General features: G+C 43.3%; 1 protein-coding gene across 1 annotated transcript; it reads right to left on the reverse strand.

Annotated features, from left to right (window-relative positions):
- Positions 1 to 1,152: 1,152 nt before the first annotated feature.
- LOC130205614 (matrix metalloproteinase-17-like) lies at positions 1,153 to 72,549 on the reverse strand. The gene is made up of 10 exons (XM_056433093.1): positions 72,089 to 72,549; positions 34,270 to 34,402; positions 33,112 to 33,247; positions 17,053 to 17,339; positions 12,169 to 12,345; positions 11,613 to 11,715; positions 9,782 to 9,864; positions 9,065 to 9,217; positions 8,612 to 8,869; positions 1,153 to 3,064 (listed from the first exon to the last, which is right to left on the reverse strand). The coding sequence occupies exons 1-10, from the start codon at positions 72,221 to 72,223 to the stop codon at positions 2,739 to 2,741; spliced, it is 1,791 nt and encodes a 596-aa protein (XP_056289068.1). The 5' UTR covers positions 72,224 to 72,549; the 3' UTR covers positions 1,153 to 2,738.
- Between the last annotated feature and the right edge of the window lie 41,793 nt (positions 72,550 to 114,342).

Genomic DNA, 114,342 nt, shown 5'->3' on the forward strand with positions numbered 1-114,342 from the left:
TGTTCAGTGTTAAAGATGACAGGACCAATGGGGTCTCAATATATTTTTTTTTTTTACTAATCTGATGTTTCACTGAAGAAACAATTTATCATCCACGATATTAAATACCTCGCTGGCACTGTATATGTAGGAGCCTCTTTGAAAACACAGCTCTGTGTGAAGTTTTGTCTTTAAAAAGAATGAACTTTTAACTTTTAATTGCGATTAATCGCGATTAATCGCGATTAATTAATCGCAATTTCAAAAGGTGCGATTAATTAGTTAATTTTTTTTAATCGATTGACAGCCCTAATATATATATATGTATATATATATATTATATATAAATATGTATATATGCTGTATATATACATATTTTAAACTTAATTCTACCTCTAAATGGATTAATAGCCAATATATATATATATGTATTATAAATATATATAAATATGTATAAATAGTATATCTATTTATTATATATAAATATGTATAAATACTGTATGTATACATATATATACATATATCAGCTATCATCATAGCTATATATATATAATATATATACATATTTATATATAATATTTATATATTATATATATGTATATATATATATTATATATACATATATATATATATATCGGCTATGAATATATATATATATATATGCCACCAAATGTGTGTATAAAGCCACTCAGAGTATGAATGTGCGGTGTGTTTGACAGGTAGTTTTCCGACTATATCTGGATTAAAACACAGATTAGCACTTCAGTGGCACTTAAATAGCACTTACTTATGGTACTTTTGTAGTTCGACTATGTTGAGGAAATGTTACTTCCTGTATTCTTGTTGTTCTTAGTTTGTACTCTAGGTTGATGCACTTATTGTAAGTCGCTTTGGATAAAAGCGTCTGCTAAATGACATGTAATGTAATGTAATGTAGTGTTTTGCCTCCCTGATGAGCAGCAGTGGTCCTTCCGAGAGGAAACATTAGAGAGATGGAGAGCAGCTCCCGGTGTTTTTTTGCAAGCTGCCGTGTTTCCTTCCTCCGTCTTCAAGGCCGGCCTCCTTCTCAGAGACGCAACAACCTGCAACTACACACTCACGTCCACGTGGCCGCAGCGATAAAAAATAATCGCTCTGCACACAAAAACTCATGTGACCAGTCGGGTCACTAAATTCATTCATATACTTTTATTTTTCTACAAAAATACTTTACATTAGAAAACACACCTTGAAATATACACATTCCACTTGATTTTTGAAGTAACCGTGGGACGTCTCGACTCAAATATATCTGTGTCTTTATTTAAATTGTAGGTAAATATATCAGCAAGAAGAATAAATTCGGTTGCTATCACGTGAGGTCTTATAACAACGTCACCAGAAGGAGCTCGGATTGATAAGAGGGTGTCGTCCAGCGGTGAGGGGGAGAAAAAAAAGCCTTGATGAAGTGTAATCTGATCAAAGCAATATGGAATCACAATCTGTCCATATTTATACCAAAAGTACTACAAATCCGCAGCTTAAAAGGAACCTTTGGAGATACGTGAGCAGCGGTTCCTCACAGAGCGTGGGCATACAGGTACGAGATAGAAGTCGTGATAATGGCGTTAAGTGACACTGAGAAACATTTAGACTTCATACTGTTGTCCCACTTCCCACGGCACAGGGGGCTTTTCCTCTCATGCCATTCATCTACCTGTCGGCATCCCAGCGTCCCATTTATTTGTCTCCCTGTCAACATCCCATGGAGCCATTCATCTGTTCACCTAACTATTAATCTCCACTACTTTTCAGGGGTTCAGTCACCCGTCTACAGTATCTACTGCATCTATCCTGGCTGTCCTGTTCTGTTGGAGCAGGCGCTTCAGGTCCTTCTCCAGGGATCGGTAACTGTAACCGATTTACACTTAAACACAACCATTTGATTGGTGGAGCATAATGGAAGGCCCTAAACTGCCTGGCAAGATCCACTTTCCAGGCACTGTATAGAGCAATAGTTTGACATATTGGGAAATGCATTATTGTGCTTTCATGCCGAGGTTTATATGATAAGATCAATATCATTCCCATATCTGTAAAGTAAATAAAAGGTTGTAATCTGGACCAGTTTAGCATAAACCTGGAAACTGCTAGTCTGTTTTTGACAAAAGCCTGGTTTGCCGTTTCCCCCTTTTCCCATCTGAATGCTAAGCTGAGTTAGCTTATTTGTCAGCAAGAAAGAGAATAAATATAATACATTTCTCCAAATGTCAAACTATTCCGTTCAGGTAAAACATGCCTTTACATAACCCCCCCGTCATCAACTTCTCAGGTTACCATTCTACGGTTGTCTACATCCCAGGATGTAGGTATAGTTGTGAACTTGTTCAACATGAATAAGTCATTGTTGTAGCTGCTGTTGGGACACGGCTGTATTTCATGTGAACACATTTCACAACAGGCACACTCGAGTACTCTTCCTGATTCAGTTCAGCCATTCAAGAAGAAACGGAGAGATAGGACTTATGATTCTGCGTAACTCAATTTGTGAAGCGCGGCAGTAGCATTGTGGACGCCCCGCAGACACACACACACATCCTAGTACGACCCATAACGCAGGGCGCTTTAAATGACCGTGAAATAAATAACAGCAAAATAATAGCAAAGAAAATCATACCGTTTGAAATGTATATGAACAAAATGTATCCAGTCCGAGTGTCCACCAATGAGTCTCTGGCCCGTCACCTGTCAGCTCAGGAGCGTTGTCCCATGCTTTGGCATCATAGCGGTTCTGAGCGGAGGGCCAGCGAGAGCGTCCAGAGAGGCGGCAGCAGCCACACGGGAGACGGGGAGGGCCGCGCTCCCGAAGGAGAGGCGCCGCCAGAGGTGCAGGAGCACACCTCGTAGCCGTTCTCCGCGTGGTCCGGCTGAGGCGGCACGTTGACTCTCGTCTCCGTGCTTTTGGGCTCCGAGTCCGGAGAGTCCGACTGCATCTCGGTGCACAGCAGCCAGTCTTTAGCGATGGGGCGCGGGGACCCGGCCTCCGCCTCCATGGCGCTGGTCGGCACTCGCCAGTACTCCTTCCCCTTGAAGAAATAGGATGAGCCTGGAGAGGGAGAGAGAGAGAGAGGGAGAGAGAGAGAGAGAGAGAGAGGGAGGGAGGGAGAGAGAGAGAGAGAGGGGGAGAGAGGGACAGGGAGAGAGGGAGAGAGGGAGAGAGAGGAGAGAGAGAGAGAGGGAGAGAGAGAGAGAGGGAGGGAGAGAGAGAGAGAGATAGAGGGAGAGAGGGACAGGGAGAGAGAGATAGAAAGAGTGGGAGAGAGAGAGGAAGGGAGAGGGTGAGAGAGGGAGAGAGAGAGAGAGATAGAAAGAGAGGGTGAGAGAGGGAGAGGGAGGGAGAGAGGGAGGGAGGGAGAGAGGGAAAGAGAGGGCGAGAGAGATAGAGAGAGAGAGAGAGGGACAGGGAGAGAGAGATAGAAAGAGTGGGAGAGAGAGGAAGGGAGAGGGTGAGAGAGAGAGAGAGAGGGAGAGAGGGAGAGAGAGATAGAAAGAGTGGGAGAGAGAGGAAGGGAGAGGGTGAGAGAGGGAGGGAGAGAGAGAGAGAGAGAGAGATAGAAAGAGTGGGAGAGAGAGGAAGGGAGAGGGTGAGAGAGGGAGGGAGAGAGAGAGAGGGAGAGAGAGAGAGAGAGAGATAGAAAGAGTGGGAGAGAGAGGAAGGGAGAGGGTGAGAGAGGGAGGGAGAGAGAGAGAGGGTTGGTTTTATGTATGTTTACAGCACATAGGTCAGAACAAGTTTGCAAATTAAATATTTAGAGACAGAAAACCAATATATCAGAAGCATTATTGAGAAAGACATATATAAATGAACAATGTGCATTTTTTTGCTTCCAATAATTTACATTTGCACCCCCATCAACATGATTCACATCTTTTCTGTGTATTCCTCATCCGTCTCTTTAACCTGTGATTTGTTTTTCTGATGGCTTTTGTCTTTCCCCGACACTTCTCTCACTCATTGATCACCAGGAGTTGTCAGCACGTCTTCTTCATTTCCCTCTCCTCCTCCCTCTCTGTTGTCTCTTCATCCTCGGCTAGTGGAAGCAGCCTAAAGGCAGATACACGCTGGAGCCACGTTCACAAAAGGTGTGCATGTATGCAAATGTAATTGTACCCACACCTACAGTATAGACACAAATACATACATTTGTATGCGTCTTTCCATATAATGGGGTTTTGTGTTGGACGGTCCCCTCTTTTGTACGGGCCCGTTCCCACACACATCCGGAAGCTGGCAAAAGCCCAGACACATCACCGACCTGGAAACACCCGACAGGATAAAGAGCTTCCACTCAGCCACGGAGCTGCTGCCGGGCAGAGTGGAGACGCTGCTCCCTTCCATTGAGAGAAGCCTGAAATAAGGAATGGGTACCTGCGGCTAATTAGTGGTTTGTGTTCCGCTTTTGAACATCGACAGGTGCTTTATCAAAGCGTAATCTGCACAGCCCACCGGTGGAGGCCTTCCTTATTGGGGATTTGCCTGGTAAAGTCTGCCAAAACATTGCCGGTTAAGGTAAACATGGCTAATCCCCAAGGGGAGGCAAGATGTCCTCAGCATCTGACCACTCGTAATTGCTTAGGAACAGCAGGCGACCTTTCTCCAGCACCGGGGGACCGACTCCAGACCCACGGCCCTTGTCAAAGGAAATGCCAGGACGGCGCTGATGAAATCATTTTAAAGTGTCACTTTATTAAACACTTCTATTGCCATAACCTCGGTAACTATTGAACCATAGACAACTCTTTAATACCTTATTAGGCAGAATGCTTGGGTTGCCGTTATGACGGGCAATTACAACCAAGCATGGGAGCTCATTTTGCTCTTAAGGACTAAATATAATATGTTGATTGAAGCCATCACCGATTGGTTCGTGTGCCAGAGTCACTGTGGACCATCTCAGAGAAATGAGAGGGTTGAACTGGCTTCATACAAAATATATGCAATTTAAAATGATATATGATCAAATGTATTCATTCTCAAAGCAATGAGAAAGTCTTTGATGTGGATTTGGCCTCAAGGTGCCATTACCGTTAATACAATTTCCTTGATAGTATAAAGCTTCTTTTTCTTATACTGAGCTGACGCGGAATGGTGAAGAAACGTTTGGATATTTTATATTTCTCCTTGCGACAGACATTTTCAAAAGCTCAAAGTTCAACATTTTCTCCATCCATCCATCGTGTTAAGTGTAGACAGACCTAAATCCTGCAACATGGACCCCCCCCACACCCCCCATGAAGGGCTGTCCCCCAAGCTCCTTTTTTATGGAACCAGCTTCCACCTTCAGTCCGGGAGGCAGACACAGTCACCTCATGTCAGAGTAGACTGAAGACTTTCCTCTTTGATAGTCTTATCACCTGGTCCAGCCCCTTGATATGCTGCTATAGGCTTATAGGCTGCTGGGGGACGTTTTAGGATACACTGAGCACCTCTCCTCTTCTCTCTCTACTTATGGATGAATTTTCATCTCTCCATTGCATATAATTAACTCTGCTTCCTCCCCGGAGTCCTTGTGACTTCACGTCTCATAGGGTCCATTGGACCTGGCTGGGTCTGATGCCTCCTGCCTGGTGGGCTGGCCTCCTGTCATGGCCCTGCTGATGCGCTGTGGGGACATGCTCGGGCCCTCGAGGACGAGCATGAATCACATTAAACAGATGCTATTGATTAACTTCATGTATTGTGACCCATAAGGCCTCACGCTATTATCCTCCACTTCCTCCTATGCAGTGATTAAACCAAGTAACGAACCAGGCTCTCAGGTTGTCTATAGGCAAAATCTCAGTTAAACTAATTACCGTTAACTATGAGAGAAAACATTCAAACAAATAGACTGCAGATAAAACTGTGACGACTATGTACACTATCAAAAACCGTCGGTTCATACAAAATAGTCCTCAGTTGTAAATTTTGCTCAATATCTTATTTTTTAAAGCTACTAATGCAATTTATTTTCCAGCGCACACTAATAAATCACTCATTAAAATGGGTTGTGTCATTCTCATGCCACACATAATTACACATGGCCGGCTGCGAGCACACGTACACACAGTATGCTTCGGTTTTATAGAAGCCACTGTAGACCTTTCATAGTGGGTGAAATACCAGAGTATTTTACAGGCACAGATGCACATAGTCTATAAAGATGACTGACATGGCAGATTCAGGCATGACATGCGCCAATAATGATCACATTACCCCACCTCCTACTTTAAAGCTGCCCAGAAAACAGAGAGGAGTAAAAACAGGTGGGGAGGGGGGGGGGTTAAAAGGCAAGGTGAGGTAGATAGATAGGAAGGGAGAATAAACACACGCACAAACTAATTGAATCGTGTAAATGAAATATGCATTTGAGCTGATGCATTTATTGGCATACCAGTTGTGAATTAAAATTATGAATATCACTTAGCTTTTTTTTCATTTATAGGTCCAATTTATATTGACGAGTTGGGCATCGTGACCTTATTTGTACATGCATTAAATGTAATGTGACCTTTTGTTCAGGACTGTCAGAACGGTGCTTTGGATGTTTCTGTTATCATTATATTAGCATTCAGGAATATTCTGTACATGTTTCTTGTACTCGATTAAACTAACTCCTTCCAACTTCCTCAGCTTGTGAAGGAGAAACCCTCAATGAAGGCAGGTGTAACCTGTGTCGCTCCGAGACCTGATATGAATACTCCTCTGTGTGTGAGACACAGACATCCATCTGAATCAGTGACAGCACCTCAAATGATACGAGGATTCTTCACGCTGCCGCTGAGTGCCTTGGAACACTTAAAGTGAACGAGGAAGTGGAGTTTATACGCTGATTGATCAGAGATAATAATTGGCTGATGAAAGGTCGCGGGCGTTCCTTGCCGAGTCAGCAGTTGACCATATGTCGTAAAAGCCACGAGCCAATTTGCGGCCGTTAACAGAGGAATAATACTTGTGTCGTCCATCTGCCGCTGACACTTCTCCCCCGGCGCGTTTCAGAAATTTCACAATGATATTCTGTAACCGGTTTAATTATCTACGGACAGAAGGCGGCGCCCGGGCTGCCACAGTGAAACATTTCCCGGCGACAACAAATGAGTCGGATACTCTCCGAGAGACGGCGGGCCTTTGTTGCGGCCCCTGAGAACCAGTCAGCTCCGATACTGCCGGCTGAGGGAGGACGGCAGTCACACATTTGAGTCAAACAGACAGACGCATTGGGACAACTTTGGGAGCCGGATTCAACGCCTGTTATTCCCCGCGTAGCTACAAACGGAGTGTCGGGAAAAGCCAACGCTGAGGGCGGCGTGTCGAGGAGAAAAGCGCCGATTTGAAATGATGTCATCGGGTAATGCTTATACTTCATGTTTGTGTGCACTTAAACAAAGGATTACATGATTGTTTGCTTTGCATGATCAAAGTGGTGCCCGCGGATGCACATTTATAGTTTTATATGGAGCTGTTATTGATTGTAGGAGTGTTTTATGACTCACAAAATGTATTTACACATCCAGCAGCTCCCCCCCCCCCCCCCCCCGAGAGAAAACCGGCTTGATGCGAGTGTGAAACAGTAAATTTGTATGAACCAAAACAATCTGCCGGAAGATGTTGAAATTATAAACATTTCTGCGTGTGTAAAATGATAATTCATGCGACACTGAGTGAAATAATACATCTGCTCAGTCATGTGATGGTTACACAACTCAAGAATGACATTTAGTAGCGTGTGGGTAGTGTGTGGGTTTCGAATCAAAATAGCGGTAAACACATTTTGTAGACTCGACCTGCAAAGACAGACAAGTACAACTAAACTAATCGGGAACACAACGGCTGCAGGGGGGTGACTGATGCTGAGGGCTGCTTTAACCAAGCTGGTCCCCAGAGGGCAGTCGGTCCAATGCACGGCTGCCCACACGGCATACGAGGCCGAGTATGGAGGCAAGTATGTGTTTGTGTGGGCAGTGTGTATCGCACACTCGCACACCCACCCACACACACACGGTATTGGTTGAAGTGAAGGCGATACACAAACTGCACACTCAAACGCCAAAGGCCGAAATAATGTCCGCTTTTGCCAGATTCCATACATCTGGCAATAACTCTTTTATTGAGCATATTTTTCACATAAAATGTGTCGATTCCAAATCAAGTGACCAAATGTTTCCCAAACTTTTCACACTTCTTTTTAGCGCCACATGTGACTTCATAAACCTGCGTTTTCATTTTCACAGGTTTACCACTGATGTTGGTTTATTATAAAACTATAAGAGCGATTTAGGCGGAGAGCATGAAGCCAGAATCCCAGCACAATAACCTTTTACGGAGAAATACAACTTTACGGTCCTTCGACCTTCATCGGGGAAATACCTCAATAAAATGAATTGCAGGTACAAGGACAGTGTGTAGGGATTCTTTCTTCTCTTGCTCATGGACATTTTCTCCTGTGCACTACAGTTAATTAAAGATGTGCATGGTCCTTCACAGCCAAGCGAATATAAAGAAGAGAATGAAAGCTCTCCGTGACATTCATTTACTGAGCCAAGTCCGGCAGATAACCACCCAAGTTATCAAGCTGGAGTGAAATGACAAGTAAAGAAAAAGCGAGTCACTCACCGTCAGACCACCTCATGGCGTCATCCAGTTGTGTCGGCAGCCCCTTCCAGAGCGAGCTGTCTTTGGGGTAGCCCAGGTCCATACGCCTCAGGTGGTCATCGTAGCGCCAGTAGTGGCTGTCCTTGAAGAAGTAGGTTTTGTCGTTGTGTAACCACACAAAGGCTGCATCCACTCCTTCCAAGGGCAGGCCAAAGTCACTGATTGGACGAGGGTAGCCCTCCTCAGCAATGTTGTCTTGAAATACCCAGTACTGTAGACCTGAAGAGGAGGGGGACACAGAGGGCACATTTGAAGGGAACAATATCACCTTTATAGTTTGGAATACATCCACCCATTTACTAAAGTAACATTGAAAAATAAATGTAGTGCCAAGAATGCAAAGTTATCTCGTCAGTTCAACAAAACTCACACAGACGGATACCATAAATCATTACAATCAATCTATATATTTACCTTTGAAAAAGACTATCTTGTGGTCCCCAGGCCGCTCATAAACAGCATCCACACGGTCCAGATTGGTTGGGAGGCCCCTCCAGAAGCGCTGGATCTGAGCCGGATGCAGAGACACCAGGTCCTTCTCTCTCGTCAGTCGCCAAAAGTACTTCCCTGTGGGGAACAGGGACCGGTTAGAGCTTCAAACCTCTTCACGATATCCTGTCTGAGTTTATTACAAGAAAAGCCATGTGTAGTTAGGACACTGTGCTGAGTCTGCAATAATCACATTACAGATTCCTGTTGTGTTTAGGAGGATAGAAGCAGAACCTCAGCCAATACACATCACATAGTGTTATGTTTTAAGAAGTAATTTAAAACGCGACTATGTTTAACATGTTATGGCTTTTGAAAGTGTGTTTCCCACACTGGCCAATAAGCCAGAAAGATCCACTTCTAGCTCGGCAGATAAGTGTAAAGCTAACCAGTCTGTGCTCTAAAGGAGCTTTTCCTTTAGCCTGCAGAAGATGTGGTGATCGTGAGCCTGAGATACGGGCTCATGACTCGGCTTTCTGTCGATCGCTGGAGCCGCCATTCTGCCACGCCCAAGTCCCTAACTCTTTCACTTCATCTCTTCTCCATCCCGTCGCACTCTTCTCTCTCACTGTCGCTCTCTGTTCATCTATCTCTCCAGCCGCCAGTCTCTCTTGTTCACTCTCTCCTTTTAGGCTCCAATACCTTTGAAAAAGAAGGCCTCCCCTCGTATTTGGGCCACGGCATCGAAAGTACTGGTGCATCTGTCCGGGGCATCTCGAGCCAGCCTGAGACAAAAGTTGGAGGAAAGAAAAGGAAACAAGGACAAATAATGGCATTTAAATTCTGAACATTGAGTGTTTGAGGCGACATACACGCATACATCTTTACACACATACATACTTTTTCCTGTTTCGATGTGAGGTCCTGGGACAGGGATGTCGTATGTGTACAGATTGTAAAGCCCTTTGAGGCAAATTTGTGATATTGGGCTAAACAAAATAAACTGAATTGAATAACGCAATCTCAGTTATTGACAAGCATGCAGTTCCCAAAAGCAGTTAAATAAATTTGCATACAATTAAAACAACTATGTGATAATAGCAACCTACTGCTGAGAGTCTGAATGGGCCTTCCGGTAATTAAATAGGTTAAACAAGGTGAACACAATGGGTGAAATGCTATAACGCCGACATGCTGCGGTCCCCCATTGCATTTATCCTCTGGGTTAATAAGTGATTTAAAAAACTGACGTGGCCGGCCTGGCAATGATGAAGCCACTAGCGCCACAGGACTGCCTCTGTGAGTGGGAGGCCGCCAGCCCCCGCATTATCAACAAAGATCTCCATTCAGAGCTCTATTAACGCAGTACCGCTGCCTAGTGGTCATCATTTGTGACCCGGGTCAAGCATAATACAACTTTTCCACGCATCAGGCCAAATGAAGGTTGTGAAGAATGAATAACAAGGGCAGTGCAAGGCCGGTAGCAGTGAGGGAAAGAGGGTTGTATCAGATAGTTTAGCTTGGAACCGCTGCACCAGTGTGAGTGTCAGCAGCATTGGGTTTGAAGCAGTTTGATCAAGCAAGCCGCCCTCTCTTGATCCTAATTATTCAAGAGACCATCAGAGTGCAGTTCACTCACTTGCAACTTCCAAAGCTTCACAGAAATCAACATATCAAGCTCTATAAGGTCAGCGGGATGTGGACACAAATACAAAGCTGTTGTTTTTCAGCTCATTTATATATAAGGATGTATACGTCTTTCTGTTTTTTGCCATACTTCTTTCTGTATATTATGCCCCAGCAATATAGAGATAGCAGTAAGAAGACAATTCCTGATGTGGAGGAGAGATACCGTAGCATGACGGCCTGGCGGCTGATGGAAAGCGTCATGCGAGATAGCAGACAAGAGACTCTTAAACTGAATCCAGGTCATCACTCAAAATTCACTTAGGGTTCATGTGCTGTGCAGTGTGGCAGACACGCTGCACCGCTGTGCGTTTAGGGTGGGTCCGTTAGCCAGCACTACCCTTTCGATCCGAGTGAGATATCTTTAAAACCACTGAACACGTTGGAATGAAATTGTGTCCTTTGCTTTATGATTCTTTTTATGCTTTTGATGATCACCTTTCCAATAGCGCCACCGTCACGCCGGGTTTTCAACTGGAATGTAACAAAATGGTCCACAGAGGATGGTGGTAGTCTGGCTTGTTTATATTTTGTTAAACCAATCACAATGGCCTTGGGCAGCGTGGGATGCAGGGACGCAAAATTAATAGCATAGTGTCACGTTAAGTAGGCGGCAAATGGCAGGCTTATACCCACTATATGTAGATGGTGAGTGAGACTACACCTGTGGGGATGTTTCTATTTTATAGTAAACCTGTACATAGCCACTAATCATATGGTTGCTCCATCAAGTAATTACTACTTAATTACTATGTCATTATTACCTCTCTCTTCAATGAATGGATTGATGGATGATTGACTATCGGAATAGGTTGTCAAACAGAGTTTTTTGTGTCGCAATACTTACAGGAGGGTGGATCTGTTTTCAGGGAGGTCCAGGAGGACAGGAGGTTCCGCCGTCTGAGACGGGTTGCTTGGTCTGTTTGTGTGGGACACCGAGTCTCTGACACCTACGTGAAAAGAAACGGATCCAATGAACATTCGAAATGCGAAGCACTTCATTGACAGTGGGCTCTTGGAGTAATTCATCTGTTAATCCAGATACCAAACCAACAAACATAAATTTTAATTTGTTGACCCTGTTCCGCCTCTTTCACATTACAATGAATTTACTGAAGTGCAACACAGCATAACATGCAATATACAATATGAGTTGCTTATTCCTAGTTTTATCTTAGTTGTCTTCAGTAATATGTCCTGCATGTAATTTAGTCCCTTTCCCACACACTGCCACTCTCTCTGCCAGTCAACGGTGTGATAAGGTCACATCCCATAAAGAGGTCCAATTAACTGAATCCGTGTTTTCATTAATCAATAATCTTGCTCCTCAGAGCAATTGCTGTTTTCTCTGTCACACACACACACACACACACACACAGCAGTGGATGGACGATCCCACGTACCGTAGAGCTGCCAGACGCGGACTTTGTCCTCATAGGGTAGGTCGTATTTCAGAGGGTCTCCTACAGGACCCTGGTAGTACGGCCTCATGATGGACTCGATGGCTGAGGTGTGGACCAGGCCGATGGCGTGGCCAAACTCATGGACCGCCACCGCAAACAGATCCATCCCATGAGAGTCTGACGGAGACAGAGAGAGAAACTGAAATCATCATCAGGCTTCTTGACATTATGTTTTTATATACATGGGACGGATTACCTGCTCAAAATAGATCACAGATAAGTCAACATTGTACATTCAAATCAAAACTGTTTTTCTTAAAGAGGTTATCGGTTGCCTTCTATCTGGGGTTATGGCATATTTAAGTTATCATTATCGACAAGTGTTATCTCAGAGTTTTCCTGTTCATCTATATGTAAATGTAAAAGCCGTGGAATTGGAATAAACCAAAAGGATGGATGTGAATGGCCCCCTGCTCTTTCAAACTGGACATATTTAGGTGCAGTCAATACAAACATAGAAGCAGCTCCAGAATGCTGCACACAGCATTTTATCTCTTCCTATAATTGCGCACTTTAAAACCCTCGACAGAGCAGCTCTTCCCCTCCTCTGAAGATTCCAAAAATGAATCGACACCCTTTTGGGTCCGCGAGAGAAAACAACAGAGAGAGAAGCAAGATATGAAAACATTAGCAAATGATATGATAACAAAAGGATATCTCAAAACATGAGACTTTTAATTCAACCGCAACAATCTCCGCGTCACCTTGACAGCGATCACCTTGATGCTCGAGGTTTGTGACTCTCGTAGAACCAACACATCCCCCGTTTGCATGTGTATCCCTCTCATGAGGCTCCATAGGTTGAGCCGTAGCAGACGGCTCTGGTGGCTGTCAGTGCTGTTCGGCATGTGGTGAAGTGAGATAACGATGGTAATACTGCCTGAGCCCCGGGGCTGCCAATCAAAAATCTGAGTGCGGAGAGACACCTAAAGCACATTTCCCTCGATGTTCAACTAAAAAAGAAAACTACTTGTCTGGCTCTGCTAAGCAAGACAAAACCTGTGGTTTAGAGAGTTAGATTTGCACAAACGGGAGCGCTAGTGTATCAAGTCAAGCTATCTTAGAGCTCCTTGGTGGCCAGGATGAAGTCTCTGCATTCAGTTCACCTCAGGTTGGCCTCGACTTGGGAACATCTCTGTGCCGCGCCCCGTCAAAGGACAAAGGGAAATTAGAGACGTGTTTTCAACACCTGGGATATTCAAAAAGCCAAATGCCAACTCTAATCTACCTTGCCTCTGTGCACATGGCACAGAGAGGCAAGGTGGATGAAAGGACGGATCGAGGGGGAAAGAAGAGGGATTCGGAACAAAGTAGGCACCATGTCGTCGTATTTACAGTCCATCTGAGGTTGACAGATAAAAAAACGTAATGCCTGCGGACAAAGTTAGAGCCGAGAGATTTGTGTGGATGAACGAGACTCATCGAGTGAGCCATCCATGGCGGAAAGAGAGAGCAAGAAGAGGTTCAGAGTACACAGGCAGACACAGAATTATTTAACCAACAGAACTGTTTTCAACATATCTTAAGATATCGTGTCAAAAACGTTTCATTATTGAAATGCGACTACAACACTTCCAGAGGTAACTCTACCTTGGTTGTAGCGTGATATATCCAGGACGCTGCAAACATAGCCTGCAGCATTTAACTAAAAGTTTAAAAAGGACGGTGTAACATACGGTAGATGGAAAGAAGTACACACAAAACTAGCCGAGGGCTATCCCCTTTATTTTATGTCCTTGTAGGACTGACACTGTGGCTACTGTGGCCACTCGATAGTTTGATTTTTCAACGTTTGATTGACCCAAGTTTAAACCACAGCTCTGTAAATATGTTGCATTTCATAATTTGCAAGATGAAACAAAGTTAGTTTCCAAATGACCTCGATCATATTTTGGCATTCCTGTATTGCATGTAATGCACTGCTACTGTATCCGCTGGGGGATGAGCAGATAATTGGTCGGAAATAACCCCCATGCCAATATATTGGTCCTTTGATATATATGTACCTTTCGCCTAGTTTTAATGTGTTTGGAGATACCTCCCCTCTCTGTGATGAGGAATGAAAGTCCTTTTCTGAATTAAGTGGGTGGCATCAGGTTGACATCTCTATAAATCGTTACTGTTTGGCAGCTATACAAAACTGTAAATGTGGGACTGTCACATCGACGGTCCCGATTTAATTAAAACATTTCAGAAATGCGTACTCAAAGCTAAAATGCGTTCAGTGTATCCTTGAGGCCAGATTTTGAATACATTTCCAATTCACACAAAAATAAATCTCTTGAACGCTACCTGCCCAGCGGCAAGCGGCACTCGGACAAAGTTAGCGATGATCATGACTTTGAAGGAATGCTAATGTTGCTCTGTGTTGGCTGGACGTGTAAATAAGCAACAGTTAACTAAGTTTTCTTCGTTGTGCACTGCCCCCAAGTGGACACAAATCAGTTAATGCAGCTTTAATAAACAGGAACAAGCTAAATAGAAGTAAAGTGTGATAGATAAGGGTGTCCTCAAATTGAGTAGAACTACAACTCATAGTCAGAATCATAGCTGCAGTACTTTCTGTGTAAAAGTGCACTTCATTCTGAACAATGTTGATACAACATTGATTGAAAATGTATTGGGGAGCTATCAGCTTTCATAGTATATTAGAAATAAATGGTATAAATAGGAAGTATCTTGGTTTTGAGGTGACTCCCTAATTCCTAAAGGTGTTTGAATAGACAGACTCAGAGCAAGACAAAGATCACAAGGGCAAACTTCCAAGTAGGGGATCGATATCTTCTTTTTATAGCATACAATAAATGGTGTCTCTATCGTAATACCGATAATTAAACTTGCATAATCCCTAATTTTGTTCTCAAAGAATGATACAAAGTCAAAGGCGTCTTTGTGTACTAAGAAAAGCCCTATAGAAGTCTGAATTAATTAATTATTATTATTATTAAAGGCAGCAGGAGACAATGGCAGCGTGTTTTTATTGGCATACATCGTCAATGACAAACCGGGAGCTGAGTGCCTTCACAGAGTGCTGGAGGAAGTGAGGAGGCGGCGGATGCCCGACTTACAAATGAAAAAAGCCTGATGTGTTTTATTTGATATAAATGTGGCCTTTGAAATGACAAAAGGTAACCTTGGAAGCAGGAACATCCAACGAGGGACGTTCTCGCTCCCAGTGAAGAGGCCGGCTGCCATCCGACAATCCCATCAGACGATTAATGATTGAGAACGTGTTCCGAGTTGTCTTTATGTTGGACATTCTGATGTGGAGGAGAGAATCCGTCGAGGTTCACGAAGACACACCTCTCTTCGCTGCCCTGCTCCCATTAACTACACCCTCTTTCCAGATTGCTCTGTAACTACAGCATCACGCCATCATGTGCTGCCACCGCCGCCGTGGCCTGCTGTGAGGTCTAATTGGAGCAGATTGAGCTGCTGTAACATATGGTTCCCAGCTTTGCAGGGCAGAAGCAAATGAATAGAAATGAACACAGCGCCTGGTTGCATCATAGACTCAACAGCTGGAGATGTCAGTGGCATCTACACACAGGCTACTTGCTTTAAGCTCCATCTCTGGAGGGGTGGGACAACACAGCGAGCCTGTCCTCTCCCCAGAGGAGCTTATTCTTTCCAGCCTGAGGTTGTAGTCATCGTCACCAGTATGTGCCGTGAAGAATCACGTCTTACCGGTCTGAAATCAAGAGATCGCATGGAACTGAGAGGTTCCTGATCTGCATGGGCTATGAATAATAGATGACTTCACCGGGGGTGGAAGAATCCGGTCCTTTATAAAGAAACAGTTTCACATTTTGGGAGGTACCTTGAAATATCTCGCAAAGAGTTATGAATAATGTTCAGATAATGTTCGACAATTATGAATCCACAGCCAGTAGCTAGCTAACTTAGCTTAGGGTGCACAACCCCGTAAATCTCGTGTGACATTGTGTCTAAATCACTTGTTTTATCGATTGTCATTAGTTCATGAGTGCCTTTCAGCTTCTTCTTGCACATAAATCAAAGGAAACAGTTTGTCCTCAGGTCATGATACAACAATCACTCATCATCACGATCATCTGCTGGGAAATTCAAATCACTCTCTTCATGTGGAAACCCAATGGCATAATGTAACAATCAAATGAGATACAAATATTAATGAACTTCAAATACTTTATTTGATGGTGTTGCCATTAAATGTTAATAAAATACTCAACAATGGCTAAAAACAAGAATTACCGGGAACCAGAGGGTCATTAGAGTAGATTGTTTACGGCAGTTGTCGGGAATGAAAAGCCACCTTTTATGCGTCCTAATAAGCTTGTGATAACAACCACCACTGCTTTAGTCACTACTCTGTGTCGGAACCATTGTATGTTATATTCATAGTTCAAACCAATTCAATATTAATCATAGCATCTGGAGCATGAACAAAGGGTAGAAGCGCAGCTTGGCTGCAAAATGCAGTCAGCGTTCTATTTCTGGAAAGAGAAGTCTTGGTGAGCGTGAAGTTTCAAACCACTCTTCAGCCTCTTTTTCAGTTTCTTCTCAGTCTCCGCCACACTGACAGTTCCAATCTCATTTGGAGGTTTCCAAGAATAAAACGGCATATACAATCTGCCCCATCTGATACCCCTTGATTCAGTCACACAATTACTATGACACATGCATACACACACACACACACACACACACACACATACCCACACACTTGTTTACTGCTGTAATAAAGCTCTGAATATCATAGTGAGAAGCTTCAAAGTGTTGAATAAGCTGTAATGGATGGACCAGTTGAAAAGATGTTTTCCACGAGATTGCAGCCTTCCTCACCTGGAGATCTGAAGGTCCAGGCCTCGTCATCATCAAAGTGTGTATCTCCAGCTGTGAACTTCTCTCCGGGGAAAAATGCGTGCGCCACGGTTCCCCCCGGCCCGTCAAACGGATACCCATCGTTGTGGTCGGCCTTCGTGAAGTCAATCTGAATGTCCGCATCACTGCCGGCCACTTCATGGAAGTTTAGCGGTGCGATGTCACTCCAGACCTTCAGGGCGTAGTACATCAGGGCTCGGACCGTGTCCCGGCCCAGTGAGGCCGAATCCTTGGGGAAGGTCCTCACTCTGAGAGAAGAGAGGGGGGGGGGGGGGAGACAGATCATGTTACATAAGAGAATAAATAAAGACATTAGGGAGTATCAGGTGCCAGAGTTTCACACTTAGGTTTTTGTGTTCATTTCCACCAGAAAGCCCCGGAGCAGTTTTCCAGACATTCCCCTCTCTGAACGGACAGCGTTTTACACCGGAGAGAAATTCACAAACATGTCACCCGTGGGCCGTAGCTACCAACCATTTAAAGAAGGACACCCAACATAACCTCCTTTTTGTTATCGTGAAAATACAAATGTAACATCCGGAATTCTTACATTCAATCATTAAACTGCCATTTTTAGCCGAGCTTAAAACAAATGGTGTTAAATTACTGCTGCTGCAGATCATCACTCCAGACTTTCATCGTTACGATGCGACGACAGCCATCAACCAGAAATGAAACCATATTAATACCCCGACATTCTGAGTAGCTTTGAGGATTTCTCTTAAGGTGGAAAGTGGAGTGTTGACACTTAACAGCTGCCAACCGGACTTCACCGCGTTAGTCTCCGTGCTCTGTGCTGGACGAGCCCGCCTTTTTCTGCTGGAAGTTCCAGGTCAGGACTCAGGAGTGAATGTTCCTTGACATTTGAGGCATCAAGAAACAACGCTTGCTGTGACTTCCTGCTGTTCCAACAAGATGAATGAATAAAAGGACACTTGGGCCTCGTCAGAAGTTTGTCCATCCATCTGAAATTATTTATCAGTGAAACTTCCAATGTTGTTCATAGAAGAAGTGTATTTTACTGATAACTCCCGAGTCTAAGCTACTTTACAAGTCAAACTTCTGAACACCAGCGAGATCCCTTTAATATTTGTATCACTTGTACAGGTAAGAGAGTTCATTATTCTTTGATTTTTGTTTGAGATTTGTTCTCATCCCCCCCCCCCCCCGCACACACACACACACACACACGCACGCTTACTTCTCTACCTCACCATTCTCCGCGATTGATTTTCTTTCAGGGGTCCAAGCAACATAAAGTGTTGAAACAATTGTGTGTGTTTTTTTATTTTGAAAGCTTCCTTTTCCTCCTTCCTTTCTGCCTGAAAACAATATCTCCGTCAGAGACAATAAGCCCTACAACAACAACATATGTACCTTCTTCAATTTCATGAAAGTCTTTGTTTGGTCTCCTGAACTTTTCATCCAAGCTCACCAAAACCGTTGCAGTTCATACGGGCTTTTGGAGCTAGAGCAGATATAATACAATGGGTACATAAAGCGGCTATAATCAATATTCCTATTTACAAGAAAACTTGTATCTTTATTATAATAAGTGTAAAGGGCAGTACAACAAACAGGGGCAGTGACAGCCAATACCTAGAAATGGAAGTACAGAGGAATACAGTGAAGACAGACTAATAAGCAAAAGGAAAAAAGATACATAAATAACAATATTATTGTTTTCCAAATATGTAAACTGGTTCTGTCGTGTAAGGGTGCGTGCATATTAGTAACCGACGGATAAGAGACAGAAGCCGAAGAAAAAACTAATCATACCAACAACATCAATAATAATAAGGGCACGTAGTGGGAACATGTGCTCCGCAGAATCAGCTCCACAAAGACAACGTTAACGACCAGCTGGTGAAGAGTTGTTGAAGAGACATATATTTCGCTCAGGAGTTAGTGGGGAAACAAAGTATGACTTGGAATTATATTTGCCAGGTGGACGCCGTTCGTCTGTGTCTCTGGATGCATAAACGGTTTGCTGAAAAGTGTTTATGGCGACTGCAGAATGAAGTTCACAGACTCCGTTTAGTCCCAGTAAGAATAAATAATAATATCAACACCGGGATCTCAATAATATAGCAGAATCGTCTACTGCTGTAAATAAAAAAGCATTGAAGAGCAGTGCTGTGAACAGTCTTTCATGATTCAGTCTGCAACTGATCAAAATGCCATGAGCATCATCAGCCCTTTATTACGAACAGGAAACCATCGACTGTCACTGCTCTCTTCACCACTCAAACCATTTCAAGGACATCGTGATCTTTAACGTGCACAGTTTCAGGCCCCATTAGCTGATATTCTCTCCCGCTCCTTGATGCACGCTGTCTGTTGTTCCGCCGCCCGTTACCGCGACGTCTTTAACACGCCCAGCGATGCGAATGAGTCCATTAGTGCAGCCAATTAATGTATAAATTAGCAAATATGTCTACGTCAACATGTTGTCACAGAACACACGGGCGGTGTGAGCAAGCGTGGCTTGGAGCAATGTGGTGGGAGTAGTTGGAAAAGTGTCTTTTACCTCATTAGGATGAAACTGCATGCAGCCGTTTGCCTCCAGTCCTCATCAGACCGACTCGTCTGTGCGGAGACTCGTCTGCAGCGGGTATGATTAATTCTTTCTCGTGTTGATTTGCTCCCAAAAAAATAAATAATAAAAATGTGATCACACAGCCCACTTACTCCTGCTGGCTGAGTGTTTGACCCTCACTTGTAAATCACAGGGAGCCAAGGTCACTGCAAATGGCTCCCCCTCCACAGACAATCCACCTGCTTATTAGCCCTAATTCAGACGGACGATGGAGGCCGCACGTATACGGCTGTGTGTTAGAGGGAATGTTGATGAGGGGGAGCGATGAAGAGGCAGAGTGTCACGACGTGAAGATGTATGTGCATCCGCTACGTGTGTACGCTATCGTGGATAGGTCCACCAGGGAACAGATTGTGTCCATAAGGAAGCCGTAGGTGCATACAAGACAATAACCCAGGAGTCATCATATATATATATATTTATGTATATATATATCAACAATAGATCTACAGGTGAACTTAGCAGATAATTTCACCTTATATTATTCTACTATTATCATTTCACTGAATATGTTGAATTGATGTGTCACGGCTATAATTTTTCTTAGAATGTAATAAAAATGCTCTTTAAAAAAATGACTTTTATCAAATCATCCTTTCAGTCATGACATATGTTACGCGGTCATAGAGTGTATGACCCAAGTCAAAATGTCTTAAGTCTCCCTGTAGCATTTTTCCAACGCACCCTGTCAATCATGGCAGTGATGACATCAATTACATTAAATTCAGTTTATTTTGTAGAGCCCATTATCACAAATTACAAACTTGCCTCAGAGGGCTTTACAATCTGTACACATACGACATCCCAGGACCTCACATCGGATCAGGAAAAACTCCCCAAAACATCACACCAGAAGTCACTGCTAAGCTAAGCTAAGCTAATTGAACTAACTCTAGCTTCAAATTCAGTTTGCAGACATGCACGCGGTATCAATCCTCTCGACTAACTCCGAATCTAAATAACCACAATTCCCAGTGAGTCAAACTGATGTTTTGAGTGGAAGTTATAATATTGTTACGAACTCAGACACTTAGGAAGTAGGACCCAATTGCACGACCCAGGAGACAGAGATAAAGTATTTGTAAGTACTTTATTTTTCGGTTCTGCAGTGAACAAAATGAAAGCGCTCACGTAGTGAGGGATCAAAAACTTTTCAAGAGCACAACATAACCCGACCTGATCATGGCAAAAGACCAGACGAACTGACAAGGAACACTGGGAGACAGGGGAATTTAAGCACATGGTAACAAGACACAGGTGGGACCAATCAGGGCGGGCTGACACTGATGAGCATAGGAGACAGGTGTGATGACAGGTGAAAACAATCAGGAAGCCTGGAATGAGAGAAAGCGAACATAAATGACATGAACCTCTCTAGCATATCTGTCGGTGCACAACAGTACTCCCTCTAGGGCCAACTCCTGATGGCCCAGGCTGATTGTAAAAGTCGTGGATAAGAGTCTTGTCTACGATAAATGAAGCAGCTATCCAGCTTCTAGCCTCAGGACCGTAACCCTTCCAGTCTACCAGGAATTGCTTGCCCCTCCCCCTATTACGGACCTCCAGTAGCTTACGGACCTTGTAAACGTCACCCCCTTCAAAGAACTGGGGCGGTGGAGGGGGCGGGAACAAGTGTGCTCTCACACACCGGCTTGATTTTACTAACGTGAAACGTTGGGTGCACTCTCAAGGTCCTGGGGAGTTGCAAGCGTGCACGCCGGGTTGATGACTCTGGACACTGGAAACGGACCCACAAATCTCGGAGCCAGTTTCTTTGAGGCGACATGGAGTGGTAAGTCTTTGGTAGAGAGCCAAACCTTTTGGCCTGGACTGTAGGAGGGAGCGACCCTGCGATGAACGTCCGCAACAGCCTTCATCCGAGCTGAACTGGAGAAGAGACTGGCGAGCACCAGCCCAAACTCTGCGACAACGTCTGATCATGGCATGTGCCGATGGAACCATCACCTCTTCCTCGTTGTTAGGGAAAAGTGGAGGCTGGAAACCATTGACACAATGGAATGGAGAGAGACCTGTGGCCGCCGTAGGAAGGGTATTGTGGGCAACCTCGACCCATGTAAGGTGGTCACTCCAGGTGGTCTGGTTCCGGGAGACGAGACAACGAGCGTAGTCTCTAGTTCTTGGTTCACACGCCCCGACTGTCCATTTGACTGAGGGTGATATCCTGATGACAGGCTGACGGTGGCACCTATGAGTCGACAAAACTCTTTCCAGAAGGCGGAAATGAATTGTGGACCCCTGTCGGAAACAATGTCATTAGGGAATCCATGGATCCTGAATACATGATTCATCATGACCTCTGCGGTGACTTTGGCAGAGGGAAGCTTGGTCAATGGGATGAAGTGAGCCATCTTTGAAAATCGATCAACCACTGTTAGAACCGTAGTCTTGCCTCTGGATGAGGGAAATCCTGTCACAAAATCCATCGAAATGTGTGACCAAGGACGATGGGGAATCGGCAGCGGCTGGAGCAAGCCCATCTTAACTTGAGATGAGGTCTTATTACACGCACACACCGGACAAGCCGCTACATACTCGGCCACATTTTTCTTCATGGATGGCCACCAGAAACGTTGTTGAATCCTGAACATTGTTCTTGCTACTCCCGGATGGCACGAAAGCACAGATGAGTGAGCCCAGTGGATGACCTTGGAGTGAAGAGCCTCAGGAACAAACAGCAGATTGTTGGGACACTCGCTAGGCGCTGGATTCATGACATTTGCCTCTTTAACGCCTGACTCCACTTGCCAGGAAAAGGCTCCGATCACCCGGTTAAGTGGAAGGATGGTCTTGGGCTCTACCGCAAGTGGTTCGGGATCGTAAAGACGAGACAAAGCATCGGGTTTTGATTCTGAGACCCGGGACGAAAAGAGAGTGTGAAGTTGAATCTACTAAAGAAAAGTGTCCACCTGGCCTGACGGGAGTTGAGACGCTTAGCCTTTCTTATATATTCTAGATTCTTGTGATCTGTCCAGACTAAGCACGGTTGCTCTGCACCCTCTAGCCAGTGTCTCCATTCCTCGAGGGCAGCTTTTACAGCTAACAATTCCTTGTTTCCCACGTCATAATTCCGCTCTGCCGTTGTCAACTTCCGCGACAGGTAAGCACATGGATGCATCTTGTTGTCTTCTGCAGAACGTTGAGACAGTACTCCTCCAATTCCTCATTGGAAGCATCCACCTCGACCATAAACTGGCGCTGGGGATCTGGAATGGTGAGTATGGGAGCTGATGTGAATCTATCTCTGAGAAGTTTGAAAGCAAGATCCGCCTGGGGGGTCCACTTGAAGGGAACCTTAGGAGAAGTCAGAACATGCAGAGGAGCAGCAACAGAACTGAAATTCCTAATAAACTTCCTATAGAAGTTAGCAAATCCTAGGAACTGCTGAACCTTTTTCCTGGAGTCTGGTGTGGGCCACTGGGATACTGCACTGACTTTCGCAGGATCCATTTGGATATGATTAGGTGAGACTATGTATCCTAAGAAAGACACCTCTTCTGTGTGGAACTCGCACTTCTCTGCCTTGACATATAGCTGATTATCCAGTAGTTTCTGCAAAACTTGGCGGACATGGTTAACATGAGATTTAGCGTCTGGGGAGAAAATCAGTATGTCATCCAGATACACAAACACTGAAATATTCAAGAATTCCATAAAACCTCATTCACAAAAGCTTGAAAACAGCCGGTGCATTGCACAGTCCAAAAGGCATTACCAAGTACTCATAGTGACCATTCTGAGTGTTGAATCCAGTCTTCCACTCATCCCTTGTTTTATTCTAACCAAGTGATATGCATTTCTTAAATCCAACTTGGTGAATATCTTGGCCGTTGAAGCAGTTCAAAAGCAGATGACATGAGTGGCAGAGGATAGCGGTTCTTCACCGTAATGTCATTTAGTGGACTGTAGTCTATGCAAGGTCTCAGAGACCCGTCTTTCTTTCCCACAAAGAATCCCGCTCCGGCTGGAGACGATGAAGGACGGATAATCCCTGATTTGAGTGAAGAGGAGATGTATTCATCCATTGCTGTTCTCTCAGGTCTCGAAATCGAGTAAAGTCTCCCTTGGGAATGGGGGCTCCGGTAAGAGATCAATGGGACAGTCAAAATCTCGGTGAGGAGGTAGCGACAAGGCTTTAGACTTGTTAAACGCTTCTTTAAATCATGGTAACAGGAAGGTACCTTGTGTAGATCAGGATAGTCAGGGTGATCTATAATGATCCTACTAGAGTCTGTTGGTGCATTAACAGGTTGCGAAAGTTTACACCTGCCCTTACAATCCTCTCCCCATTCCTTAACTTTCCTGAAGGCCAGTCTATGTGAGGATTGTGGATCTTCAGCCAAGGAAACCCCAAAATAATCGGGTGCTGAGTCGACTCAAAAATATGAAATTGCATGCTCTCGGTATGGTCCTTATTTATAGTAATCCGTATGGGCTCAGTGCAATGGGTAACTGTGAACAACAAGCGGCCGTCTAAGGCACTGGCACTAACAGGATGAGATAGCGGGACAGTTTTTATTTTTAGCTGTTTGACTAGGCCCCAGTCTATAAGGCTTTCGTCAGCCCCTGAGTCTATTAACACACCCTGGTCAATGGTCTGATTGTTAATACAAATGTCTACCTGAGTAACAGGTCGAGGAGGAAGTCTGCGGAAACTTGCTCACCAGCGCCTCCTTTGACTGGTGAGCACGATCTTTTCCCGGGCATGAAGCGAGTTGATGACCCGGCTGGCCGCAGTAGAAACAGCAACCCTCCCGTAGACGGCGCTGCCTCTCCTCCAGAGAAAGCCTGGTTCTTCCAAGCTGCATGGGTTCACCGGAGTCATTCGGAAGTGTAGTCCTCTGATGGTCCGGTAACATGAGCTGGAAATCCTCCGCTGGCGGCGCGACCCTCCGAGGCGAATTCTGGAAGCTGGGAATAACATCTCGGTTGCGTCGACGCCCTCTCTCTTTCGAAGACGGTTATCGATCCGGATGGCCACAGCGATGAGGATTCCAGATCCCGGGTGTCTCCAGTGGAGCCAGCTGGTCCTTTATCGGTTCCGAAAGTCCTGTCATGAAGGCGTCACGAAGAGCCGGAACATTCCATCCGCTGTCCGCTGCTGCTGTACGAAACTCGATGGCATAAGCAACCACCTGACGGTTGAGCTGACGTATTTGAAACAGTCTTCTGCTGGCCTCCGTAGCAGGCGATGAGTGGTCAAAAATGCGCCTCATAGTCTCTATGAAATCGGCCAATGAGTAACATAGTTCGGTGTCTCTAGACCATTCTGCAGTAGCCCAGGCTGCAGCTCTTCCCGTTAAATGAGACACAATAAACGCCACTTTACCATGCTCAGATAAAAAAGCTGCTGGGTTGTGTTGAAAATGCAGATCACACTGTACCAGAAAGGCTCTGCAATTCGAAGAGTCTCCGGAAAATCTCTCCGGAAGAGCCAGCCGTAACGGGAGGAAACAGCCTGACCTGGGTCGTCAGCTGGAGTATTGACAGGCAAATTCTCAGCTGTGGATGACGTCACCGGAGGAGCAGTCTGTTGAGTGAAAACATTATTCATTTGGGCAACCAGTTGTTGCATCTGTGTAGATAATTCTTCCTGAACCCCGGCCTGGCGTCCTCTCAGCTCTTGTATTTCCGGCTGACTTTGTCCAGTTTTTCCTCGTGATGAAAAATCGTCACGCCCTGTACCGACAGAGCGGCGTGAGCGTTCTTGGGTCGGCTGGGTCCATAATGTGGTCAGTCTGTTCTGTTACGAACTCAGACACTTAGGAAGTAGGACCCAATTGCACGACCGGAGACAGAGATAAAGTATTTGTAAGTACTTTATTTTTCGGTTCTGCAGTGAACAAAATGAAAGCGCTCACGTAGTGAGGATCAAAACTTTTCAAGAGCACAACATAACCCGACCTGATCATGGCAAAAGACCAGACGAACTGACAAGGAACACTGGGAGACAGGGGAATTTAAGCACATGGTAACAAGACACAGGTGGGACCAATCAGGGGCGGGGCTGACACTGATGAGCATAGGAGACAGGTGTGATGACAGGTGAAAACAATCAGGAAGCCTGGAATGAGAGAAAGCGAACATAAATGACATGAACCTCTCTAGCATATCTGTCGGTGCACAACAAATATTCAACCTCAGTGGGTAAAAAAGTCAAACCTGACACATGCAGTCACAGGTCCTATGATTGCACGGTTTGCCCTCAAAATGAATAAACTTGTGACTGATCAAAGCTGATGGCTGCGTGATCATGGCGTGAATGTTTATTTTCTTCAGATTTCATGGCCGTGACTGACGGGCAGTTCGAAAGCGATAAGCACACGAGCCAGCGGAGTTTGGAGACAGAAAGTGCGGATGTACGAGTCTTTGTCTGCGGCATAAAGCCGCAGCCTTCACCGGCTCAGGGGCTGAGGGCGCTTTAGCTTCGGAGTGTGCGTCATCGACTCACGAATAAATATCCGAGAACAGAGCGTACGGTCAGACGTTTCCACATCAATCAAATATAATACCTCCATAAAGATCTGCTTGCATCAAAGCACACCTTGACACCACTGAGCAGGCAGTCCTATGCCGGCTGTGAACCTGCGGCCATTGTGCTTAGCTGACGAGCAGAGGGGAGGAGGAGGAGGAGGAGGAGGCATTTTTACAGTCTCAAGGTTGTGAGAGTAAGCAAGCAAAAAGATGAACTCTGCAGATCAATGTCAAAGTATTAAAGATGATTCTATAGTTGTTGATACATCCATAAAAAAACTCATTAAATTGAAACCTGACTATTAACAATGTCCTTGGTCATCAAAACAACATAACTTCATATCTGTAGCTTTGTCAACTGGTTTATGTCAGCCAATCATGTCGACCAATGGAAAAGTCTGGTTTTGGCTCCGTCTACGGCACTTTTCATTCAAGAAGAATCTCAAGAGTGCTACGGAGCCAGTAGATAGTTAAAAACTAACAATAATGGAACTTAACACAATGTCAAAAAGGCCTTCCTGAATAAAAAGGCCAGTCTTAAGAGGCCAGTGTCTGTGTGGCCCTCACGTGGTCGGGGAGGCCGGTCACCCACGGGGCGGAGATTGGTGTTGGGGACCTGGAGGAGCCAGCTGGTTGTGGATCTGAGGATGCGGGTGGAGGTTTGGGGAGCAACTTGTTCTTGTAGGTACAGAGGTGCATTTCCATTCATGGGTGAGTAGTCTACTACCGGTCTACTTGGGAGTCAATCCAGAACGATCCAGCGAGCCAGTGGAGTGAGTGGAGAACCGGGGTTATGGGATTATATTTCCAGACTCATCAGGATGCTGGCAGCGCTGTTTTCAATGTATTGCAGTTTCTGGATGTTCTTGCCAGTGATCCCAGTGAAGAGGGAATTACAGTAGCCCAGTCTGGAGGAGATAAAGCCGTGGGCGAGCTTCTCTGTATCCAACAGGGTTAAAGTGAAAATAAGATAATCGTCAACTAATCGAGTTGTAAGAAAAGAATGGCTAATAAATCGATATTAACAAATAAACTGTTACGGATGCGTGGTGCGGAGGACCCAAACGCAACCGGAGTTTCTTGAAAAAAAGGCTTTACTTTCAAGACAGGAACACGGACGAACACCACACGGAACAAAAAGGGAGGATCCGACCACAGACAACAGAAGGACACAGATTAAATACACAGGGGAACGAGACACAGGTGGGGACACAGGTGGAAACAATTAGGGCGTGGCTGGAAACAATCAGGAAAGAAACAGACAAGCACAGGGAGGGAAGAGCAGGGAAACAGGAAACGAGACAGGGACTTCAACATAAAACAGGAAACAACTCAAATCCTAACATAAACTAATATCTTTGACATTAAATCAACAACAGTGGGGCAATGTTTTGCAATGCGTTTCACGTGTACTGCATTTTTGTCTCGCATAACTCTACCTACCTATATTTCCCCGACAAAATATATTCAATAAGTCATGCTGCTGATTCTCGTTGCAAGTTCATCGAGGGGCCTCACATGCACATATATAATAATAATAAACAATATACTATATCCTTCCTAAAGGGCTGCGTTTCTATTACACTGGAATGAGAGTGAGATGAATTCCCCATCAGGGAAGATAACAGATGAAATGACATGAATATGAGCAAGTATAATTACATTAAGTTAACCTAATAAACCTTGCAGACATCCTGTAATTAAAATAAATAAAATATGTTTCACATCTTATCTGGCAGATTAATGTCTATGAAACCATCCTTGCAAGGTTCTTGACCAAATAATGTTATCAATATCTACTGGAGGGAAATTACCTTTGCTAAATAAGCATGTTAGATAATACTTCGTAATATTGGGAAACTGCTTCCATTCGCCTGAAGAACATCTCGAATAGTTCAGCGTCTGTTACAAAGCCTGTTGACGGCTGTCATAGCGCCCTCTGGTGGCAACGTGCGTAACTGTGCTATTGAGCGCAGTCGGTAGTGAACGTGATTATCGGCGGGACAGAGGTCAAAGTGCACTTTACTGCTTCCAGGTGGTGTGAGTTGTGCGTGACTGACGACGCGCCAGTGGAACCGGTTACTTCCGACTGGAATGGACATTTATTGAGATTTTCGCGGCGTATCGTCTGATTTTATGAAAGCTAATTTTACAAACGCCAAGCGAATCATCGCGAGGCTTTCTGGAGACAACGCTAGTTTAGCCAGTTTAGACAACATTATTAAGAGATCTCAATAGAAAGACTGTTTGCATTGCACTTTAACGGTCAGGCCAGTATAATGTCCTTCCTGTTCCAAACACTAAAGCATTGGATCACTTCTCACTTTAATTTGTTGACTGTTTCTGCAATGTAAATACATTTAATTATTACCGTGTACATACTTTTATTCTGTCGGTATAAATATTGCTATTATATTTTCTTACTGTTTTTAGACCTTTAGTTTTATTTCTATTACTGCTCACTACTGTGCAGCTGCTGCTGTAATCCTGCAATTTCCCCACTGAGGGACTAATAAAGGATTATCTTATCTTATCTTATCTCATGTAACTTCATTGTTTATTTGTTGAGACTTATAAAAAAATATGTGTACTTCTGGTAATAGCCCATTTAAGTGACCTGCTTACTAGAATTCTCATGAAATGTTGGAACCTTTGTGTTTGTCCTTGAACCACACAACCTTAAACTCGCCATCTCTCTGCCCTTAACGGTGAGCATGCTTTGTGTTCTGAATGGCACCCTAAGGTGAATGAAAGTATCCCACTAACACCTCCAGTCTGACGTGAATGGCCTCTCTATCGTGTAGGCAGGTGTTTTCAGTATTCAGTACCTTGGAACATCATCTGGTGCAGATAATATAGATGATTTGCAACGTAACAACAATAGAGGGACCTTGGAGCTGAGGGTAGAAGGCAGAAAGGTGTCGGAATCTGTACAGTGAATGTTGTGTCATTTCCAAAGCACCAGAATATTACAGTTAATATCTCTCGAATGAAAAGGAAAGGGAAAACAAAGAAACACATTTTCCACATTCAACAAAGAAACCTGGGTAAAAAAAGTGTTCTCATGAGAGCAAACACCCCCGATGCTGCAGCTCTGTATAGAACATCTGCGCTTTACTTTGTTGCTTTATCGATAAACCCCCACCATAAGGCACCCGCTGAACATGTGACGGAACCTAAACTTAAACAGACAATCCACAAGTGTCTATAATAAAAAATTAAAAAAGAACTTATACATTTACCATCCATTTCATGGCAGGAGCTCCAGCCTGAAAGGAAATATGCGAAAAGAAACACGGTCTGTAATGTACATCTCAATTTCCAGTAAAGCGCGGCTTCTTTGCACACAGCCGTGAGAGCTGGAAGTAGAGAGGAGGCCTCCCTGCAGGACTGAGAAGACAAAGGTGAGTGGGGCCAAGCTCAAAGCATCTATAGGCACGGGATCGTGGGTCGTTGTACTTTTGGCAGTGAGAGAAGAGGAATGAAATATTGCGGTCGTAAAAGCAGCGCGTCTACATCGCGGTGTGCACGCCGGCTCTTCTTGAAGCACATGTCGACAGCATCGGCTGCAGCGTGACGCTGGATTGCTGCCACTCGGCTTTCCCCAGCTCGGCGGAGGCCTCCCGAGAGCCCCGGAGCAATCATACCCTGACCCCGACGAAGTGTTCGGGATCTCTCACTCAAAGCCTCCCGGTGAGTGGATGTGGGGGGATTGTTTCAACAAGGCAACGCCACAGGGACGAGGCCGCCGTGATGTTATCAAGAAGCTAGAACTATCCTGCTCCGGGTGACGGGGGACTCGGCCCTCCCAACTATCTCCAGCTGCATGTCAGTGGGCAGCAGGAGAAGCGAGGACGAGAAGGCAGACGGATGCACGTCTCTGATTGTTTGTTCCTCTCAGAAAAGGAGCTGGACTCCACGTGAAGCAACTCGTCTTCATCCTGCTGCCTCGCCGTCTTCCCTTCAGTTCGAGCTCTACTTTATTTTCCGCCCTGCTTTTGCAGCATCACTGCCGCGGCCCTCTCACTCCCTCGTGCTCAGACAGCCTTCCCACCGCTTCCTGCGTATCGACCTGCTTCTTCGACCCTCCGGTGCCTCGACGTCCTGCTTCTCCCTCCGCGTCTCGCTTCATTCCGCTGTTCATCTCAGACCCGTTGGCCTCCTCGGGTCATCAATCCTCTGCAGGTTGCTTTGACCCGTGTGCTCACTCTTCTCCACTTGGGCTGGAGAAGTGGCTGAAATAAAGGCTTTCCATGAAGACATGTTTAACTCGTTTACCGCCACCTTTGATCTGCCCTCACACCCATCCTCAGTAGGGATGGGTTTCATTTTTCTTACAATACCAGTACTTTTAAAACGATACCGAAATGTGCGTTACGTTTCGGTCCTGTCGGCACCGGTCGAAATCCGGTGCTAATATTTCGATACCCGACCTATCCTCAGCGCTGCGTGGACACTTGCAAATTAAAAGACTTTCCTGACCAACAAAACCTCAACATTACATATTCTGAAAGCATAGCCGCGGCATCGACAGCCTCCCGGTTTGTTTCAGTGTGTTCCGGCAGTCGGGTACACACTGCCCCTCCTGGCAAAGCAACACCCCACTGGGCTGAGATGCTGTGCTGACCTGTCAACAGTAAACAACCTGCTCCTCATCTGGACTAAGGCAATTTAACCACTTACACTTGTGAGAAAAGGCCTGCCACGAGCATGCAGCAAGGAGGAGAGTACAAATAGAAGCAGGATGACGGTACGGTAATACTGGGTTTTGTAAATCACAACATATTTGTTTCTTATTAGGTGTGTGTGTGTGTGTGTGTATGCCAACACGGTCTAATTTGTATAGATCAATGGTGTGATGTGTAATCATACCATTTAGAAGCTATTATTTCCATGTATAATCACAAGCTTTGCAAGGTGAAAAATGTACATCCGACACAGGCTGAGCGATCCGTATTCAAAGCTGGGAAACAAAAACAAGACGGCAGCTGTCACTGCGCGCGAAAACATTTGGTGCTCAAATGATTCCAACTGGATCCTCCGGCAGCCGTCAGCTCTGTGATGCGGTGCACTTTGCCTCGAGCTAAATGTTACCAAGAGCCGGTACGCCATGCGGACGTGCAGCAGGTGCACCGTCTTAGCTCAGAAGCCAGCATGAAAAACAATCACCAGAACTAAGAAGTCGTTTCATGACTGAATGAATAATTTACTCCCATCAGCAACCCTGTGGGCAGAATCCTGGGAGAGGATGAACGGGTGAGCAGTGGGGAGATTTGACCCAACGTTGTGGTGAGACTGTTATGACTTGTCTGATAGCTGATTGGCCCACCGGCACACCTCACCAGCAGGGAGAGGAAAAAGGAAGTCCGAGCTCAGTGTAGGTGAGTTTGATTTGCTCCGTGTGAGTGCTGTTCCAGCCCTTGTGTTTTTCTGCACGTGCATCAATCAATCATCTGAATTTGCGTAAGATACTTCATGGAGCGGTTCAAAGTGCTTCACAGATGAGTAACCGGCCAAAAATAAGAGTGTAGCGTGGAAAAAACCCCCGAAAAGACAAAAGTAGTTTAACATTTGACAATTTCAGACCAACGGGGATTAACCAACAAATGTGATAGGAGAATTAAATAAAGTGTCAAATGAAAACTCGATTGAAGAATTAGGATGAAATCAAGTAAAATGACATCATCATTTAGTAATAAAACAATTTAAAAATATATTTCTTTCTGAAAGAAAAACAATAAAGTGTCAAATGAAAACTCGATTGAAGAATTAGGATGAAATCAAGTAAAATGACATCATCATCTAATAATAAAACAATTTAAAAAGATGATATTTCTTTATGAAAGAAAAACAATCTTAACGTAAGTTAATGTATAAATATGTCAACCGCTCAGCAGCTCTCGGATCCAGAGGCAGACGGTTTCATCAGACGGCTCGACGCAGAGCAGCTGAAAGCTAACAGACGTGTGCAGGAGGACCTGAGGGGAAGCACCGGTCCATCCACTGGAAGCATGGCAGACGCATATGCCGGAGCACAACCACGTTCATCATGTGTAAATCGATACAGAAACAGGCAACCAAGAGGAGGGTTTAATAACTGGTCTAATGCGTTCTCTCCTTCTGATCCTGGTCAGCACGTTTCTTGTTGGCTTCAGTTACGTCTGAGGGAATTACATTTTGCGTGTGTAGCTTGTTTTCTGTTCATGAGTGGACACGCATCACACTGCACCAGCTTAGATCACCTCCTCAGTGAATCAGCAAAGGCCAACCGAACGCTTCACTGTGGCGTCACCTGCCGCCTCACCACTAAGCCGTGTGTGTTTCCCCGACTGACGGTGCAGCTGCATTCAACCATCTGCACCATATTATTCCATAATGGACAGTTCGGTCTGTAGAATTAATTTCATCTTTAGGAACCATACAAGTGGCCGTCGGCGTAGAACTGCATAGACCCGGAGAAGCAATTACGGTCTGTGCGCGAACAAAATCATTCCGTGCATCTCATGCTCTTCCTCTTCGCCCAAATTGATCCTGAAACCAACAGACTTCCGCCTTGAGGAAGAGTGGCTCAATCTAATCTCCCAAAGGCAGCGCAGATGGACGAGAAGAATAGTGAGAGTGTGATGTTTCTGTGAGCTGCACTGAACGGAATTGTGTGAGGCTTAAAACCTCATTTGGCACAGATTGAACGACACTGAAACACAAACACGAAAACATTGTATTATGTACAATTTATCACACTTATATCCTTAATTTAGTGTTTTGTTCCCTCCGGCCTGGTAGGATGAATTGGGCACATTTCCATTGACTCGATGATCTCATCTTCGTGAAGCACCCTGCAGCGTTTGGCATCCTTCCCGACTTCACTTTATTTTCGTTTGAGCTGTGGCCCGATCGTCTCTCGTGTCGCATCTTTAATGTATCCTTACCTCCAAGAGAGATGCCTCTTACTCCATTTGTTCTGAGGGTTCAAGCCGCGTTTCCTGCGGCCCATTGACCCCTCCGCCTCGGAAACATCTGGCAGGGAACATCTGGGTGTCTTCATGAGACCCATCGTGTCTTGGTCTAGAGGGAAGAGGACAGGTAATTGGGATACATACGAATGGGGGAACATCAATTACACTGAATATTAATACAACACCGTAAATAGGACCTCATTACATCCGTTTCACGACAGCTGGTAAAGTTGAACGCCTCATTACAGATTATGTTCACCGTGAACGCGGCGGAAGACATCAAACACCACGGCTCAACGACCGCAAATTAATATTTCAGGAGCTGTAACTCACCGCACGCGCTCATATGCACACATATGCGCATGTGCAAGAGAGCCCGTTTAGGCCATAAATCACACGGGCTCCGTGCGATCCCCTCTCACACGCATCATCACGCTCCCTCTCGAGCGCCGCGGTCGGGGCCCATAAATTATACTCGCTCACACACACAGCCGCCATCGTCATAAAACCCATTCACACAGTACGATGCGTTCTCCCCTCTACAGGTGTGTACATGAGATGGAGCAGTGGTGTGTGTGATGGAGAAATTACATTGTTTGTAGACGAGAATTGCTGTGTGTGTGTGTGTGTGTGTGGCTGACAATATACCGTTTGTGTGAGAAATGATCTATAAGAGAGGATAGAAGTTGGTATGCTAATCAATACAGTACTATACATATACAACGGCCATCAATCACATGGCATGTCGTACTGTCACTCTGCTGTGGGCCTGCGTGTGTGTGTGACATCAAGTGTGATTCATGTTCACAAAGTGTTACAAGAGGGGGGGGGGGCATCTGTGGGATCTCATGCACTCCAAGACAAAAGAGCTGGAATACATTTTACCCGTCAAACGTTGGATGGGCTGCTTTGTCAGCATGATTGAGTCCAACTGCCAGTTTCTGAAGCCATATTCGGTCCGTGTGTTGCTTGGATGCGCTTGGTGCGCTTTATATTTTCTTCCCCAGGTATACTAAGTCACTCCCTCACTCTCCCATACCGTGGGAAGTGAAAGGCACACGCAGCGCCTCCATGCATCCAGAGTGCCAACACAATCGTCCCGTTTCAGCACCAGCACACACGGCCACATACCCCAGACTCCGGTCTCCTTCAGCCCTCCGTACTTCTGCATGGCTTTGATGGCCTTGGTCAGGGCCTCCGTGGTCTGAAGCTGACCAGTCACTGGATCAGGGGGCGGGAGGTAGCCAAACTTACTCAGCCAGTCCTGGAGGGGAAACAGCAGACACAGAGGTCAAGGGTCAACCCGAGCATTTCAAGGACTCCAAGTAGCCCAACGCCGCCGAGAGGTCGTCGAGATACGATCTGCTACACATGTGCATATGTACGTTCAGGTTATGTGAGAGTGGCTGACCGCATACGTTTGTACACATATCTAACGTTACAGCGAGGAACCGCCGTCTGTGTGCACTCTGCATGTCTCGAGAACAGCTCAAAGGCCCACTTGACGGGTGTATTGCTGGAGACTCAAGGGGGGGGGCAGTGTCGAATGTTGCAATTTAAGGAAAACGTGACACAATACGTGATACACAATACTGATGGAATTTGGATAAACAAGCACACAGCGGGGGAAGAGCTGCAGGGCTCTGCTGTCCAGTCCACAGCGGGCAGCGCCTCATCGACCGCAGTTCACCTTTGCTGCATGAATCAGTTACCGAGCATTTACCTTTTTATTGAAGGAAAAAGAACGCGAAAAAGGACAAGTTTAACTAATACCGTTAACAATGGCTCTGTTCTATTTTGGTGATCCTGTGAGATCCGTCATTTCATTATTTGCATCGGTGCTTTTCTCTCTGCGACATGTCAAAACGGCCATTTTCAGTTATTCCCCTGTATTTTGATTCCTGTTGGAATTCTTTTGCAAAATGATCATTTTGTTTGGATCATGACGGTATCATGTACGAGCAAATACTAAGTTGGGTCAAGAAAGATTTGTCCAGCTTGGCTGGTTAGGCTCTTTCCTTTGGTTGCCAAATATGGTTTGGGATCTCTCTCTCTCTCTCTCTCTCTCTCTCTCTCTCTCTCTCTAACAGAAAGGGGACAGTTTACAGATGACCTCAAGTATCAATCGGGATTCTGAGAAATAAAAAATAAATGCTTGATTATATACAGAAAGCAGAGGGCTAAGAATGTGTGTCTGAATAACAACTGGCACAATAAACTTTATGATACCAGAGTCAGGTTTCAAAATGGACTTCGATTTTATATTTTATGTGTACACCATAACGACTCCCTCTGTTTATATACAAAACCCATCTTTTATTAAATGTCATGGACACAACCTCTTTTCATAAAAACATAAGCAACCGTCGATGTGACGATGTCCTCTTTTATCTGCGCTGACGTCAGCCGGTTGAAACTCGGGTCCGAGGGCAGGAAAAAGGCTACAAACATAAGGAGAAAAAACAAATTAACGATGGAACAAAATGTGGCCGTAAACCGTGAAGATCAAAATAAATGGCTGATTCTGGAGTCTGACCAGCATCAAAGGCTCGGCCCGATGCCGTCAACACGTTGTGTTAAAGGAAATGGGATTGAGGGGCAGGTTCTGCTGAGCTGGAGGATCTAGCAAAGCACTTTAAAAAGGTTCAAAATCCACCCGACACTTTTCAGTGTCAGCATACTGAACGTTTTGACAAGATGTAAAGAAAAATACATCAAGATAAGCGGCTATATTGATCCGTGTTGTCGAAATGTGCACGTCAGTCTGTTCCTGTCTTCAGGGCAGCAGCACAGGGTCAGCGACAGGAAACTGCCCCTGCAGCGGCTACACATTCAGCTTCTTGCTCAAGGACCATCTCGCGAGCGCCCAGACCCAGAAGGATGATTTCACCTCATAACCCTGCTGCTGCTTAACAAATATTATTTTGTATGATATAATTATTTTTTAAAACCGTATACGGTCCAGAAAAGAAAAATGTGGATGTAACAGCAAGGGGAGAACTGACTTGGTTTCACACAAATGCAAAATGAAAACATGATAAAAAGTATTATTCTACCACACTCGGCTTTATGCTTCGTGGGGCCCTTTGACGAAAACTAGGCAACGTCGTCACACACGTTAGGGCCGACTCTACTTAGATAGCAGCAATCAAAAGTGCCGTCCTTGACGCTTTCAAACCGGCAGCTTTCAAACACAGTTTTTTTTTATCAGAATATGGTGGCAGCTCGTTTCTTTAGAGAATGGAGAGATATTTACAGTACACAGTAGGTGGCATACCTTGCAACAATTAGCAGCATGTTAAACCACAATTACGTGTTAGATGCCCGGAATGCTCGGAACACATGTTCTGATGTAAAATGCATGACACTGATGGCCACAGTTGATTACAATAGATCTTTAAAGAAGGAGAAGAGAGAAAGTGTAGAGCAAAAAGAGGGGAAACATCTTGCTCTCATGCAGAAAGAAAAGGCTATGTATATATACAGTGTATATATATATATATATATATATATATATATTCAACTTCTTCTAATATTCATGTATCCTCAAATGAGAGGCATGTTTTTAGAAAACCTGCTCCGCCAGCTGTTTTTTGCCCTGAACGATCAAATCGCTGCTTTGTACAGTAGTAATCTGTCGTGTTTCAGCTGCTCTGCTGTGGTCGGCACAAAAGTTTCCTGAGGTGTCTTGTCCAAGTGGAACGGAACCAGAAAAGAGCCGATTCGACAATCGAGTAAACATCTGGCTCAACATCTTAAAAGGACTCGCTCGTGTCACTGAAAAGGGTTCTTTGAGAAAAGGAAGCCGCCGTAAACAGAGGAATAATCGTCTTTGACACATTATCACTGGGTACAAGAGATGTGTATAAACGACGCTTACTCACTTCGAACCGCTTCTTGTTTCGTTTTACTGCGTCCACAACAAATATTCTCTGTATAATAGATAATGTACGTCGTTGTGGGTCCAGATGCCACGGGGTTGAACTGAGGCTGCGATGTCACATGGATGTCATGTGACATGCCACAGCAGGGCCAACACGGGCATCCAAGTTCATCACGGTCACGTTTCAACAAGTGTCTCACAGACATTCTAGTGAGCCGGAGTGAACAGTACCAGGGTCCCGACTGATGTTGTTAATGACGCCTGTGCTTACCCAATGCAATGACATGGGGTCATCGGACCCTATGAGACGGCATAGATCCTATCTGCCTGATGGATCATTGAGGTCTGGGTCGTGGAATTCCTGCTCCTGACTACGCCACTGTCCTGTTGAGACTCCGCCCACTGTTGAGACTCCGCCCACTCCTCCTCCCCACCGCCATCTGCCTGATGGATCGTGGAGGTCTCCATCGTGGAATATGCCTACTATGAACTATTCATACACTCTGTCATATTCATTGAATGTATTTTAACTCTAAATCTGTCCTTCTGGTCACATGACATCTATTGCACCTGTCCATCCTGGAGAGGGATCCTCCTCTGTTGCTCTCCTGCAGGTTTCTTCCCTTTTTTTCCCCCTGAAGGGTTATTTGGGAGTTTTTCCTGGTCCGATGTGAGGTTTTGGGGCAGGGATGTCTATGTGTACAGATTGTAAAGCACTCCGAGACAAATTTGTAATTTGTGAAATTGGGCTATACAAATAAACTGAATTGAATTGAATGTCAAAATGGCGGCTCTGAAAAAGATCCATCTGCTGTTGGTGCTTTGTCAAAAGTTAGGAGCCAATTCATCCTGAGGGGAACATAAATGTACGCACACAATGGTATGGCAATCCATCAAATTGAAACTATTAAGATTTTTTTTTAAAGAACGTTATGACCATGAATGTGGAAAGGTCAGGATACCCAACTGAAACAATATGGGATTCATCCTCTGGGCACTTTGAATGTACCAGACTGCAGTATCTGCAGTGCAGCGCCTCAAGAAACTGTCTTTATGTTCAACATTTCTGCCGTGCACAAGTGAGGCCCAATGCCAGCGTCACATGCAGCACAAGTTCAACCTTTATTCAACAAAGTGTGGAAAGTACTCGTGTGGAGTTCAGGAAAAGGCTGGCACTGAATGAACAAAAGCGTGTCATTGGACCTGATCTGGAGTTTTTCAGAATCGTCAACATTCAAGGTTGTCCAAGAAATCAATTGTGTGTGTGTGTGTGTGTGTGTGTGTGTGTGTATTTGTGGACACACAGCAAGGTCTTTGTCCTACGCTGTCAGAAATCCCTGAACTCATCTGTCTAACTGTCAGGAGTGCTTGCTGCTCAGAAAGGTGACCGTACAGCGAGTGTCAGCGTGTGAGTGAGTGAGTGAGTGAGTGAGTGAGTGTGGAAGCAAAAAAAGAACGTAACCCCACAAAACAAGGTGAGGGGGGATAGAAAAAAAGGGAAGGCGATGAAAGACAGTCGGGGAGATGGAAGCAGACCTCGGAGGAGGAGGCCGTCTTGAGTCTTGAGATCGGCTCGTCCTCAAGGGAGCCGTTTGTCGTACAGCCTTGTAAACATCAAACCCGACCACTGACTCGGACTGCACACACCACGGGAGAGGGAATCAGAGTCATGCATGAGCTGTCTGAAAAACAGACCAAAACAGACAATATTAAGTTCCTGTGAGCACTTAAGTGCTGTTCTCCAGTGTAGAAACATGTTCCCTGATTTAATCCGACAGCAGCCAATGTTTTACATGAAGGCCAAAAGACACCCACTTTTCTAACAGCCAATATGTAAGCCAAAATGTGCAAGTATTTGCGAGGAGAAGACACACTCGAGGTTTAACACGACACATGTAGACTCACCACGCAGAGAAAAAAGGCCAAAGCGGAATTAATCAAGTAGAAATAATTGAGAAAAGCGCTTAAATTCAAAAGACGGGGATTTTATCGACCGTTCTGAAGAACACAAAAAGTAATATCCGTCTAGTTTTTGAGAGTTTAATGATGAAGATCCTGGCCAAAATCATTGGTATTGAGAAAACTATTAAAGCTTTGTAATCTATTGTGCAAGCATCAATTTAGACTGGCTCCTTTACAAGTAATGAAAAGAGTCCCGTGTAGCAGAGAGGGACCCGTCATCTTAAAATAAATACTTCAACCACAAAGGGACTATTTGAATATCGACTACTGTGTTACCTCAAAGTCTTCAAGAAAACCTCCTTTTTCTCGCAGGAGAATGTGGCAGCTTTTGCACCAACTGCATTTATTGGTTTATGGTTTGCATCATCAACCGATACGTTAGTGAACTGGTATCCACGTAGAAATAAAAGAAGGGAAAAAATCAAATATATTATGCAGCACCATCTAGAAAGTCGAAGCGGATTTCTATGGAGCACAACTCGGCATTGTTCTCTAATTGGAGTCGGCCGCTATAATTGGCACAAATTCATCATCATTTCACTCATCGCTGGCTTTGTGTCTCGCACACATGGGCCGGGTCATTTCTCTCTGTCAACGTCTTCACGCTGACCGCACGACAGAAAGATGCCAAGAACGTGAACCACAAAGACAACCGGTCTTTCTATTCCACCCGCAGCTGGATGAAAGGGGGTCGAGTGAAGGCAGCAGGGGAGGGACGGAAAAGATGAAGCGGATCTCGTCAGCCGGTCCTCCTGATCGCTCACACGAGTCAGCTGGACAAAAGAGAGGTCTCACACCAGAAAGAGGACGTTGGCGGTGTCGGAGGGAGACGAGGATGTGAAGACAGCCGACACGGGGCCATACAACCCACCGCTCCATTGGGATGACAGTGATGCGCCTGTACTGAAGCAGAACCAGAACCGGGCTCAGCGTTGCTTACATTTGCTCTCACTGTGCGGTTGGGATTCGTTTCTGCCTCCTAATGAGAGACTTTGATCTCCCCCAAGTTGTTATCATGTAGAAATGAGGCAGCACACGGAGGACCTTCTGCCGATGAGCGAATGTGGAATACATAAACACAGAATCAGTGTATCGCACAAACAGATTTCTTTTGTTATTCACTTAATATCCTGAAAAGAACCTAATTTATTTGTCCCGGTGTCACCGTATCTTATGATTATTAATATTACAAATCAAACCACTTCTGACTCTTATGCAGAACACAAAATGGTTATTATTTCTAAACAAGTTGAGTGGAAGAAACACAGCAAACTGATAATGAGAGTGATTATGGAACATAATTATGATCCTCGTCACTCTGCATACTTTTGAAGTTGGAGTTTAAGTGACATAATTATATATTCCCCATCACTCAGCATACTGCTTCACTGAGAATGGCACACTTTAATTGTACACTGCTTTTCACACGGCCGCACACTGTACACATACAAAAGCCAGCCTTGCAATATTAAAAGCTTTTTTTCTTGTACTAATGGCTCAGAGAACCTTGGAACCTTCTTTTTCGGTTGCAAGATTAACATAAAAAAACTGAAGGGTCACAAGAAAATGTCCAAGTTCCAGTGAGAAATAAAAAAAATAAAAAAAATGAAATCAAAAACACTTTTATTCTGACACCCTGGACATTATTCATGCACCGACGACAGGCGGCTGCGAGTAGACAAGTGTTACTTAAAAGTGGAAATCTATAAAGGAACCACTGCATTATGAGCCACTTAAGTTAACTAATGCAGCCGTCAGTACAAGTGTCACTCTTTGAAGCATCCCAGAATATGCAAAGCAAGAAGTGTCTTTCATCCAGAGTTACAAGTCTTTAATAACGCTCCAATGGAGTCCGCCACAGTAAACAACTAATCCAGATTGAATTTCATCCACACATCTTTTTAAAAAGGGAGGGGAAAATCAATCCATACATGATTCTGAGTTAAGTCCTGGTTTAATGTAATGGTTCTTACATGTACGCATGCACACGTTTCCAGCCTGTCACACACTCAGACAAATTGGCAACGGGTATTAAAGTGGGTATTAATTCATCCACGGTTCGGTTGGATCCATTTCGTGCTACATTATCTGTGAAAGTAATAAATGTGTTTGCTCTGAGACGTGTGAGCGCTGGTCACTGTCATCCCACCCGACACTGAGGACCACAGCAGGTAAACGGCTACACACACATCTCTGGTTTGGTTTCTCCATCTCTTTATTCACTTCCTTCATTCTTTTTCTGCCAGTATTCGAACGCTTCACTTACATTTCTCTTCATGGACACACGGCCTTTGTCCCTGCCTGTTTGGGCAATGCCTGATACACACCGGCCCGGTCAGATGACAAATAAGAGTGAGACAGAAATGAGAGAATAGAAGAAAAAGTAAATTAGCATGAACAATGCGACACGGAGAAGTTGCCTAAAAACAGCCCTTGAACAGATCGCTCTGTTTAGTTTTTTTGACTCGTCTCCTTTGTCCTCCTGTTTCGTATTTAAGTGTTTCCGACATGATGCAACACATCCTGTCAAGAGGGGACGAACTCTCTTCCCCCGACAGGTCAAAGTTCACCCTGCCGTCCCTTCGGCCTCTATATAAAGCTCAAATCAGTCGCATCCTCCTCCCTGGCCTGACAAAACCCTCCTCTGTTTGTCTCCCCGACGACCAGCTGCGGAGTCCCTTCGACCCCGGCCTCATTGACGGGGAATGAGTCACCGCGGGACGTTTAACCCCGGGACCTCACCGCCTCTCAGAGGCCGACGGAGTAGCAGTGGCCGCTGCTCAGTGTTTACATTGTTCCGCAATGCCTCTGGGAGGAGAGGCAGACCTTTATTGCCCCGTCTGCTGGCGGGTTCTGAAGCAGTGAAGTACTAATACAAAGCAGCAGCACTTCACAGGAGACCGACGAAGGCCTTTTGAGGATTATCCTGGAGACGTATCAAACGACTCGATCCGTCCAGCCTAATGAGAAATCTTTAGGAGCGGCACCCGAGTGATCAAATGACTTATCGTGCTTACGCTCAGACAGGAGCGAGTCAAAGAGGGGACTGACTGATTTCTGTCACGATTTGGCTTCTTTTAAAAGTCTGGACATTGTGTCAGTGATTGTTTGGGTAAAGCATTTGGGATTGTTAAGCGTTTTATAATATTTGGTTGAAATGTCTACCGTCTTTGTGAAAAGGTGGAACATTTGCAAAGCTCATTCTTTACTTCATTTAAATAATGTTGCTGCGTTTGTGCGAGCGGTACTTTCATCAACCGTCAGCCTGTTGCTGGCTGAAGAGATACACCAGCAAAGTAAATAAGGGAGGAATTTACATCCACAGTGAAAAGGTGCAGAGAAAAGCGATGCACGGAAAGCAAACTCAATCCACGACAGCTTTACTCTCGTCATTTGCATTCTCGAGACATGCCGGACGACGGTGGTGTAACATGATTAATATATACAAAGTGCATGTACTTGTTTACAAGAAAGCAGCAGCTGCAAAAGTAATCTAAAACAAAAATATAAATCAAAAATCTCAATGTGACATATTGCTTCCTATGGATATATGTCTCCACAACCGCTGCCAATGAGCAAACCGCTCTGGAGCGCTCTGTAAGTTTATCGCTTTCTTCAGTAAAAAGAGATAAAAAATACTTTTTCATTCTTGGTTATATTTTTTTACTTGATTTCAAAATGCATTATAGCAGTTTGATAAATGTAAATATTGTACGTCATTATTGACAAAATCTGTATATTAAAACAAATACACGGTCTGCATGAAAGAAAGATTGAAAGATGGTCGTGTTGAAAAAGCATCAAAGCATTCGGCTCCTGCAGAAAGTCTCCAAAGAACCTCCACCCGTTCTGTGTCACATCCGTCAACACAAAACCTTCTGCTCTCAGCCAAGGAGATCTCTCCGTGACACCCGGGGAGCGTGTGCAACATGCCGTCATTCTCCGAAGCCGTTTGAGCGGCTTTCCTTTTCATATCGCTGGCTTATTCGGAGGAATCGTAGTACTTAGAAGCCTTAAACTGGAATGACATAACAGGCGGGCAAGGACAGCCTGTGTGTCTGACTGAGTAGCTCATCAACACTGAAGCCCCTCGACAGACTTTTGAAAAGCTAACGCACTTTTTTTAAAGAAAGGAAGGATTCGCTCTCACCTGTGCGCCAGTCTTTCACCTCCCCGGGGATGATAAAGCAGGGATGGGCTGCACAGCCTTTTAGAACATGTTTAATTATCACACCACCAAAAAACAACCAGATAATCATGCCCGAGCCTCGATATCATCTGTTTTACTGTGATGCCTTTCCACCTGTTGGCTAACGGGACCAGAGAGAGCGAGAGAGCCAGACTCTCTGGTATGAACTGGACTCTGCGCCAGAGAGCCGGAGACGTCTGTGATGAAACACGTTGCAGACGGCTGCAGGTCTCTCAGTCCACGTTCCGCACGGTGATGAGTTCAAAACAAGGTTGAATGAGCAGAATGAGAGCCAGGGGACATCTCCATCGTCAACAGTTGGACAAGGATTTTCCATTTCTAGTCTTTGGTGTTTATCCAAACAACAATACAATTTGTGTTATCATCTGTGCGTGGTTATATCTCCTGCCGCCGCGCAGCAGAAGAGTGCATCTGCTTCATCCGGTTGAAATTCATGACCATTTTATTACCTTCGCATTGAAAATGCGGAAGGTTATATTTTGATCGCCGTGTATTTATTTATTTATTTGTATGCGTGTTACTCGCAGAACTCAAAAAGTATTTAACCGAATCGCATGAAATTTGGTCGGATGATTGGTTATTATCCGGGGACCATTTGATTATATTTTGGGATCAATCGGGTCAAAGGTCAAGAAAAGGTCAAAATCTTCTTTTTACCATAGCACGGTCAATTTTTATCCAATTGGCATGCAACTAATGCCAAAATGTTCATAATTCAATGCCCAATCTTGTGATATGCGAAGGTATGCGCTCTACCGAGTGCCCGTTCTAGTTTGTTTAGGTTTTTGAAGACCCTAAAAGCATATGGCATGCAAGACAGCCAATAAGAACAATAGCTAGCTGTCTGCAATGCAACTTCACAGGGAATGAATGTTTTAAACTGCTCAACACAAATAAGTGAATTTAATAATCCTCAAACACAAACTATTTGGTTTCATTCTTCCATATTGCTTGGCGCCACGCTAATTAATTCCAACTTACATTCACCCAATACGACTTATAAGTAGAGTCCAACATCTGATTGTGCTGTCAGTTTTACAAACACAATACTATAATCCTAATGCAGATGACAATAATTGGCTTAAATTTGGAACTCCCTCCTCTCCAAATCGATCTCCCGTTCCTCTCCTCAGAATGGCGCTTGTTTCACTTCATTGCTCAGTCTGGAAAAAGTAATAGGTCAACAACTCACAAGGACCCTCGTGTCCAAGTATACAGCAGCTGCACAGTCTGCATTTTTTAATGAATTAAAATACTTTACTCTATCCTACCCAGCCCGCCCGGAAGCTGTTGCTGCCTCGGAGTGTTTGACACAGAGTGAGAAACGGAAGCAGTAGTGCTGCGTGTGCACCACACCGACAGCACATGTTGACCCCCGGGTCACCCTTAAACAGAGTGGTGTGTGCGTGTGTGTGTGTGTGTTTGTGTGTATATGTGCATGTAAGAGGCATTCACACGACCAAGCATGATGTCAGAAAGGGTAATAAAGACCAGCTGAGAGGAAAATTGGAAAAAGGAGCGTCAATAACGGAGGATGGCTGGAGGGACTGTGCGGCGCGGTATTGACTGTTCACGTCTTAGAACTTCTGGACCAATATTAGTGGGATGCAGGCGTTGATTTTCTTTGAAATTATCAATATTTATTTATTAAACATGTGCTGGAGCAAATCACAGGGAGATATATTTTCTGAAGAGTTGGTGGAGCCCAAATTAGAGGAGCAATATTGAGGAAACAAAGTGAATATTTCCTGTTTTCAACACATTGTTTCTCAAGGGGCAACAATTAAAATGCTGCAACTGCTGCGAATATTCAGCATTTCCCTTTATTTAAATCACATTGCACTTCATTTGCAATCTTTGCTATTCTTTGTTCTACCGACCGCCCCGACGCTGTGGCACGTCTAAAGATTCAAACTGAGTGAACGCGCCATACGGTACCTAAAGTAACTTTTGCATCCATCACATTCACAGAAACATGACGGGCGAACGTTGAAACCTTCATAAGCCTACAGACCGATCTCTAACCTCCCCTTCCTCTCCAAGATCCTTGAGAAAGTGGTCGCAAATCAGTTGTGCGACTTTCTACATCATAATAGTTTATTTGAGAAATTTCAATCAGGATTTAGAAAACACCACAGCACCGACACGGCACTGGTGAAAATTACAAATGACCTCTTAATGGCAGCAGATAAAGGACTCCTCTCTGTCCTGGTCTTGTTAGACCTTAGTGCTGCATTCGACACCATTGACCATGACATCCACATCCTGTTACAGAGACTGGAGCAGTCGATTGGCATTTTCAGGTAAATTTAAATTTTGGTTTAAATTATCAGATCGATCTCAGTTTGTATTTAAACTATGACGCCTCGATAACCACCAACGTTAATCACGGAGTTCCACAAGGTTCTGTGCTTGGACAATTTTATTTACCTTATACATGCTTCCTTTGGGCAATATTATCAGGAAACACTCCATAAACTTTCATTGTTATGCAGATGACACTCAACTATATTTATCGATAAAACCAGAGGAGAGCAACCAACTCTGTAAAATTCAAGCATGTCTTAAAAACATGAAAACATGGATGAACTTCTTGATGTTAAACTCAGACAAAACCGAAGTAATTTAATCGGCCCTGAGCACCTCAGAGATCAATTATCTGGTGATGTGGATTCTGGCATCCAAGACCACTGTCCCTGGCATCCAACACCACTGTAATTTGATCGGGACTTGTCCTTTAACTCCCACGCAAAAAGCTCTCAAGGACTGCATTCTTTCATCTACGTAATATTTCAAAAATCAGGCACATCTTGTCTCAAAAGATGCAGAAAAATTGGCAAATTGGTTCACGTCAACTTGAGACTGGATTACTGCAACTCCTTATTATCAGGCTGCTCTAATAAATCTTTAGGTCCCTCCAGTTGATCCAGAATGCTGCAGCTCGTGTTCTCACTAAAACTAAGAAAAAGAGATCACTCACTCCTGCACTAGCTGCTCTGCACTGGCTCCCAGTAAAATCAAGAATCACTTTTAAAATTCTTCTCTTAACCTACAAAGCCTTGATTGGTGATGCTCCATCATATCTAAGGAGCTTGCCTCTCACTAAATGCGGGACTACTCACTAGAGAGCTACGCCACTAAATGCGGAGGTTCCTAGAGTCTTAAAAAGTAGAATGGGAGCCAGAGCTTTATCAAGCTCCTCTTTATGGAACCTCTTTATGGAACCAGCTTTTTTCAGTCCAGGAGGCAGACACAGTCACCTCGTTTAAGAGTAGACTTAAGACCTTCCTCTTTGACAGAGTTAGGGCTGAACCAGGTTCACCTGGTCCAGCCCCTTGATATGCTGCTATAGGCTTATAGCTGCTGCCGGGGACGTTTTAGGATGCACTGAGTACCTATCTCCTCTTTTTCTCTCTCCTTAAGGATGAATTTTCATCTCTCATCCAATCACACGCTACTAACTCTTTCTCCCGGAAGTCCTTTCGGACTCATATCATATCCATTCATGACCCTATGATCCATCCTGATGGGTTCATTCCTGGTTGTTCTCATGACTACGCCACTGTCCTGTTGAGACTCCTCCTCCCTCCTCCATCTGCCTGATGGACTCGTGGAGTCTCCATCTCCATGCCTACTATGAACTATTCATACACTCTGTCATATTCATTGAATGTATTTAAACTCTAAATCTGTCCTTCTGTACACTACTTCTGTACACATTACATCTATCCATCCTAGGAGAGGGACCTCCATCCTAGGAGAGGGTTCCTCTCCTGCAGGTTTCTTCCTTTTTCCCCCCCTTTCCTGAAGGGTTATTTGGGAGTTTTTCCTGGTCCGATGAGGATGTTTGGGGCAGGGATGTCTATACAGATTGTAAAGCACTCCAAATTTTTGTAATTTGTGAAATTGGGCTATACAAATAAACTGAATTGAATTGAATTGAATTGTATGCATCTCTAACAGCAGATTGCCGGAATTCTGCCAGAAGTGTTTTGGAATTTGAAACGCTTTTTAAAGAGTGGGACAAGTTAATTTTGTGCGCTGCACTCTTGTAATCCACGTCACCCACCAACACGCACATCTTTACCAGAATTGTTAGAATATGATATGTTAAATGGTGATGCGAGTGCTGCCTTGGGGACACAGACACCACATTAAATTAAAGGAGGCACCAGTGTTAATGCCCGTCTAGACGTGATCTGTCTGTTTGCACCTTTCCATCATTCCTCCGCGTGATGTCTCACAGGCCCGTTTTAGAAAGGTGTGTGACTGATGTAACAGATTTAAATAGAATAAGAACGTTATTTTTGAAAGCATGCGTTGGGGGCAGATGACAAGGGAGTGGTCTTCCAGTTTCATAAGCTTTCAAAAGAGTTCATTTTTTACTTTTTATTGAGAGATCAAATTAAGCTGAGGTTCAATAAGAGTCATGCTGCGGTGAATGTTCAAGGGACAATCAACACAATCTACATTTCTGTTTTGTTTTTTTATCCTCAAGACTTCAGCAAGTGTTGCAGTCTAAAATGTTTTGAATGGTATTTCACACTGAAAAAGTAGTGTCCTGTTTCCTTCAACACTTTTAGGGAGATTTAAAAATCATAAACTTATTTTATAAAAAGGTCACGTAAAGTGCAAAACAAGTTGGCAAGTCGAATACCGCTCTGAGGCATCGTAGTTGAGAGTGCATCTTGCAGTCATCTTGCGTACTTCCTTACTTATGAATTGTGTAGTTGTTGTGTACCGCTATGAATTCAATCCAGGAGGAAACTATAATAGTTCACACCTATTAATGCAATCTCTCCACCACCCCTTATCCATCTCTAGTGAGTTGACCTTCTCTTTTCCTCTCTTGGCTGACTTACATGAAATTTTAAATCAAACTAATTCTTTATTCATCAAAGTGTCCAGCTGGTGTAGCATTAACAGTGTGGGGCTATTTTGATGCTCTAATGCCACTTGCTTTCCAGATCCAATCTTCAGATCATATGATCCCTGTGGCCGATTTACAAAAAAATGTCTTCATTTTTGTAGAATGCATCCTGAAGCATGAACAGTGGTCTAGTTTCTATCTTTCTGCCAAATTGAGGGGCCAGATTTGTTGGCATCTACATGCAATGGACATCTGCTGCTACTAGCAGTACTTGAGCTTACCGTGGCGTTAACTGAGGAGAATTGCAAAACGTTTGGCACACTCTTAGACTGTAAGATGAAGTGTGGTATTTTGCGTAAATGGTCAATTGAAAGTGCACTGAATAGCGCCTTTCTAGTATTACGGACATTTAAAGTGCTTTTAACACAACACACGTCATTCCGGAGCCACAGCCGCCCCGGTTGGGCCGTGTATATATATATATTTAATATTTATTTTTATATATATATATATACAGTATATATATACATATATATATATATATTTATATATATATACATATTTATTTATATATATATCTAGAAATATATAAATAAATAAAAAAGCAATACCTTCCGTGTAGGCGGACTTCAACACTATCAACCTTTTACTTTCTGAATTAAATTACAAAGTCTATAAAAATGTGTTTGCTGTAAGAATATTTTGATTGGGTTTGTAGTGTGCTTAGCCACATGAAGCCAATATTACACTGGGGTGCATGTACAGAGCAAGCTCGTTGTGAGCAGAACACACAAACACAATCACACACACACACACACACACTCGCACACATGCACGTATATAATCCTAGTATCGCGTACACACTATATCAGATATATTGCAGTCATTATCTAATAAAATGTAGGTGTTAGAGATGATACATCTATGCTTTTATGTCCCTTTACAAGCGGACACTAGAGAGCAAACAATCACCTACACGACTGCAGGTATCTGCACCGCCTCAAGTGAGTAAAACCACATTTTTTAAATGTGTGTGTACCCTGGGCCATACTGCATATTCATCGTTGATACGGGGTTGGAGACTGGTTATCATCTATGATTTTGCTTTAAAACCAGTACGTTTTGTGTGCTCCATTCTATGAGATGTAATTAATGGAAGCTAATCTTTACAGAACAGTGTTTCAGTTGATCCGACATAATTCAAGCCAGGCGGGACTGAGTCAAGGGAACACGATGGATAAGGGGCCCTTGACGTGTTGGACATCGCTGACCGAGATAGAACAGTACCATTTTGTTGAGGGGGGCCACAGAAACAGATGGTTTCCTGGGTGGAAAGGCTCAGCCGAGCACTTTATTGCTTCTTTCTTGGCTCTGCCTTCACGCAGATTCTCGGTTGAGAGCAGTCGGCGGCCGCTGAGCCTCTTTGCCTCGTGTGTACAAACAGTACACGCCGTAATTTGACCGCGGTGCAAGTGAAGGTTGCGGCGCACGCGAGGGCTTCCACAGAAGTGGAGAGGCCACGCGCGGACGATAACAGATTGCTCTCCTCCCGTGGCGCAGAGCTGGAAACGAGCCCGCCACATCCACAGCCGTGTTGTTGATTTGCAGGGGAAGACGAGGAGGCGACTCAAGTGTCGAAGCTTCTTTCAGAACGCCACATTTCCAAGTGGGTCACCGCACAGGCTAGGGTCGTGCCAAGAGCAAAGTTTAGCAGACATGACACACGGTGCAATCTGCACTTCACAGAAGTGGTCCTGTGGACTGATGCTTCACGTAGCATCGGGGAAAAGATGCCACAAACACCACGCGGGGTCTGGATTTCCATTTCCTTCAGCAGCAAAGGAGGAACGCCATTCTTTCTTCTCCTTTTGCAACTTATATTCCCTTTCACCAAACGCTCAGTTTAATTAAACAATGCCCTTGGGACAGCAAGAGCAACTTGGCACATTCACAAGCCCGTACTGAAAGAGTAAAAAAGCACACGGCTCAGGGTTAACAAACAGAGACAGACATTTTGAATAAACTGGAGAACCAAAATATGAAGTGCCAAGGTTGGCATCAAAATCACTGTAAACCAATGTTTAGATGTTTATCTTCCTCTTTATCAAGAAAGTATATTAGGTCGGACGACCATGATGAACCTTATTTTACATACAATCTCAGATTGACCCAACAATTTAGCTTTTTGCGTGCCAATTTACATCATGTATTCTGTGCAGACTGCAATTTAAACACATACGTGTGAGTATGCTTCGCTAAAGGAAGTAGCCACCGGGCCCCGTCTGCATCCAGGATATGGTCAAGCTGTACAGTACACCGGTCACTCCGCTCGACTTGTGACTCCGTCACTTCGAGCTCATCACTCGACTAAATTCAGACTGGTTGGTGTCCTGGCTCCTCAGTGGTGGAGCAACCTCCCCGCTGACATCAGGACAGAAGAAAGTCTCCACATCATCCACCGGAAACTAAAAACACATCTTTTCTGACTATACCTTGAATAAAAACAGATTAGCGCTCCAGTGACACTTGAATACTACTTATGGTGTTTTTGTCGTTTGGCTTTCTTGAAGAAACGTTACTTTCTTGATTCTTGTTGTTCTGAGTTTGTACTCATGGTTGAATGCACTTATCATAAGTCACTTTGGATAAAAGCGTCTGCTAAATGACATGTAATGTCATGTAATGCTACTTGTGGTTCCTGGAGTCTTAAAAAGTGTCTTATCACCTGGTCCAGCCCCTTGATATGCTGCTATAGGCTTTAACCAGGAGTCCAGCGTTTGAGATCGCTGTTTGTGTCCCAGTGTTAAGTTACATTAGTGATGTTTGCGACACGTTTTCTGTGCCTACGTTGTTTACATTTGACTTACCTTACATATTTGTTTTACTCAATCATTGTATTTTTTTCCGAAACCAGACTAAGCGAGTAAACTGTGTCTGTTTCACGGTAGTGACGTGGCGTAAACTGACACACAAAGTGTCCTCAACATGTGGTGCTGTTCATGCACCTTCTCATGAGATCAGGCTGATTGTTTTCACTGCTTTGGGGATGCAACTCACAATTATTTGAAATTAGTGATCCATCAATTCTCCTAAAATTCCAGCCAGAGAACCAAAAGCCTCTGAATTATGTATGAGCAGTGATGTATAGACTGTGTTATGTTGTAATAGTTTATTTTGATATTGCACATGTGCAGAGGAAGTCTTATGCTTTAAATTAATACATATAGAAAGATATTATAATAGGAAATATTAGAGAGAATATTGATATTGTTATTAATGTGTTATGAAGCATAGGGGTAATGTTTACTCTATGGAAATGTAAATGGCAATAATTAATGTATGTTGCATGAGAGTGACTGTATGTTTAGTATTTCAGATTGTCGAAGCCGGTTGAAGCCCGTGAAGTGACTTTATTTGCAGACAATAATAGCGGGACTTTTATTGTGAAAATACCCGGGGTTCATGACATTCGACCCCTCCATTGTTCTAGCGGGACTTTGAACCAACCGGAAGGTGTTAAAGGCTGGACTCACCTTTGAGAGTGAGTGATTGGCTGATTTTGAGACTAATACTCTGTACTGGAGAAATAGCTTTCTCTTTTGTCTGGACCCGCGTGCTTCAGGCTGGACCTGAGGTTACTGGACCACCACGAAGACCACGATCGTGAGCCTTGAATGTTTGTTTTACACTTCTTGTCATTAAATATTGTTAAACATAATTCATGTGCATCCGAAGCCTGATTCCATCATCTGCGAAGTGCCCAGTTTCAGTTTACCCGTATAACTGCAAGATGCCTCTGCCTTACAGGTTGTTCATGTAAGGTACGCGTTGTTCAATCACAACATGACCGAAACTATCAATCGATTATCTGAATGATCGCAGCACTGCGCGGCATGCCGTGGACTGACAGCCAAGGAGTGACACGTAATGATTCAAAGCCACTATTCTGCAAACAGATGGCATGCACCCCCGCCTGCTGAAGCACTCAATCACCCCATTATACAAGTCCTTCCATCTAATGTGCTTATAATGGAGCACATGTTGTAAGGACACATTCTGCTGGATGTGCTTGCTTTAACACCCAGTTTCCACTCGCAAGAAGAATCGCAACGTTTAATCACACATATCTAACTCTCGGATACAATTCAAATATAATTAAATTTAGCGAACCCCACGTGAAGCAACAAAGTGTGTGCGTGTGTGCATCTGAGAGGGAGAGTGTGACAGCGAGGATTAAAAAATATCCGGCTGGTAAGTGAATCATTTAATCCCTGGCTTAGAGACAGCTGGTGGAGTTGAGACCCAACCACCGTGTACTGGCTGAGGGAGGGAAAAATGAGAGAGAGATGGATCGTTAAAGAGAAGGAAGGAGAGATTCAAATTGGTACCTCACTCCCTCAGATCTTCCACACTAAGTGACCCAGACATGCCATTCGTTCGACCCTGTTAAATATGGAGCCGTGACAGAGGCAAGGATGGAGGCCTCGATGAAGAGTTGGTAATGGGGAGGAAGGAGGCGGCGTTGGAGGTAACTGACAGAGACACCGATGTAATGCAACTCGTATAATGACTTGAGCTGTGCACATAGGGCACGGTGACCTGGCGGTTACAGAGGTACAACGGTGCATGTGCGTATGGAAGTGGACAGGTACAAGTCTTCTTTTTTTATACATTTGGCCAGTTTTAAACTCCCCTTGTGTGTCGTCACATGGGTGGCACGTCACTATACACTCAGTATCACTGGAAATGGTAATAGACTCTGCTTGCATAGTTTCACAACACCCTTTATTACCTTCGCATTGAAAATGCGGAAGGTTATGTTTTGATCGCCGTGTATTTATTTATTTGTATGCGTGCGTGCGTGTTATTCGCATAAGTCAAAAAGTATTAAACCGAATCGTATGAAATTTGGTGGGATGATTGGTTATTATCCGGGGACCATTTGATTAGATTTTGGGATCGATTGGGTCAAAGATCAAGGTCCAGGTCATGAAAAGGTCAAAATCTTCTTTTTACCATAGCACGGTCAATTCTTATCCAATTGGCATGCAACTAATGCCATAATGTTCATAATTCAATGCCCAATCTTGTGATATGCGAAGGTATGCGCTCTACCGAGTGCCTGTTCTAGTTTACCAATGCGATCACACACATAATCACATGGGGGCCGGGCCCATCATGAAAGACCGTGGGCCTACTCTTGGAGAGCAATTTGGGGCTCAGCATCTTCCTCAAGGACACTTCGACCGCCACCTGAACGACAGCCGCCCCCGTAACCTGCTGTGGGAGTTTGGATCCACCTTCCATTGATTTTTCTCATGTCATTGGAAGGGGGAAGAACATCGACAACAGTGTCAATGCAGCTCCAGTTGTTCAGGGCAAGCTTGCAAAAGGATTTACCATTCCAAGTTCAAAGATTGTTAAAAAGAAATATGGGCCAGGATCCACTGAAGCCACAAAGAAGAAGGAACAAGCTGAGCCAGGCCGCACATGGTGGATACCATAAACATCACCACTGCAGCTTATGGAACACCATTACTCCATTAAAAAAGGGTTGATTCCAGATGGAAATGCTGACCAACTGTGTACTTGAAACAACACTTTCATAAACTACGATAAAGTCCGTCCCACTGCAGGAGTCATACAATGAGGTTTCCATAAGGAAGTTATTTAAGTTTTTATTGGAAAACCTGGAGGTCTTTTTACACTTTTAATTACACAATAAAACTGTATTGTATAAAAAAAATATATATATATATATTTCCATGAATGCTATTTCTCCTTGACATCATTACATCTGTTTGTTTTTGAGACCATGTAGGAAACAGCCCTTTTTAGCAGAGGGTATACATTCCTGTGAGGTTATTTTAAAGTAAAGAGTGCCATTGACACAAGGTCTATTCACATGGGACCAGTATCACCTGGGGAACCTCTTGCCATTTTTAAAGAAGTTGTCTGTGATCTTGATCTTGTGATCTTGAACTCTGTAATTTTTCAAGTCAAAATTCCACCAAAAGTTGGTGTGACATGTGACAATTATGAATCAACATCTTGACTGCGTTTTGAGTGAAAAATCAAGAGGTTCATCGCAATATACCAATATATTTAATGTCACTCTAGGGCTAGAGTGACAATAATAATGTTGTTCACTATAAATGCAAAATGAAGCACAACATATATTCCAATGCTCCATTGGGTATTTATATATACAAAATATATATATGTATATATACCGTTCAAAAGTTTGGGGTCATCCAGACAATTTCATGTCTTCCATGAAAACTCACTTTTATTTATCAAATGAATTGAAAATTGAATAGAAAATATAGTCAAGACATTGACAAGGTTAGAAATAATGATTAATATTTGAAGTATTTATTTTGTTCTTCAAACTTCAAGCTCAAAGGAAGGCCAGTTGTATAGCTTATATCACCAGCATAACTGTTTTCAGCTGTGCTAACATAATTGCACAAGGGTTTTCTAATCAGACATTAGTCTTCTAAGGCGATTAGCAAACACAATGTACCATTAGAACACTGGAGTGATAGTTGATGGAAATGGGCCTCTATACACCTATGGAGATATTTCATTAGAAACCAGACACTTCCACCTAGAATAGTCATTTACCACATTAACAATGTATCGTGTGTATTTTTGATTAATGTTATCTTTATTGAAAAAACTGTGCTTTTCTTTAAAAAATAAAGACATTTCTAAGTGACCCCAAACTTTTGAACGGTAGTGTATTTATATATCCATTTGTTTACATGTCTGAGCTGCTGTGTGTGGATTTATGAATTGTCCTCGGTGGAGAGCAACAGCACTTAACACTACAAAAGGTGTCAGTGTTGAGGACTTCTGAGGAACATTGGACAAAATGATCTCCCAAATGGCATATTTTCTATGAGCTCTGGAGGTGAGTCACACATAGCGCACGCAGGAAAAAAAGTCAGCCCAGGTTTTAAGACAAACAAACTGATGGCTTTTGGAGCTAATTTAAGACATGCCTCCGTAACTGGAGTTTATTTTAACAGGCAGAAGACTCAGTGGATCCACTGAAGGAAATAGAGCCCCAAACCTTCTTTGAAGTCCTCTCTCTGTGGGAGGTAATGTGACATGGCACCCAGCCAAAGCCCACAAACACAGGGATTGAATAACGCCTGAGCAGCGTGGCATTCATACCCGTACGCCACAATGAATACGAAATATGCAAAGTCACACACATGCAGATAGGCGTACAGATACAAGTAGGTGAGACACACGCCGGCTTGATTGCATGACAGATCTGCTCAACTGTCACAGGAGCAAACCTCGGACAAGTTCCATGTGCGGCAGTCAAAATAAATCCAGTGACAGAGTTGTTTATTTTCTATTTAGTCTTATTTATAGGTTGATTGGCTGGTGTTGCATTCGTGCGAAGTTATGAGGGACGGTATTTCTGTCGGTCCCCAAGTTCAAACAGGCTGCAGGAATATATACGAGTGTATTTATGGATCACGTATGCAATTTATAGGCCTGTGGGTTTAGTTATGGTGCCACAACATGACAACACACACTGAGCACTGGTGGCAACTGGCCTGAACACAGAGGCACACACACGCTATCCACAGGTCTTCCCATGCTGGATTTATCTGACCCTTAAAGCCCATAACAAAATAGAAATGTCTGTTGGCGGGGACATATTAAAATAAGAGCCAGGAAGTCCAGCTTGGTTCATCAGCAGCCAAGACACGGGACAGTGGAACGGAAGTTGAAAAGAGTGATTGAGTTCACTTTACTTTCCTCTTAATATAAATAAGGTGGCAGCAGGCTGGGAGGAGATGGCCTGAAAGTTTCATACTGGCTGTCGGTAATACTTTGTCACTTCCAGTAAATATTAAAATATTTTTTTAAAGTTTTTTTTGTAAATAAAAAAAATAAAAATAGAACAAATGTCGGAATATAGCAAATAGCACTGACTCATAATGTAAGTGTTTACGCCTCCGGTCTCAACGTAGCGCCTGCTGTACACTGCGTCGCTCTCTGTGGCCTAGTTCTCCGCCATCCTTACGGTTGTTGAATTATTCCTCGTTGCCCTCCCGTAAAATTGCATTTTGACTTTATGAAACTGAGGCTGTGTGACTCAAACCGCACAATCAGTGTGCGCCAGGCAGACAGCCACAATAGTGCCTTTTTAAAAATGTGTTTCATAATCGAAGAATAAATTTCATCAATTAAAATATGTTAGTAAATAAACAGGAGGGTGAAACATTGAATCAATTAGTTTTGTTTTTTTTACTTTTCAAATATATATTCAAATTTAAAACCCTACTAACAGTCTAAGAAGACGTACATAACTACAAGGATTTAGAAGTGCACAAGTCTCTATAGTAATGGATATCAAAATGTCTTCAGACCCATTTATAAGATAGAAATTCATGTTATGGAGTCACTTGGAGCAGTCCAGTAACACAAGATAAAGGGAAAATGTCTAACTATTTAAAGATGCGAATATAAGCCATTATTATACAAGTGTATTGGGCGAATCAAAAAAATGTGCTGTACGTATTATGATAATAATGATAATAATAATAAATGACCTTGCTCTGTGTAATGTCAAACTTGGGCCTTTGGTGTGAAAGCTGCTTCTCTTGAGGCAGGATTTAAAATATCTAGATTGTTAAACAGTGGCAGCAACAATTTTCTGATCCGTAGCCAAAGCTCGCATGGTAAACAGCAGAGCTAGTACGACGCTGCACGCTATTTGCCCCAAAGTAATCCACCTGGAATTAGCACATATTTGCTGAACGCATTGAACTGGCAAAAGCTGAAGCAGATTTATATTTTTAGTTCCATGATCTTGAGGTTTTTTTTCCGTTTTTTCACTTGAACCCTTTCTCAGGCTGCAGTCAGATCGTCTGAATGCAGCCCAACATTGTGTATGCGTGTATGCTGTCTGTGTCACCTCTCGCATGCTAGTGCGGACCGACAACAACACCAAACACCTTCTTACCTGTCAAACTAACTTTTCATCCCGACAAGGCTTGCAAAGCATGCAAAAAACGTCATCCCACTCTCTCCCTCCCTCATCCAGAAAAAGTCAAAGAACAACTAGTTTTTTTACTTAGAACCCCCCAGCTGTGAAAAACACACACTGTTTAGTGACGGGCAGTTTTTGTGGCACCACTGAAGCCGTACGTGAAGAAAAAGGGAGTACAAGAACAAAAGAAGAAGAGGTATGTTGATGTGTGTGTGCGTGTGTGTGCGTGCGTGTGTGTCTCTGTGTGTGTCTCTGTATGCTGCACCAGCAGAAAGACCTGAGCTGTACTGCACCTCAAGCAATAAAGCTGCTGCAAAGAAACGACAATGTGGATCAGCTGATTTCGCCACAGCCAGACACTAAAACCTGCAATAGTGAGCTCATAGTGCAACAAAGTCAAACTTCAAGGCTGAAGAATGGAAAGTTAAATTGAACAGAATGATGTCCAGAGGGGGTTTGCTTGCTCTGCTATCTGACACTGATGTAGCTTGAAAATGAGGTCAAAGTTCAAACTCTGGCAATACTTCTAGCCTGGGAATTCAATGGGGTGCTGTCACATCATCATTCCTTCCGGATTGACAGAGCCAGGTTCTCCATGTGTGTATATGCACCTCCATGTGAATGAGCCAATTTATTTCCAGGCCTATCAGTTCCTCTTCAACGCCTTCATCCCCGATGCGTCTCTCCCTCCATGCTGGATGCCGGGAGGACAGTGGTGCTTATGTGGGTGTTTTCAACTCGCCTCCTGTGGATAAAGCTGTGATGCTATTTGGTAATAAGATGTTTGGGAAGCACATTGCGCAGTCCAGCTGCAGAGCTCAGTGGGAAACTTTATACCAGGAGAAATCAAGCAATAGGAGATTCATCCAAGTGGAGAACTTGTTACTCCCATGCCAGTTATGGAGGCTCGGGGAAAAGGGATTGCAGATCAATAACTCTTCTTATTAATCATGTATGTAGGGTAAAATAGCAGTAAAAGTGCAAAGCAGAAAAACAACACGGAAAAAGAAACTAAACAGGAAAGGTAACACCAACAGTGATGTAACTCTACACAGCTCCTGCCCAGGTGAACTCAAAGTTCTGGCATTGATTAAATCAGAATAATGGGTGTGAATGGGTGCATGGCGTGTAGTGTATACATGTGCGGTCATAAGACCAGAAAAAACAACAATACAAGTACAAGTCCATTTTCCAAAATGAAACCAAAATTGCTTCCCATGTTTTAAAATGTGCTTAGTGTGGTCTTGAAAATCCCTGACGGTGACTAAAAACTATAAAAATACAAAGAAATACCAGAAAGCACACAGAGGATTCCTGCAATATGATGAAACATCAAATATATTGATACGCAGCACTTTCACAGCCAAACATCTTGTAGGATTATTCCTGTTGATTCTTTCCACAAGAAGCAAACCAAACATCTGTAAAAATCTGCCAAAGTAGAACAATAAAAAAGTACCAAATAAACCCAAGCAAAGACGACCAAAACAAATCCAATCAACCCACCAATCAATGACCACAAAACATGCAGAAGAAGCACAGACACATGCAGAAGATAAGCATAACTATAACTCACCAGTTGCCTGTCATCTCCTTATAAAGACAAATCGTCTTGACAATTGCGCAGTGGATAAAACAAAGTAAAGATTGAGACTGGGTCGGTGTTCATGAGACAACGATTGGTACAGCTGGATAAGGGAGAGAGAAAGGCCTACAGTCCTGACATATAATGAATATGTTGTTATCATGCTGACAGAATCTGATAAGACCACTGGGGAGAGACATAGAAGTCCAAGAACTGAGTTTGTGGAGCTACAGGATGACAAACAATAGAGGATGAGCTTTGAGCCCAGTTCTTAAGAGCATCTGGTTGGTTCTGAATCTGTAAAAAACTAAATGTACCTTCATTCCAGTTGTACATGCATTAAAAATGTATTACAAGCTGTATTGCTCTCCAACAACCACTTTAAATAACCACAACTGTTTCTAGCATACCCTGCAATACAAGGCACATAACTGTGAAAGCCTTTGGCAATTAGTTGGGCGAGGGAAAAATAAATCAACTTTTCATTTATTTTTTGGAGTTTCTCTATAAAAATGCCCAATTTTCATAGGTTCCAGTCTTTCAGATAAAAGCATTTGCAACCTCTCTTTCTCATCATTAAAGATCATTAAAGACTAGATTCCTCGTTCCGAGAAAATAAGAAAGACTTTACCTGAGGGTCTTTTTTATATATATATATTTTCTTGGACACATCAAAGTCTGTCCAATTGGATGAAGTAATAATTAGAATGTAGCACTAGTCTTTAAATGGGGTTTGATCAAATAGCTACTAGACATAGAATAGCTACAGCTCCCTCTGCTGCATTCAGAGCCAACAAGATGGACAACCATGCGCTGATATCTGCTGGTCTGGTCACTTCCACTGGGCCCTCACTGGGTGGAGCTCCAATAATGTGCCCGTACTCGTGAATATGGGCATTAAAGAAAGACAGGATGTCCGGTCTGAGAGTTTGATTTGCATCTTCAAGTTTTAGTAAATGGCAGCATCAAAAATAAAATCAATACACCGTCACAGACTTTGCTAAATGCTCAGATTTTTCTTCCCTATTTTATTTTATTTTAAAAGACACCCGACAGAAGTGGACTATCTATTTCCGCGTAATATAATTATATTATTGTGCGAATATCTAGGTTACATTTGATTTGCGGTGCTGCAAGTAAAAGAAAAGCCAGTCAGTTTATTCTACAGTGTGAATATTCAACAAGACAAAACAAATGTGCACCACTTTGACACTTGCTCCAGGGTTCTCTGCTTGGCATCAATAACTCCTCCAGCTCCAGGTGGAAGTATGGATCGTAATACTGAAATATTAGATCTTTGCATGACCTAGTTTGTATACTGGATGGCTCTCATCCAGCTCCCTTTTTCCCCTTCAATTTGTAAAATCCCAAAATGTGTCCTTTTTGGATTGCTGGAAAAAATGTAAAATGACAGCTCAGACTCAGCCAGAGAGAAACATCTAAGAGTTCGTTGACTGGAGTGTGAGAAACAGGAGCAGTATGAAGAGTCTCTGAATAGTTTCGGTCCGACAATTTAAAATGACAATAAAAGGGGCAAATAGTGACGTGTTCATTTATCTGGATAGTTTATATGACGAGCTCCATCAGACTATTTTATTCATAACAGCTCTGCACAGAGGGACGTCGTTTGTCAGTGAGGATAATAAACAATGAAGTCTTTAGAAGCGCCGTTGAACACTTATAATTAACTCAAATAACCCCGTGGTATTAAAACACACGGACAGACCGAGGAGGATGGCCGGCTGGTGACCCGGCATGCTTGCGAAGCTCTTTGAATTCAGATCGAGTCGTTTTCTGCACCATTGCACCAATCAATCACAATTCAGTCACAGCAGAGTATCTATACGCGTTTTTCTCTTCCACTCCTGGAAATATGCAACTGAGAGTCCAAGAACTCAAGGAGGGTCCAATTTAATTTTGTAAACGGAGGCACGGCTCAGCAAACCCCATTTAACTAATTATTAGGGTGGTAACCATATTCACATGGACAGTACATTTACTGATCTATTAACAAAAACACTGTATCACCTATATGGTGATATTTTTCCGATTTTAGCAGTGGTACCAACGTATACAATGGATCAAGATCAAACTGGAATCTAAGTTGCCCGTGCAATGTGTTAATGCTGGGTTACCTGCTCCGAGTATCTTCTGTTATTCAGGCATGATCCTGAACTTTGATATAATATTTGGTTGGAGTTTCCGGCACACGGAGAAACAGTCAGTAAATTGTTTTGTGCGGGGGTATGTAATTAGTTTAATTGTCACTTAGGGAAAAGCACACTGAGAAATAACTCTTTCTGTTTCTCTCCCATGGGCTGTAGAGAAAGACAAAACAATCCACTGCAAATACCTAATTAGGCAATGAATAATTGCTGAGTTAATGGCCACCTCAAGATATAATCTTGAATCTTACAGTCACTCTCCAAATTAATGGGGCTGTGTATTGTGCAGCAGGACAAAGTGATTCTGCTCTAAGTAGCAATGTCAGATTGTTATGCTTTGATGTTCACTGCATCCAAGCGCGTGTCATAATTCTAATAAACCAGGGTTTCTGACAGATGTTAAGCACAGTCTGGGGGGGGGGGGGTAGAGCAAAACGTGGAGGGGCAGCTTGCCAGTAAAATGAGAATAGCTGGTCCACCAGTTGTTGCTTACTTTCACTTTAATTCAACAGGCAACAAGCAAAAATCTTGTCACAGTTTTTTAGAAGTTTTGGCATTAACACATTTTAGTTTACAAACACGTCTTCAAAATAAATAATGCCCCGGTATTAAACCCGGCGGGGAGTCAACTCGGGGCCAGTGGGCTTGCAAAACAACTCTGAAAGCTGAAACGCGTTACTCCCTCGGGATGGGAACTGAAGCTCTGTTCCAAATAAAAGTCTAAAACGTCAAGAACTAAAAGCCTATAAAGAACAAATGTCTTTTACATCTGTTCTCTGATTGGTTCTTAAACAACCACACACTGTCACACTTGCTGGACTGGAAGACGCCGCCCAACGTGATACATTGGGTTTTGCTGTTTATGCATTGGAAGATTAATAAAGCATTGTTCTGACTGCCAGCTCAAATCAGATATTTTTTGGCACTCCCAGATTTTTTCCGGATTGAAGTCTGAACTTGAAATGCAATTTTTGCAAATCCGACGCCTAACAAACCTGACCGCTAAAATCAGATTCCAAAGAAGCACCGCTCAGAACCCTTGCAGCTACTCGAGTAGAGCGCCATCGAGGGCGCAGAGAGCAACAAGCTGTGGACACTGGACAGACATTCTGAGGCTTCTCCCTCATAATGTATAAGAGCGTCCTCTGTTGCTCCAGAAAAACTCAACGACTGCAGCATCCAATCCCTTCCACAGAACCCGGTGGACAGTCGGTCTTAAAGGTCTGGTTTATGGGGAACAAAAACGGTCAGCTTTGGGTGAAAAGTTGCACACGCTACTGTCACTTTTTACTGGGCCGTCCAATCACGGTGGTCAAATACCTGGATGTCGGTGTGCGAAATACCCAGTGGCAGTCGGGGGGGGGGGGGGGGGGTGCTCGGCTTCTTCTCATTACCGTCTTGGGAGCCAAGAAGAGGACAGCTATTGTCCTGTTTCCACTTAGGTTCATATCAAAGGCCCCGGATCGGATTAGTCTATAATGTGTTTTGCACATATTTGGAAAAACAATATTTGGAGAAACTATCCATCAGGCAGGTCTACATCCTGCAATGCAAAGGCCTGGAGCGCCACGGTCTACGGCCGGAACAACAGCGTTTCAAAAAACAAACAGTTTCAACAATCTCGTAAACTATTTCACCACTAAATTCCCTTCGGGGAAGTTGAGGCGATGTATCAACTGTGTACATTTACAATGTCAGCAGTTGTACATAAAAGCTCCACATCTGGTGCGATAGCGAGTTAACGCCTGTAGGGGCTACTGGCTGCTGGCCAGTCACGCTGCCGCGCTCACAGACCAGCGACAGAGAGGCAGGCAGTAACAACGGAGGCGGAGAGGGAAAGAGCAGAGAGAAACTTGTTGATCCAATATGTATTATTATGCATTTCTTTTAAGGTGGGGGGGGGGGGGGATCAAACCGGAATCAATAAGCAAACCCAAAATCAAAATTGTTCAAATCCAAACAATAGCCAGTCCTTTTAGTCACAGACACCCAGCGCCTTGCCTTTGTACAATTTATGTGTCTTGTCGTCTTCTTTCTTTATATATTCATCTTGGATAAACATACAAATGTGCCTTCATTTTGATCCTACTATTCTGGAATTGATTTCCAAAGTGAACACATGAAGGGCTCACTCAGAAAGTGTTCATCTTTTCCTTTCACTCTTTTTTTATTTATCACAAACTGTCCTTCACTTCGATATGAAATAAACTAAAAGTCACCAGTGGCCATCACTCCATGTGCCAATGAAATCTGTACGTTCTGTCTCCTGCTCCAGAGAAGCAAAAGCCTTTTTTTCATTCCATCCTTGCACGCATACAAACACACAGTTTCAGAAGGCAAACTTCTGAGGAGCTCTGTTGTTGCTTTAAGGTTTCCTCTGGTTCCGTTGGATTATTTTAACTTCAACATGCAAGCAGCACAACCACCATAATTGCAAGACTTGGTCAGTCCTTTGAATGGCTTCGGCAACCAAGACCTTTGATCGGTTGTATGACTTGTAGGGGGCGGCATGGCTCAGTTAAAATAGGACGACCACATGGAGTTGATTTGGGGTTTTCAACATGGGGAGCCCGAGACAGCGAGAGCCAGTAAGTCATGAAACCAGTAGGAGCCAATGGGAGGTTGAAATCACATGCAGCTGAGGAAAACAGTGATACCAGCACAACAGCTCACGAAGTCCGATCCATTACTTCAGTAAACTCACCGACTGACATTTGCCTGTGCCAAAATGTTTTCATGCAAACAAAAGCATATAAATATGCGCACACATTATTGTTGATTTATAAAGTCATGCATATGCATGGTTTCCAGTCAAAAATCGTCCCCGTTGGGAGACTGGGCAGACCTGCACAAGCCTGATTTCCTCTCTCACAGTTAGCCATAGATGGATGTGCGGACCCTCAATCGCCTTTCTGCATATAAAAAGCCTCTACCTGCGCTCCCACACTCTCAATGACACACAATTTCCACAGAATTGAATTGGCTCAGTCATCAATCAGCACCAGAGTAGCAATCCTATGGCTGTGGCTAGCTTTAACACCCATAGAGAAAGCCCAGTTGATACGGCGGTCTTTCAAATGTGCTGTTCCCGCATTCGTCGTATTTTGGTGAGGACAGCACAACGGTGCACAGGTGGCAGGTGTGAGGGCGGGTCATTCAAATGAGGCCGTAGAATGTAAAATATTTTAGTGGGAAATCAATCTTAAAAAGCATCTTAGAACCACATCTGTTTCTGCTGCCAGTCATTTAATCTGTTGCTAATTAAGTGATTTTATTGAGCAAAAAGCAGAAATAACATTTAACTCAATCAGTATGCGGTCAACTGAGTGGTTTGAGCAGTAGCCACATCTGCTTCATACTGCTTGACAACCTTCTTCTTCACCTCATTAAATCCCTACAGCCATCGGAAGTCAGCAGGACAGCAATACGTAATAAATCTGCAGCCTCAGATTGTGCCGCAGTGTCATTCCACATGACCGTTGACTTTGATTTAAATCACATGCAAACGACAGCAGGCAGCTTCTAAATAACCCGATGTCTCACAACTCTGTGTTCTGCCTGTTTATGCAGCAGACACTGAATCAATTCTGTAAGTCGTATTTTTAACCTCCACGGGTGGCGTTTTAATCTATATATTTTTTTCCAACAGATTGTCGCGGAAACTTTGCTGTCACATTAAGTAGGATTTGATGTGACCCTTTAAGATGCGAGATACATTACTCAAGCAGCCTCAGATAGATGCCATCATGCAATTGCCGACACCAAAGTATTTGTATATTTATTCATTTCCCTTTTTAGCATATTGTGCTGCTGCACTCAGAGACACCCACACTGTCATTAATTAATGAATCCATCAGACCTGTGAACTATCACTGTATCACGTCAAATGTCGGAACAGTATTGATTTTGTTTCGAGCAACCTCAAATTAGAGTGCAATGCTTCACAAAGAGAGAATAAACAAACACCAACACCAACGTAATTAATTCTGCTCCCTGACTGCTCTTGGTTCTTCGGGCCCTCAAACCGATGCATTTGAATTTTAAGATCCAAGAATATGTGGCCAAAAGTCTTGCAAGTCTTGACAATCATCTTTTTTTGTTCTTGTGAGTCAACATAAAGATAGTCTGAATCAAGCTCCGAATACATGGCTTCAAACTTTAGCCGGGAGCACGCCATGTCATCATCTGAAAGTGTCCCGCAGAAGTCACACAGCTGCCACGCATCAGTCCCAAGCCGCCATGCTTCGGTGGCAGCCCATGTGGTGTCGGGGCTCTCGAGACCCTTGTAGGATTCGTATCTGAGGAAGTCGTTAACTCCTGGGTAACGCTGACAGTCTTCTGAGAAACTTGCACATCTCGGAGAACTTTTTATGCTTAACAAGGCTGGGGTGACAGATCGGAGGGGAGCCGATTGAGGGACTGGCTTCCCTTTCCCCCCCCCCCCTGAGAAGCTGAGAATGCGCCGTGTAAAACACGGCGCACATTCGCTCTCTGTCAATGTTGGCGGAGAAATATACTCTGCAACACTCCGGTCAGCTCCCGCAAGACATTGTTCCGGAAATAATCTCCTCGCCCTCAATTTGAGTCCCAAGATGCATTTCTACAGACAGAAGGTCACACAGCTTGATTGAAGTGGAACAGCCGAGCTAAACGTATCCTTGTGACCTGGGATGAGAGGGTAATAACAGATTTACATGCAAACCAGCATCCAGAGTGTGTTTTTCTTCTGGCATGGCGAAATATTCCTGCACCTCATCACCCACTGAGCACGTGCCAACAAATCAATCAATCAATCTCTCTTAGAGCTATAACATCCATAAATCAAAACTAAACCAGTTATGTTCTTGGCTGAAACATCCTCTTCATTTAGCACATGCTAATTGACTATTTTATCAATTTGTTGTTGCAGTGCAGAAATTCTTCCATCGTGCTGCTCCTCGCCCGTCACTGGGTCCCGTTATGTTTTGGAGCCTCCTCCATCCCTGGACCTCTGGCTGTAATCAGAAGAACCATGATGTGCTGGTCGAAAGAAAGCCTTCTACGTGAAGAGTAGACGCATAATGGAAGGAAAGAAACAGAGTGAAGGAAGGGGATGTAATGCCGTACACAAGTTTTAGGCAAAAAAAAGTACTAATGTGGGTGTTGGCGGCCAGAGAAATGTGTCCTGGAAATGAAATGATGTCCCTATTATACTTTTCAGAACAAAAACTGAATTATTAAAATGTACATTTTCCATCTAGAAATTCCTGAGCCAATGTCGGGTGGAGAATTAATGGTACTTGAAGAGTGCGGGTTCAAACAGCAAGAGAGCAAGTAGATATTCTTATGTTGAAAGCTCGGGTTTTATTTTAGTGCCGAATGCTCAAGCTCATTCTTATCGTTCTCTTAAGAACACCAATTACCGAATTGCTGAACCCTCAATGGGTGTTATAAGGAGGGCCATATCGGAAGTCTTTTCAGAAACCTTGCCATTTTTAACCATTCAAAATAACCCCAAAGTATTGTACATTGCATCATAATTGATCAGAGAAGCCACTGCAAACTAAGGAGTTTGGGGATGGATCCTAGTAACACTACAATTAAACCCCCAGATATTCCTAAAAAAAAAAAATTGTAAACGTTTTTTGTTGCTTTTTTTCCTTTGCTTTATTAAAAAAAGAATTTATCCATATGATATTTTGCAGTGATTGTCGGTGACGTGGGAGTAAAAAGGGGGAGGAGCCTACTTCTCCCCCTTTTTACTGGAAATGATGCCAGATGGTGTTCTCATTGAAGAAACTAAACTGCAAAATGAGATTGACAAATGGACTGGCGGGTTGTGGATGCCCTTCAAGGCGCGCGCACACACGCACGCACGCACGCACGCACGCACGCACGCACGCACGCACGCACGCACGCACGCACGCACGCACAGCCTGAGGCCTGTGGATCATTGGTCGTGGTTCTTAAATGTATACAATTCCACTGGTTGCTGGATGTACAGTTATTCAGGTAATTTATCAGACGCTAATCTGTTCCGCTCCCTCTCGCTTATCATAAAAAGGAGAAGCCCTAAGCGTCCAGGTGAATAGCTCCTTTGGGTAGGTTCGGTTTCAGTGAAGAAAATACTCCTCGCGAGGAACATAACACAGAGAGCAGAAAACTTATTACAGTACGTTTTAGCTGTTATGACTTAGGTCCCTCAAGTGCTGAAATGGCAAGTCAGTTCAATGCAGCGATATATCAACCTGTATTGCAGCAATACTATAAAATGACTCTCTGATCTGTGCTGTGGTTCAGCAACTTAAAGCAGTCATTGTGCAGTTGTGAGGAAGACGCGACACGAGACGCTACAGAAGATTCACAGTCTCGACTATATGCCGAGTGATGGAGCATCGCTGCGATGAAGGGTGATGGGGGCTGGAGGGGGGAGCAAAGATTTAAATGAGAGGATTGTTCTGAGGTTAGTGGTAGAGGTTGTTTGGGGCATTCTAGGTGAATGTGTGCGATAGATCATAACTGCCAAACACACACACACACGCACATGTATGCATATATACACAGTAGAGAAAGAATGATATGTGCAATCATCTGATCACATCTGTGCACTCCAGCCGTACCAGTGGCGCAGAGCGACGCTCTCTGTGTCCTCTGGCTCCCGGCGGCACCCCAGAGACAAGGAATCCGTCATTGGCCAAGTGATCATCATCGGAGCTGTCCGCACTGATACTTTCTCTTCGTCTTTCCTGATGAACTTGGAGCTGTGGTTAGATTATGTTGTCGAGATAAATTGCCTCTGTGCCATCGGTGATCAAGCTCCGTCAATCTGTTTTTACAACGAATAAAGCAGGAGAACTTCATCTCTCACGGAACTGATGGCAGGGCACGTCTGAGTAGTTTCCCCCGTTATCAGGTTGCTCTTCTTGCAAGCCTTCTTCACACATGCCGTCCCCTCTTGACGCGGCTTTTCCGCATACGGTGCGATAGCGTTTCTTTGGCGCAAAAGTTACCTGCGAATATGAACGTTTGCTCTGTACTGCCCTTCGTCTCCGAAGTGAGGAAGTCACATGCTGAACAGCAGATCGGAGGACGGACTTCCCCTGTGGCTGCTCCGAAGACGTCCTGTTCCTGTGTCTTCTCTTGAGGACAGAAGAAAGTGTTCCAATATTTCTTGGTCACCCGGAAAAATAAATATATAGAGCATTTTCATGTCCTTGTGGTTTATTGGAGGAGGAAGTTACGACACAAAGCCCTTTGGGGTACCTTAAGAGCCCTAAAAAAAAAAAGAACAGCCCTTAGGAGTCTGGCAAGTAACTTCTCAGACTGTTTTCTAAAGTGTGTGTCCCCGCTGTGGTGCTGGGGAATGCATGTCTTCTTCTACCAAGAGAAAGGACCGACCTGTCACTAAAGCTGATCTTCTTCTAGACACACATACCCATCATGCAAGGCTCCAGGGTATGGTATACACGGAGATTGTATTTGAGAATACGAGATTCTTAAATCCTAAATTGAAGGGCTTTTAGCAGACAGTAAAGACTTTTTTAAGTAATCTTCTTTTTCTGCCAAATTGACATGCATCGTAGGAAATAGTTGTTTTTGAAAGGAGTACCCTCAGCAGAAATATGCTGGCAAAAGAGGCTCAACATCCAGGAAACGGTAACTTTTATTGCATGAACTCTCGTGACCTCCACCGAGAGTCATTTTTAGTGCCTCCAAGGCCATATAACAAATGTGTGGACACTTTTGGGCCCGTATCCATCACTGAACTGGCAGTGTTGCATTTACTGGCACGTGAAGCGGGACCGGGCATCCGAGACATCGCAGCAAGAGTAATGGCCCTCAGACTAAACCAAGACTACAGTACCACTTTGAACTGAGCGGATCACACAGCTCTATAGAAATGTAGGGAAGCATCCACCCTGAGGGTTGTTCTCTGCCATGGCAAACTGTAGAAAATGATTGTGTTTGTTGTGTTATAGTTCACTCATTTTTCCTGAAAATAAAGAAATAAAGTCTGTGCAAGAAGTACAGTACAAAACTATTTCATACCTGCAAACTCAGGAGGGCTGAAAAAGATTGATTGATTGTATTGACCGCAAATCTAAATAATAATAACAAACATTTTAATAAAAAAGGTCCTCTGAATAATTCAGTGATTGGGCCCTAATAATAGTAATAACAACTTTATATTGCCATTATATATAATATGGTTAAAGTCATTCATGAACCAACTTTTTTTTTTTTTTACTCGTGTGCTCTGCTGAGCTTTGAGTCTGTTCCGTGACTCTGTTCCATGATTCTGTTCGGTGATTCTGTTCGGTGATTCTGTTCCGTGAGTCTGTTCCATGAGTCTGTTCCGTGAATCTGTTCCGTGATTCTGTTCCATGATTCTGTTCCGTGATTCTGTTCCGTGACTCTGTTCCATGATTCTGTTCCATGATTCTGTTCGGTGACTCTGTTCCATGATTCTGTTCCGTGAGTCTGTTCCATGAGTCTGTTCCGTGAGTCTGTTCCGTGATTCTGTTTCGTGATTCTGTTCCATGATTCTGTTCCGTGATTCTGTTCTGTGATTCTGTTCCGTGATTCCGTTCCATGAGTCTGTTCCATGATTCTGTTCTGTGATTCTGTTCCATGATTCTGTTCCATGAGTTTGTTCCATGATTCTGTTCCATGATTCTGTTCCGTGATTCTGTTCCGTGAGTCTGTTCCGTGAGTCTGTTCCATGAGTCTGTTCCGTGATTCTGTTTCGTGATTCTGTTCCATGATTCTGTTCCGTGATTCTGTTCTGTGATTCTGTTCCGTGATTCCGTTCCATGAGTCTGTTCCATGATTCTGTTCTGTGATTCTGTTCCATGATTCTGTTCCATGAGTTTGTTCCATGATTCTGTTCCATGATTCTGTTCTGTGATTCTGTTCCATGATTCTGTTCCATGAGTTTGTTCCATGATTCTGTTCCGTGATTCTGTTCCGTGAGTCTGTTCCGTGATTCTGTTCCGTGATTCTGTTCCGTGATTCTGTTCCGTGATTCTGTTCCATGAGTCTGTTCCATGATTCTGTTCCGTGATTCTGTTCCATGAGTCTGTTCCATGATTCTGTTCCGTGATTCTGTTCCGTGATTCTGTTCCATGAGTCTGTTCCTTCCTCAACCTGGTTGTCACGATCCTAAAATTAGGACTTCTACACGATACCTGCCATAAATATCATGATACCCGAGACCAGAATAATAATCAAAACAATAAGTTTGCAGGTATGTATATACAACAATAAAGCCTTTACCCAGAATGATGTGTCAGCTAAAGGCCACAACCTTTTTGGTAAAAAAGAACACTTTAAGTTACCAATGGCCAATAACGATCAACATTTTTACACCAATAAAGTGTCCTATAATCCTCAAATGAGCCCCTCTGCTTTGCTGCACTGCTAAACAGCTCAGAGTGAAAGAGATGCAATGGTGTGTGTTTGTGTGTAACCACAAAACAGAAAAGAATTAGAGTTGATCTGGCAGATACACAAAAGACAGCATTTTTCCGACAATATGTTTTTCTTTCTACATCAATGCCCAAATGTTGTGATGAAGGTCTGAAATATGGCTATTCACAGAGTGGGAGGCATGGAATTATGATTAACTTGGAAACAAAAGGAGACAAGACGTCCAATGGTAAGAGGGGTATTCTCGTGATGTATGCCTCACAGCAGGGAAGAGCTGTGTACAGGTTCTAATGAAAATCCTGCCAGGTGTGGCCAAACTGACCTTTTAAAAACCATAAGGAAATTGATTCAGAGCGAAAAGTGCAACGGACCGTGTCCAGATGTCAAGGTTGTTGGCATCCACCGCCGCTATGAGAAACGTGGGTAATGAAAGCCTAACAGGCTTATTTCCTCTAGAAACTATATCTTAGATCATGAAACTTATGTACAAACATATGGAGCCTACATATTATTTGTTGAAAGTGTCTTTGTATTGCCCACACACAGCCTAAACGAGATCAGAAATGATCTGTGCGATCACACAGATCATTTCTGATCTAGTTTATAGGAATAGGAATAGTTAATAGGAAAAGTATACAATGCTTCTAAGTGGACAGAAATAAATATACTTAAAGTGCTTTAGTGCTTTTTTTCTTTGTAAAGATTTTGTTTTTGAATGTGCAGCAATACAAATGGATGTGGCCCCTAGGAGCGAACATTTTAGTCAAATGCAACTTCAGGGGGAAGAAAAATAAATAAATAATAATAATAATCAGCTTCAAGTCAAGAAATACACCTTTTTCAAAAGAAATATTGAATAAGATCATATGTTATGTACAGCGTAGCGTATCTAGATAAAAGGATAAGAAAACACTCACACAGACACACACAGACAGTCCATCTGCAGGTGTGTATGCTTTGCATACTGTGGGACAGTGTGTGATGATGATGATGATGATGATGATGATGATGATGAGGATGATGATGATCTATATTCAATGACTACTATACAGCCGTTGTAGCTTCCCCCATTACTAAAGTAAAACATGGGCCTGAATGAAAATATAAACAGGATATATCTAACTCACTGTTTAGAGTTGGGGGTGATGTGTCTTGCCAATATACTGCTCCACCAGACTCCAGTATGGGATCCTCTATGATTTGTAAACCAAAGCAATTGTCTACTCTTGGTTTCAAGTCTTAATAGGCATCACTAAGAAAAAACCTGATTAAATAATCTTAGATTTCTCATGAGTCCATGCTGTCCCATTGAGCTCCAGTTATCTTATTAACACAGGATACATGTCAGCTTATGGGGAAAGAGGTCGATATCCAACCTCAAGGCTCATCTCCTCATATTTATACATTTATTATGGGCAATTGGGCGAATATTATTTATCTTTGCAATGGGGCTGATTCCTGAGCAGGTACATAAAGTTCCTATAGACATGTAGATGTGTCATCGCGCAGTGTGTGTGTGTGTGTGTGTGTGTGTGTGTGTGTGTGTGTGTGTGTGTGTGTGTGTGCGTGCGTGTGTGTGTGCGTGTGTGTGCCGACACTCTTGCCTCGTGCATTGAACTGCAGAGCTGCGTTAAAATTCTGAGCAAGTATTGGGAGAAGACAGCGCGTGCTCTTCTTCCAAGTATGAAAGGAAGAGGGGGGGGGGGACCTGCTGCCCCACACTATGATAAGGTATGATAGAAAGAAGAAAAACCCACGCACACGAAATGCACTTGCGCTAGCAGGTCACACACACACACACACACACACTTTCCCCATAAGTAGATATAGACAAGATAGAAAACTTACCACCCCGGTGTCCAGCTGCTCGGTCATTTGGGACGGAGCGGCTCCAGTCAGAGGTAAAAAACACAATATCTGCACCAACAGCAGCATCTCCGGTGAAATACGCCTCATCCACTTGTGAAGAAGCAGAGAGATCATGGTGCCCTATGACAGGCGGGTCCCGCAGGGCGCAGACAGCGACCCCGACAGCCGCATCCAAGGGGGTGAAGCCGCACGCCGACGCGCCTGTGAATGTCGCCCGAGTGAGAAGTCTTCCTCCAACACATGAAACACATTCAAACCCGGCGCCGGTGGCACTTCAGCGCATGAGAGCCGCTCGGGCTCCGGCGGAACTGTGCGCTCGTAACTTAACGCGCAAAGTGGATCGGAACTAGGAGGTGAGCAGCGTGTTCTTGTCTCTTATCTCGAGTCCATCCGAGGTAATAATACTCCCCTGGAGCAAGAAGCGCGAGCTCCCACTCTCCGTCGTAGCGTCTCGAGCTCCTGGAAAATGAAAGCAGCTGCGTGCGGTTTGGTTGCGCGCAGCGGAGATCGATCTCAAGTCGCCCACAATAACCTTTTACACTTCCGGTCGAAATACTCAAAATAAAATCCAGGCTTGATGGACTTGTGAAATTTTAAGAGGTAAATGACACAAGCACACTTTAACTTTTAAATATATATATATATATATATATACATATATATATTCAGTTAAAATCATGTTTGCCCTATGTCCATATTATTAAAGTTGGCGTATGCTGAAATGATTTACAGGCATGATGCATTTTAATTTCAGAGTTGTTGAATGTGTGTAAGTCGGGTGTATGGTGTGTGTGGTAATCTTCACGGTTTCATATCTCTGTACACTGTTATTTGGCTCTCAATACAAACAATTTGAAAACAAAACTCCGGAGTTGTTTAATAACTTGTTATAACGCATGTGTGATGTGTTAAACTTTCAACATGTTTGAAACCAAATTATTAAATGCATTAAGTAATCTATTTAAAATAGACCAGCCAACCCAAACCTGTTAGATCGTGCTTTTATTTTGAAGTTCAGTCTTTAAACTTCCAGTCGCTTACAGTATGTCACTTTCGTATTTTTTCTTTCTGACTATTTACACAGCTGGGAGATCATTTGAATTCGGCCTGAGGTGCCTCTTTATTTAATTTATTTGGCCTTTATTCACGAGACATCACAAATATACAGTCAATAAGATAATGACAGTGTGGCCATGTTGTTGCAGAGTAGTAACTGTGTTATGTGATATGAAACTGGGAAATAGATACATGAATATACATCAGTAATAACAACTGCTTCTACTGTTGACTAATAATATTAGTATCATAACAATGATAATTATGATTTCAGTTTGGCTCAGTAGTGTTATGTTTTGCTTGGACAGAGAGAGAGATTAAATACAACTTCATAAAACCCTAATTTAAAATAAATGGATTTAAAAGAAAGCCTGCTTTCAACTTAAGTTTGGTAGTGCTTGAACAATGGGCAATTACATTTTATTTTCTCAATTTGAAACTTCAGAGCATCACGGTACGCAATGACAAGCAAGATCCTTCAAAATCAATCCCCCAAAATGGCAATTATCCACCCTTTTGAAATGTCCTCGAGCCACACTCCGAAATCCTTATTAGTTCTCGCTGTGCTGACCTGTCGACGACCCTGCACCACTGCTCTCAGACCTGTGCACGTAAAAAAAAAGGACATTTCCCTCTTTGAATTTTAAACAGTGAAACACAATTGTAAGCACTGTTGAGAATCGCCATTGACTGCCTCCACCACATCAAGCTGAATTATACATTTAAAGCTTGAATCATAATGCACATGCACGCACACGCCTCGATGCCCACCCACATGCAGACAGCCACATGCAAGCATCTTAACTATTCCGTGTCTCCTTTGACTGACAGTCTCCTTAACCTCCAGTGCACTGCCTCTAATGATTCACAGCTCTCCTTTATTGTACCGCTGCCTCATGTCTCGACTGCAAAGAAATGCATAATGAGTGTGATGTGGACACAAACGTCCACACACACACACAAATTAAGCGTATCCAGTACATCTACAGCTGGAACTATTGAGTTTTCATTTTTGTATTTAATGTAATAATGAATGTCTATATCCTTGTTTCACCGGTGGGTCTAGGCATGCTGGGGAAACACCAAGTAATGCATTGACACCCAATTAAATCCATATATCAGAATATATCTCTTTTCTTGATGCAAAGAAAGGGCACTGGTCTCTGAAATGCAGAGATGCTGCACCTCTCATTACACTTCCATATTCATCCTATTGTGGAATAACATCACAGAAAGGAAATATTCTCAATGAAACCATTGCAATGAGGAAGACCTACTTAGTTAATGGATAGTACGACTGCATCAGCCCACTCTTTGCTTCCCATGAGGAGAGAATAATGAATGTATTCATATTATATGTTAAATATCAAAATGCACTCCATTTACAAACCTGAGGATTTTTCATGGTCAATCATTAGATCAGTCAGTCGATCCACAAAAGGCCAGACAGGCATACAAACCTCCATGGCTGGTTTCATTTCCTATTCAGATCCATTACAGCAGTCGCTCATCAGCGGTCCACAGGAGAGAAGCCATGAAAGATGTGTTTTCTGCTCAGCAGCATGGAGTTCTGCTGTCGTTCCACTGAAGGCTTAAAACTTCTCAAGTTTACCGCCCCCAGTCACAGTTAGACTTCTGGCGTAGCCACACTATTATGATAATTGTAGCGGCTGAATAGTGTTCCTCGTATGTCTGCTGGCAAAAAGAAGCTTCAGCTATTCAGTTTCACATTAAGGTGTTCGCCATTGTAATGCACACATTTTAATATTCACCATCGCATTTTCTGCCAAGTCACATTGGTGAGGATCAAACTTTAAAGACGAAGGAATATTGTCAAATATCTTTCTATGCCATGGCATCATGGCATGTTGTACCAACGAGGCGTGGCCTCAGTGTCTTTGTGTGGCTTTGTGGGATGTTGTTTGATTATGGAGACAGTGTTTGCTGTTGTTAATAACATAATTCATACTTGTAATGTATTTTGTATTCACACTGTCAGCGCTACCTAATGGGCTTTCCCATTAATCTAGTTAGCATTGAAGTGGTAAAAACCAATGACATTCATTAATCTCTTTGTCTTATTGTGTGTGTGTGTGTGTGTGTTCCACATTTAATTGGGAAAAGCCTTGAATATATAACGTGTGCAAAGCTTGTTTCTATTTATTAATGTTCTCATGCAAATGGTGTTTCTGATAATATTAATCAGGATTATTATTATCATCGGCATACAAAATAAGTAATTCATTAAAGGAGCATCAACAACCGAGTCAGCAAATAAACAAAGCTGAAGTCAAAGGCAGGTTTATGGAGGACGGTCTCGCAGTACCGTGACCAACCACTGTGAGGAGTCACTGCAGCTATCGGTTTTCGAACCAGCACTAGCATGACCACCACCACGAGGCTGAATGCACCATGGTCAGTTCTCTGGGCCTACGTGGTGGTGGATGGTAGTCCACCACCTGTAGATGGTAATTAACGAGGATTTGAATATGAAAACTGGTTTGGATTTACGATCTCTGATTTGGCTTTGAGATAGGCCGACAGTTCCGAAGAAACTCTCCGTGAATGCTTTATCACCATTTTGAGAAATGAGACAAAACATTGTTGGCAGCAGTGGCGGTGCATCCATAGAGGGCGCTAGGGCGCCGCCCCTCTTCAAATTTTGAGATTAAAAAAAAATGAAGAAAAAAAGATAATATATACTGTCAAAAAACATTATATACCAAATCATTTAATAAGCAAATAAACCGTGTTGACGCGCTAAATATGTGTGGGAGACCGTAAGCCCCTGTCAACAACCACTTAAGTTAAATGTGACATAAATAACATATCGCCACTCATCATCACGGAGAGAAGCCCCGCCCCATTTTCGGGGCGCCGGCCAAACGTGTGTGTACGGCAGCGAGCAAACATTTCACGGTCGTTTCGGCAAGGACGGCTTCTCATTGGCGGATGAAACGTGACTCTTGCGGCGCAAAAATGTGCGCCCTGGCCAATGACATCGTTTCTTATTTCACGTGGTTGGACTATTCGGCCAATCAGAGACCGGTATCATTCCCTCAGCCAGAGAGCTCCACGGAGCTACGCGGGCAGGTTGCTAACCGGAGCTGGTCAGCTGGAGGCTCAGTGAGTAATGCGCTGTTTAGTTTCCCCTGTCTGTTGTTCCAAAGTTTCTGGGACTGAAACTCTCTGGACTACAACGGGGTGAGGGATCTAAAGAGCTGCAGACAAGTGTAAAGCATGAATCTTGCCGCAGTTATCGAGCTAACAGCCTGAAGCTAACCCTGTTTGCAGAGCAGAGCAGCAGAAGGAGACCGAACTGGCATCGAAAACACAACGAAGAAGTTATGAAAAACAGACACATTCCCTCAAGAATAATGGAAACGGGCTGGTTACAGACATGATTGACTTTAACCAGAGAGTTATTGAGAAGGTTGCCAACTTTAAAGAGAGGAGGCTACTTTTCTTTACACGTAGTGGGTCTACTCTGTCAAACACCCAATGTAACATGTGATCTCTTTCTGACTCTATTCTGCTCTGAACCTCTTTCATGTGAGGGTGAAACTCTTTTATTTTGCAAACCTCTGAAACCCAACCCAATGTTTCTTAAAGCTGCTCTGAACCTCTCATGCCCAAAGTTACAGTGTGTTGATAGTTGTTATTGGACAGTGTTGAGCACGGTGTTTTCTTGAAATAAAGCTTTGTTTTTTACAATATTCTACTCAAAACCTCTTTTCTTCTCATTGTTGAGTGCTATTTAAACCGCGTCGCCCAACTGCCCCCCCCCCCCCCCCAAATTTCACCAGCCGCCACTGGTTGGCAGATATTGTTGGGAGAATACTGCTGTGAATGTTTCTTAACACGTCTGATAAGCTGATCGTCGGCATCCCAAGGTTTACAAAAAGCACATCTAGGGACGTTCATAGTTATCCACATGAGTGCGAAACATCTTTGATCACACAGGGCAGGTTTTCTGAAAGGTGTCTTTGCTTTAAGACTGTCATGAGTAAGTGTTTTTTAACTTACAGCGTGGCATAACCCATACTTTGTGAAATCTATATTGAATACAGACTTTGATGATGTGAGCGCTGAAGCATTTCTTTACAGGTGCTTGTGCAGCAGTTCACAAGGAGGTCCTGATGGGTTTGGCCTCAACATTGGATATTTCTCTTTCCCTGAAAGGTGTTACATTTCTATTTCTAGTGATAATATACAGACGGTTTGGCAGATAAAGCTGCAACTGACTTACACTTTTCTTATCCCGCCTTAGAATATAACAAATGTGTCTGTCGTTCCACCTAAGAAACAGTAAGTTTACATTCTGTATACTACTCATAATAAGCACAATACATTATAATCCACATGCATACAACATGATGGAGTTACTCAAGTATGTTAGTCACCAAGTCTGATGCTCCACAATCAACTCAAAGCTCACTTCAGATCCCATGATGTAAATGACAGTCATATACGAGTGCCACAAGGTTCAAAGCATTTTTTTATAAATGTATGTGACACAATTTATTAAAAGGCTCCTCCCACACTGAATCTCAGAGACCAAGACAACTTTTTTTCCACTCTTCCTTTTTTTTAAAGACTGAATATTTTGTCACATTTCTGAGCAAATCCTACAGATTGTTTTACATTCACTGTGGTGCAGCAACACCAGCAAAAAAAAAATCATTATTATCATACACAAAGTAGTCCTCTTGGGTTGTTTTGAATGCACTTTTTCCATTGTCCTCTATTCAATTCAATTCAGTTTATTTTGTAAAGCCCAACATCACAAATTACAAATTAGCCTCAGGGGGCTTAACAATCTGTACACATATAACATCCCTGTCCCAGGACCTCACATTGAATCAGGAAAAACTCCCAAGATATAGAAAAAACCCTTTCATGGGAAATAAATTGAATAAACCTTCAGGAGAGCAACAGACGAGGATCCCTCTCCCCGGATGGACAGAAGCAATAGATGTCATGTGACCAGAAGGAATCATTACAGAGTTACAACACATTCAATGAGAATGACAGATTGTATGAATACTTCGTAGTAGATCCAGACCTCCATGATCCATCAGGCAGATGGAGGTAGAGAGGAGGAGTGGGCGGGGCATCATCAGGGCCATGGCATCAGACCCAGCCAGGTCCAATGAGACGTGAAGTCTCATATAGGGTCTCTACAGAAGGGGAACGGGGAATTAGAAAAAAATAAAAGGTCAAATAAATCCTTCATCTCTTCATCTTGTCAAGAATAGAAAGAAACAACCTGGAGAGGTCACCGGTCTATCAAAGGTTAAGAGGAATTTTGATAAATGATAATCCAGCATCTGTCACCCTGAGGAAGTTTGAATGCGGAAAACCTTCATTCTGCAAAGTTGAATTTGACTTTTTACAATCAGTTGAAGTGCTTCTGCATCAACAATAGCAACAGATAAGTGATGAACCAGAGCAGAATCTTTTGAACGAGGTATTGTTGCATCTTCTAACAATCTGTTGTGAATTTGTATGATTTACTGTAGTCAGTACTTCATTTTGTCGACAGAAAAAAACCCTCTCCACACAGACAGAAAGGCCAGAGTTAAGCGAGGCCAGAGTGCTGCACTCCTCTTACGATAAGGACTTCCTTTTTAAAAGCTTCTCGAGAGCTGCGTCTGTTCTCCATGTGTGTTGGAGATGAGAGCGTGTGTTTACGTATCTGTGTGTTCCCATAGAAAGATTTTAGCCACGTTTCACTGCCGCAGCTCCTGTCTATCCATTATCATCATAATAATATTTGCACTTATTGTCACACCATTATCAAAGTTATCAGTATTTATATAGTCGTGTCCCCATAGTACATTTTTAACATCTCCCCTTGTGGGATCATTGAAGTTTTCTCATTAACCTAAAACAAAGACACTTTTATTAATCGCGGCTCCCTTTCTTAACATAAAGGACACACCTGATTGAAGCCAATGTCAAAGTTTGAAGCAGTAGTAGTAGTTAGTTTTTATTAAATAAAATTGTTGGAGCTGAAATGAACTATTTTGCCCGCAGGTAGATGAGAGGATTGATAACACTCTCATATCTAAATATGGAGAAACACATTCCCAAATGTCGGAAAAATAACTATGTCAACCAGACTGTGACCTTACAAACCACAGGATGTTGGGCTTCATGGTCTGAAGGAGAACTCCTCTGCTTATCTGGAGCCCCAAAGACCATGGAGGCTTGTTTCTGGAGAAGATAAGAAACTGCTTTGGGCCGGTTCGGACCGCATCCCCTCCTGTTACTGTCGGTCACACTGTAGAAATGACAGACTCAGAGATGGATCTTTTAGCAGAAACTTAGAAACATGACTTGTGCATAGTTTCAACTTTGCTCCTTCTTGCAAGAATAAATTGCCTGAATGATGATTTTACACTTGGTGTCGAGTAGAATATTTTCAAACACCGAATATAACCGCAAGTTTTCACAACTTGTGTTTTTGGACAGACTAAAACAAATGCTTGTGTCAATTGGTGATATTAGGTTTGCGAGCTTTGGCCACAACCAGGCGATTTCAACCTATCTCCATATGTGGAGCCTCGCCTAGCTTCAGCTTCAGATTCAACAGATGGATATTAGAATTTCAATTTTCACACTCATCCTACCTCTCTAAAAAAAGAAAAACAGATGCAGAGGCTACTGACACAACTGCATGGCAAATGAGAAAGAACTTTACGATATGTGAGCTGACACATTTCTGAGAAAGCCTACAGCACGTGTTTCCCTCCCCGTCCTCTGAAGCCGCCGCCTGCCCCCGCCAGCGTTACAGCGGTGGAGGCGTCGGAAGGAGCCTCACACCTGCTCCCACCTTGTTCCAGCGACCGCTCTAATAGAAAACGTGCTCTGTGTTAAGAACCCGCTCGTCTCCCCGGTAGCACCCGGGCGTGGGCCATCAGCGAGGGCCATCAATGATTTAGATCAACACCACTCTCCTCGCTCCTTAACAGGATCCGCAGGTGTGCCGGCACTATCATTCATCACTGAAACATGATCAATTCTGCTCCAGCTTCCCCACAATGGCACTACAAGCAACAGTCCTCTCTCTCTCTCTCTCTCTCTCTCTTGCTCTCTCGCTCTGCTTTCCTAATAACGTGTAAAGTGTGTGTGTGTGTGGGGGGGGGGGGGGGGGGGGGAGAGAGGGTCTTTTTACATTGTACTCACTGCCTCGAAAAGCGTTCTTACTGAGAAAAGCGTAATTAAAGAGCCGTGATTAAAAGAATGTTTCTCGTTTGAAACACTGGGCGTGGGAGGCCAATGTGCCTCTCTAGGAAGTCAGGAAACATCAGGAGAGGAAGATGACGAAGGTCACACACTAAGTATCTTATATTGCCCCGACAACGGGGTCTTCAGACCTTGCATTACTTGCAATATATACATATATATATATATATATATATACAGTAGGTACGGAAAGTATTCAGACCCCTTTAAAATGTTCACTCTTTGTTTCATTGCAGCCATTTGCTAAAATCTAAAAAGTTCATTTCATTTCTCATTCATTCTCAGCGCCCCGCCTTGACCAAAGAAATGTAGAAATGTTCTATTTTTCTTTTATAATAAATTTGCAAAATGTGTATACATATCTATATATATATATATATATATATATATATATTACACACACGTGTGTGTGTGTGATATTTTCAAACTTGCAGATGGCTCCAGTTCAAGTGTCATGACAATGTGTGTTTTCTCATTTTCAGTTTTAGTTTGCACTTCAAGGCCACCGTAGTCCAGCCAAGTGGAGAGGCCTTACGAGGGCGGTCATAGAGCTGATCGAACAGCGTGCGCCCACATTATTCTGCTTTCATGACGTGCATATTGATCAGAGAACGCATTTCCATTTGTCGTCAGTAGCAAGACTACGATTACATGCTTGATTAGATCTGAGACTACAGCCGAGTTGCAGCGCAGTCTAATGAAATCTGACATCTTGGCTGAGAGAGGGGCTGCTGCATGCAGACACCGCCGCTGTAAAAGAGATGAATGTCGGAGGTCCGACATCTACCATCTCCTTCCTTTCTCTTCCATCGAGTCGGAATGGGCGACAGCAGGAATGGGATACTTAAAAAGACGGAGGTCAAGAGCTTGTATAGATGTTGTGGATATGCATCTCACATTTCCCTGCTAATCACAGTCTAGTGGAGATGCGATTGGATCCCGTGGCCCGAGGTTCTGTGATAGCGAGTTCAGTGCCCACACAAATAAATGGCATAGTGTAAGTCCTTCTAGCATCCAGCAACAAACTAAGATTCCAAGATCAGGAGATTGCCCTTTAATTTGACATTGCAGGAACTTATAATGACCTTGAATGCAGGACTTTCCTTCAACTTAAAACATGTGTTGTTCTCCTTATGTATGTACGTATGTATACAAACTAGGGCATTTCAGCAATGGTGGTCCTACTTAATGCATGAAGTAGGACCACCCTGCTGCTTTATACACCTCATTGTTTACACCAACATTCCTCGGTTCACCTTCTGCTCCTTTGCTGCCATTTCAGCTTTCCTCGTTCCCACGAATGCTGTTCAGTATCACTTTGAAATGCACGTAACGGGTGGTCTGTTCAGCTCCCATTCTTCAATGTTAGTAAGTGTCAGAACAGGGCGGGCTAATCACAACGGCTTGCTTTCCCTCAGTTCGACGTTGCTGGGGCTCTGACAGATAACAAACAGCCGCACCATAGGGGATGCGGCAAAAGCAATGCATCACGGAGGGAACGTTGTCGTCACCCTGCCCTCCTTCTGCTTCTCAATATTCCCCTTTCATCTGCGCTTCACACACCCCGCTACTCCATCGCCCATCTCATTTGCATTCTTTGTATTTGTCAGCGTACACCGCTTGCCTTTGAAAGCCTGCTGTGTCTCACATGCGAGACAATAAAAAACACGGCAACTAGTGTAGAGCAGTTGAGAGAAGAGATCAATCCTCCCTCTCTGAACGTGAGGGAGCGCCTAAGTCCTCCAAGGTCACATTGTACTCTACAACCAAAGGAGTCTGCCCGACCTGGAAAGCACGACTTAGATTTACAAGAATACGTGTGGGGAATGCCTCTAGGTGACATTGGTACAACAGTAAACACTTCAAATAATCTTTAAGGTACAGGGAAACACATAAATGGAAATATAAACTAAACCCTGTGAGTCTATTATTATTATTATTATTAGCTGAAAACTAAATATGGGTTCTGATTTTCTTCCAGACACAATATAGAGAATATATTGGAGACATAAAACATCATAACTGTAGTTATGAGAGAACAACACAGGAGACATACTGTAGATTGGAAAGATGGATATTCTGTATATTAAACATAAAACAGTTATTGATTTGTTAAAGTAAGATTTAAAAGTAATCTGTTCACTATTATAGAAAATGTAAATAGTATTTGCTGAACTGTAGCCTTTTGTACAAAAAAAAATACAACAAAAATGATATGTCATGATAATTTAAATAAATGAAAATGAAAACTTTTCCCGTACCCCTGGTCCCCGGACCCCACTTTGACATCGCTGCCCTAAAAGGCTTATAATTTATCACGGTAGCTTGGTACATGAAACCCTACTCCAAAGAGCTTTCTCTCTTTCTATGGAACAGACATAATTAGGCCATGAAAACACCCAAAGGAGTGCAATTAAAGGCTCTAATAATAGAAAGTATCAGTAAAAGCTGTGAGGTTAATAGCTATTTAGTTATCCAGCTTAATTACCAGCCGGAAGCTTCCTGCTGAGGCCTGGTTTGCACAATGGCATGTTAAAACACCTGATTCGGTTAAGTGCATTGTCTCTTTAACTGGCAGAAGGTGCAAATCTGGTCAAATATCAAAACATAAGCCTCCAAATAGTTAAATACCTTTCTTAAATTGATTTTGGTTTAGAGTTTAGAGGAGGCAATGTGAGAAAAGAGAGCGAACCAATAAATGGAAGAAGAGAAAAAGACAGAGAGACTTTTATTTGTTAAGAGTGCCGATAAGGCACTGCCCATGACTTCCTGGAGGAGTTTACAATGCCAAATGGTTTGGTGTTGACAGTTTTGCAGGCCGTGTTAAAAGCTGGCCTCGTCCTCTGGCAGTTTAGCAAACGCTGATAAGGGGAAAGATGGGAGGGAGTGCTGACTTTACTGCATCTGCAGCCGGCTCCTTGCCACTCTGTGTGTCCTTGTCCCAATTTGTTGTCGGAGTAACGTCCCTGAAGGATGATAGCACTGTTCTGTAATATAATGAAATGTGTGCAGAAAAAGAGCCTTTCTCTGCGTTGCCGTCATCAGAAATGCATCCCAAACATTGGTGATACACTTTTTAAACTAATGCATTCATTAATTACAGGCAGTACTCCTAAAATATTTATAAAAACGACAAAGAATTAGCCAGCCCACACCGCGGCATTTAGTTTCTCCCATTTTCTTTCAGATGTGAAATATATATATATATATATACAGGACTCAGAATCATGCATTCTGATTCATAAAACTCTAAAATCAAATTTTAAAAAAGATTTATAACAGCTGAGTGTTTGTCAAGGCTCAGTAATTAGACAAATATTCTAATATTTAGAGATTATTTGAGTTTCTTAAGCTGTATAATCAGCAATAAATCGTTGATTTGTAATGAATCCAGAATGCATGACATTTTTAATTGCATTACAGAAAATAAAGAACTTCATCACAATATTCTAATTTTCTGAGACAGTCCTGTATATATATTGACTGAATAAAGATGAAAGCTATCTCGCAAAAACAGAAACTAAGAACATTGCACAGTGAAAGTGTGAACAGAGCTCATTAATATTTAAATAATAAATATTAAATGAATATTAAATATTAACGTTATATCCGTGCATACATCTTAATAGCAAACACAATCGAAATCATTCTGCACAATTATATTTTTCATGGATATAACTCCCACCGGTGGGGTTAAAAAAGAATTGATATAACAATTATAATTCAGTCTGTCAATATGCTCTTAGACCCAGCCCTTACATAAATTAAATCGTTACTTTGTCCCTAATAACTTATTAATAAGAAAGAGTAACTGACATACTCATTGTAAACAAAGGTCATGCTCCCAACAACAGTGGCTCCAGTTATTGATACCTCAGATATTGTCAGTTCATAAATCTGTCAGTCTGTGTTAAAGATGTATCCCATGCGCACACAAATAACCCGTCTTAACCTTTTCCCTGATTACTTATTCATGTGAACACCGTTGAGATAAATGTGCCTCGCTCTGGGCTTTCCAAGATATTCCATTTCCTCTTTTGATTTCTCCCTTAAATTACCATGAATGGAATCATCAGAGTGCAAATAAACAGAGTGCAGCATTTCTCTGCCGCTTGAGTGCACACGGCTCTGTTCCTTGTCTGCAGTTTATCCGTCTTCTTAGTGGTCACGTTGTTGTTGAGCTTCAAACAACCAACTTCATTTCATTACACTACGCGATTTCTATTCTATTTAATTTTTTAGCACTGGGATCACTGACCGGCCATCATCCACTCAGCTCATAAATAAATAATATCATTCTCCATCCCATCATTGTTTGCCCCCCCGCACCTCCCCCAGCTTCTAAATGTTGCTTGCTTATGTGTTGTGTCCAATAGATGTGAGTGTTTCTTTCAGGGTCCTCGTGGGAATAAGTGAAAACCATAAAAGCTATATTTTTGGCACTTTCAGTCTATTTTAGTATGAGAGAAATAATCCCGGAGTCTAAAAACACAGCTTTGTGGATTCAGTTTCCTTTGAAAATATTCAGATCCTTTCACCTTTTTCTTTCATATTTCGTCACCGTAGTCAGAGTGGCTATGGAGGTTTATAAAGCCAGGTTTCAGAGACTTGTCCTCAAGCTACTACCGCACTGTTGTTGTCGGAATAAAAGTCACTGTACAAGCCAGAGTAGGTTCTCCCCTCTGTTCGAGGGTCTCTGGGTCCTCCACCCTTCCACCATTAGAGGCCGTGCAATTATGGTTTGCATGGCCCCGGACATTCCCCAGCTGTAGAGCTCAGCTTTCAAGCCAGAAATAATGTCCCGCATGCTCCAAGTCCTAAAGTGCTTCACAAATCTCAAATCTCGCCACTCTACCGCAATGTCTTAATTGGCGCAGTGCCCGGGCCATGATGCCCTGTTAGAGTGGTCACCGGGGTCATGGTTTGTTCTCGGACCGCCGGTCTTCTTGTCCCGTCTGAGGCGGACAGTCAGCAACAGCAAGAGCTCTGGTGTGTTCGTTACAATACTGAAGTCCACAAGTTACGCGTTAGCAACTTCTTCATTACCTTTATTTAAGATGATCTCACTTTCAAGTCAAATGTCATTAAAATAATGTCCTCGCAGCGAAAGACGTGTTTTATCTCTGAAATGCATCGTGAACTGCGGCTTCCTTTAGTTACACGAAGCCCCTCTAAATTATATACAATGGACTTTAAAAAAGCGTTTAGGTGATGGGTATTGTGTGCAGATTGGTGGGAAATAATTCCTTTTGATGAAGTCTGGAACAAATGAAATTGACTAAAAGGTAAAGAGTCTGAAGAGTTTGTGAAGTCACTCCATATAAACAATTATTTACATATTTACGTGTTTGAATACCCAACCAGTGGAATTATAACGTCTGGGTCTATCATGTGATGCATTGAGCTGTAAAACAGTAAAGTGCTGATTAAGAAAGTTATCCGTCTCCATTCGGCTGTTTCTTCTCAACGACGACTGATCAATACCCTGAAACTCTGAGAGGAAGCCTTTTCAAATACATTTGAACAGTTATCACTCCCAACGCATCAAATATCGCAGCTTGTTATTGCTCCTCTGCGCTCATTTACGATCTTTTTCTAAACCTAACACAAATTATTTCCTGTAAAGACGGAGGTTTATTTTTAACAGATGGTATGTAATAATTAACACTCGTTGTTGGTCTTCATAGGTAGCGACTTTCCATAAGATCTCAATCGAGCCGCTGTCTGAGGAAACGTTGAACAAACACAGCACTTTCATCCAGGAGACCGCTGTCTGTGTCCCGTGCTAAACTCTCGGTACAGATGACATGAGTCCCGTCAGTCATTAGTCACGCGAGATGTTAGAGCCGATGTTAGAGCCGGCTCCACGTTTGGCTCCGGTGTGACAGCTCCACGGCCGTCACCCGTGGGTTTCCCCCCAAAGCACCAAGGATTTGCCAAGACCAAGGTTTGATTCAGGAACATGCTTTATTTATTTCAGGACGCAGACCGCAGGACGGCGCCTCTGCTCACTCTTCTGTTCTCCACTCTCGACTGCTCCTTTTATGAGAGCAGCGTCGGCTGCTGGCTGATTGCCAATCAGCCAGAGCAGCTGGCTGACTACCAATCAGCCAGCAGCCGAGGCCTAATTGGAGACCCCACCCCCACAGCTGCCACAACCACAACCACGTGGTCCCTTTTGCTTTGGCTACATTAACCCGATCCTAACCCCAACAAAGACGACTTTGTGTTGAGTGAATACAAGCGCCGGGACGGTTTGGTCCCTATTGACACTTTCCCCAATCAGCTGGTTTTAGAGTTCAAACACACTGAAACAGACGTGACGTGAAACCTCAGCAGCTCCTCTGTCTGATCGCGCTGACTCTCCATTCAACTGTTCCATCAAACATTGGAAGGCTCTCCAAATGTAAACGCTTGAAATAGATGTTCTTTTGTACATGACAAGGCAGCTAATTCTATTTCCGATGGGCATTACTAAGGAAAGTGTTATCTTCAGTCAATCCTAATCATATAAACTATCTGCATGAGCGTAAATCAGGGTTGATTACAGGATGAACGAAAATCCATAGACATTCCCATTTTTCAATTAACTCGATTATCATCATCTTCTTCAGGTACATGGCATTTCCTAAACTGCCCCAACTCTGATACATGCTTGCCTGCAGACACTGATGTGCCCTTCAGGGAGCAAAGGAGGAGAGTGGCGAGGGAAGCCATTATCCTCCACAAGAAGATCCCACAACCATTTCCTCTTCCTTCCTTTTGTCTCACTTTATAATCTTCCTCTGCCGCCTACCTTATTTCACTCTCTCTTTCAGTCTCTTTTTTTCACCTTTCCTCATCTCTCGCGTTTTTTCTCCATCTTTCTTTCATTTTTCATCTTCTTCTCTTCCTCTCGGGTCTCTTTACTGTCCCGCACAGCTGTCTATCATTTTTTCCCCCTCATCATTCTCCCTGTCACTGTCCCGTCTCCCTCCATCCATCCTTTCATGTTCATCCAATCTCTCAAATGAAAGTGGTTAATGGGCCAGCCTTTGTGCACCCGAGCAGAGCAAAACTTGCTCACAAAAAAACACTCACACAATGTGCACCTTTGCACTAACACATGCTCATGCTCATGTGTGTATGCACACTTTGAAATGAGAAAACGTTGATGTGCTGAAGCACACTACCGGGAACGTCAAAACTCAAAAAGGAACAAAGTACTTTGCGGAATAGTGGCACTGATGAGATTGCCGGCATCCCATGGGGGACATAAAAAGTCTTTGATTCATGTGTTCCGTGATTTGATTGGGTAACCCTTTCATGGCACTTCATTCATCAGCAGCTGGATACAAGTAAGTGGCAGGGCGGAGCGTAACAGAAAGAGCAAGTGGGGGAATGGGGCTTTCCCCTTAATTGCTCCACTATCTCTGGTGTCGGAGGAGACATAAGGGGCATCAAAGAGCATGTGTAATGGAGTCCATAACCCACTCGACCAAAGAAGCGAGCAGAGCGTCTCTCATCAGCTGCTACTGTGTCTTTCTGTGCTGCTGATCCTGCACCTTCACTCAGCTGTGTATCCCATGACCAAGCAGACAAATCATCAAGGGGGGAAATTACTGCAAATGACTTTGTTCTTGTAGCAGATGAGAGAGCTGTTGTTAATTGATCGAACCATTAAAAGTAATTCCTTCGGTTTCATTTAGCTTTTTTCCTTTTTTTGCATATCCATGAGCAACTACACACTTGCAATGTACTTGCTTGCCTGAGATTCGATCCACGAAGATCACAAACTGAAGGGCGGACAATCCTGGCTGAGCCAGCACCCGCTGAAACCCTCTGACTGCTGAGCATGTGGACACAAATCTGATGATTAAGGACCAAGCAATGGCCCGGCACCCCCATACTCCCCCAGCACCTCCAACACATTTTATAATGGAGAACTACCTTCCCAGCTAGGACGCTCATGGGCACTGTGCATGACCCCTGAACCACTGAAGAACTGGGCTGTCACAAGTTAACTTTTCAAAAAGTGAACTTGTAATGAATTCCCGTGTGGGGTCATATAGCTGCAGTAAGTGATGTGTTTTGAGTCGGCAGTCGGACGTGGTTGGAGAGTGGATGCTGCCGCACTCGTTTCTAGTGCCTCTGGCTTTGCTTCAGTGCCCACTGAGATCGCTCTTCTGGCCTCCTGTTACCCATCTGTTGCTTCAGAGGACCCCATGGGCCAACCGAGCCTGAAGGGCCTCCTTCCTCATATCCACCCATGGGCAGGTTTCCAACGCAACAGGCACGAATGACCTTCTGACCTTATTTACAAGCAACTGCTTCGAAAAATGGAAGTTTTAAACACGGCCCACTTGGATACCATGTGCCCAACCTGATGCAGAACATTCTCTTCAGGGTTCAACCTAAATATCAGCTTAACCCTAACCCACAAAAGTCAAACACCAATCTTTGTTTGAAGTCAAGTTAAAGTTACTAAGAACTTTTGTGTTGATTTTGCCGGTCCATGTGGACGATAGTGGTAGTGATTTCCGAGCACCACATTCCCATCAAAAGCCTCATTTTGCTGCAGCAGGATGTGGCTGTCTGACCCACTTGGTTCCTCATACATCTTCCTTCCCTCCAGCGTGGCCAGCAATGCAGTCTGGGCGTCACACATGTCGGTGTTGCTTTTCTTCGCGATCATCCCCCTCCAGATTTGTCCATTGTTGCCCAAATGAGGGTTGAAGTCCCCCAGCACAACAAGGAGGGGCCCGTCACGGGGAAAACACAGTGTCCCCTCTACAAAAGTGTTGCTCCAGGCTCAAGGCAATGCGTAGTGACAAGTCCAACGACGACCCACTGCACCTCCTGCATTTGTTCCTGTTCCTTCCCCAACAGACAGATGACGTTTACAGTCAGACTCCCGCTCCCAACAAAACAAAAAGAAACTTACAGAGTAGAGTTATATCAGGGGAAGATCTCAGCGAACACCACACAGTTATCCATCCTGAATGCAGTTAAGATGTTAAGATGCAGTAAGGAAGCCGCCCTGCAAACACAGAGAGAGAGACAAAAACCTCTTCCTTTTGACACAAGACCTGACCTGACATGTCGTCTTTGTAAAGTTACATTATTTCCTTCATTTCAGAGGAGTGCGGTTGGAACAACATTACCTATTTAACAAGACCCGTGAAGAGCTTCAATTCCAGGCTTCAACCCTCAACCCTCAACACCTGAACCATCAAATCAACAGAAGTGCTGCCCCGGCCTCACTGGGACGGACTGGAATCCCCTCTGCAAACCACTCCCACAGATGTGGAAAATAAAACATATGTGGAAAAAAACCCAGCACCATCCTCTGGTGTCTGTCTCAGCAGATGTTTTGACCGGTGGTTGTCACGGTCCACCCCAAGCTTTCATTGCTCTCACCGTCTCCTCTGTGGAAGCAGGGATGTAATTGGGGTTAATTTCCACAAGCGCCGGAGTTTATGTGTGAGCTTCCACCTCAGCATGCTAATCATGGTGTCACTGTAGCAGAACTCATAGCTTGTGTTCCAAGTACATACTTAACAGTCGTATGACCTATTCTCATTTTGACTTAAAATAAATAGAGACATTTCTGTGAGGTTGTAAACTAAATGCCCGTCCCTCATCCAATCAATACCCACGAGAATGCTCACCACTGATTGCTTTAATCGTGCCATATATAATAAAGATGTATGCCAGTTGCACACATTTGTCAAACACTTTCCTGTAATAGCACGTCATTTTATTCACTATACTTTTGTCATAATGTAATTAGTTTGTGACACATAATACATCATGTTGTAGAAAGCTTTCGTTCATTATTCATCTGAGAAAAGAGTCAGTGATATCCATAATGAGCAGATACAACTGCCGCTTTGTACTTTGTAAAACCTCCTTTCCGTTCACAACATAATTCTGCAGTGCAGATTTGCCATCTGGTCCTCCAATTGTCGGCAAACTATTGGCCTGTCGTATGATCTCACGGTTGCTTCTTTGTCACTCTGTTCGATGGATCTAGTTTGAGATGTTTGGCAAAGCATTAGCTTGTGACTAAGTAATGACTGCCATTAGTTCAGATGTATTCATCTTACAATGAATGACTAATCCATCAAAGTAGTGGCAGCATTCACACTGCTTAATTTAATTGTTACATACCGAGTATGTCATGCATGTTATTAACCACCGAGCTAATCCCCTATGGTGCGATATCCTTTACCTTGGTCTTAAACAATGATAACCTCCATTATTATTATTATCTAAATCTGTCCTTCTGTACACATGACATCTATTGCATCTGTCCATCCTGGAGAGGGATCCTCCTCTGTTGCTCTCCTGAAGGTTTCTTCCCTTTTTTTCCCCCTGAAGGGTTATTTGGGAGTTTTTCCTGGTCCGATGTGAGGTTTTGGGGCAGGGATGTCTATGTGTACAGATTGTAAAGCACTCTGAGACAAATTTGTAATTTGTGAAATTGGGCTATACAAATAAACTGAATTGAATTGAATTGAATTATTCTGCAAGAGGAAATCAGATTTTATAAAAGTGAGAACACTGAGAATGATAATGTAGTGTAAAGTCTATCCAGCCGAGGTTAAGAGGGTATCGCCCCATCGCCGCATCCTGCATGTGTGTTTGTGTTGGTTAGCTCATAACAACACAATTAAACAACAAACCGACCCACCCTCAACAGAAAACTGGACTGAAATCATTTAAGAAATCCATGGAAAGAATGACCTTCCTTTTGAGACTGAGAAGGGACATATACACAGCCAGATGGACAACATGGACACAATATATGTCAAAATAAGGAGGTTGGCAAATGACACGCCCTCCCTAACCTCACAGGATTTGGGACTTTGTTAGTGTGAGCGAGTATCTCTTAAAAAGAAAAGCAGTTTCACCAAGATGCAACCCATATGTATAAGTTTAAAACTAAGTTAAAGATATCCTGTGAATAGAACTCTTTGAATATTTTGTACTAGGGATCTCTTTGTTGGACCGAATTTATGGTTGACTGAAAACGATGTTGAAGTGTTTCATGGTTGTTGTGATTTGTTTTGCTTCCTTATTTACAATTATTTTCCTGCTTTAACATTTTTCTTTTTGTGTTTCCTTATGGGCCAGATGCATGGTTAATTTGTACTTCATTTTTATGTTTTATTATTATTATGCATTCTTACTTTTGAAGGTTGTATTTCTGTAAAAATACCTAAATAAAATATCAAGTATAAAAAACAACAGAATGAAACAAAATAAATATGTCATCTCATGTTCCTCTTTCCAAATTCACAAATAGACAAACAACAGAAGCCATATGTCTGTTCCCCTCCAAATGTTTGAGTCAAGGTCCTCAGTGAGAATGTAACAAATTAGATTTACTAATTACAAATGCAGCACATTGGTCATTTTTCACTCACCAGACGTCTTCAAATAGAAATGTGTTTCTGCTGAGGAACATAACAATCAATTCCTCTCAGAGTTGGAGCATCAGTGTGTGAAGATCATGATGTGACAAATCAAGACAGTGTCTCTGCAAACAGCTTTCCCTCTGAGTCTGTGTTACATGGCGGAGTTGAAGCCGTCCATGCTGCCTGACTAAAAGACCACAACTAAAGTTGTATCCTCAGTCTCTGGATGATTTATCTCTAACGAGCTTCGAAACAGTTGTGAACACGTCTTTTTTTAATAATAGATGCGACGGGCCGGTGGCTCGACCATTAGTCTAGCATCACTGGCCATGGGTGGAATGGATCTGAGAAGCAATAACAACGATGCATTTAAGCAGAGAAGAAAATCCTCAGATGTCCAAAGAATCTACAGATTGGATATGAAGATGATGATAGGTCTGTCACATAGAGTTACTAGAAGCTATATCTTGGCTGTACACACTCACGACCTTTGATCCCTTAAGCCCTTAATCCTGAGATGAGCTGTAGCTGCACAGGCACCTTGATGCATGTGTCACGTGTGACTTCATCTGAAAATAACCACGCTCATGATTGCATCTGTGCTCCTCTCAGAAGGATCACCAGCCAACCGGCTCTCAGAGGAGTTTATCATCCTTTATCCTGTTCCATGGTGCTGGCACTGCTGGTCCCACTATGCCACTGATCTAACCCTGTGATTAAGTGTATTGTTGTGCACTGTGTACAGGAGTTATTTATCCAGCTGACGGCAACAATGAGAATCCCTCACCGGTGAGCAGTTGTTAAATTAAGCCGTGTCGACGATGCACCTCCGGAGCAAAGGACATTTGTTTTGTAATAATTGACTGGTGAGGGAATTTTCTTTTTCCTGTGCTGCACATATTCACGTTCAAGTGGCAGAACGCAGAGGGGAAAGCATAGAAAGGAGGACCCGTGTGCAAAACTAACAAGAATGTGCGCTTCCGCCGCCTTTATCATTCCATGACCACATGGCACGCAAAAGCATCAGCATCCTGTTGGTGAAGCAGCGCCCTGGACGCCCGGAATTACAATAAAACCTCTAACAGGAGCAGATTAGTTTGATTTGTCTTTAACCAGCGTACGTACATTTTTAAACAGAAATACACCTTCACATGCAGAATCCAGTCTATGTGTTTACTGTCAACTCATTAGCATCAGTTATCCCAACGCAGCAACAACATCCACGCACTCTGCCGCTGCTCGTTGCGACATAACGGGATCGCCATGAACGTCAACATTCGGCGCGTTAAAATCAACGAACAGCGGCACATTTCCCCGGGCCCCCGTATGAATTATAAATGCCTTTATGATGAACTGTTAGTGGACGCATCCATCTGCAACGCAATGCCAGGCTTGGTGGAGCTGGAGCTAAACTGAATGTGTGTTTCACTCCGATGGCAGTAAACACAGAGCACTCATTCGCCTCTTTCATTTTCTAAAACGCATCGATCCCTCGATCCCCAGGAGGTCATGTGATCAATCCATCAGAAGCCATTGAGGTTATTCAGCCCAGATTACAATTGATCTTTTTGACTGCAGGACACGAGGGAGTAGAGGACATGTTTTTTTCAGGCTCAAGGAGAGCTGCATAAATGAGTAATCTAGGAGGTTCTCTGTCAAGCGAGCACCTCCTCAATTAGAGTTAAGCTTCAACATCAATGGGATCAGAGGAGAGGATCTGACTGCTCTTCTCCCTTCCGTCCATACTTGTGGGATGTTTTCGTGGCAAAGAACTTGTGCATGCAGCCCTGTTCCACAGAAAAGATAAGAGCGATTGTAGTGGAGGCTATTCATTGGTCTTGTGCATCTGCAAGGACATTTCAAGGGCTACTACCCGTGAGAAGATTCACTTATCTGTCTGCATTAAAACCAAAGTATTTATCTCCACCCGAGGCTGTGCACTTAAGATTATGAAACAACCCTTTATGAATAGTTTGTTTGATTGAGGCACGTTTCTTTTTTAAAGCAATACCATTTCCTGATCCCATTAAACCAGCTGAGAACTCAAGTTGAATTACAAAAATAACATTATTCTTATTCTCAGCGCACTGTTAAACCAGTGCTCTGTAAATATACGATTGAGAATGCGCTAATTGATTAATACAGAGACTTGCGATGCATTCATTATCTTTTGATTACATTTCCATTCTGAATTGGAAAATGATTATACTCTTTCGCCTGCCAGCATCCACAACAGACGGATCTGGCATCGTTCCAGGCAACATAATGCATCCCGTCCTATGGATACTGATCTCTAGTTTGTATTAAACAATTTGTTTTTTTGGGTGAGAAAACACATTGGATGGATTGCCGTACAATTATCAGAGAAAAACTCGGAGTTTTGTGGAATCACGTACACGCTCAATTATTTACTGAGTGTGGAGAACGGAAGTCTGAGGCCGGGCGGTGGAGGAAATCTGGGCGCATGAGGAAGACACCAGCTTTTCAGTGTTACGGCTCCACTTGGGTCATTTAAGGGCTTTGTATACAAAGAGAGAGCAAGAGAGGGGATGAAAGAAAAGACGAGATGGGGAAAACAGGCATGCAAAGAGAATGTAGGACGGAGACATAATGAGGAGTTAAAAACGAACTGTGACTGGAGATATGTGACACTTTAAAGCATCGGTTGTAAAATAATTATCTCTTTCATCCTGTCAGATTATGACACAAATCCAATGACTTGATAAGATGTCGTGGATGTGTGATGTATTCATTTGTAATACATCAACTTCCATTCCAATCTCGCTGTTACAGTCACACCGTATTACGAAGGCGGCTCGTCAGCTCCGTTGCTCAGAGATGATAACGGATGCTTTCCTTTATCCTTGTCATACATGTTCACGGTGAGCAGAAATGAAGTCTTATGGAAACAGCATTTTAATGGACGCTTCTTATATTTAATCGTATTCTAAAATGAGCTGACCTCAGTTGACATGATAAGGAATATTATTCACATTCCTTCCAACCTACCATACGACATATAAACAACAATATTCTGTGGCAGTATTGGATTCCTATAATAGCTTTTTTTTTTTTTTTTAAGAAACTGAATTGTGACATCTCCAAATGTTTATTCCCTTGTGTTATCACAACCTGAACTTTACGATTGAATGTCCCATAACTTCACCCACCGTCACTACGCTGATAACACCCGGTCCTCCTTCTCATTTCCGTCCACCGACTCAGACAGTGCACATCTTCAATTGTTACATGAGAGGATAAGCCTGGTGATATTCAAAAATTTTCTTCGCTGTTTTCGGAAATTATATTCAGTTTCAACTTCCGCAATTAATGCAAACCATCTAAACATTTCCAAAAATTGCCAAAGATTCTTCAATATGTCCATGACTTTATGCACTCACTTTACTATGAACGTCACCACTTTTCACATTTCCGCTAAAGAAGTGTTTACAGTTGCTAATTAATCCATGAAAAAGTTTGATATTTTAAGTTATTTATCACGTTAGGAGCACAGTATGATTTACATGAGTAGAGTTCATGAAGTATGGGCACTGAAAAAGAAACACTAACTGGCAACTTTGTGCAAATATTTTTGATAAACAGTGGCTATTGCCACACACACACACACACACACTTTCCTCTCTGATACCACTCCACCACTGTAGCTCTATGGCCCACAAGGCCATTGTTGTGTGTAATGACCCGCTGTCCTGCTACTCTCGGCTGATCCCTTTGTGGCCTCCCCGGGGTGTTTTATTTTGCCTGCCCGATCGAGCCTGTGCAGTTATTTGGATCCACCAGACGAACCCCAGACAAAGAATCATACGACTTCAATCTGAGATGACTTGTCAAACTGTGTCTCTTCCGATCCGACAGTTTTCCTGTCAAGGATGCGTTTCAGTTGGTATGGATGTTATTCATTTCATAGTTTATGTTAATTCATCGACAATTTCACCTGGGATAATTGATGCCAGTGTCATGGAGATTTTAAACATTATTCCGCCCTCAAACCTGATGTTCATAATTGTGTTCAATTCACAGGGGACATTTGCTCTGCCAAAAATCACCGTATTATTTAATTCCTGACTGACTAATGACTTGAATGACATTCTCTTGTAGGATGTAGCACAGATTCCTTCCAAAAAGTCAGATGGGTGGGCATTTCAGAACATAATTGCCATACAGCGGTGCTGCCGACGACACACGACAGACTCACAACCTGAACTTGTTTACACGTCTCTCTCTTTAGTATGCGGATGATGACGCCATTTGAAATCATAAAAACGGTGGATTACGTCTTAAATGATATAATACTAACATTTTAATTTGCTTATATGCTCACTTTTATAGAAAGATAATGTCAGACCAACAGGTTCAAATAGATAAGACACATGACGGCGAAGAATGAGCTGCTTCATCTTACAAGGGAAGATGAGGAGTGACGGTGCTGCTGTGAATAGAGTGAAAAGGTCACATCTCTATAGGTGAGACAGTAACGGGATCACTAGAGGGCATTCCAGCCGAGGCTAGTGTTAGTGTTACATGCACATACCGTTGGAATATATAGTTAGAAACTTTATATTCGGGAATGTTTGCAGGTATACGCGCAAGTAAAAAGAAAAAAGAAAAAAAATCTTGAGCACTTGGAATATGTCAAACTAAAACCACAAGAAGACTTTTGCCTCAAGTAAATACATATTTTAGTACGCATGATTTTTTAATCAAATGTAAAGGTTGGAACCTCTATTAAAGTTAATGGTAGCCATGGTGATATTTGTCTTGTGTAATATATTGATTGATATTGAGACATAATCTCAGCCGGAAAAATAATAACACATGCTACGAATAGACCCTTACCTCATTGGAACTCAGGAAGCACGTACGGGGGAACTTCATCATCCCAATCTGACCCGCTGACCCCCAGACAGTGTGCACAGTGAGCTTTTGGCCTTCAGCATGTTTAACAAGGAACATGAGCTGTTTCCTCTCTAATTAAGCGCTGACACGCCTGTTGAACCCTCAGTGGTCCTGTCTGCCAGAGACCACAGCCGGTTGCAGAAAACCTTCTGTTGCTGAGGCCTGGTGGTTTCAGCTCACCTCACTCAGTCACTGACACTGCAGCGCTGAGGGTTTATCAAGACAAGTTATTGCAACCATAATATTTTACCAGTGGGCAATGGGGCGTATTGATACAATAACAATATGAGGGGAGCGCAGCAGGGGATCTGGTCAATACAGCTGTGATCCAAATGAAAAGGAAAAACAGAAGTTCTGTCGAAAGCACAGAGGGGCTAAGTGTCACATCGTCGTCGGGGTTGTGCCGTTATAGGCACACGTGGTTGTTTTGGCTAAAAGCCCGTTTAAATGCACGTGACTGCCATTAAGAGGAAACCCAGTAGAGACATTATGCCTGTCAGACAAAATAAAGCTCACACAGGTCGCAACCTCCCGCTGTGTTGAAGTGGAGCTGCCGGCCTGTAGCACAGCGTGCAGGAGAAGACGAAGCCGGGGATATAGGGAACAGGAAATTATGTCTCAAGGAAGAGGAAGGGTTGATGTTTCGCTTAAATCATTTGACAGCCAAAAGAAAGTCGCTGATGATCGATGATCCAATATTTGGGGCCAGAGGTCAATGGGAGACATGAGCATGTGGCACCCTTAGGCCCCCCGAGTGTTCCCTGTAGAGTTGTAAAGCCCCTGAATAAAAGCCATTCCTTACCCATCACTCTAACGAGTTTGAACTGAAAAGCACTCCCTGCAGGGAGGTAGCCCCTCTCCTTTTATTAGGAGATATTAGATGTGACTGAGCTGTTCCACTGACTGGAAGCTCATTATCAAAAGAACTGCATCCCCTCAGCCAGCGGTCCTTTACCACGTCTCTTTGTGGAGCAGGCAGGGAGAAAAAATAGATAAGCAGTATAAAGTCTTTGATAACACATTTTTAAATAATAATAATTAAATGGACATTCCCAAAAGAAAAGGTAGTTAGGATGCAAAGAGAGACCAGAGATCAGAACAGTGGACGTGAGGATAGCCTTTAGAGCTGATGCAAATCAGGCGGGACCAAACAACACTGTGCACTGTGGGAATGACCTGCTCTCCCAACGGAATATTCTCAGAGCAAATCCTCACACGCGAGCAGAAATGGTCCCAACCAAAGCCAACCAAAGCCTTCAGAGGAGTGAGACAATGCCAACTCTCGGGCTTCAGGCTTGGTGGCCCATGGTCAGCCATTCAGCCTCACTCATTAGAGGTCTTTTCAAATTACAGAAGCTGTCTGCACATCCAGCGTCACGGTTACTCAGAGCCCATTGGAGCCTGAGAGGATGAATGTGAAGGAGTTCATGTTTTAGGGGGAACAATGGCTACCCGAGTGGGGTCCAGAGACGCAGGGCTGTTTGTCTTTGAGAGCCGGCCAAGAGACTAAAACACACTAAAGGAGGATAAACATCGGCTAGAAACAGGAATGCAGCTGCTGCCCAGCTCCTTGCAGTCAGGCCCAAACCCAAGTGTTCCCTCCTGCTGTGTTCTCCCATAGTTTATTGGCTTCTTTGCATTGGGAGGGAATGGGAAGATGGAGAAGGACAATAAAACACAGCCCCCTCTAAAAAATAAAAAAAAGGCTCACAGCTCGATGACATTTACCGTTAAAATAAAAAGCCACTGCAGCTGTCCAGGATGCCATTTAGATGGATTGGGCTGCATATTGCTTTAGAATACACAAGTGAATGCACAAAGAGACTGAGGGTGATGGGAGGAATCAGGGGAAAGATGGCAAAAGTTAGAAAAGGTAGTGAACTTGATGTGACAGAGAGGCTTTCATTCATAATGAGAGCTAAAATAACATATGTGTAGGACTAAAACTAATAACTATCCAAGCTCTTCCCTTGTGTGGACAGAAAACACGGGTTTGGTCAGTGGTTTTAACACCACCAGGGAAGACCAGCTGAGTAGCTGCACTAAAAGGAGTGGAACAATTGAAGCATGCACTTGAAGGCACTCAGATGGCTGAGAAATAGAAAGAAGGTAAAGGAAAGAAACAAGATAGAGCTCAACTCGGTCCACAGCTGGACTGCAGGGCATGACGCACCGTCACCTGCAGTCAGCGGCAAAAAGCCTATCAATTTAGGTCCATGCTCAATATCACCTCACAATATGATTGTATAGTAAAACATCATATTGAAAACCGAGGGAATATATGATCATGTTATTTGAAAGAGAGGCAGTACTTCCACGTCTGAAGCGACACGGTTCTCTGTGCCTCCGCGTCAGGTGTGAGTCACTGAGGTGCAGTCTCTCGGGGTCCTGTTCGGGAGTGAGGACACAATGGAGCGGTGCGGTTCGGCATCAGCGGTGATGCGAGCGTTGTGATCCGGACCGTTGTGCTGCAGAGGGAGCTGAACCGGAAAGCAAAGCTCTCAATTCACCAATCCATCAACTTGCAGACCCTCGCCTGCGGTCATGAGCGTCTGGTAGTGAACGAACCAATGATACAAGTGGACAAAATCAACTCTGTCAGCTTTAGAGAGATGGGGGGGGGGCGATGCTTCTTTGCATCCAAAGGGTTCAACTGAGGTGGTCCGGGTATCTGATTAGGATGGGCACATCCAAAGTCGGAGGCCCCCGGGTGGACCCGGAACCAGCTGGAGGGACCATATCTCATATGGCCTGTGAACGCCTCGGGGATCCCCAGGAAGAGCTGAAAACATTCCGGGAATAGCAGCCCGGCTATCCGGCTACGTGGTCCCAGATGAATGGAAAAGATAATAAAAAAGGGCAATAGATGCATTCTTTCAAACAGACATGACATTGATTTTAACGCTGTCGTATATTTAAACAGAACTCCGATAGTTCTGCAGGCAGCTGTTTCAACACCTTTTCAACATGGATTTGTTCGCTGGTATTTTGGCAAAGCGTGGAGGAGTGGGAAGAGGGCCGAGGTGTTTCAGAAAGCGGGCGGGTAAAGATGCCAAGACACGGCAAGGGCGTGAGGAGGGTAAGGCAGATGTCCCGGTTTATCAAATCCCATTACTTTAGCGATATCTTAACATTACAATTCTAACAATGAATATATTGTTAATATACTGAGTTGTATTATATTGTGGTGTCGGATAGAGTGTGAGTGACATCAAGACACATTATTGCACATTTTGTGGACATTAAGCTGATTTGGACCAATGAGATAGGCTGTAATAGTCGAGTTCCCTCTCCCCACTTTCCCCTTTCTTCTTATTTACTCTCTTTCATTTTTTGCCCTGTGCCGCTATTTGTGACAAAAGAAAGGGAAATCAATGGCAAAAACACAATGCCATGCATTTCCAGGTGAAATTAGGTGCCACTTTGCAGCGCAATCATCAGTCCCTTCTGAAATCAGGGAGGAAATGGTGGCAGAATGCAGCTTGCTCTTTGTTCAATTCTGTAGAGAATGATTGCTGCCCGCCTGCCCTGTATTGTGTCGTCTGGATAACAGATTGGGGTCGGGCCTTTGATATAGTGGGATGAGTGGTTTGTATCAGATATTCCCGCGATGGGAAACGTGTTTTCTGTGGAGACTGCGGCACTTTGTAGAAACACAAGCCTGCAGCAAGTAACTGTTTGGAGGAACTGGAGGCGGACTTGTTAGGAGTCTGTCGGAAGAGTGACATCATATGTAAATAATCCATGCTGATTGATGTGAATATACAGTGCTTTTATATTTTACAGGACATGATTGTGGTCACTTTCATTCACATTTGTGTTTATTAATCATTGTATGACGGTTTATTGTGATCCTCCCATATTCAGTAATAATGTTACAACCTACATGTCTTACCAGCGGTTGAAAGTAAGTAAGTATATGTTATTCAAGTACTGTACTTTACTGGGAAAATTCCCCCAAATTTGGACAGATTTGTTTGATCAAAACCTAGCTTTTTCCCGCTTATTTTTAACTCTCCCATTAATAGTCTGACGGACCTTCAGATTCATCTTGGTACCTTTTGAGGTCTCCTGACCCTTAGGTTGAGAACCACTTGACTAACCTAGAGTACAATAAGTTGTTAAAACTTGCTCCACCTCGAGCAGCTCCACCAGTAAAAACACTGCATTAGTATCAGCTGTCGAGTATTTATATATCACTGTGTTGGTACGTTTACCTAAATAAAATACTTCATCTGTTGTTGTGCCTTACACAGAGTAAACAGCATGTGGGCTTTATAGACATCTTATATACGATAAGAATATTGTTGTATGAGTTGATCATATCGCAACACCTTTTACAGAAGTGTTCTGACTGATTTTTAATATGGAATATTCATAAAAAAGAAAACCCAACCTTGAAAATGCTGTAATGTAAATGTGCCTGTGTTTTGAACTCGATGCACGTTACTGCGTGGACGTGGCCCGACGTCCTGGCACACTTCAAAAAAGGAATTGCGGCACAACGGTTCATTGGAAGGTAATCTTATTGTCAATTACAGTCCATACTTCAAGGAAGTTCTGACAAAAATCTGATGGTACCGTATAAGAAAATCAATACCGTATCAATTCATTCAGCAAGAAAATAAGAAACTGTACAAAGCTCACACTTATTGAGCTACGCTTAGCTCCTAAAAGGCAGCTTGAATAACAGCAACTGTCAGCAGTGGAGACATATTTATCTTTAATTCGAGCATCATTATATTACATTTAGCTGACGCTTTTATCGAAAGTGACTTACGGTCGTACACCGTAGAATGCCACAGGGAGCGGTTCAGGGTTCAATTCAATTCAGTTTATTTGTATAGCCCAATTTCACAAATTACAAATTAGTCTCGGAGTGCTTTACAATCTGTACACATAGACATCCCTGCCCCAAAACCTCACATCGGATCAGGAAAAACTCCCAAATAACCCTTCAGGGGGAAAAAAGGGAAGAAACCTTCAGGAGAGCAACAGAGGAGGATCCCTCTCCAGGATGGACAGAACAATAGATGTCATGTGACCAGAAGGACAGATTTAGAGTTAAAATACATTCAATGAATATGACAGAGTGTATGAATAGTTCGTAGTAGGCATATTCCACGATGGAGACCTCCACGATCCATCAGGCAGAGGGAGGGAGAGAGGAGGAGTGGGCGGAGTCTCAAGGTTCAGTGTCTTGCTCGAGGACAGATCACTAGGGCGTGAGCGGGTATCGAACCGCCGATGGGCCTGCTAACCACCGACCCACAGTTACATCACGGCCAATACCAGATATCCTCCATGGTAAACACACGTTCTGACTTGTGTGTCAGTGTCTTTCAGCAGCAAACTTCAAGCCTTTTGTCGATATCTTTTTTTTTTTTTGGCACCAGATGGAGATTAAGTGTTGGTCAGCAACACCGAGTATTGAATTGCCTCACATGAGGACGGCCCGGGCGGTGTCTGAAAAGGATTTCTATTAACAGACTTAAATTAAAGCACAAAAGGTCACACACCGACTGAACGAAGTGAATCCTGTGCTCGGGTTCTTGCTCGGCGTTGTCAGTACAATGTGGGCGAAGACGCGAAAAAACACATCTCCAGTGTTCCTCCTGCTCATCGACTCTGAACACCGCATCACCTCACGCAAAGTCGGACCTCTGCCAAACCCATTGAAATGGAAATTTTGCCCAGAAAACAAAAAGCTGCTGACCGACTCGGCTCTTTACGAAATTCAGTTCACTAAAAGTCTTTTTTCTCATCACTCTCTTTTTTTTCTTTCAGCCTCACACTGTGACCCAGAGGAACACTGACTCAGACTTCTACAAAGATGTGATGCTGCTCAGCTTGGGTATATGAAACAGACAACACACGTTTCTGTTTTAATGGACGATTACATGTTTACGATAATTATATCATTGGAATAAAAAACCCACTTCATAGACGATAGATGACAGAACAAGCTTACGCCAACATCGATTTTGTAGCTGTTCTGCAGCTTCTGACTGCCTTTAAAAATATATATAGGATATTATAATCCATCTAGTCCATGTTAAATTATTGAGAAACAAGAGTAATACGTAGCAAGAGGTACAGCAAGTGCTGTATGGACTTTCTTGTGTGTGTTGTATGTATTGTTCGAGAGCTGGAATATGAACAAACATGGAAAAACAAAACAAACCTCCTTCGGTAATAATGTCGTGGGGAACGCTGCCCAGAGAAGGAAGGGGAGGCTTATGAACGCAGCCCTTAGGCTGGCTCCGCCCCCAATCAGGGGCAGTATATAAAAGCCACCTGTATACATTACCTCACCCCCTCTTGGCCTGTCCTCGCTCTTGGTTCACCTGCTGCTGGTTTTGCCCCACTTGTTATCCTGCCGCTATTTTATCTGTTTTGCTGCTACTATTTTATTTGTTGAGCTGCTAAGAATTTGTTTGTTTTCCTGCTGCTATTTACCTGTTTTTGCTGTTACTTTTTTACTTGTTTTTGCATGGTTTGTTTATGGTGAATTCTTTTTGCATGTGTTTGGCTTTTAATGGTTTTGTTTTAAATCAAAGAATTCCTGTAATAAAAATTCTGTTTTAATTATACTAAACACGTCTCTGGCCTAATAACGGTAAAAATGAATGTCTGTCCTTACAATTAATTTCTACATTTTAGTTGTAAACTTGTATTTCTTGGGGTGCAAGGCCCCAGGTGGCGTTGTTGGTCCCTTTCATTTCCCCCTCCCCTAAGGTTTCAACACAAAGACCACACTCATAATCAAATTTAATAAGAGGCTGTTATTCTTTCATTTAGAAAAGTGTATGTACAAACAAAAAAAAGAAATATACACCGCAAGATGCTTTCCATTGGACACAACACGTCCTGATCAACCAAGAGGTCCGTAGGGTCCCTGAACCCATCAAACACACTTGCACTGTCTTCATTGTACAGCCTCAGTCTGCAGATGTAATGTGTGCGTCATTTATCTTAACCGCTGATATTACTTCGATACAGATTCCATTTTGCGCATTGGCAAAATGTTCTTTTTTGCGATCACCATCACAGACAACAAAAAAGCCCTTTTATTTCATACATACTGGCAGGAGATTAGGAATTTATTGCTCCTAGCATGGATCCGAGTGGACCAGGTTCCCAATGCTTCCAGATCCTCCAAAGAAACAATAAAAAAATGCTTTTCCAATATGTGTAAAGTGAACTGCATGACCAGAAAGTATGTATTCAATTACTGATGCTAGAGCTATCGATGACAAACAGGTGAAGCATGATGGACTTTAGTTCCCGGGCTTCACTGTTCAAAGGTGCCGGAACAGAAAAAGGCCCCCGCTGTCTTCTTTTTGTATTCATTCATAATTATAATCCATATAATATCCTATTCTTCTCAAAAGACTCCAGGATGGACCACCCGTCAATTATAAGACAGAATAGCACAAACGCTGCAAATATAACATTATAGATAGATAGATATATACTTTATTAATCCCCAAGGGGAAATTTGTCGTGACAGTAGCAGCAACACACAAGAATAAAAAACAAAACACAAAATATAAGAAACAGGGATGAAAGATATAGAAGTATACAAGTAAAATAAAAGTAAAATACAAAACAAAACAAAATATATATGTAAATATACAACACACATGCATACACAACACACAACAACACTGACAAATCAAATCAAATACAAAAAATATTTAAAAAAAATATTAAATATCCATCGTAAAGTACCAGGACACGAAAAAAGACTTTTGCAATACATATAACACATAATACCTTTTGTGATACATACCTTTTTACACAATAACCAATTTGAACGTATTACGTCATTCCCCACCAGCACATCCTAATTTGAGGAAGCGGCGTGGAGCTGGACGATGACTCGTTGGTCGGGACCAGCTCCAGTTTGCACTCAGCCCGCTGCGAGCCAGACAAGAGACTCGTGATGATACGGGCGTCCCTGTGGAGAACAGCTGCTGACTGTACAGCACCAGATTAGATCACAATTCAGGTTTTAGTAATTATAGAGCGTAATCAAGTACATCAATGATGACAGTCGTCCAAATTCCCTTTTCAAAGATGAGAATAGGTTTCGACTGAGATTTCTTTTTGTCACTCACTCCCTTTTTTTTCCGCATCGTGTCTATTTTCTGATTCTTTCAACCGAAAAAAGAAGATCTGTTGACTTTCAGATCCCGGGGACTAGTACCCTGATGTTGATGCAGGGATGTAATGGGGCTAAATATAAATGGAGCGTCGACAGGTGTGTTTGTGAGTGTTTACACAAACGTCTCCCTCTCTCCACACGATTGAGTGAATGATTTATACATCATATATATTAAATGTTATTTAATTTCTGACTAACACAGTATAAAGTCATCACACGCTCAAATCCTGCACATTTTAGACTCATTTGCCAATCGCTCACCTGTAATTCCTCATCAAGAATTATTATTTTGACTATAAACCCTTAGAGAAACAGGAATACTCTACAATCCCACCGACATGTGGATAATGGGCCGTTTGCCTTTTGGTCTCAGAGTAGAGAAACACCCAACCCTTTTATTGTGTATTGTGACGAGGAAAATGTGACGTACCTCAAAGTACAAACCACCTGAACAAGACGCAGCAAGTATCAAAACTGTGCAGTGTTTTTTTTACCTGATATACCATTTTCTAAATGAATCTAATAGCATTTGTTTATTTTTTCATCTCAAATGAGACGTTCCCGGTGAAAACAGGTGTTTTATTGACTCGCGTTGTTGAGACTTTATCTCACTGTTTCCATTAAGTTGGTCTCCAACATTTTGAGAAACAAATATGTCCTACAGGCAACAGGTAGCACACAGGAATGACTATTATTAACATAAAATGCTCAGACGTAACTTACTGTGGCGCAGAAGACTGGGAACGGGGAGGACTGAGTGGGCACAGGGGACGGCTGTACCGGGGGGGGGGGGGGGGGGGAATATTACAAAGTGCTATATATAAAACCATGGTCCATATCTCTATGTCAAAAGCAACTTACACCATGATGGCAGAACCGTACGCACACTGCTGAAAACCTCAGGGTAGCACGTTACACGCGTGTGCATTCTTGTTTCAAAACATCACGTCTGGGTCAGGTGTGTGATCTTTCTGTTTGTCGCCCTCCCGTCATTCAACACACAAAGTAAGAAACTGAGAGAGAGCACAAGAGAGTTGGTGAGTAAACAAACAAAAGCTGTGATAAGCTGCGAGGGGCACCCAGAGAATTACACCCAAACTCAAGCAGTCAATGTCCAATCTAATTGGTGTCATGGGTACCGAGACGAAAGGAAGCTGCTCCCTGCGAGCACTCGGTTTTGATGATCAGAGAAACGTCTGAACAACATATCTGGTGAAGTTTCATGCCCAAAGGACACCAGCTCACTTCATTACCACATGCAGGTTTGTGTGGAGCCATGTTCAGGCGCCGGCACTGCGGACTACACGTTTAAAGTTGAGCCCAAGAGAGTTGGCGATAGAGCGATAGAGAGTCAACGGCTAAACTAACAGGTAGGAGAGTGTTTATAAACCTTTAACCCTCCTATTACCTTCACATTTACTAACATATTTTACCCTCTGGGTCAATTTGACCCCAGCAATTAAAACCTCCAGAAAATTATTAGAATTAATATTGTTTCCCAAATATAAGTGTGAGGTACTTTATGTTTGTTTGTTGACGACCTAAATATCCCTTTAAATCCCTTTAAATATATATGTTTGATAGTGAAAAACAGCCTGGGGTCAAATTGACCCCAAAGAATACCGACATTAAACATTGAATGTGGTCAAATTGACCCTAAAGGTAACAGGAGGGTTAATGATGGCGGAACATTGACCCCATGCAGCAGGTCAACACATATTAATTTAAATGGCCCTTTGAGCTCAACCTATACAATGGGAGGGGCTGAATGCATGAAGGGCATTAAGGAGGAGGGGGGGGGGGGGTGGAGGCCACGAAGCAGACTGCCTCCTCTGTTCAATGTGAGTTGGACGGATGTTAAGCCACTGCATTAAGCGAGGACCGGGGGCCCATTTGTCCCAAATAAAGACATAGTGGTCTAATTAGGCCACAAGGCGATGAATGTGAACGGAAGGTTTATGGAATAAGAGAGAAAAACAGACACAAACACGGGGAATCTCTACATCCTAGACCCTGTTTGCCAATGGGACTCCTGCCAGTACGCTCCCTTCCTTTTTACACCGTCTTAATTGGACCAATGTGTCTCTGTCGGGCTCCGTGGCCGCGGTGCCCTCACCCCGTGAGCAGTCCTCTCGTTGGTGGTGAGGCCACATCTGTCAAATCCACGACAGCAGCCCGCACAACCGACTCCCTCCCCACGCTCACACCATACAGCGCTCTGTCTGAAGCCTCCAGGTAGATCACCACCGTGTCACATCCTATCACAGTTCATCCACTTGAGGTAAATCAGCCGACTCTGCAGAATAAGCTCAACACTTACCCACAAAAAGATTAGGCTGAGGATTTAATCATCTTAATGTTCGGCTATGAAATCATAAATATGGACTGTTATTATTTTTAATAAACATCAATTGCATTTGGGAATGGAAGCCTTCCTCTTCAACACAAACTAAGTTTATTCCCCTCGCCATCTCCTCCGATGTCTCACTGAATTACGATGCTTTCAGGTCCCGTAAAACAAACAAATCACACTCCATGTCCTCATGGTTCTTTCTAACTACTTGCCTCACTTTCCCCTTGCCCGGTTTCACTGTCTGACTCACACACACACGAACACACACACACGGACACATGCCCGCCCGTCCGCACACACAATCCATCCCTGCCTGTGTGAGTTAATGAAATTGCAAATGCCAGGCAGCAATTCGTCGAGAAACAATCAGTGCAGACATGCTGAGCTTGATTTGATTACACATACAATTGTGAGTTCATGTTTGGTGGGGGCATTGTGGTTGTTATTGTCACAACAGACGGGTATGAACGGACAAGACAGAAGAGGCTATTCACATGACTTATTCGTCTCGTTCTTTTGCTGGACTATTATGCACTAATGTTTGTGGTAATCAGAATCGAGTACTAACAATGCTGTGAGTCTAAATGCTTTAAGAAGTCTGTCAGCCGTTAGTCGGACTCATTGGATGTAGACTTTGGGTGGTGCAAGGGCAATGTAGCTGCATTCTGGGCTTAGCTCCGCCTAAGACTAATGTGATTGATTTAAAGAAATACAAATAAGCCAGAACGGTTCTTCTCCCTAAACATCTTCATGGTAATGTCTGGAGCCGTATACCTTTCATTAGCACAGACACAGCAATAGGTCTCGCTATGGGACGGCAGTTTGTCCTTTAAAAATCAGAGATAAATAAATATGATTTCTGTTTAATTCTTCATGTTGAAACAGCAATTGTTTCAGGATTGTTTTTGGGTTGTGTACATCTCCCAAAAGCCTTTGAGTGGTATCCATGTTTCCTCAAGTTGTTGTGAGTCAGGATCAGCTGGATTGCAGTAATCAGTTGTTGTTTTTTTAATGTCGGCCCTGTGGTATTAAGGAAGTGATAACACCAGATTAGGTTTTACGATGGTGGACAAGAAGCCGGAATATCACTTATTTTCTAAAGTAAAACACGCTACAGTGTATTACACCACGGCCACTTACCTCGGGCAAAAATGTATCTGTAATTATCAAACATTAAATGAATAGGCCTATAAGGGGGCAGCACAACAAGCAGCAAACACAATACTGACTTGCTTATCTACACATCCAGCCGGCAACATACACATTCATCTGAAGTTGTGTTTTATGGCCATCTGAATGAGTGTCAGTCCAACATTCACTCTCTTTCTCATAATAATTGGCTGTTTAGCAGCTAAATGCTCCAACGGGGTCAGCGGCTCGTTGATAACTTTGTTTTCCTGGAAGGTCTTTAGAGCTTTCTGGCTAAAAACACAGCGCTTACTGCAGATGAATTTGAAAACAATTAAGAAAGGTGATAGCCTACGGATCAAATCTGGTGTTGAGCCTGCAAACCAAAACAATGAGCGGAAAGATGCTGAAACAGGGGATCACGTTCTGTCCATCAAGACAAGAATCCACTTTCAATTCGTTAAATGATCCATTAGCCTTTTCGCCAGTGAGCATTAGCTTAGCTGCAAACAAACAGCGTACTGTATTAAATAGGCCGAGGTGTTGTTGTGGAGACCTGCAGGTGGACTGTTGACCTGAACGTCCAGATGTTTGAGGGCTAGACTTTTTAAGGACACCTAGCACCTGACATGATACATAGAAAGCTTAAGCAGGAAGTAGCACACCATATTGACATTTCTCATTTCCCCTGTTTCTTCCTATCCTCTCTGAACACTAATAAAAGGACAACATGACATACAGTAAATGTTCCCAAAAAGAAGAATAGAGGTTGGATAACCTTGTTTTCCCGTTGCTACGCTATCCTACCCTCGGTTTTTTACTGCGATTAGCCAGTATCTGACAATTAACCCCACAAGAATGTCTTAACCTTGTTGGCCATTACCCCTGATTTATAGTGGCAGTTATAGCAGAATAATCAGCAACCATTTGCCAAATAGGATGCGAAACAAATGAGTGAGTGTAGGATAAGATGTGCTGAGGCAAACATGTTGATCTACAGCGTTGACCACCTTCCTCTCATCTCCTTTTGACGTTTTAAGTACGGACCAAAGGAGCTGAATGTTACACAGACTTCATACGTGTAAAAGAACCACATACATTAGTAATGTAAGGGATGAGTTATCCTGCATAAGTCTCTCACTAGACTCTGTCTGACTTACACTTATCTATTCTCAGTGGTAGCGCACAATTACTCGTTGAAAAATGCTACACAAGGCATCCCTCGCCTGTCTTATCAAAGCCTCTGCAGCTGCACAGATAAAGGGGTGGGAATAATAAAATAAGTGTATTTTCACACATGCACGATTGGCCAGATGAACTACTTTCAGAATTGTTGACCCACGCCGAGCAGAGCATCAAGGCAAAACACATGCTGGTAGGAATAAGGAAGGCCCAAAGTGTGTTTTATTTAATCATGGAGGCTTCCTCGTCACATTTGTACAGCAACATTATTGATTGATACCATTAAAAGAAGATTTGGGTATCCATTACAAATGTTTAATAATGTGGAGAAATTCAATGTGGTACAATATTACATTTAAACATAATGTCACGCAGCATTTATTGTTGCAATTCGCTTACTGTCCATTTGTCCGTCTACTTCCCAAAGCTGAGCAGTTGAGACTTGACGAGCCTCAGAATGCTATCAGGTGACTGCATGTCTGTTATCAGCTGCCATCGGGAGCATAGATTTAAGGTACTCTCCCTCTTAATTGGCTTAGTAGGCCGTTATCATCTATAAATAGACTGGATCACCACAGGGAGGTTCAAAATAGTTCGGCAGCGTCGTCTAACGGCCGTCGTCATTTTAACTAGAGCAAAGCAGGAAGTCAGGGGATAAAAAGTACGAGCAGCAACAAAGTCTGAGAAGAGAAGTATTAAAATGGGCCAGACCCCAACATGACTTTCTCCCAGGAGGCCATTGTTCGAGTCCTTTTGTGGATCCAAAAGTCAACGCAATGAATTGCCGTGTCAGTGCAATTAATCGCCGAAGCGTTCGTTTGCTTGACTGAACTCAACAGGCACATATTTTGGAGAAGCGACTATATGGGTCAGGCCTTAAAATCCCTTCGTACAAAGCCCTTGCTCAGCAAATATGGGACATCTCCTACTATCTATTAAAAAAGTGTTATTTAATCCGGTATGAATATTACTTGCATTAAGATGAGGCTATCGATTAACACATCAATTATGAATCATTCATTTTATCTACCTTCGAGAAAGTTACTGACCCTTGTTAAACAAAAAACCTCTCTTTACCCTCTTAAAAACATCCTCACTGACTACATTTATATAAATAATGAGAGAAAATCAAACTTAAAGGCACTTCAAATACAGGGAGCCACGACAGGATTAGGGTGGACCCAAATGCACGACTCAGAAGACAGATAATGCTGAAAAAGATCTTTTACTTAAAGTGTTGTCAGTAACGGAACAGACAGAATAATCAAACACACTGTGGAACGCTGGAGGACTTGGTCTGAGAAACACAAGACAATCTGGCAGAGGACAAGTGAGGGAACCTAAGTAGACAGGGACTAATTAGGGAATGGGCAACAGGTGAGATGGGCATGAAGACCAGGTGAAGGTAATGAGGGACTAACGAGGGCGTGATCAGAGGCAGGTGAAGGGAGTTGGACTGACGAGATGGGAAGCAGGATCTGGAATGACATGATAGTTAGTGAGACAGGATGAAAACAACTAATACAAAAAGGAATGTGTGGAGCTAAACTGTTACACAGGGAGTCACCATTTTTTGTCATGTTTACCATCAGGACTTTACTAAAAAGTTTAAGGCTGGTTTGAGTTTAGGCCAGGTTCTGTTATTATATTATTTATAATTTACATCATTAAGCATGTATTTAAAGCTGTATATATTTAAAGCTCTGACCATTTCACAATGTGTGGGTGGGTTTGCCCATTCGACTAAGTCTGGAGTATTACCATGGCTAAAGTAACAGGTGCCATATGTGAATGCAATAATAGCTCACAGATTATTTATGTATGTGCTACTTCTCCCTCTTTGTTATTCACAGAGCCATTTCGCATTTCTGTAAAATATCAAAGATTACAACGGATTGCTTTTATATCTGTATATTGCACCAGAAATGATAACAAACTATATATAATTCATGGTCTTTGCCCAAATGTGCTAAACTGATCAATCTGTGATAATGCGAGCACAATCTTGGAAATAAAGTACCAACTAAAAATGATGCCATGGGGTCTACTTTGAAAAAATAAAAAATAAATCAAAAACAAATTTTTTTTTAACCTACCATTATCTCAGAGAACACTTCATTAAGTATAAAGAGTATGAGACAAGCCACATTAGGTCACGCACAGCAGGAAGCTGTTGTTGCACATTATCTGATGAAAGTTGTAAGGATGTTGCGAACGCCACAACAGCTTTATAATCAGCGATGGAGAGGCAGGTGTTTTGTTTATGACAGATGGTGGAAAACACCTGCTTCGGAAATTATTTTAAGACCTTGGCACAAAGCAGTCTTTGAAATAGAAGAAAAAAAACATGTCGATGGACCACCGAGTTTGCAGAACTTTAAAACCACCCCCTCCTTTCTCACCATGAGAGACTTTTTGTTATTTTATGGATGTACAAGCCACTGTAGCCCAACCTGCTTGTTGAGAAGGTCTGTTACCCATGAGCGAGGTCGTGATAGGAAAATCAATGAACTAAATGAAACAAGTTCCTTAATCGTTTCCTTCCGTGCTTTGTCTGCATGTTTTTGCAATTATGCCGCTTTATACTTTCCTGATGCTGGAGAAGCTCACAGGCGTATTCTCTCTGACAGGCCGGTGAGTGTGAGGCAGCAAGGGAACAACCAACCGGCAGATCGCGTGGCAGATCGACAGTTAAATTATTTCGTGACAGGTGGAAGATACAAACAGGCTCACACGCCGACTCGGGTAGGCAGGAGCATGTGTAGGTCAGTGGTTAGCGGGTCCGTCTCTCAATCATCGCCGGTTCAATCCCCGGCTGTGCCAGCCCTAGTCGATGTGTCCTTGAGCACGACACTTAACCCTGGATTGCTCCCCGTGGCTGTGCCTACGGTGAACGGTTGTAAGTTGGTTTGGATGAAAGTGTCAAATGAAATGTAACGGAAACAGAAACGAACGAACAACAACTAATTGGGGAAAAGGAGCCGGTGTGCTGTGAGGACGCTCGGGTGAGGACGCTCGGCTCAGGTGAGGACGCTCCGGTGAGGACGCTCGGCTCGAGTGAGGACATACGAGGTGATTTCAGGGTTAATGGGAGCAGCAGAAGCCAGAATAACAGGAATGTCTGAAGGGGTGCGGCGGACAGGTGAGGAAGGACACTGAAGGGGTCAAGGTGGACAGGTGTCCTAAGAGAAGCAGAATGCACAGGGAGGCACACAATAAAGGTGCACATTGTGACAACCCATGAGTCAGGCATTCGCCAATTGTTGCAAATATAATGCTATTGTTGTATTTTGTCATTTCAATTATTATAATTGCCGTGAAGAGCTGGGTGCGTAGTACAGCACCGTGTACATGTTTTTTTAATATACTTTATTTATTCTAGGACCTTTCATGTCTGCATGAAGGGCCTTAGACTTGACTCGTGACCCTTGAGGACCTGTAACCTGACCTCATCCTTCGCTGACATACTTTGGTCGACATCCGAACCGGTTTCAAATGACTGGAGACTTCACTCGGACCTCCTCTAATGTACAGTCCAACACTACAATGGGAAATCAATAAATAACCTTTCAGCTTGTCAAAAAGAAACCTGGTACGGAGAAAAAGTGCTGCGAACTAAACTGGAGACCTTCGCTGGCTTCCAACAGTATGGCTACCGACCTTTGACCTTCTCTTTAAGATGCTCAGCTCTATCGCTTCATAGTGTGAAGACACAGGGAGAAAAAGTGACGTCTCAGGCATCGAGTGTCTGAGCAGGACTTTACATCTTTGAAGATGCCAGTTTGATGTTTACGGCCATCACTATCAACAAGTGTAGTGGGATCACAGTGGTGGTGAATAACACATTAATTACATAATGGGATAAACGGTATTGGTAGAGTGATGATTTCCTTCCCGTGAACACTTCTAGTCTTTGTGTCCAATTTTAACACGTCTTTAATTACATTGAGCTGATTATTGACGGATCATTCGCCCTGTTTAACTCAAAGAACAAGCTTTTTCTAAATAATCGACAGTTCACTCCCCCATATGACCGATTCTTTTCTTTTCATTTATTCTTTGGTAAAACGGTTCCTGTAGACTTTATTTATTTACTAATGTAATTAATAACTACTATTTTGACACACTATTTTGGCATAATTGCATTGGCAGGCTAACCCACATATTTTGAGTTCAGTACTGTCAGTAGGAATTGTGGTAGATGATAAAGAAACAGACTCGCAAGTTCAATCTTTATTGACACGCTTGTTATTTTGTCCACCTGCCAGACAAAGTACGATGCAACTAATACACAAATCCATCCACTGTTGACACCTCTTCAATATATATTCTCAAACAAAACTCAATAAATTATTAGGTTGGTGTTAATGTAGTTGTGTGCAAACTCTGTACTCGCAAGCGGAGAGACAAAGCAATCCAATTCAGGAGAAGACATCAGAATCCTATCAAATCCAATTTTCCACTCCGTCTAGCAACTCTTTGGTCAACACCGCACTCAAATTTAGATTAAACAGAAATAACTTTAGCTAGAATCCGTGTTCAGTCGGAGGGCTTTGGTGGGAATTTTCAGACAAATCATTGTAAATGGAGCACATTTAGGTTAACAGTAGCTGAAATATGGACCGGGCCGGGGCCAGCAGACTGCCAGGGGGCGCCTCCAGGCCCCAGGCCGTGCAGTTTGTGGTATGCTTAGATGAGAGAACCACGCGGACCCCCCCACAAGCAAGCCCCCTAAGCTCCAATAGGTTACTCGGGGCCCCTGTGAAGACTGCTC

The sequence above is a fragment of the Pseudoliparis swirei genome, chromosome 15, assembly GCF_029220125.1.
Source record: "Pseudoliparis swirei isolate HS2019 ecotype Mariana Trench chromosome 15, NWPU_hadal_v1, whole genome shotgun sequence".
Taxonomy (NCBI): Eukaryota; Metazoa; Chordata; class Actinopteri; order Perciformes; family Liparidae; genus Pseudoliparis; species Pseudoliparis swirei.

Excerpts from the sequence above, each read along its gene's own strand:
- LOC130205614 (XM_056433093.1), bottom strand. The coding sequence starts at position 72,223 with ATGATCTCTCTGCTTCTTCACAAGTGGATGAGGCGTATTTCACCGGAG. Across the intron at positions 17,340-33,111 it reads AAGAGGCATCTCTCTTGGAG|AGTGAGGACCTTCCCCAAGG; the intron begins GTAAGGATACAT and ends CTCTTCTCTCAG. Across the intron at positions 9,865-11,612 it reads GAAAACAGATCCACCCTCCT|GCTGGCTCGAGATGCCCCGG; the intron begins GTAAGTATTGCG and ends CTTTTGTCTCAG.